At 58.5% G+C, this 134759-nt stretch overlaps 7 protein-coding genes and 1 long non-coding RNA gene across 15 annotated transcripts; 4 read left to right on the top strand and 4 right to left on the bottom strand.

Annotated features, from left to right (window-relative positions):
- Positions 1-292: 292 nt before the first annotated feature.
- Positions 293-32598, top strand: TYK2 (tyrosine kinase 2). Of its 5 annotated transcripts, none has more exons than XM_048831402.2 (24): positions 293-386; positions 8187-8381; positions 10335-10458; positions 14413-14557; positions 15308-15471; positions 15933-16317; positions 17370-17564; positions 18307-18464; positions 18545-18665; positions 21113-21305; positions 21489-21595; positions 21869-22045; positions 22447-22534; positions 22839-22966; positions 23757-23892; positions 25032-25183; positions 25594-25744; positions 26185-26282; positions 26880-27072; positions 27612-27730; positions 28131-28303; positions 29011-29128; positions 29242-29352; positions 30218-32598. In XM_048831402.2, the coding sequence occupies exons 2-24, from the start codon at positions 8198-8200 to the stop codon at positions 30350-30352; spliced, it is 3555 nt and encodes a 1184-aa protein (XP_048687359.1). In that variant the 5' UTR covers positions 293-386; positions 8187-8197; the 3' UTR covers positions 30353-32598. The 5 variants fall into 5 exon arrangements, 4 of the variants coding, with proteins under 4 accessions (XP_048687359.1, XP_048687360.1, XP_048687362.1 ...); XM_048831403.2 differs by lacking the exon at positions 293-386 and adding an exon at positions 3012-3091; XM_048831405.2 differs by lacking the exon at positions 293-386 and adding an exon at positions 6849-6868.
- A 4776-nt stretch (positions 32599-37374) lies between these two features.
- RAVER1 (ribonucleoprotein, PTB binding 1) lies at positions 37375-57695 on the top strand. Of its 2 annotated transcripts, XM_048831439.2 has the most exons (15): positions 37375-37689; positions 41994-42060; positions 43277-43746; positions 45050-45241; positions 46747-46876; positions 47653-47753; positions 48598-48684; positions 50813-50924; positions 51509-51753; positions 52005-52098; positions 53039-53181; positions 53401-53481; positions 54839-54967; positions 55743-55826; positions 55932-57695. In XM_048831439.2, the coding sequence occupies exons 1-15, from the start codon at positions 37375-37377 to the stop codon at positions 56076-56078; spliced, it is 2397 nt and encodes a 798-aa protein (XP_048687396.2). In that variant the 3' UTR covers positions 56079-57695. The 2 variants fall into 2 exon arrangements, with proteins under 2 accessions (XP_048687396.2, XP_048687397.2); XM_048831440.2 differs by lacking the exon at positions 48598-48684.
- LOC125627413 (uncharacterized) lies at positions 56865-59850 on the bottom strand. Its single transcript, XR_007354002.2, has 2 exons — positions 58882-59850; positions 56865-58407 (listed from the first exon to the last, which is right to left on the bottom strand). It is a non-coding gene; the product is annotated as an uncharacterized LOC125627413 (long non-coding RNA).
- An 851-nt stretch (positions 59851-60701) lies between these two features.
- On the top strand, positions 60702-64807 carry FDX2 (ferredoxin 2). The gene is made up of 5 exons (XM_048831502.2): positions 60702-60828; positions 61842-61893; positions 62730-62836; positions 63447-63534; positions 64021-64807. The coding sequence occupies exons 1-5, from the start codon at positions 60726-60728 to the stop codon at positions 64175-64177; spliced, it is 507 nt and encodes a 168-aa protein (XP_048687459.1). The 5' UTR covers positions 60702-60725; the 3' UTR covers positions 64178-64807.
- A 4075-nt stretch (positions 64808-68882) lies between these two features.
- Positions 68883-76890, top strand: ZGLP1 (zinc finger GATA like protein 1). Its single transcript, XM_075121549.1, has 5 exons — positions 68883-69289; positions 71619-71731; positions 73165-73258; positions 74130-74261; positions 75579-76890. Exons 1-5 carry the CDS (start codon positions 68913-68915, stop codon positions 75625-75627), a joined length of 765 nt encoding a protein of 254 aa, XP_074977650.1. The 5' UTR covers positions 68883-68912; the 3' UTR covers positions 75628-76890.
- Positions 76891-88711: 11821 nt separating this feature from the next.
- ICAM5 (intercellular adhesion molecule 5) lies at positions 88712-107755 on the bottom strand. Of its 2 annotated transcripts, none has more exons than XM_075121771.1 (11): positions 107262-107755; positions 104156-104428; positions 103144-103461; positions 101005-101286; positions 99939-100214; positions 98144-98386; positions 96548-96790; positions 93742-93981; positions 92090-92332; positions 89695-89958; positions 88712-89250 (listed from the first exon to the last, which is right to left on the bottom strand). In XM_075121771.1, the coding sequence occupies exons 1-11, from the start codon at positions 107455-107457 to the stop codon at positions 89051-89053; spliced, it is 2778 nt and encodes a 925-aa protein (XP_074977872.1). In that variant the 5' UTR covers positions 107458-107755; the 3' UTR covers positions 88712-89050. The 2 variants fall into 2 exon arrangements, with proteins under 2 accessions (XP_074977872.1, XP_048687375.2); XM_048831418.2 differs by lacking the exon at positions 107262-107755 and adding an exon at positions 105092-105838.
- Positions 107756-110796: 3041 nt separating this feature from the next.
- On the bottom strand, positions 110797-116768 carry LOC125627398 (intercellular adhesion molecule 4). Of its 2 annotated transcripts, XM_048831481.2 has the most exons (5): positions 116644-116768; positions 116143-116220; positions 115464-115736; positions 113953-114270; positions 110797-112920 (listed from the first exon to the last, which is right to left on the bottom strand). In XM_048831481.2, the coding sequence occupies exons 2-5, from the start codon at positions 116216-116218 to the stop codon at positions 112688-112690; spliced, it is 900 nt and encodes a 299-aa protein (XP_048687438.2). In that variant the 5' UTR covers positions 116219-116220; positions 116644-116768; the 3' UTR covers positions 110797-112687. The 2 variants fall into 2 exon arrangements, with proteins under 2 accessions (XP_048687438.2, XP_048687437.2); XM_048831480.2 differs by lacking the exon at positions 116644-116768 and having other exon boundaries at positions 116143-116565.
- Positions 116769-122540: 5772 nt separating this feature from the next.
- On the bottom strand, positions 122541-134342 carry LOC142069630 (intercellular adhesion molecule 1-like). Its single transcript, XM_075121480.1, has 7 exons — positions 134123-134342; positions 131932-132204; positions 131056-131373; positions 129407-129688; positions 128202-128480; positions 125734-125976; positions 122541-124455 (listed from the first exon to the last, which is right to left on the bottom strand). Exons 1-7 carry the CDS (start codon positions 134178-134180, stop codon positions 124238-124240), a joined length of 1671 nt encoding a protein of 556 aa, XP_074977581.1. The 5' UTR covers positions 134181-134342; the 3' UTR covers positions 122541-124237.
- Between the last annotated feature and the right edge of the window lie 417 nt (positions 134343-134759).

Below are 134759 nucleotides of genomic sequence, written 5' to 3' on the forward strand. Positions count from 1 at the left end.
TGGTCACTGGAACCTCTGCAGCGGGCAGCCCGGGCCCCGCCCACGCCAGGGACCCCGCTCCAGCCAGGGGCCCCGCCCGGCGGCCATCCAGCGGCGCCCGCCCCCTCCAGCTGTGGCCGGGGGCGGGGCCGGCTGCGGCCGCCAATGAGCGTCGGCCCCGCGCCCCTTGTGGGCGGGGCGCGCCCGTTGCTCCCGCCCCGCCCGGCCCGGGCCGCTGGGGCGGGCGCCGCCAATGGGAAGGCCGGACGTGGGAGCGGCCAATGGGAGCGGGCGGCTCATGGGCCCAATGGGAGGCGGCCTCACGGCGGTGCTGAGCTGAGCAGAAGGCGCTGGCGCGGCGGCCGGGCTCGGGCCGCCTGGGGCGGGGAGCGCGACCCGCAGCGGGGGTAGGTGGGGGCGGGGCGGGGAGTGTGGGGGCTGGGCACGGGATGTGGGGGCTGGGCACGGGGGGGCCGTGGGATGTGGGGGAGGCTGGCCGGCCCTGGGAAGAGGGGAGGGGTGTGGGGAGGTGGCAGTGGGGTGGGGGGCCGGAGGGTGCTGGCCCTGGGGATAGGGTGTGGGGTGGGGGGCAGGGGGTATGGGCAGGAGGGGGCAGGGGCTGGCCCTGGCCCTGGCCCTGGCCCTGGCAAGAGGGGAGGGGTGTGGGGAGGTGGGTAACGGGTGGGGAGGTGGCAGTGGGGTGGGGGGCCGGAGGGTGCTGGCCCTGGGAAGAGGGGGGCCGGGGAGGGTGGGGGGCAGGAGGGGGCTGGCCCTGGGAAGAGGGGGGATAGGGTGTGGGGTGGGGGGCAGGGGGTATGGGCAGGAGGGGGCTGGGCGGGGGCAGGGGCTGGCCCTGGGAAGAGGGGCTGTCTGTAGGGAAGTTGGGGGGGGCATGGGAGGTGGGTAGGGAGTGGGGGGGGGCTGGCTGGCCCTGGGAAGAGGGAGGATGGGGGTAGGGAGTGGGGGGGGGCTGGCTGGCCCTGGGAAGAGGGAGGATGGGGTGTGGGAGGTGGGTAACGGGTGGGGGCATGGGTGGTGGGGGGGCAGGAGGGGGCTGGCCCTGGGAAGAGGGGCTGTCTGTAGGGAAGGGGGAGGGTATGGGGATGGCAGGGATCTGTGGGAGGACTGGGGTGGCGGGAAGCGGGGATGCCAGGAGGTGGATGAGGGGTCAGAGAGGAAAGGCTGATCGGCAGGGGTACGGGGGGGGCCAGGAGGTGGATGAGGGGTGTCAGGGAGTGGGGGAAAGCGGGCGTAGGTGGCTCTGCTGCTGGAAAGAGTGGGGGAGTCATGGAGATGGGAACGCCTCGTCTATCTCCTTCCTCTGTCAAGTCTAACCCCTCTGGCCCTGGCGAGGCTGTCCTGCTCTGGGACGGGAGAGGGGCCAGGAGGCTGCGGCGCAGAAGCTGGGAGAAGGGGTGTCCGGCATGAGGAGGAGTCAGGCTGGCTGCAGCAGAAATGGGGTGTTGTGGGGGCAGTGGGGTGTCAGTTGCGGGAAGATGCCAGCTCCCCTCCTGTGCTAGTGGGGAGGGGCACAAGAAGTGTGAACCTCCGACAGCTGACTTGCTTGTTGAATGCAAAACAGCTGCCCTCCCCAGGGGCCAGGGCGCTGCCAGCATGCCCTCTGACGCCACCTTTCCCATGGACTTCTTTGAGTTGGGATGCTCTCTGTCTGACCGTGGGCCCCCCGCTCCACCCTTCCTGGAGGTGCAGGATTTTCTTGATATCCCGGCTGGTGTGCGTCTTCCCTTTAATTTTTCCCGGGTGAAGCTCTTGGCTTGTGGGAGCATGTGGCTCATCTTGGATTTGTTTTTATTCTTTCCTTAGCCGAGCAGAGAACATGAGCAGCAGTTTCAAACGGTTCCTTGCCCTGAAGCCCTTGTGGGCTTAACCTTTGGGGGGGCTCCTCTAATTTCCAAGGCAAGGGAGAGTACAGAAGGCTGATCCTCTAGGCCTTGTAGTGGGTCCTTGCCTCAGGGAGTAGATAGTCTCCAGAGTAGACTCAGGTGAGACTAGCTGGTCCCAATGGCCCCTTCTGGGGTGAGAATCTATTGAGCTGACTTGACAGGCAAGAGCAAAATAGACCAGATTCACTGGTTCAAAGCCTGGAAGGGACCATTCCCGCTCTCTGGTCTAACCTCCTGCAGAACATGGGCCATGTTACTTCCCCAGATTAATTCCTCGTTTGAACTAGAGCAAAAATCCAATTTTGATTTTAAAATTGCCCATGATGGAGAACCCATCCCAGGCCTTAGTAAGTTGTTCCCATGGCTAATGACCTCCGTGGTTAAAACTTTGCCCCTTGTTTCCAGTCTAAATCTATCTAGTTTCAACTTCCAGCCATGGGTGCTTGTAACCTACGCCGGGAAGAGCCAAAGGGACTTTGTGGTTATTCGGTGTAGGCAATTGTATGTCCAGGAGGTTCCAAGTGTATTAATATAAAGATTAAAGTGTAAGCGCTGGGGGCCGGAACCTCAGCGGGTGTCAGTGGGCCAAGCTTCACTTTTGCCTCTGTTTTCACTAACAAGGTCAGCTCCCAGGCTGCTGCACTGGGCATCGCAAAATGGGGAAGAGATGGCCAGCCCTCTGTGGAGATAGAGGTGGTTAGGGACTATTTAGAAAAGCTGGACGTGCACAAGTCCATCGGGCCGGACGAGTTGCATCCGAGAGTGCTGAAGGAATTGGCGGCTGTGATTGCAGAGCCATTGGCCATTATCTTTGAAAACTCGTGGCGAACGGGGGAAGTCCCGGATGACTGGAAAAAGGCTAATGTAGTGCCAATCTTTAAAAAAGGGAAGAAGGAGGATCCTGGGAACTACAGGCCAGTCAGCCTCACCTCAGTCCCTGGAAAAATCATGGAGCAGGTCCTCAAAGAATCAATCCTGAAGCACTTGCATGAGAGGAAAGTGATCAGGAACAGCCAGCATGGATTCACCAAGGGAAGGTCATGCCTGACTAATCTAATTGCCTTTTATGATGAGATTACTGGTTCTGTGGATGAAGGGAAAGCAGTGGATGTATTGTTTCTTGACTTTAGCAAAGCTTTTGACACGGTCTCCCACAGTATTCTTGTCAGCAAGTTAAGGAAGTATGGGCTGGATGAATGCACTATAAGGTGGGTAGAAAGCTGGCTAGATTGTCGGGCTCAACGGGTAGTGATCAATGGCTCCCTGTCTAGTTGGCAGCCGGTATCAAGTGGAGTGCCCCAAGGGTCGGTCCTGGGGCCGGTTTTGTTCAATATCTTCATAAATGATCTGGAGGATGGTGTGGATTGCACTCTCAGCAAATTTGCGGATGATACTAAACTGGGAGGAGTGGTAGATACGCTGGAGGGGAGGGATAGGATACAGAAGGACCTAGACAAATTGGAGGATTGGGCCAAAAGAAATCTGATGAGGTTCAATAAGGATAAGTGCAGGGTCCTGCACTTAGGACGGAAGAACCCAATGCACAGCTACAGACTAGGGACCGAATGGCTAGGCAGCAGTTCTGCGGAAAAGGACCTAGGGGTGACAGTGGACGAGAAGCTGGATATGAGTCAGCAGTGTGCCCTTGTTGCCAAGAAGGCCAATGGCATTTTGGGATGTATAAGTAGGGGCATAGCGAGCAGATCGAGGGACGTGATCGTTCCCCTCTATTCGACATTGGTGAGGCCTCATCTGGAGTACTGTGTCCAGTTTTGGGCCCCACACTTCAAGAAGGATGTGGATAAATTGGAGAGAGTCCAGCGAAGGGCAACAAAAATGATTAGGGGTCTGGAACACATGAGTTATGAGGAGAGGCTGAGGGAGCTAGGATTGTTTAGCCTGCAGAAGAGAAGAATGAGGGGGGATTTGATAGCTGCTTTCAACTACCTGAAAGGGGGTTCCAAAGAGGATGGCTCTAGACTGTTCTCAATGGTAGCAGATAACAGAACGAGGAGTAATGGTCTCAAGTTGCAGTGGGGGAGGTTTAGATTGGATATTAGGAAAAGCTTTTTCACTAAGAGGGTGGTGAAACACTGGAATGCGTTACCTAGGGAGGTGGTAGAATCTCCTTCCTTAGAGGTTTTTAAGGTCAGGCTTGACAAAGCCCTGGCTGGGATGATTTAACTGGGAATTGGTCCTGCTTCGAGCAGGGGGTTGGACTAGATGACCTTCTGGGGTCCCTTCCAACCCTGATATTCTATGATTCTATGAAGACAGTGGAGCGGCTGTGTCTGTTTACACCAGGTGAGGCTTTGGCCTTCCTTTGGCAGGGTGGTGCTGCAGAGGTGATCTCTTAGGGGTGGTTAGGTCGAAGCCAGAGTGAAGGTTTGGTGAATAGAGGCTCGCCTGCCTGCCCCAACTGCGTTTGTTTGACTTCAACTGGTTTTAACCAATTGATTAAATCGGTGCAAAAGGCTGAATGGACACTGATCTGTTGGTTTAAGCTGGGCTCATTTTGATTTATCTTAAGTCCATCAGGAATCTGTTTAACTCAAGCCCAGATGAGCCACTCTTAAACCAAAATAAGAATGTCCACACTGGTAGGCACTGACTTAACTAAATTGGTTTCAAAAACAGTTTAAGGTAAACCAGCGCAATTTGTGTATGTAGACAAAGTCTAGGTTCCTGAAGGGGTGCTGCTATGAAGAAGGGAAGTGCCTCCGCTTTGGCTTTGGTGATCTGCTCTTTAGTTGGTGTCCAGTTCTTCTCCCCTGAGCCTTGAGTTTATGGTTGCTTAGGATCTGTCTGCACTGGAGACATGCCCAGTTGCAGCCATTGGTGTAGATTTACCACTGCAGATCTCTAGCGTAGATGGACCAAGCCGCCGTAGGCCATGATTTGCAGCCGTGCAGCTGTACTCCAGTTGCAAGCAGGGGGGGACTCACCACATTGCAAAGTGTTGTGAACAGCAGTTTTGCCTGTCTGCTCTAGGGGCTTTCTCTGGTGACAGGTCCCCAGGCCTTCATGTGGGTGAAAATAAACCACAGACATTGACGATGTGTGCTTCTGACATCTTGCCAGCTTCGCTCTTGCCCTAAGGTCCGGAGGCCTGAATCAACAGGATTCCTGCTCTCCAGGAACAGCAAATATTTTGGAGCACTTGTCCCTGTTACAAGGGACAGGAGAGAGGCCACCGGTGAAAATGGGGGAAGCCAAAGGAAAACATTTAGGGCAGTGGCTGTCAATAGCTTCCATTCTGAGACCCCTCCACACTTCTATTTAGCAATATGGGAGGGGCAGTGTGGTCACAACCCTGGGACACCCCCAGGGTCCTTAAATCAAGAACCCGCAACTTTGCAGACCAGTTTGGGTTTCCCCAGTTCCTGTGCCTCCATACTGTTATGGAACTTAATGAATACGAAATAAACCCCAGACTCCTGTAATTGTCAACGTTTTTCCTGTGTTTTGCTTTGTCAAACTGTTGACGTTGCAACTTGAAAGCTGGAAAAACCCTTTGAGCTCTTCCCCAGAATAATGGACTGCTGAAAACCACCATCTCCGTTGCTGCCAGCGGGTAGCCTGCCTGCAGGGCTGATAAAGGTTCTGATTTTTCAAAGGTGCAGTGCACATGCCCTGTTGGCTTCTGTGGGAGCATGGGGTGCTGGAGCCGAGTGCCTGCAGCTCCTTAGAGTTGGAGGCATTGAGCCCTCCCGCCAACTGAATGCAGGGGCAAAGCCAACACGGGGGAAGCAAATCTTCACGTTGCCTGGTTTATAGAAATGAGGAAGCAAGGCTTTTTGAGAGGAGGAACAGCTGTCTGTTTTGGATTCCATTCTGGTCATTGGCAGGGGTGGGGAACTGTGCCAAGGTTTAGCGTGAGGATGTCTGAGGGATCCTGTTAAGCACTGAGGTTTGAGAGGCTTTGTCCTCTGAGCAGCAGGACAGAACCCAAAGGAACCCGTCTTTCCTCCACTAGGTCCCCCGTCTGGAACTGGAATCCCTAGAAAACTGCTTCTCACTGTCGTTTTATCCTCTCTTCTCCCCCTTTCCTCTTCCCCAGCAAGAATAAATCAAACCTGGCAGCCCACGCTCCAGAAAGTGACACTGGTCTATGCTGTGCAGCGTTCCTCTGCTGAGTCAATAGGAGGAACATGACCTGGCAATAATTTAACCTTCCTGCTCCCTGGAGTAACCAGCCATGCAGTAGCATGCAGGGAATGAGGGGGATGGACATATCTGATGAGCTCCCCCAGGAGTGAGTGGTGGCTTGAGATAAGCCTATTCACTCAAGCACAACACCCACCCTCCCCCCACAATCTAGCTCCTGCGGCAAGCCACTGAAATGCACAGAGCACTCACAGGGAGCAGACACCTAGTAAGGTCTCTGGTGTATTTGCTTAAAAACCTAAACAGCTGCATTTTCTTCAGCTGTTTTGCTGACAGCCGCCTCCTTCCCCAAACAGAAAAGGATCAGCCAGGCTTTATCCTGGGAACCAGTACTGCGCGGGGCTGTTTGGCCTTCTGGAGTGGCTTAATCCACTCTGGAATGGGGGGGTGTGTTTTACTGTGTGGCTCTGTCTGCTCCCATCTCCAGCACAGGGCGTGTGCGTGCGGATGTCTAGTTTCTGCACATCCAGGCCCTATTGTGGCTCCATGGCAGCATGGCATATGCAGTCTCTGTTGTCACTGGGACTAGCCCATTTTTCTGAGCTCCCCAGGCGTGTCTGAGGTCAAAGCGAGCCCGGCGCTTATATCCTGTTCTGTGGTCGCACGTGCTTAATGCTCATTGTGGTATCGCCTGCCAGAGATGCAAAACTACAGACCCAAGAGGTTCGCCTTTCTCCCCCTCCTGAGTTACTCTGGAGACGAGCCCCATAAATCTTGCGGCAAGCTGCTGTTGCACTGGGCGTCTGTGTGATCCGTTGTGTCTCCGGGGAGCAGGATTTTTATCTCTGCAGTTCTTCAGTCTGCTTACGGGCTGCATGGTAGGCAGGACCTCCTCTGTCCCCTCCGGCCCTGTGGCGTTGGCTCTGGTGGGGAATGAATACCGGGGAATGGTAGGGTACTGCCTTTCCTATGTGGGAGTTCCCCACTGAACGATGTGTCTAGAGCTGGCAGAGGAAGACAATAGCTGTATGCTAAGATCGGTCTTTAGTCAGCAAAAGGCACCTGGCTGCATGTTTGGCCGGGTATCGAGGCCAAGGCCTGCCTTGTTACAAAGGCACAGCTCCCACTGGCTTCTCTAGGGGGAAGCACCCATGTAACTGTGGGCAGAACTGGGCCCTGGCTTAGAGTGTTGTCTTGTGATTAGAACAGGAGAGAAGGGAGTTGGGACTCCTGGGTTCTCCCCAACTCTGGGAGGGGACTGGGATCTAGTGGGTTAGAATGGGGGGGGAGGGCTGGGAGCCAGGATTCCTGGGTTCTGTTCCCATTTCTGTCACTGACTTGCTGCACCCCCTTATCTAAGTCCTTCCCTCTCTTGGCTCAGTCGAGAAATGTCTTTGGTCTGTATCTTACGCTGGGTCACGTGTGTGTTCTGCTGGGCAAAGTGCTGTTAGACTTGGATCCAGCTGTGTTTTGTCTGCTGGGGTTGTGGGGGGCCCTACCTGCAAGGCTGATGGATCCTTTGTTGTGTGAGCAGAGCGGTGGAGCCTGGCCCACTGTCTCATCACTCATGAGAGAGAGCCCCACCAGAGAGTGAGGGGCAGGTGGGGAGCGGGGGGAGGACATCTTTGCTTTCAGGGTTCCGGGCGCTGACCCCTTGCTTCCCCCAGTCGTTTAGGTGGGGTGCGGCAAGCTCAGCTATTGCAGAGTAATTGGGTGGTGGAGTGAGGGCCAGAGTATGTCCCTGTTGTTGTAAGGCTTATGGGAGGGTGACTGTGCTTTGGGGGGCTGGTGTTCCTCCACCCTGGGGGAGGGGGTGTCGTAGGGACCCCATCACTCAGAGGCAAATATTGGGAGCTGGCCCAGGGCATTTGTGGTTCTGCATTGAAGCTTCACTCCTCACTGGACGGCTAGTTCTTCTTTCTTCTCCCTGCTGGACTTGCTGCCTTTCTGGGGCCCTCCTAGGGGCCCTCCCCTACTGAATGCAGCCATGGCAGGCTTCTTCCAGCTGGCTGGTCCCTGACTGGACCCAGAAGGAATCTGGGACACAAGCACCCGCAGCCACACGTCTCACCAGTGAGCCGGAGCAGCAGCGTTCCTTTGATGCCGTCAGGCCCAGAGACACTTGCAACACTGCCCTGAGTCCTACCAGAGATCGCCCCACCCTTTTCTTACAAACGCTTCCCTCTCTCTTCTCAGGCATCGGCGAGATGTCTCTGTGCCAGTGTGCGGTGAAGCACAGTGAGTCAGACGTGGAGGGCTGCTGCTTCTCGGTGGGCGGGGGCCTGAAGGTGTACCTGCACTGGAACGGCGAGGAGGAGGAGCGGTGCCAGACCTACACGCAGGGGGTGCTGAGCGCAGAGGAGATCTGCATCAACATTGCCCAGAAAATCGGTGAGCGCTGGCAGCCTGGAGTGTCCCTGGGCTACCGCCTCTCCAGACAAGCCTACGTGAGCCTGCCCCTGCCCCAAAGACAGGGCTCTGAGCAATCGCTTCGGCTTAACGCTGCTGGGCCTGCCAGGGAGGGTCACTGCCCAGCGCTGCATTGGGGTGAGAGGTCGTGTGGGCTGATCCCTCGCTTCAGACTCAAAGACAAAGGATTCCTCTGCTTCCCTATGATGCTGGTAGCCCGCTGGGCCAGCGAGCAGCACAGGTGTTACGGCAGAGCCAGTGTCGTTATAACGTTTTCTTCCTGCCCGCCCTGTCTGTTGCTGCCCCGTGGGGTATGATCCAAAGCTGGTTCTTTCCTTTAGCTTCAAGGGGCGGTTGGGGCTAGTGTCCTCCTGAGATACCAAGAACTGTGAACTCGTGTGACCCCGGGTTGCTAGTGTGCAGCCACTCCGCAAGCCACCCTCTGCCCTGTCTATGAAGGCAGCCGCACGGCCAGCCCGGCCCTGGCACCCTCTGCATGTGCCCACTGCGCATGCAAGGAACCTTGTTCTCTGTGTCACCCAGAGCTCTCGCTGGCCAGTGCTGTCTGCGATGATGTTGCTCTGTCCACTGGGGATTATGAGTCACGTCATTAGGACGATACCAGCCATGGGCTGGTGCTGTAGAGCTGAAAGGGCTGTTACTCCATCCCCTGACCACCTCCCCGCTCTGAGCCAGCCAGTCCCTGACCAGAGGCAAATGGCTCTAATTCCTACCTTCCCCTGTCACCACCGAGTCCCCCTGGCTATGTGTTGAGAGTTCACGTTGCCCGTAGAAGCTCTGTGTCCATTAGAGCTGTAGCTCTTACTAATCAGGACCATGGGCTCTAGCCTCCTGTGTCTCTGGCATTCCTAGGCATTGGGATGAATCTCCCTCTTCCCCTGTGCTCTGGCTGTCGGGCTTTACTGGAAGGCTGAGGTACGGAGCATGACTAGCTCGAGTGTGGTGACATGGCCTCTGACTTGTTGGCATCCACGCACGATAAACAGTCTGCCACTCTCCGGGGACTTTCCCTGGTGAGCCGCAGGAGCCGGAGATGTCATCGGGGCCTGGTTCTTAGGCCGCGTCAGAGCCGAGCTGCCAGGGCTGCCCTGACTGTCTGTGCAGGGGTATTTCCCTGTCCACTGGGAGGAGGAGGGAGCGGCTGAAGTGCCTGTTAACCCCGGGTTTGCTGCAAACCCCCTTTCCTCCTGCATGAGGCCAGCTGACAAACCATCGTGGTGTTTTCTGGTTGGTGAAGTTTGAAAAAACCCCAACCCCACAAAACCCGTCACACTGCTGAGAGGCTTGTCAGGCCAACTGGCTGCCTCTAAGCAACCAGCCTGAGGTGTGACGATGTCTCTGGAGGATGCAGTGTGGCCTAATGCAGAGAGCACTGGACTGGGACTCAGGAGACCTGGATTCTAATCTTGGTTCCACCACTGGCCTGCTGCTGGGTGACCTTGGGCAAGTCACTGTCCCTCCGTGTGTTTCTGTTTCCCCATCTGCAAAACAGAGTTAATGATACTGACCTGCTTTGTAAAGCCCTTAGAGATCTGCGGCCGAAGAGCTATTTAAAAGCGAGCTATGAGGATTATTGTTAAAAGCAGGCTAGTTTTAATAAGTACCTTTAAATTCATGAGCTGTCGCGTGATGTCTGCATGGCTCAGAAAAAGCTAATTCCGTGCTCGCACTGTGGGACTTGGGCCTAGATCTTGAGTCTCAGAGCATCAGGCACTATGCCTGCTGTTGGCACTCAGTGAAGGAGTCTGTTACCAGTAAAATCCTGTAATGGGGAGGAGAGAACTGGGAACAGCTTTCAGGACAAGACAATGAGAGAAACAGCTTTGCAGCAGCTGTAAAACCATGCAGTTTAAAGCAGGGGCAGAGGGGAAATGAGCCCCTGCCATCACACAGGAATTCTCTTGTCTCCTGCAGGGATCACGCCGCTCTGCTACAGCCTCTTTGCGCTCTGTGATGTGCAGACCAGAGTCTGGCTCCCTCCCAACCATGTGTTTGAAATCAGCAAAGACACCAACCTGAATCTGTTCTTCCGCATGAGGTGAGAATTGCTCCCTGGGGGGTCACAGGTGGCTCCCCACACACTCTGCTTTTGCCAGCTGCAGTTCAGGGGTGAGGGGCCCCTTAGCCAGATGCTATGGGGTAATGTGCCAGGCATTTGAATAGGAACGCTCGTGCTGGGGAGAGGCATCCCTTGGTGGTTTGCCTGGTTACCTGGGAAGGGAGGCAACAGAAGCAATTAAGAAACCTGGATGAAGGTTGGCGTCAGGTCAAATAGCGACTGGGCAGCATCTCTGGGGAGGTGAGAGGCTGTGCACGCCTTTCTGGGTCTCACTTGGGCTGACTGCATGGCTGAGAGCTGGACGGTGCAGTGGAAATCTGTTCACAAGGTTCTTTGTGCCCCTCAATCCCAACCCACATCCCCTGCTGTTCAAGTCTGTGCTCCCCACAGTCAGCTCTGCTTCTGCTCTTCCAGACTTGGGCTTCTCCTGAGCAGAATCTACCAGTCACGTTATTACGTGGTGCTGGCGACGTGGACAAAGGCCCAAAGGGAAATAGGCTAAGACCCACTGAACTCATTCTACCTGTGACTGGGGGGCAGCGTGTTGATCTAGGTCTCCAGGTATGAAGAGAGTAGTGTGTGGGCTCTGCTTATTGATATCCTCTCGGTGAGGCTCTTACATATCGTGGGAACCCGGCTGCGTGACCCAGCATATCCTCCTAGAATGCAGTCACCATCGGATCAGCAGGGCTTTCAGGCTCATTTTTATAGCGTCTGAGTCCTAATAAAGGCAAAAGTGACCAGTGATTACAGGTCTGGGATTTTATTAGGTCCTATGAAGCTCCCCTCTGGCAACTTTCCTCCTTGGCACCAGTGCGCTGCTCATTAGAAAGTGGAATGTTTGCTTGTAGGCCTCTCGGATGTCACTGTCCGGTATGCAGGTGCTGAGGACTGCGCTGACCAGTCAGAGACCATCTGACTGGCACTGCGCTGCCGGCCTGTAAATCAGCAGTGGCCAAAGGGTCTGTGTGGGAGGGCTTTGGCCGTGTGCATTGCCATGGTACTGGAGTGTGGATCTTGGGCTTCTAAGAAGCAGCCTGTTGCCAACCTCCTCTTCAGCGCAGACCACATATCCCAGCATGCTTAGCTGCTCAGCTCAAGGTGGGACAAAGCATGCTGGGATATGTAGTTTTTGTGTTGCTCTAAACAACATCGCTATAGGCCACAATCTCTGTACCAAAGGTGAGGACACATGCAGTCTGAGTGCAGATAGAGCATAGGTTTCTGGCAGCTGAGCCCTTGGGTTGGACAGAGCATAGGTCACATTGACAACGGACAGCCTGATGCAACGGCCCCATCCAGCCCCGAGATTACAAATGGCTCACGTTGGATGCTACGATCTCCCGGCAGCCGCGCTCTGTTTCCTTCCCCTCCGAGGCTCAGCTAGGTGCAGCTCTGTTGCTGCTCTGTCCTCAGTCCGGATGGGTGGCTTAGCGCGACTGCAGGAAATTGCGTCTCTGTGTGTGTGAGCGTCAGAATACCTTCGTGCTCGCTACCGCAGACTGAGCTGTGGCTTTGAGGGTTCTGGGGAGGACGCGGGCAGTGGAAACAACAAACTCGCTTTGGCTGCAGTTTGTGCCTCTGCCCCATTTCCATAGCGACTCTCCCATATGGGTGTAAGGGGCCCAGCACAGCAGGGTCCTGCTCCAGGCTAGCCCCTCTGGATACAGTCCAAAGAGCAACACGTCAGAGGTGGTCTTTAATAGCGGAGCAGGGTGCTGGGGAGAGGTGCCGAGCAGGGAGACTGGAGGCCTCTAGCCACAGTGCAGACGCAAGACAGCTGGTGAGCTGACAGTGCTCTGGCTACCAATTGTGTGGCCTGCCAGTCTTTGTACAATGTGCCTTTGTTGCTGTTACCTCCTCCCTCCCCGGCCGCTGCCTCTTGCCTTTCAGACCGTGAGCATTCTGGGGCAGGCACTGTTGCTGTGTCTTCAGCAGCCAGCATGAGGGGCCTCCGGGATGCAAGCGGCCGTGCTGCAAGCTTCCCTCTCCTAACTCATCCAGCTTGGATCAGAGCTTTGCTGTGCGAGATGCTGGACAGTCCATGTGAGACGGTGCACTCTCTGCTTCGAGGAGCCCCTGATTCTACCCACACCTGTGTCCGGAGAGGCCTTTGGCAGGCTTAGGGCCTGTGACAGTAGCTTGCTTGCCGCACTGGTCGTCGTTTGATTCCGTTGCTGTTTAACGGCTCAGGAGCCTTGCTGTCCGTGCAAGTCTTGCTGCTGAGCATCCCTGTGTTGATTTCTGCTTGACGGGCTCGGGGACCACTTGCGCTGCACATAAGTGACTCCTGTCCTCAGCAGCTCTGGTGCTGCAGTGCCCACTGGAGCAGGCTTGCCCTGGGAAGCACTCTTGTTTTGAAGTGCTCGATGGAGAGCCATGTTCTTGCCACTTTATAGGCAGGGAAACTGAGGCCCAGAGGAGCAGCATAGCCTGCCCCAAGGTGACTGAATCAGTGGCAGCACTGGGCGTAGAACCCAAAAGTCCTTTGCTCTGAGGTATCTCTGCTCTGGCTGTGACTTCTGATCCCAGGAGCCTTTGTAACCCCGTCTCCTCTCTGCGCCCTGAGAACAATTTGAGTTGGGTGAATGTGGAGCTGGGCACTGAAAGAAGAGGGCACTCTCAGCCAAGTGAGCACAAGGCAGGTGAACTGCATTCCTTTGGAAGAAGCCAGCTGCACCCCAGAGGGGTGTGTAGTCTGGCGCGTTTCCCTGGCCATAAGACCTGGCCCCTGGAAACACAAGCTGGAGATGTGTGTGGGAGGGTCCCTGGATCGGGGTGATGGGCAAAGAGGGTGCAGGGCTGTGATGTGCGGAGAGCCATTCCTGTTCAGTGGCCTGGATGGGGTCTTGGTCCCCGTGGCCAGTGCAGCACTGCCCCCCTCGCTTGCAGCCCGAGTCTGTCTTGTCCCTGCTGAATGGGCCTTGAGGTCTGAACTCCTCCGGCGGGGCCTTGCTGGCAGAATTGGGGAAAACGTCCCGGGACGCTCGCCCTGCTGTTGCTCTGGCTGAATCTCTGCTGTAATAGAGGCTTTTGGTCCCCAGCTCACTGCATTGGCATGGGCGCTGTCTGCCAGATTTAAACCGCCGGCACCTTGGGCGAGCGCTGGCTCGTGCCCTTCCTCGCTGGAGCATGGGCAGGCGTTTCTCTGGCCAAGCCCCAGCCCTCGTTCATCTGTACGGAGTGGCCGGTAGTGTGCCGCGGCTCGGGCAGCAGCTGTGGGGTACCAGTACAAGGGGCGAAGACCTCAGCCCCGACCAGGAAAGCACTTGCCTGGCTAGGCTGCGCCAAGCTGCGCCTGGAGGGTCTGTGTTCCTTTCTACGCTCTCCCTGCAGCAGTGGGGAGGCTGGTGGAGTCAGGTCCTTGCTGGTATAAACCCCTGAAACTGTACTAGTTTGTACCAGCTGTGGAGCTGGCCCTTAACTCTAGCAGGGTGTAGGTCTGCTTGGCTGTATTGCCAGTCCCAGAGGGATGGCAGTGTGGTTTAGTGGAGAGAGCACTGGACTGGGACCCAGGAGACCTGGGTTCTATTCCCAGCTCTGCCACTGACCTGCTGGGTGACCTTGGGCAAGTCACTCCACCTTTATGTGCCTCAGTTTCCCCAGTTGTAAACGGTAGTAATGATACTGGCCTCCCTTGGAGATGCACTAGTGAAAAGCTGGCTGCATGACCGTCAGAGCTGAGCCTCACAGCTGTGGCTTTCCATGCTGCTGCTGCTGTGGAGACCAGGCTCCTGCCTGCTGCTCGGGGCAGCTTTGCAGGGACTGACTCGGACAGGAATGCCAGAAGGAGAAGAGGGAGGATTTTGTAGCCGGGGTCTGGCAGCTGCTGAACCACTGGCTCTGCGTTGATTCCAGCAGGTGCCTGATGGGCTCAGTGGTGCTGTGGCCTTTCCCGCCTCTCACAGGCTTGTCCGTGTCTGTCTCCCACAGGTACTACTTCCGCAACTGGCATGGGATGAGCGACAAAGAGCCGGCCGTTTATCGCAACGTTCCCCGGCAGAGCGACGTCCCTGAGGACAAGCTGCAGGGCGGCGCGCTTCTGGACAAGTCGTCCTTCGAGTATCTCTTTGAGCAGGTGTGGACGCCGCTCTACGCGAACCGGAAACCCCGGTGCCGTGACTGGGACGTTCGCCTCTGAGAAGGGCTGGCAGCCCAGAGGGTTAGCTAGAGACCCTTGACTCCCGAGGGATGAGGGCCACTTTCACCAGCGCTTCTCGCTGGACGCCGCTGATGCTCGGCTATGACCGTGCCGAGTGCAGGACGAGAACCTGTGCAGAATGGAACAGACAAGGATCTGCCACCTGCCGCAGCGGGGACTTGGGCGCGGCTTCCCAAGTGTGCTGACACAATGTTTTCTCAGCTTCCCCGTCACCCGAGCCGGCGCTCCGATCTGCTGGGCGTGCATTTCCGAATTCAGTGGTAGGAGGCCACCTGGCCTCCAAGCTGGATCAGAGCAGGGGCCCATGTCCCTCTAGTCTGGTATCCTGTCTCCGACAGGTGCCGCACCAGCTGCCTCGGAGGAAGGTGCGGAATATCCTGCCCCTGAGGGAAATTTCCTCCTGAGCCCTGATAACTTGAGGTCAGGGCGCCTGCCCTGAAGCAGGAGGGTCTGCAGCCCTTCCAACACAGAAGAGAGTCTTTAAGGTTTTGCCTCATTTGATTTAAAGATATTCCAAATATGCTACAGGCCGTAAGAGCTGATCAAAGGGCTCCCCCTGTGAGGCTGAGAAGGAAGACAGCTAAATCTGAGTGGATGCTTTGCGTCCTCTTTTCTCTTTGTATAACACTTTTTTTTTTTTTTTTTTAATTTTGGTTCCCTTTGCAGGGGAAATATGAGTTCATTAATGACGTTGTGTCTCTGAAAGACCTTCAGAGCGAACAGGAGATCCACCGGTTTAAGAACGAGAGCTTAGGCATGGCTGTCCTTCACCTCTCTCACATGGCTCTCAAACGAGGCATCTCTCTCGAAGAAGTGGCCAAAAAAACCAGGTGATTTGCGGGGTGGATGGGCATTGGGACTGTGCTGTCCACCTCCTTCCCAGGCCCTGCAGTGCAGCTGGTGTGTGGCCACTGAATAGCAGCCTCTTCTGGGGTGGAGCTTGCCTCACGCCAGTGCTGAAAATAACATGGCTTTCGTGGAGGTTGTTTCTGGAGCCCATCATGGTACTCGCCCTGGCAGCCGGTGTTGGAATTGAGTTGACCCCAGAGCACACTTTCACATTGCACTGCTTCTCCTTGACAGTGCAAAGGCTGTGCCCTCATCCAGCAGGCCCCCTGCGATCCAGGGGGCGGTAGGGCCTAAGACGCATCGCACTGCGACGGGTACTAGGGTTCATGGTGGAACAGCGTTGCGTGACTGCAGCTTCCTTTCTGCATGCTCTGATTTGCCATTTGCTCTCCCTCCTGTGTGATGCCCCTGCTGTGCTAACCTTCCCCCCTCTCTCTCGCAGCTTCAAGGGTTGCATCCCGCGCTCCTTCTGCCGGCAGATCCAGCAGAACAACTACCTGACCAGGTTCCGCATGAGGAATGTCTTCAGGAAGTTCGTGCAGCGCTTCCAGCGGCACACGGTCAGTGCTGGGAAGCTGACGGAGCAGGACGTCATGTACAAGTACCTGGCCACCTTGGAGAACCTGGCCCCCCGCTTTGGGAGCGAGCTCTTCCCGGTCCTTTCCTTGGAGACGGCCTCTGAGGGCGAGAAGGTGCTGCTCTATGTCAATGGAGGGCACACGCAGCTGGAGGGTGGCTGCGTGTCATCTCCCAGGGACAGGCCCGCCACCCACGAAGTCTTGGTCACTGGCACGGACGGCATTCAGTGGCGGACTGTCCCTGTTGAGGTAGGCTTGTACCCGGCTCCCCTGCCATGGGGGGCTGCTGGCTCCTACAAGAACCTGCCCGGCACAACGCAGATAGCACTGGCTCCTCTGCATTGGGGGTCGCAATGGGCGGTGCTGGCCCTATTCTAGCTAGGGCTGACCCCCTCTCGTTCAAAGGCACTGTGGCCTAGTGGATAGAGCCCAGGGCTTGGGCTCAGGAGATCTGGGTTCTATTCCTGGCTCTGCTGCTGGCCTGCTGGGTGAGTCATGGCTCCGCTCTGTGCCTCAGTTTCCCCATCAGTAAAATGAGGGTGATGGTCAGTGTTCGGGCCGGGCCTGGGTAGGAGCGCCCCAGCCGTGACAGGTCTGGGCCAGGGGAGGGGTACCCCTCTCCCCTGGCAGGTCCCTGGGCAGGCTCTTCCGCACCATGCAGGCACTCACATAGGTGATGGTTCTGACCTCCTGAGAGAGCCGCTGCTGAAAAGTGCTAGGCAAGAGCCAGGGAGCGGCTGCTAATGGCATGCGCCTGGGGAAACCCCCCCTCTCCGAAGGCACAGAATAGCCTGGCCCAATGAAGGAGGGTGGCATCGGGCCAGTGTGTTCAGTGCCACACAAGCGCTGCTAGCCCCAGGGACTCGCTCCGCTCTGCAAAGCATGTTTCTAGCCCTGGCAAGTGCTGAGAGTTCGCCCTGGAAATGGCACGCTCAGTCTTGCCTCAGCGCTGGCATGAGCCATGCCTGCTGCTGGAGTTGAAAAGGCTGCCTCTGGAAGAAGAAGGGGCAAGCCCAGCTTCCTGGGGCGTGCGGCATCTGAAACCTGGAGGGACGGCACCTGCTAAGGCCAAGTCAGAACTGATGTGGGACAAAGCGGTGGGGCGGGAGGTGCATGTGGCGGGGTGAAGGGCTAGATGCTCGCTGGTGGGAGCTGACGCCGTGAAGCCTGGAGGAACACTCACCTGTACTTGTGCTGTGGGAGAATGCAGGCCAGGTCTGGCCACCGCTTCACCTGCTCTGTGGATACTGCCCAGCCGCCTGGAAAGCCGGAGCTGTGACCCTGCTTTCTGTCTTCCGCAGGGTGCAGAAAGCCACCCCCACCGGAGTTATTTTGGGAGGAAGACTAGGGCCAAAGAGCTGGACCCCAAAGGGCTGTGTCAGCCAGTGGAGAGGAGCGAGGCCAAGTGGGTGCGCTTCTGTGACTTCCAGGAGATCACGCACATTGTCCTCAAGGACTGCAAAGTCAGCATCAACCGCCAAGACAACAAGTGCCTGGTGAGGGCTCTCCCTGCGTGATGGGTCTCTGGAGCGGGGACTATCTTCCTCTTGCCGTGGGGGCTAGTGGGTTAGAGCAGGGGGGCTGAGAGCCAGGACTCCCGAGTTCTCTCCCCAGCTCTGGACGGGGTGTGGGGTCTAGTGGTTAGAGCAGGGAAATCCTGGTTTCATCCCCAGCTCCACCTTGTGTGGGCTTGGCCAAGTCAATCCTGCATGGGTCTATTCCCTGGTAACTGGGGGATGTTACCACTGAATGTCTGTCCCATGCCTTGAGACCTGTGGCTCCGAGACAGTGCGAGTTGGGGGAGTATTTCTCCTTTCCCATCCCCCTGCCCCTTGGCAGCAGGGTCAGCCCATTGGAGATGGGAGGGGGCTGGCATTAGAGGGCAGACCAAGGAACAGCTACTGGCTCCCGCCCATCTCCAGGATGGGGGGTGCCGGGGAGGGGACCTAAGGGAGCTGTGGGTTGTGTGCAGAGGGGGTGAGGGTCAATACCAGAATCTTGGGGCTTTCCCATAGTGCATCAGGATTCCACAGGTGTTGCTGTTCCTGTTCCTGATCTGCCCAGCGGGGGGGAGTTCCAGCCCATGTGTTGAGTGCTCAGGGCTTGATCCTTGAACCACTGGCTGGCTCAGAAAGCGGAGCTTGGACGGTGAAGGGGGGGATGAGGCCTGGGCAGCCTCTCAGCCAGCCAGTGGTGACACCCTGTGGCTGTTCTCCCCCCTCCCCCCCCCCTCCCCAGGAGCTGGTTCTCCCGTCATACGAAACGGCCCTGTCCCTGGTGTCGCTGGTGGATGGCTACTTCAGGCTCACGGCCGACTCCAGCCACTACCTGTGCCATGAGGTGGCCCCGCCACGGCTGGTGATGAGCGTCCTGAATGGCATCCATGGGCCAATGCAGTAAGTGGCGCGTGCTGCCGAGCGGGAGACCTGGGGGCTCTGCAGGGCCTGGGCCTGTCTGACGCCTTTCCCGCCCCCAGGGAGGAGTTCGTCTTCGCCAAGCTGAAGCGGGAGGAGCAGGATGGTCTGTACATCATCCGCTGGAGCGTCCTCAACTTCAACAGGCTGATCCTGTCGGTGGTGAAGAGGGACCCTGGCCAGGTAAGGCAGGCGTGGGGTGAGCAACATCCATCCGAGATGGACTCGAATGAGCAAAGGCCCCGTGCGCGTGACCGCTGCTGCATTGGCTGTACATTCTTGCGCTATGCTCAGAGCTCCTGCCAGCACGTGTGGGTGGCGCACTCATCCTCTGCAGAGGGAGGACTGTGCGGGCGGAGGAGTGTCTTGTTTTGGTAGGGTTTGCTGGCGGGGGGAGGAGGCAGGTTAGAGCAGTGCCCTGGCACTTGGAGTGGTGTCGAGGGAGGGTTGGGATGGTCCTTGGTGTCATGGCGTCCCCGGGCGATGCTCTGGAACTGCTCCCTACGAAGCCAGGCAGGACTCTGGGGAGTCTCCTCTCTGGGAGCAGCCTGTCTGCAGGACACACAGCTCACCCGGCTCCACCTTCCTGGGTCTGACCTCGGAGCATTCAGCCTCCTCTGCCCCTCCGTGCGCTTCCCACAGTGAGTCCGCCCAGGTGGGGTCCTGGGGAAGCCAGAGGGTCCTGCCCCCCAACTCCGCAGTCAGACGGGACTCTCAGCCAGCCAGTAAAACAGAAGGTTTATTAGATGACAGGAACATGGTCTAACACAGAGCTTGTAGGTGCAGAGAACAGGACCCCTCAGCCGGGTCCATTTTGGGGGGCAGTGAGCCAGACAACCCCATCTGCCCTTCGCTCCATGTCCCCAGCCAGCCCCCAAACTGAAACTCTCTCCAGCCCCTCCTCCTCTGGGCTTTGTCCCTTTCCCCGAGCCAGGAGGTCACCGGATTCCTTTGTTCTCCAACCCTTTAGCTCTCACCTTGCAGGGGGGACGGGCCCAGGCCATCAGTGGCCAGGAAACAGGGTGTCGGCCATTCTCTGTGTCCAGACCCCTGCACACACCTGCCCTCTAGGGCTCTGCAACGACCATACACCCTTATCCCACCCCCTAGATACTTAAGAACTGCCTAGGGGAAACTGAGGCACCCCTACAGTATTCAGAGGAAACATTAAGAACAGTCCCGCTTCGTCACACTTGGTTCCCTGGAGAAGTTTGTTCTCCAGTCCAGTCCCGGCCCAGCCCTGTCTCCCACCCAGAGACTTGGTCTCGTTCCTGGGACGCCCTGCCAACTGCATGTCGGAGACCTAGTTTTCTGCTCATGAGACCCACTTGTCTTGAACCGCGTCTGGGCCGGGAGCCAGCCAGTGGCTCTGGGTGCAACAGGGGTTTGGGAGTGATGTGCTCCAGTTGGGCGCAGTCTGCAGACCCAGCGCTGAATGTGGAGTCCACGCGTTGGCGTGGCACGCAGCAGAGCCGGTCTCGCTCTGGCTGGTTTTTACTGCTCCCCCTGCGTTTGGAGGGGTTGGGCCAACCTGTGTCTGATCCGGGCAGCTCCAGGCATGCCAAAAATATGTGCAGCCACCTCTGGCGTGGAAAGTGTGGCGACTAATGGACACAGAACACAAGAGTGGGGCAAAGGGAGACTTAGAGCAAAGACACTGGGGTGAGCCAAGGGATTTTCCCAGGACCCCGAGGGGCCCAAACAGGCGCAGCAGACGGCATCTTGTCTGAAAGTCTCATTAGTCTCGCTCAAGTACACGCGTGTCCCAGCATGCAGCTGCCATGAACGCAGGGCTGCTTGGGCATGTGCCCTGCACACTCCCTTTCCCTGGCACCTCCAAGCCTTGCATGGCAGGTCCCTAGCGCAACCCTCCACATGATCGCCCTGGGGAACGCAGGCCACGATGCCAGCAGACACAGGGAGCCTGGGGGCGGCCGGTGCCAGAAGGAGCCTTGGGAGGAAGGCTGCAGCTGGTGCAGAATCTGGGCGTGCCGTGTATCCGGACGGGAACGTAGGGGCTGCCCTGGCGTCTCACTTGCAGTAAGAGTGAGTGCGTTCTCCTGAGCCGACCCAGTTACTGCAGGAAATGCTGGAGCCGAGCAACAATTTCCTTCCCAGTCTTGGGCGTGCTGGAACGGCCAGCGTAGGGCAGTGGCAGCAGACAGGCTTAACTGAGAGGCAGAGACCTTGCCCGGCCACTGTCTGAAATGGCAGCACTGCCCGGAACCCTGCTGCAGTCTCCTTGGTGAGCCTGGGGTGTGGCCAGCTGGCTGCAGCTCACATGGGAGAGATGCTGCTGGGCTGACTGCTTGGAGAGAGGAGCTGGAAGGAATGCAATGAAATCTAGGCAGCCCGTGGTAGTGAGACGCTGGTTAGCCAAGCGCAGGGGCCTGACCCCAGACCCTGCTGGAGCACGGCACTCTGAACCAGCAAGTGACTAGGGAGAAGCTGCAGGCCCCTGCTGCCCACTGATGGGTTTTCGTGGCATGGGTGGGTGACAGCAGGGTCCGCGTGCTCAGGCGTAAGACCGTCAATGGGGCATGAGCGTGCTGAGCAGGGGTTCCTGGAGCCATGGACGTTGGGTTGCCCTGTCACAACAGTCTCTCTTCCCCTTCCTCCCCCTGCCCCAGGGCTCCGGGACGCAGACCACCCCCACGTATAGGCAGTTCCGGATCCAAAAGAGAGGCGTCTCCTTCGTGCTGGAGGGCTGGGAGCGGGAGTTCTCCACCGTGCGGGAGCTGATGGACGTTCTCAAAGGCTGCACGCTCAAGTCGGGAGAAGAGAGCTTTGCTGTGAGGAGGTGCTGCCCGCCGAAGCCGGGAGGTACGACCCCCGTCCCAAGCCCTTGGGGAATGAGATTCTCCCCAGGAGCCTTTGGCAGCAGCCGGGGCTCTGCCCCAGCCCAGAGCTCCCATGTGCAGAGAGCCAGAGCAGAGTCTCCGAAATGGCTTGTGTCAAGGCTGATGGGGTCTCTGACCTCCTCTTCCTGTGGGCCTCTCCACACAGAGATTTCAGATCTGATCATCGCCCGGAAGGTGAAGGACAGCACCCGGCAGATCCTGAACCTGACCCAGCTCAGCTTCCACCAGATCCGGAAAAATGAGATCACCCAGGTTGGCCTCCCTGACAAGTGCTCGGGGGGAGGCTCCAGGGAGACGGGTCGGTGTCCTGGAGGAGAATCAATGCGCAAGGGAAGCTGAAAGCTGGTGCAATGGGGAGGACGGGGGAGCAGGTACCGGGCCTGGCCCAGCAACCCCATCAGGAGTAGGGGCTCAGCAAAGGCAGCAACTTCAGCCTAGGGCCAATCTCCCTCTGGACATGGTGGGGGGCAAGCAGGGTTCTCCCTGCGGCACCAAGTGACCCCCTTATTGCTGTCTCCCGTGCAGAGAGCTCACCTGGGCCAGGGCACCCGCACCAACATCTACGAGGGCGTGCTGCATGTTTGCGGGGGCGCTGGCGGGGACGATGAGGCTGAGTACTTCTCCACCGAGCAGAACAACAACAGCCGCGAGATGCACGTGGTGCTCAAGGTGCTGGACCCCAGCCACCGGGACATCGCTCTGGTGAGCAGAGCCCTGGGGATGGCGGAAGGGAGTGCCGGGCACCGGCTGCCTCACGCGGAGGTGCAGAGCCCAGCCTGCTGGCAGCTCAGGGCCGGAGCTCTGCAGTGTGTGCGGGACCCTGCCTGGGAGCCTCCCGATGGTGCCGTAGCCCAGGTGGTCCGTGGGGCGAGGAGGAGGGTACTCTGAATGTGGGGAGACAGTCCTGGATCTGGATAGGAGCCTGCGGGAGGAGGGGTGAAATCGCCACACATTGGTCCTGCTAGCAAAAGCCCTACCCCAAGCCTGCTGGCTGCAACTGCTGAGCTACCCCCTCTTCCCCACGCTTCGGTTAGCTGGCCCAAGGTAGCTGGCTATCCCAGGGACCGCGCGCCAGTACCTGACTTCCCCGCTTCTCTCTGCAGGCATTCTTCGAGACGGCCAGCCTCATGAGCCAGGTCTCGCACATCCACCTGGCCTTCGTGCACGGCGTCTGCGTGCGGGGCTCCGAGAGTGAGTAACGGCTCCCCAGCGCGTGGCCCTCCCCTGCACCGTCCCTCCCTAACAGCCTGCCTGGCCCTTTGTCCCTGCTGAGGGGCTCAGGGACCCTCTGAGAGGGCAGAAGTCTCCCTGAATGCCTCCCCGCCCCATCCGGCCTGTGCAGGGGGGGGTCTCATCCCAGCAACAGTTGATCAGGGTGCAACTTGCCAGCACGTCTGCCCTGAGTGTCCTCAGCTGGGCCTCAGCCTGCGGCCCTGCCTTGCCCTCCAGTGCCAAAGAGCTGGGCTGGTAAGGAACGGCCTCTTCTGCCTCTCAGATATCATGGTGGAGGAGTACGTCGAGCACGGCCCCCTGGATGTCTTGCTGCGGAAGGAGAAAGGCCGGGTGACCGTCGGCTGGAAGGTCACTGTCGCGAAGCAGCTCGCCAGCGCCCTGAGCTACTTGGTGAGAAGCTGTGCTTTGGAACTGGGCTCTTTCCCTGGGGCGTGCCCTGGTGCGTTCGTGTGAGGCTGCTCTGGAGAGCCCCGGGCTTCTTTAGGCACCTTTTGCCCCTGCTCCAGTCCCCGGGGAGCACCATCTGCCAGCATGCAGCTGGGTGTCCACTTCAGCAATGCAGATAGATCTGGGTAGGTCCTCAAACCCTCTCCCTCGCTGCAGTGTCCCAGCACCTCCCTACCCCTGGGAAGCACCAAGCAGAGGAGCGACTCACCCGAGGTTGCCCAGCGGGACGCTGGCAGAGCTGGGGCTTGAACCGAGGCCTGGCCCAGCCCCGTCGCCAAGGTGCACCGCTCGGTCTGAAACCTCGTGACTCCTCTGGTTACACGTGAACCGCGCTCCCTGGTCCGAGTGAGGCCTGGAGGCTGGAGAGAGCCGGGAGTGGACTGCTGCTGCCTCCCTTCCTTGCTAGGAGTGTGGCCAGCGGCTGAGGAGTGCTCCCACGCTTGGCAGCCGCTTGGAAAGGCTGTGGGTGGCGGGACGTAGCCCTGTGCAGAGCTGCACAAAGGCCGGTTCGGCCTGCTCCTGTTCTGCCCCCACGCCTGTTTCGCAGAGGGGGACAGAGGCAGGAAGCGAGTGCCTGCGTGCCGGAGCTGTGGCGAGGACCCAGGAGTTTGGTGCCTTGCTCCTGGCTTGGGGCCACCTTCCCAGCCTGGTCTTCAGACCCTGCGGAGCACCTGGGAGTACCTAAAGGGTCGGGGCTCCTCAGCTCTCACTGTTTCCTGTTTTATTTTTAAAGGAGGACAAAAACCTGGTGCATGGCAATGTGTGTGCCAAGAACATCCTGCTGGCCAGGAAGGGGTTGGAGGACGGGTTGCTGCCTTTCGTGAAGCTCAGCGACCCTGGGGTCAGCTTCACAGTTCTCTCCCGAGAAGGTACCTTCTCCTCCTGCCTAGTTCCCTCACTAGTTCCTAGTTCAGAGAGCGGTCACCTCCCCGTGGCAGCCTGTGCTTTCTTGCCAGGCTCTGCAGCGGGGATTCCTGTGAATTATGCATCAGCTGGGCTGAGTGCAATCATCCCAGGTTTCATTGGGAGCACTAGCCAGGCTTGGCTCATGTGCTCCTTTCTGACCCTGAGCGGAGCTGCGTGAGTCGCCCGCTCCGGCATGGATCCCATAAGCAAACAAAAGGCCTTTCTCCGGCACCTTCCCACCCAGGGGGTCCTCGATCAGTTGCGAAGCTACTCAAGGATTCGCTGCATCTGCCCCGATGTGCAGCCACCTCTGGGGTCTGCTGTCACAGCTGTTGGAACAGCGCACAGCAACGCTACGTACCAGCTGAGGACAGGAAGTGGAGGGATAGTTTTCGGTAGAAACAGTCAGGAGAATTGGATGCAGCACGTAATCATCTATGCTAGAATTTGGCCAGGGCCCTGGGGCCAAAAGAGGTGTGGGATTGGCTGTGACCAGGATGTTGTATCTCCACCATCCCCTGAGCACCATGCTGGAGTCCTGAGATCTGAGCCCCACTCCCTGCAGTGCAGGCCCCCCAGCCACACTGGGGTGAGCAATGACGCTGGGGGGAGAGCGCCTCCTACTGAGCCACCCATTCCATTACCTGTCCCCTACCCCTGTCTCTGAGGGGCTCGCCCTCTGCCTACAGCCCGGCTCGCCTTTGTGAGATGTGACAGGATTGGCGCACACGGTGGTGTGGGTTACACGCCCGTGGGTGACTCCGGCCACCAAGCCCTGCTCGTGGGACTTCTGTTTGGTCGGTGTTTGCTTTTGTCCTCTCCTAGCCAGGAGCCCGGACCCTCCTGCTCCCCCAAGCAGGGCTGGGGACTCGGCAGCCCTTCCTGCCAGAGCTGCACATGTGACTGGGCTTGAAACTGCCCTTGAAATGTGACCGGGGCCCACTCCTTTGGCGTCTCTGAAATTCCCAGCCTCTGCCTCTGCCCCATTTCTGAGGTCCCGCTGCAAGGGGCTCTCCCCAAACCCGAGTTCTTAGTGGTGTGCATGGTCGCTCAGGCAGTGTCCCTGCAGCAGCTATGAACCCCTCTTGCCTCTTCCCCAAAGAGCGAGTGGACCGGATCCCCTGGATCGCCCCCGAGTGCGTCCAGGATGTCAGCAGCCTCAGCACCGCGGCCGACAAGTGGAGCTTCGGCACCACCCTGCTGGAGATCTGCTTTGATGCGGACGTCCCACTGAAGGAGCGCACCCCCTCCGAGGTAACGCCTGTACCCCCCAGCCTGGAACGCACCTGTCCCATAACCTCAGCTATGCTCACGAGCTGCCCTCCAGCTAGTGACAAGGGTAGCTGTAGCGGCTGGAAACGCTCAGACTCTAGGCTAGCATCTCTTCTGAGGCTGGCGTGGCAGTGGGAATGGGACATGTGGAGTGGGGTGAATATCTGGGGCTCTAAACCCCACTGGGAAGAGGCTGGTCTGTTCTGTGGCAGGCCAGTGCTCCTCTGGGCCCCGGGGGGCTGCAGAGGAAACATTCACCGAGTGTCTTGAGAGACAGCAGGAGTGGGGGCCGTGTGCATTGGGGGGGGGGGGGGGGCTGTGTGGCTTGCCACAGCTGGGGTGCGGCTTGCTCAGCCCTGGGAGAGCTCAGTGGGACCCTCCTTTCCCCGTAGAAAGAGCGCTTCTATGAGAAGAAACACCGCCTGCCCGAGCCATCCTGCAAGGAGCTGGCCGCCTTGATCAGCCAGTGTCTGACATACGCCCCCAGCGAGCGGCCCTCTTTCCGGACCATCCTGCGGGACCTCACTCAGCTGCAGCCTCACAGTAAGCCCTCCTGCCCCCCGCCAGCTGGCAGAGCCCATGCGGGGACTGGAAACAGACTGAGGGAGACTTCCTGACTCCTGGATGGCTGCTCTGCTCTGTTTCAGGCCAGGCAGGGAGGGTGAGGGGCCCTCAGCAGGGATTGCAGCTCTGCTGGCATCTGCCGTGCGTCAATACGTGACTCTCCCTCCTGGCCCTCAGTAGAAGGGAGGACCCAGGCAAAACAAACCTGCCACCCCTGGAGCCTAGCCAGGCACGTGCAGCTACCCTCAGCCTAGCCCATGCCTCACACCTGGTGCCCCGCATCCTTCTGGCCATGAGGGAGCTCCCTTTGCTGCTCCTCGGCTGGCCGGAGGAGGTCGTCACTGAGCGAAGTGTCGCACTGGTGTTGTGTGGCTTGTGCCAGTCCTGTCAGCCACATGGCTCTTCTCCTTGTGTTCCAGACCTCGTTGATATCACCTCTGTGAGCCCTGACTTTCCTGTCTCGGACCCCACGGTCTTTCAGAAACGCTACCTGAAGAAGATCCGAGAACTGGGGGAGGTAAATTGCATCCAGAGCAACCCTTGGCCCTGGTTCAGTGGCACCATGTTGTTGCACCGACAGAGGGAGGTAGAAGTGGCTGCGTTTCCCGAGAGCTTGGCGGGTTCCACAAAAGGATCCAGGATTTTCGCCCCGTCACTTTAGCGAGGATAGGCTGTATGTCAGGGAAGTGAGAGCAAAGCCGCTGGCTGAGGCCCTGCAGCAGGAGGATGCTTGCTCTACCGGCAGGTTAGGGCGTGACTGCTGGCTGAGAGTGCTTGGACAGATGAGCCTCTCGTCTGCTCCGGCCTGTGTTTTTAGGTCTGCTCTGTGCGGCCCTGCCCCTGGGAAGCTGGGATTCCCTGGCTGTTACTGTTCGTTTCCAGCGGGGGGCCTCCACCCATCCCTGTCTAGCAGTGCTCTGTGGGCACTGCTCCCAACCTGCCACGAGCAGTCCTTGAGCTGGCTTCTGGCAGAGGACATTTCCACTGGAGACCTTTCTGTCTGAGGAGCTTTTCTGCCCCAGCTAGTGCGTCCCACTGGGGCCTCTCCCCGCATCAGACAGCTGGAGCCCTGCTCCATGGCGGGATCTCAAAGCCCCGTTTCTGTCTCTCCCAGGGTCACTTCGGCAAAGTGAGCCTGTACTGCTATGACCCCACCAACGACGGCACCGGGGAGATGGTGGCCGTGAAGTCGCTGAAGTCTGGCTGCAGCCAGCAGCTTCTCACCAGCTGGAAGAGGGAGATTGAGATCCTCAAGACACTCTACCACGAGAACATTGTCAAGTACAAGGGCTGCTGCAGCGAGCAAGGTACAGCCCAGCCTCCCCTGCGGAGTGGGGCTCCTGGGGGAGGATCGCAGCAGAGCGTTGTCTCCCCTAGTCCTGTGTGTGCTGCGCTGTACATGGCTCCCTCCCTAACAGCCCAGGGCACGTGCTCTATGGATACCCCTCCCTCTGTAGGCTGAGTGTGCTGTGGGGCTCCTATGCTTCCCCCAAGGCAGGGTTAACTATGCATGTGCCCCCCGAGGCTGTGGCTTGGTGCCAGAGAGGTTACGTCTCGAGTGCGAATCCCCAGGCCAGAGCAGAACAGTTGCACCTCTCAGTCAGCTGGCAGAAGGGAGCCCTAGGCACTCCCTGCAGAGGCTGCCCAGCTGCCCAGGGGTCACTCTCCAGGAGCGTGGGACGTAAGGCGTGAAGCTGCAGCATTGCAGGAGGGGGCTTAGCCTCTGGTAGGACAGTGGTGGGGATTCGGGCCATGGCTGCGTCCCCCTCGGACGTGCCTCTCTGCTCTGCTGCCTGCCACAGCCCATCCCGCCGAGTGCATCGCTCACATCTGGCTCCTCTTCCAGGGGAGAAGATCGTGCAGCTCATCATGGAGTACGTGCCCCTGGGCAGCCTGCGGGATTACCTGCCCAAACACAACGTCAGCCTGGCCCACATCCTCCTCTTTGCCCAGCAAATCTGTGAGGTAACGACAGGGCCCAAGCCAGGCAGCGCGTGGGGGACTGTGCTGATGCTGCCCCTGCCCAGGCGAGAAGGGGCTACACTGTGTGTCTGCTGCTCCAGAGCTGGGGTGGGGGCTGGGGAAACCAATGATTGTGCAGTGCAATGTCCAGGGGAAGGAGTGGGGTCCAGTGGCTAGAGTAAGGGGTCTGAGTGCTGGGACTCCTGGGGTTCTGCTGCCAGCTGTGGGAGGGGAATGGGGTCTAGTGGCTAGAGCAGGGGGGAATCTGGGCGTTGGGACTCCTGGGTCCTTTCCTCAGTTCTGTCACAGACTCTCCATGTGACCTTGGGCCAGTCCCCATCTCTCTGGATGCTTCATGTTCCTGGCTGCAGAATGGGGATAATCCGGTGTTTGCTCTCCACAGGGCATGGCTTACCTGCACTCCCTGCACTACATCCACAGGGACTTGGCTGCCAGGAACGTGCTGCTGGAGAATGAGAACGTGGTGAAGATCGGTGATTTTGGACTGGCCAAAGCCATCCCCGAAGGGCACGAATATTACCGCGTCTGCGAGGACGGAGACAGCCCCGTCTTCTGGTAAGTGTTGTGGTGTCCCAAGAGAGCCCTCCCAGGGGTCCCCATCTTTTCCCTCTGAGGGCAACGCCGGTAGCTTGCTAGCCATCCCAATGCCCTGGTGAATCTGCATTGTGTGGAGCTGACTAGCTGGCCGCCTCTTGTAAATAGAGAGGGTTGGCCTGATGAAAATATAGGTCCCAGCACAGCTTGGGTTGGAGCATTGTATGCTGGGACCTGTAGTCTTTGTGAGCCACACACAAGTACGTGCCTGTACACTCCATTGTACGTGCCACGTGTGAGCTGTGGTGGAAACGCAACCTGCAGGCTCAGTGCACGCGGGAACACCCGCAGGCTGTGTGCTCTGAGGGTTGGTCTGAAGCGCAGCCGTGGCAAGGACGATGACTGGGTAACCAGTGTCTTCGGCGACTGCCAGAGCAAGTCTGCCCAGAGACTGCATCAGAACGTGACAGCTTCCTTCTGTCCGCTCTCTGCCATGCCAGAGATGTGCCTAGGAGGCCCTGAGGAATGGGAAACTGCTGTCCGTGCAGGGTCTGGCCTGGGACTCTCTGTGCAGGGCCATGGTGCAGACTCTCTGTTGTGAGCCCCTTGGAGCTCAAGTGCCGTTTGGAGGGATTCTTGCCACGCTCTGGCTGTGGGTCCCTTGTGCTGATGCCCTATGGTTGCAGCTATAGCTTGATGGTGCCTGTCTCCCCTGCCCCACCCCGCAGGTACGCCATGGAGTGCCTGAAGGAGTGCAAGTTCTATTACGCCTCCGATGTCTGGTCCTTCGGGGTCACTCTCTACGAGCTCCTGACACGCTGTGACTCCAGCCAGAGCCCCCCGGTGGTGAGTGGAGAGGGACTGATGGGGGGGTTTCCTGCTCCTGGGGTTCAGTTTGCTGAACAAGTAACCAGCAGGACCCACCCCCACCAACCAGCTTTGTTCTCCCTCCCTCTTAGAAATTCATTGAGATGATCGGAGCGACTCAGGGTCAGATGACAGTGCTGAGGCTGATCGAGCTGCTGGACAGGGGGAAGAGGCTCCCAAGCCCGAAGGACTGTCCTTGTGAGGTGAGGCTGTTGCGGTGTAGTCAGCGCTGAGTGGCGCTTGTTAATAACTTCACGGGGTGCTACAGCCCATTCCATCCCAGCGGAACCCCGAGTGCTTCACAGACTGTACAGGGATCGCTTCTTCAGCCCCTGGAATGCAGCCACCTCTCATGTGGGACCTGAGGGCTACTTCCCGCTGCTCAGCAGCCTAGGACAGGAAGTGAAGAATCCACTGACGCGGCAGGGGGACGCAGGGAAGCAGAACTGACTCCCTTTCCCCTGTGACGCCAGGGAGAGCACCACAACTGTACAGGTGCTGGGCTCGGGCAGGCCCTCGATACGCGGAAATACTTGGTATGTCACAGACTGACATACTGAGGCAGTCTCTCTGCCTGCCCAACGGGGGCTTTGCCTCCAGAGGGCCTGGCTAAGGATTAATTGCTTCCACTCTGATTAGGAATGGAAGCAGTAGGCTGGCCTTTCTCCTACATGCTGCTAAAAGAATGCAGGGTGAAATCCAGCCCTTGCTGAAGTCCAGCGAGAGCTCTCCCTGGGATTCCACTCAGACTGGGCAAGCTTGAAGTCTCGCCCGCCAGCCGCCCTGCCCTGCCCTCGGCAGGGGCTCTGTCCTCCAACGCCCATGGCCACAGGCAGAGAGAACCCTCAGCTAGTGCAGTAAGGGAGCAGTGGTGGCTTCTGTTACTTGGGTTTGGTTTTGACAGGCTTTGGAGCAGGGGAAGGTGCATGTCGGCGAGAGGGCCGTTCCACGGCTGCCTGCTCACAGGCCTGTTCCCAACTGCCTTCCGGCTCGGGGTGGGGGCGGCTGCGTTGCGACGTGGGTTTGAGATGTGCTCCACCCGCCTTCACCTGCTCTTTCCTTCCTCAGATCTACTGCTTAATGAGAAACTGCTGGGAATCCAAAGCATCCTTCCGCCCAGCGTTCAAAAACCTCGTCCCCATCCTGAAGAGCTTCCATGAGAAATACAAGGCTCAGGCTCCTTCGGTCTTCAGCGTGTGCTGAGTGGGATGCTTGAACTTGCTCGGGGAAGGACCACGGCTGCCTTCAGCTGGAATCCCTCAGATGGAAAGGCCACTTCAAAGTGCTGGGGAGGGTTGGGACTTCACCACTTGCTGCCTCGGTGCTTGCTGCTGCATGGAACCGTCCTACGCGATCCGGTTTTCCACCTTGTGCCTTGGAGTCCCGGGAACCCTGTGTAAACAGAGATGGCTGGTGAAGCTTCTGTTGCCACTTCTGAAGTACGGACCTGCTGCTTTGGCCTGGATGCGTAGGCTCTCCAGTCAGGTGGATTTTAATCCCGGAAAGTGGTTTCCTTCTAGGCAGTGCAGCCAGAGGAAGCTGTGGGGCTGTCTAGCAAAAAGGGCAAACTGCCTTCCTGGCGCATCTCATCCAACCTCTTGGCTGGTGTTGGAGCTGTGCAGCCAGAGCATTGCGTGTCTTGAAAGGGGCGGACGTGTGCAAAAGCCTCCTTGGAGCCTAATGCGCCGCACCCCAGGCCGCTGTCAGGAGCTCCTGAAGCCGTTGCAGGGAGCTGTGGGGGAAGAGGCTGGAGCTTGAGGGGTGGGTACAGGCCTGAGTTTAGCCCTGTAATGCCGCATCTGGTGCAAGGGGAGGAGGAGGGTGTATGGTTAAGATGGCTGCCGAGTGAGGGCTTGAAGCATCGTTAAAAAAGATACACTGGGCCTGTGCCTGCTCCCTCCTCCAGCTGGACGGGCTCCCAGCCTGCCCTGCTCTGTGGTGCGTTTGCAGCTTGGGAACGGGCCTGTGCCCTGCCCGCTCTTCACTGATGCTTTGGTCTTTGAGCTGGGGAAACCTCTGGCCCATCCCCCAGCTGCTTGGGCTCTTGCCTGGTTTGTACCATAAAGCACCACAGTGCCTGCTTCCTCCGGCAACCCCTGAGCCCTGGCAGAGGTGCTCTGCCCCCTGGCCTGTAACCCCCTGTGCAGCTGCCTGTGCCCCCCTCTGCTCCCATCTCTCCTTGGGCGGAGAGACGTTCCCCCATCGAAAGACCCCGGGGGCAGGTGCAGGCAGACTGACGGGGGCTGCCCTCTCCGCATTGCCTGCGGGGCCTGGCTTTCTCCAGGGCTGTCCCCTCTTGCTGTACAGCAGCTGACCATGGCCTCTGCTGGCCCTTCAGTCAGAGGCCTTTCTTTGCTCCAGGGTAGCCCTTTGATGCACTCCTGCAGCCTTGGCTGCCACCCAGCGAGCAATGAGGGGAGCTCCTGTGCCCCCCGTAAGGGCTGCTTGGGGTCCACATCTTGGCCACTACCCCCATTCACGGGGAAACCTCCCTGAACAGGCAGCAGCTGTCCCAGCCTGTCCGTCCATGTCTCTCGAACGCCTTGGTGAGCGACGCCCTCCTGTGCCCCCCAGGGCTGCGTGCTCCAAAGGGACGTACCAAGGCCATTCGCTCGGCTGCCGCTGTCCACATGCCAACCAAAGGTTTTTCCCGCCTCTCCCAGGGGCCAAGCACTGTGAATTAGATCATGTGGTCGGGGAGGGGGCTGGAGTCTGCTGGCCTTAAACCAAATTCAGATCACAAGACACGAACTGCCTTTATCTGCCCACCAAATCACAGCCCCGTCCTGTCCTCTGGCTACCTAACGCCAGCGTTAGCCGAACTGGTCCTGAAAAAGCCAGTACGCCCTGGTTGTGGGGCTGTGTCTAGAGAAGCAGGGCAAACACCATCCAGTCGAATGCCCTCTTGAACAACAGGGACTGCTGGGGTCGCGTGTGTGCTCGTCTTGATGTCTGAGATTCATTCTCCATGCGCTGCAGAGACTGCTGCGATGCCATCTTCGGTTATGTTGCAAAACCCAGTGGAGGGACGGCTCAAGCCTTGAATGAACAAGGCCTTAGCTCCATGCACTGCCAACATCCACTCAACCAGCATGCATGTAGCCTTTAGTGTTAGTTGCTCACTCTCTCACCTAAATGCCTGGAATGTATTTTCCTAAGGAAATGGGTGTGGGCTATACCCAGCCCATCTGACTCTGCAGAACATTTGGGGTCTGTTGGTTCTCTCTCCTCCAGGGATGATCACCAGCTTTGAGCAAGTGAACATTTGTGGCACTTTATTACTAAAGAAATGTTAGCAGTTGGGTGTCTCAGTTGGTTGGTCTTTCAAATGTGATTTCTGGAGTCCCCTATCCCTCAATCTCTTGTAGCCACAGGCTCGAGAGCAGGTGATAGGGCCTGGTGCCCAGCCTCAGAGCCGAACAGATTTCAATGAGGTCAAGGAGCCAAAGTCAATAGGAGCCAAAAGCCTGCACCAAGGGAAATAGTCACTCAAGCGCCAATCCCACTGGCCCTGAGGTGTTTGCAGTCCAGGAAGGGCTCTGGCATTGGAGCAGCCAGAGCTGCTCCCACTTCCCTCCCTCCCTCCCTCAGCAGCTCCAAGGGCACGTGGCTGTATGTCAGAGCTGCTCCCACAGTCTCCCATTGTAATGGGGCCAATGCTTCAGTTTAAAAATCACAAGACACGGTCAGGGAATGCACTTCCGATTTCATAATCAAAGATGCATTTTCTTAACTTAGTGACCCTTGAGGGCTACAGATTGGACACCACTGGCCAGCCACTGCATTGGACAGCTGTGGTCACCTGACCTCTCCTCCTCTTCTCAGAGGCTGCTACATGAGAAAATCTTCCTTTAGTATTTGTAACATACCTCTAGTCTTGCCTTTGTATCTTGCCACTGTATTTCCACATACACAGCTCTTCCCTGACCAGTCTCTCTGTCTCCAAAGGCTCGTTATCTCCTGGCCTGGACAATTAGTGAGGAATCTTCTAATGCAACCAGTTTGTTGGTTTGGTTCAAAGTAAATAAAAGGCTTGGGAAGAGACTTGTGTGTATAAAAAGTGCAATGTTTTTGTAAAGGATGGAGGGTCATTTTGCCTGAGTTAGCAAAGGTCATTCTTTCTAGAGGGAGGCCTTGGACTTATTCCTAAAATGATGCTGTTAAACTGTATAATGGTTGATTTCCCCACCCCTTATTTATTGTTGTCTGCTATGTAAACGCCATTGAAATAACCTCTGCAGTGAGCCATGTGCCTGGAGTATGGAGCAATGCTGCCTGCCTCATGGGTCCATCCTGCACCATGGTCTGCGTGTCAACCTTTACGCAAAAACAGCCTGCAGCAATGTGCCTTGCGTCTTGCCGTTGTGTTGGAGCTATGACTCCCTCTCTCACCAGGGAAGCATGGGTGATTGAACAAGCTGCAGCTTCCTTGCTTCTGGCCAAAGCACCTGTGTGTAGAGACCTTTTTTCTATTGGACAGCGGGAGATGATTATCTAATGTGAACGTCACTGGTCTCAGTGCTAATCTACTACTGGCTAGTGTAACCTGTAGCTGGTAACATCCCTGAACTTTTCTTCAAATAAATTACTCTGTAAAGTACGGTCTCTTTTTTGCTGCTGCTCTGCGTGCCCGGGCTCCTCTGATGGATCTGCTTCCAGAACAGATTGCAGAAGGAGGGCAGGCTCTTGCTGGTGTTGTTTAACATTTGTAGTCCCTAACTATGGATCTGGGTCCCTTTGTGCTACGTGCTGTGCAGGAACAAAATGAAGGGACAGTCTTTTTAGGGTGATACAAATCCAGGGCTGCTGTTTCACTGCATCCCCTCTTAGCGCGGAGTGCCACGCAGCACGTCCTGCTGTGTCCTGCATCGCACAGAGCAGAATAAAGCAGAACATTTAGGCAGCCCCTGCAAGAAGCTCTGAGCACTAGTGTGTGAGTCTCGCTTTCTTTGCAACTTTCAGCGGCTAGAGAAGTAATCTGATGGCAAACTGGTGTTGTAAGGCCCATACATCCCTATAAACGCTCCGTGCTGCCTCACCAACTAAGAGCAGCTCAAGCCTCTCAGGAATGTCTTTTGCAAGGGTCCTTAACCCCACAGAACCTGTCCGGGGTGGAAGGAAGCAGGTTGACAGGAAATTCATAGATTCCAAAGCTGGAAGCAACCATTGTGATCATCTAGTCTGACCTCCTGTATAACACAGGCCCGAGATCTTCCCCCAAATAATTCCTAGAGCAGCTCTCTTAGAATAACATCTCATCTTGATTTTAAAAATTCAGTAGTGGAGAATCTACCATGACCCCAGTAAAGTGTTCCAATGGTTAATTACTCACCATTAAAAGGTAAGCATTACTTCTAATCTGAATGTGTCTAGCTTCGACTTCCAGCCATTGGATCATGTTAGACCTTTCTCTACAAAAACGAAGAGCCCATTCTTAAATGTTTTTTCCCCATGTAGATACTTGCACACTGTAATCAAGTCACCCCTTAGCCTTTTCTTTGTTAAATACGAAGAGCTAAACCTATTTATCTTCTCACTCAAAGGCAGGTTTTCTAACCCCTTTAATCGTTCTCGTGGCTCTTCTCTGATTTATCAACATCTTTGAATTGTGGGCATCCACCCCTGACACAATATTCCAGCAACAGTTGTACCAGTGTCCAACACAGATGTAAAATAGCTTCTCTATTCCTACTCACCATTCCCCTGTTTGTGTCCAGGATCGCATTAGCTCTTTTGGCCACAACATTGCACTGGGACCTAACTCCACCATGACCCCTAAATCCTATTCAGAGTCACTGCTTCCCAAGATAGCCCTCCATCCTGTAAGTATGGACTACATTTTTTGTTTCTAGATGTATACATTCACATATAGCTGTCTTAATACTCATTGTTTGCTTAACCAATTTACAAACCAATCCAGAGTGCTCTGAATCAGTGACTGGTCCTCTTAATTTGATTTACCACTCCCCCAAGGTGTGTCTCATCTGTAAACTTTATCAGTGATTTTATTTTCTTCCAGGTCCTTGATTTTTAAAAAAAGATCCCCCTAAAAACTGCTTGATGATGAGTCACCATTTATAGTTAGGTCTCCAAAAAAAAAACTATCAGCCAATTTTTAATGCCTTTAATGTGTGCCATGTTAATTTTATGTTCTAGTTTAATCAAAATGTGTGGTACTGAGTCTACAGACGTGTAAGTATATTGCATCAATACTGTTACCTTTATCAATCACACTTACAATCTCATCAAGAAAAAGATATCACATTAGTCTGACAGGATCTATTTTTCATAAGCTCATGTTGGTTGATGTTAATTGTTGCCCTCCTTTAATTCTATATTAATGAGGTGTCATATCAGCCACTCTATTATCTTGCTTGAGAGTGATGTCTGGCTGAAGGCCTATAATTACTCAGGTCACCCTATTTACCTTTTCTAAAAACCAGCACACCACTTGCTTTCTTCCAGTTTTCTGGAACTTCTTCAGTGCTCCCAGACTTAACTAGATATCAACACGGACATTCCACTGAACTACTCAGCCAGCAGTTTTAAAACTTGTAGGTGCAAGTTCTTTGGACCTGATGGTTTAAAAATGTCTGCCTGCAGTAGCTTGTCTTTAATATTCTCCACAGGTACCAGTAGACAGGGAAGAGCTACCACCATATGATGACTTTCTAATTATTTTTCTCCAACGACAGAATAGAAATATTGAACACTTCTGCCTTTTCTGAATTATTATTGAAAATTCTACAATTTCTGTCTAGTAATAGACCAATATCATGGTCAAGATTCTTTTTGTTCCTGATCGATTTTAAAATGACTCAGATCGGTAATGTCAGCTGCTGCTTTAAGTGATGGGTTACAGACCACAGTTAGCAGCTCTGCAATTTCATACAAGTTCTTTCTGCATTCTTGGATGAATACACTCTGGTCCTGCTGACTTATTACTGTTTAATTTATCAGTTTATTCCAAAACCGCCTCTAATGATACTCAACCTGGGCCAGTTCCTCAGATTTGACACCGAAAAAGAACAGCCCAGGCGTGGGGATTTCCCCCATGTCCTCTGGGGTGAAGACCAATGCAAAGTATTCACTTAGCTTTTCCACACCTGCCTTATCTCTATTATGTGCTCCTTTAGCTCGGCCATCAGCTCCTGCCCTCACTTCCTTCTTGGCAGGCTCCTGGGACGCTTCACTTTATTTCCTGTTAGTTTTTGTGCCCTTGGCTTGTTGCTCTTCAAGTTCATTCTGGGCCTCCCTAAGCTTTGATGCTCCATGCGCCGGTTGGTGCCTGGGCTCTCCGTGCTGGGGTCTGACTGCCCCTCGTTAAAGGGTCCTGGTTTTTGTCTGTCTCTGGTAGACTTGGGGGGTTTGGGGTGGGGGTGGCTCTCACAGGTTTCTGAGTCGGGGGTTGCCGGGCTTTTGAACAGTCTGCGGGTTGCAGCCGTTGCAGCCTCCAGTTGCGTTTAGCTCAGTGGAAGGCCCCTGGCGTCAGCCCGGGGGGGGGAGAAGAGGGAGGGCAGAAGGGGGGCTGGCTGTGGGGGGAAGAGGGAGGGGGGCTGGCTGTGGGAGGGGGGGGAGAAGAGGGAGGGCAGAAGGGGGGCTGGCTGTGGGGGGAAGAGGGAGGGGGGCTGGCTGTGGGGGGGGGAGAAGAGGGAGGGCAGAAGGGGGGCTGGCTGTGGGGGGAAGAGGGAGGGGGGCTGGCTGTGGGAGGGGGGGGAGAAGAGGGAGGGCAGAAGGGGGGCTGGCTGTGGGAGGGGGGGAGAAGAGGGAGGGCAGAAGGGGGGCTGGCTGTGGGGGGAAGAGGGAGGGGGGCTGGCTGTGGGAGGGGGGGGAGAAGAGGGAGGGCAGAAGGGGGGCTGGCTGTGGGGGGAAGAGGGAGGGGGGCTGGCTGTGGGGGGAAGAGGGAGGGAGGGGGGCTGGCTGTGGGGGAGGGGGAGAGGGGGCTGGCTGGGGGGGAGAGGGAGGGGGGGTGGACGTGCGGTACTCGAGTCGTGCGGGGGGGGGCTTAGTGACGCAATGGGGGACGAGGTCACTGGGGGGCCGGCGGGGCGGATGGCAGCTGCAGCGACTGAAGGCTCTTCCTATCCTAGCCAATCAATCGGCCCGATGCTAGTGCGGGTGGGCTCTCTCGACCAATGGGAAGCGCGGATGCTAGTGGGCGGGTTGTGTCGCTAGCCAATGCGCAGACGGGATATTGGGCCTGTGGGCGGGCAGGATGCGGGTGGATGGGCGGGGTTACGATGGCCCAATCGGGAGGCGGGATATTGGCGCCGCTCCTTTCTGACCGTCTCCCGCTCTATGGTCTCAGGAGGCGGAGGGCTCCCAAGATGGCGGTGGTGTCCGTGTCAGGCGCCGCGTCGGTCCCCAGCCCGGAGCCCCCCGGGCTGGAGCCGGGGCCTGGCCCGACCCGCGTCCCCGAAGAGGAGCTGCCCTCGCTGGACCCGGCCGAGGTGCGGAGCCGCCTGGAGCGGAGCTCGCACCAGTTCCGCAACCGCCGCAAGGTCCTGATCCGGGGGCTGCCCGGGGACGTGACCAACCAGGTACCGCGGGGGGGGGGGGCGATTCGCCAGGTGCCGGGGGCGGGGAACAGCTGCCGCGTGAGGAGAGATTAATAAGACGGGGACTTTTCAACTTGGAAAAGAGGCGACTAAGGGGGGACGTGACAGAGGTCTGTAAAATCGCGAGTGAGTAAGGACGTGGTATTTACTCCTCCTCGTAACACAAGAACGAGGGACCACGCAATGAAATGAACAGGCAGCAGGTTTAAAACAAACACAAGAAAGTATTTTGTCACACAACGCACAGTCAACCTGTGGAACTCCTTGCAGGAGGGTGTTGTGAAGGCCAAGACTACAACGGCGTTCAAAAGGGAGCTAGATAGATTCATGGAAGATAGCCATTGAGGGACGTATTAGCCAGGATGGGCAGGGACGGTGTCCCTAGCCTCTGTTTGCCAGAAGCTGGGAATGGGCGACGGACGGATCACTGGGCGATTCCCTGTTCTCTTCATTCCCTCTGGGGCACCTGCCATTTGCCATTGTCGGTAGACCGGATACTGGGCTTGATGGACCTTTGGTCTGACCCAGTCTGGCTGTTCTTATGTTCTTATCACTACCCTGGCCCTGGGAGGGGGGAGGCTGAACCACACTCTGTTGAGTTTGGGGGCCTGGTATTCAGCTGGACTGGGCTAGGAATGTGATTGAGCAGAGGATGGGTGAGGATGTGACTCCCCAGGTAGATGGGGTGGGGGTAGGGGGAGAAAGAGCTGTTAGGTCCCAGGGGTGTGTCAATCTGGGGGAATGTGGGGGGTGGGCTGCAAGTGTGACCACTGAGGGAAAATTAGGGATGTGGGGGAGACTGATCGTGGGCTGTGATCATGCAGATGTGGAGGGGAGAGTTGGATTCAAGAAGCAGGGGTAGTAACAGCATGAAATTGGTGAAGCTTTATCTTATCCCTAGCTCATGGAACAGCCCCTCAGCTGTAACGGGAGGTCAGCTACTTTCTAAAGTTGAGGGGTGTGACAAGTGTCTCCCTTCCCCAGCCCTTCTGGTGTCTGGCTCTGATCCCTGACTCCTCACCAGGGTCACCTGGGTGTTCAGGTGGCTGTCACCTGCTTCCTTGTTGATTTAACTTCTCAAACTTCAGCTGATGTCTCAGGCAGTGATTAGAATCTTTCCTCTAAACAGCTCCTGGATGACGCAACGGTAGAGTTGAACAGGCCATTTATGCTATTTGCTAGTCTCGTGCTGGTTGGTTTGTGTCTTTGTAATCTTTGGTCCCTGGCTGAGACATGAGCTGACGTCCTCCTCCCTCCACACCCACAAAGTTGGACTTTCCAGCATCAAAGCACTTTACAAACATCAACTAACCCTCTCGATCCCCGAATTCGCCGCGGGCTGTTTTCCTGTTTTGCAGATGGGATGCAGAGAGGAGAAGTGACTTGCCCAGTGCTCCTGGGAAAGTTAGCCAGCCTGCATTTTGAGTCTTCAAGTGTCTCAGGGTAGCTAAAGGGTTACAATTGTTGCTAAAGTTAAATAGTTTGGGAGGAGGCACCACAATAGAAATGGATTTTTATACTGTGTACACAAGTCTGTTTGCTTCTGATCTGGTGGCAGGTTTCTTTTCTGTAGTTCACTCTTGTCTCCCCAAATTATAGTCTCCTTATTTTCCTCACTTTATTGGGCAAGAAATTAAATCTATATTGCAGGCTATGCTTGTGAGGCACAAAGTATTTCTTTTTAGACAAGTGTGTTTCTCATAATTTAGTTGCTGCATAGTTTTGATTTGTTAAACTGACTCCCAAAAACTCTGGAGGAGGAGCAGGTCTCCTCTAATAAGACTGATTTTTTTCCTCAAATCCTGCTTAGGGAGTAGGACATCTGATTTTTGCTTCTCAGAGGTTTGTGCAAACAACTAGAGTTCCTGAGATCTCATCACCTGAGTGTCTGGTTCAAGTGAACCCTCAAACACCAAGAGAAACATAATCAATAGCACCTCGTTTCATCGTGAAGCTGGAAATGTTGCATTACTTAAGGTGCAAAACAGTAAATTTCCACAATCTTCAATCTTTTACTGGAATTGGTCTGTTTCAAGTTGATACAAAACCCAGAACTCTGTGAATTTTTACATTTGCTCCAAAATCTAATGCAGCTTTAGTCTTTGGTCTTCGGTAGACCATCTCCTGCATAAGAAGCAACACAGGGCCCTGTGCATAAAAGCACCTGGCTTTCTTGTCCTCTCTTCAGCATGGCTAAGGTTTCTATTCAGCTCTCTGTATGGGAGCTTGGATGAGGTGACCTGGCTGTTAGAAAGGACAATGGGACTTTGCAGGAAATCCTTGTGAACACATTTCTATTGTCGTTCCACAGAATCAGCTCATCAGGCCAGCAGGTAATGGTGTGATCCCATGACCTACTGTCATTGTTCAGCTGGATCACAGGATTTCCTAATGCTGTCCATTGCCTCCAGAGTGTGGCAGCCTGGCTTTCCAGAAGCACATGTAATCTGTATCACAAGAGACTGAACAAGGAGCAGTCCATCTCGGAGGGCAGCAGGCTCGCATTGGAAGGGCAGTGTAGGGCTTTTTCTGGAATGTCTCCGGCAGCTTAGGTCTCCTTTGTCGTTGCACACAGAATCACGCCCATCCACTTTGGCGGGTGGGTTTTCTTGAAGGTAGTCACGTTCCTGGATGAAGCAGGGAGCCAGGGTCAGGATTTCTGGGCTTTGTTTCTAACTCTACCTTGGACTTGTGATGTTGTCAAGCAAGTTATGTCATCTCTCTCTGTACATCCATCTCTTAATCTGTAAAACACAGAGAACCACCTGCTGGTGGGGAATGAAAGGTTAAAAGTTTATAAGTCACTTGCGCTGCTTAGCTGAGAGCTGCTAGAGAAGGGCAAAGTCTTGCGTAAAGCATTACATGAAATTACTGCCGGGGGCAGCTGTAACATGGTTTGAAGATCCTTATCTGAAAGGAGAAGTGTGTAACTTCAGGGTAGAGCTCTGGCAAAACACCCAACATTCTTGTTGGGAAATAGGCTGCCTGTTGCTTGGGTTGATGGGATTGTGCCACTCGGATGATACACACGCTATATAGTTGGAATGGGATGTTTCTTTGAGGCAGACAAAACAGCAACATTGAGTGCTCACTACACATCAGCCACCCTCAAAACCCTGTGGCTGTTAAAAGGATTGGCATCAGTAGCAGGATGTCCCACAGTTTGTGCATCTTGTTTTCATTTGATGGGTCAGATTGTTTTTTCTTTTGTCCCTCTAAGTGACTTAGGTCCACTATAGCAACTTGCTGTACAGACATCCTACAGCCTAATGCCAGCCACTCCTTCCACAACAAAACCCAGCTCCCTTGCTCTCACAGCTGGAGAATTCCACTGCACTCCTACCCATTTCATAACCCTGCCCTTGATGTGACATGGGGTGTGAGTGTTCAATCAGGGGAGGGCATCTAAATACTACAGCAGAGGCATGGATTGCACGCCCCATGAGCATGCAGCAGTGTCGAACCTGCCTTCCGATGCTATGAAGATGGAGAAAAGCCTCCTTGGTTTGCAAGGCCAGTCATTGCTGTGATGGAAGCTAGTCATGTCTGAGGGTTAACCCTGGGAACCAGGTAGTGCATGGGAGCAGCTGAACTCCGAACGAGTGTAATCACTTTTCTGCGGGCTCTAAGCTGGTTGGGACTCGAAGCGATGTCTCACGAGGTAAAAATAAATCTAATATGCAGAGTGGGCGATTTCTTGTGTCCAGACTGAACTCTGTGACTTTTAAACTCAAGGACTGAAGTAGCAGCAGCTTTGTGGCATTCTGTGGAGCTCCCAATTCAAACTGCCAGCCACAGGTCTTGCCTTAGCCTCAGTCGTCCCATGAAACCAGAGGGACCTGTTAAAAACTAGCTCTGAGAAAAGCTGTCTAGCTGGAGCAGTTTGAGGTATGCTCTGTGGGGCCTTGTTTATTCAGGCATGTACCCCAGACCTGCCCAAGTGCAGGTAAGTACTTCTGAGGCAGGAAATGCCCAAGATCTTCAGCTCTGCTGGAGTGTGGCGGTGAGAACCAGCCCTGCTTGTTTTTGTGGTCAGCCCTGCTGCTGATGGACTCTTCTCCCTAGCTGTGCAGGGGGGTGGGGACGACATGCTGCCCTTTCCCACTAGCTAATTAGGGTCCTGGAGAATTCTGTCATGAGGAGCACAGTCCTGACTGGCTCCAGATACTCTGCTTGGGAGCCTGGGAATGGAGGGCGGGTAATGCTCTTCTCTGGGGCTGTTAAATGCAAGAGGTAATGTCACTCTCTCCTCGGGAGCTGATTTCTCTTTGACTTTGTTTATGTAGGAAGTTCATGATCTGCTGAACGACTATGAACTGAAGTACTGCTTTGTGGACAAATACAAAGGGACTGGTGAGTAAGCTTCTGTTGCAGAGAGCAAGTCTCCCACAAAGGGGACATTCTGTTTAAATGTTGAATCTTCTCCGATTCAGGCTAATCTATGCCAGGATGCAGCTATCGGGCAGCCCACTCACAGGGTGCTGTGTGAGTGAATGGGTCCTTTTCCCAACTCCAAGACCTCAGGACAGCGTCTCTGGTGCCTGGTGCCCTGGAAGGGGGTGTGGTGCCTGCACTTTGTTAAAATGCAGTTTTGCTTTATCCGAGTGCTAATCTACCTCAGTGTAAACACAGCTTGCCGGGTTGTTCTCTGGCAGGGCTGGGAACTGTTTTTCTTACTGTTCTTTGGGTAGGTCTTCCGTCAGTTGTACACATCGGATCCTATTAGCAAGGGGGCTAGTAGCATCTGTCAGGAAACTTGGGGCTTACGGCCCCAGCAGATGATGTGGGGCTGTAATGTGCCTGCAATGTGGGGTTGCATTACTTTATGGAACCCACAGGACTGCTTCTCCTGTGCGGTGCTGACCTGAGGGATTTTCAGTCAAGCCAGCCCGACTCTCCTTGCAGATTTTTCACGGCAGCACTTTGCTCTGCCTCTCTAACACTCGTACAATCTGTGTGGCTAAAGGTTCCTGTGGATGTGAAAAGCTTGTGGGGTTGCATGAGGTTACTGTGATGCTGGGCCATTCACTGTCCGTCTGAGTGCCAAGGTGGAGGTTGGGATGCGAATGGTTTGAGCCTCTAGCTGCCATTATGTCTTGGGCATTGCTAGCAATCACTGGATGCTCCCAGTCTCCTCCCTGTTGGGCCATTAGCCCAGAGAGTTAGGAGCATGGTGTGCTAGTGTCTGGGACCGTAGGACACCTGCGGACTGATCGTCTGTTAATATTGATTACAATGTTCCAGTGCTTAGACCAAGGCTTCTGCCTTGTCCTGAAGGCTGCTGGAAAGCATGAGTGCATGATACGTTTTCTAAGCAAGATGTCTACTGTGCCAGCACACGCTGTTAGCCGACAGTTGAAGTGACTGCCTCATGGGGACTTGAGCCCTTTCTTGTAATCTAGAGCCGCTAACACTGCAGTTTATCCCTCTCCTCTCAGTGGCTCTGTGACTTTGGATGTGTGGGTATGGACAATGTGGTGTGACTCTGGAGTTGGTGAAGGTGTGATGCGCTAGCTAAGTGCTTGCTGCTGGGTTGCAGGGTTTCTTGTCATAACTTCTCTGCTTGCAGCGTTTGTCACCTTGCTGAACGGGGAACAGGCCGAGTCGGCCATCAAGAAATTCCACCTGAGCAAGCTCCGGGACAAGGAGATCTCTGTGCAGCTGCAGCCCACAGATGCCCTCTTGTGCATTGCCAACCTCCCCCAGCTCTATACGCAACAGCAGTTTGAGGAGCTGGTTCGACCTTTTGGAAACCTGGAGCGCTGCTTCTTGGTGTATAGTGAGAAGACGGGCCACTCTAAAGGCTACGGTTTCGTCGAGTACATGAAAAAGGACTCGGCAGCCAGGGCAAAGTCTGAGCTGCTGGGCAAGCAGCTGGGGACGCGGACTCTGTATGTTCACTGGACCGACGTCAACCAGCTGACCGTAGACCTGGTTCATTCCAGGTGCTTGAGTGTGGGCAAATTACCCCCAAACTACCATGACCTGGAGGAGCTGAGGCAGGTCTTCTCAGCAATTTCTGCCCCGACCTTCTGCCAGGTGCGGAGCTCAGCCCCAGGGGTGGGTTTCCTGTGTGTCCACGATGCTATGTCTGTCTGGTGTTGTAGAGACCTGGCCCCATACACCATGTAGGGTGTGCTCACGCCTAGTCTGCACTAGAAAAGCTTTGCCAGAGTGGTTATCTAGACACAGCTTATGCCAGCAATGGAGCGCTGGCTGGTCCAGCTTATGCTGGTTTGCCGGTATAGCTGACTTCACTCGGGGAGTGCCCTTTTTCTGGTGTAACTGCGTCTGCGCTAGGGCTTTTGCTGGAATAAAAAAATCATAAAACAATCCCACCCCAATGGACGTTAGTGAGCCAGCCAGAGCTTTTCAGTGCAGGCCTGGCCTATATGGAAGACGCGGTCTGTACCCCAAATGCCTTAGTGCTGCCTCTGAAAGGCTTCCCCTAGGCTGGCGGGGCCAGGGTCAATGGGAGAGGTTGGATCTTGCCCTGGGGCAGTTCCTGGCTGGGTAAGCTAGCCAAGGTTAAGGAAGGCAGTGAGGTTAGGGGATTCCCTCCCTAGCTAGGATCTTTCAGTGATGTAAAGGTTCAGGCCCTTGCCTTTCACTAGGAAAATGACAAGTGTAAATTTGCATCTCTGGGTAGGTCCTGGAAGTGACCTGTGGGCTGTCCCACTGGAAAGTGCCATCTGGCTCCACGACACCCGTGTGGAAATGACTTGTCCTTGTTCCATCAGTCTAGTGTCTGTTCAGTCATCTTGAATGTACCTGCTCCCATGTGCTGGGATGCTACCATCCGGCTCACAGCCTCTAGCTCCCTCCTTCGAAGAAAGGGAGGGGAAATGATCTGAGGCTCCCTGCATTAAGGAACAAAAAGATCGTGAAGCTAAATGCTTTGCAGTTAAACAGTCTGGCGAAGCACAGCTCTGTGAGGCAGGTATGGCCTTTAAAGCAGGGATTTCCAAAGCATCCTAAAGCAGTTGGGTACCCAAATTCCTTTGACTATCCCACCCTAAACCACTGAGTTCCTGGATGATGTGGCGTCTCCTCCTGCCTGCGGATGGTGGTGACATGTTGGCACGCTCCCCTGCTCAGCCCAGGGCTTTGAGCTCCATTAGAGCCCATTGTAAGGTTTCAATGCCCAGGCCTGAGATCCAGGCATGTTACATTTCCAGTTGTGCGGATGTGGATTGGAAAAATTCATCGCCTGAAGGGTCTGAAAGCCCCTGGTCCTGTTAGCACCGGCCAGCACACGGCTCCTCTGGCCTTCATGCGCTAGCAGCCGGTGTCCTCTCCCTATTGTGCTAAACCTCCTTTTCACTGCCTTGTTTTTGTGTAGCTGGCGTACGGTCAGGATGGCCAGCTGAAAGGCTTTGCAGTCCTGGAGTATGAGTCAGCAGAGATAGCAGAACTGGTCCAGCAGGCCACAGATGGCCTGCCACTCGCTGGGAACCACATCCGCGTCTCCTTCTGTGCCCCAGGCCCTCCTGGGCGCAGCATGCTGGCTGCGCTTACAGCTGCACAGGTGACGGTAAGGCTCACTTATACAAATCTGCTCAGGCACCCTGTGGTGTTACCTCCCCCTTCCCCCGCATTTTCCCTGCAGTCTGTTCACAGCTCTGTCCAGAGACCCCAGGGGCTTCTCCTTGCACCTTTCCAAGGCCAGATCTCCAGCCTAGAACAGGCTGTCTTAGTTCAGACTACTGGCACGGTGCCTGTTCCAACAGCTCTCTGCCCGCAGAGCTTCCTTCTGTAGCTATTGCTTGTGGGCATCCAGTGTTTGTTACAAGGGTCAGTTTGTGTGCAAAGCCCGTGCAGATACTGCTAGCACTCAGCTGGACTGAAGGGAACGGGAGGTGAATTAACTTACTGCTAAAGTGGGAGTTATTGTTCACAGTAGCAAAATCTAATGTGGCAGTGTTGTCACGACAGAAACCGACAGGCTGTTCTGCATGAAGAGCCTTGATGCTCGCGTTCCATGCTCAGAGGGGACGGGGCATCTGCCCCGTCTCTCTGCACCTAAGACGTGGACTGTAAAATGTACCGAGCTCTGGAATTTCAGTTCCTTTCTAGCAATCAGAATGTCCCACCTTCCCTGCAGGCCAGTGTCCTGCAGCTTCCATGTTATAAATACTCACTTCCTGTGCAAGTTAAGATACTGAAAGACCCATGAGGTTTTGCAGAGAGGGGAGGCTGGGTAGTGAAAGCTGTTAGCTCTGTGTTACTGCTCCTGTACCGCAGGGTTTCTGTCTGTGCTAACAATGTTAGCAACCTGGCTCCATGCTGGGGTTGTTAACCCTCTCCCGGTGCTCCCCCGAACACCAGGATGAAATGCTCCTGCTGAATGCCCTGCTTCAGCTCCCAGGTGATCGGGAGTGGCCAGGGATGTCAGGTTGGTGGTCGTGATGGAATAGTTCAGTGCTGGAGTCGTAAAGCAAATATATGCTGCTCTTTTTGAGAGCTGGATCCAGGCTTTAGATTGAGGAAGAAATTGGGCTAGTAATGATTGTGACCGAACTGGGTCACTGGGACAGCAGAGGGTCTGGTTTTTGGGATGTGCTGCCTGTATTCAGAGCGTAGAGTGGCCCTCGATTTGTTGCAGATGCTGGCTTGCCCAGTCACCACCAGGTATCCGTTTCATTGTGAAGTACAACTGTGTAATTCAGACTGCTCTTAGCGTCAGCTGAAGTTCTCGGTTAGTCAGTACCTCCCCCCCACCCCGGCTCCTTCAAATCCAGAACAAATGTCAAACCCTCATGAGCTAGGCTGACAAAGGTATTTAGGCCCCTGGAGCTGCGGGGGGCTTTGGCAGGGCACGACTCTGGATTTCCAGTGGAAAGTCAATAGGCTCAGGTGCATAACTCACTCAGGTGTACTGTAATCCCATTCGGCACCTGTCTGCATCTTTAGGTGCCTAAATATCTGTGTCAGTCTGGCACTGTGTGTACAGCCCTTGGCATGACCCTGCCTGGGCTCTCTGGACTGCCGTAGTGAAATAGAGAAATTCAGACTCTGACATCTGCAACGTTTTTTAAGGCACTTAATCGTGGGAAAGGGCTCCTTCCAGAGCCAAATATCCTCCAGATTCTGAACAGCCTGGGGAACCCCGCTTCGATCCAGCTCTTACTCAACCCCCTACTTCACGGAGCCGTCAGTGGAAAACAGGGTAAGAATGAGTAACGGGTTTTCTTACGTGGTGCTACGGCCCTGGTGTAGCTGTTGTAGGGAACAGGACCCCGGCAGGCCCTGTGCCCGTGAGGTACTGTGGGAGCTGCCCAAAGCTCCCCAGACAGGTAGATTTGCTGACTCTTCTCTAGCAGCAGGAGCAGATGGTGTCTTGTACCCATGGTCACAGTTGCTCTTTAGCTGGATGATCATGCTACTTTTTCATAATAAGGAAAATGACGGACCCTGGCTGGGAGCAGAGAACGGGATCGAGGCTGACCTTGTTCAGCTAGTCCTTGGCAAGCCCAGGCTTGTAGTCCTCTGTGGAGCTCCAGAGAGGCTGGCCAGCAGCCAGCCACAGAGCCCAGCGTTCTCCTACTGAGCTAAGCGTACGCTGCGTAGGAACCCAGGTGCCTGACACTTCCAGGCTTGTTCCCGTTTTGTCAGCGTATCGGCCCCAGTCCGACCTGCTCCAGTTCTCTGCTCTGCTGGCAGTGCTGACATGGTGCACGGATGACTTCCTGTTTGTATTTGCATGGTGCTAGCCCAGGGTCTCGCGTCACTGCGGGGAGCCATGCACACCAAGGCAGAGGTCTGAGCGCACACAGGCAGAGGTGCCGAGTGGTGGGACAGAGCCTGGTTAACTAGGTATTCTGTTCCACTGAGAACAATGCCTAGTTGCTAGAGGGCCTGTGCCATGCCGCCTCCATGCGAGAGTCTGCACTGTCCGTGTGTCGGCAGCCAGTATTGAAATGGTCTTGCCCTTTTCCTTTGCAGGAATCCTGGGCGCTCCCCCGTCCATGCCACTCATGACCAATCCAGCCCTCTCCACGGCGCTGCTTCAGCTAGCTCTGCAGAACCAAACTCAAGCACAGCAGGTACTCACCCAAGACGCTCCTGGAACGTCCTAGAAGCTGCTCTGCTTCAGAGTTAAGAACGTCCTGTGCTTGTCTCTGTATTGATATTGCTCCTGTCGCTGGAGCAACTGGGCACCTCAGGAACCCGAGCGAATCTGCCCTCACGGCACCCCGGGAGGTGGTAGGCTGGGGGACGCAGACAGAAACTGTCTTCCTTAGCACCGCCCCCCGAGTCTGCTGCCGCCAGGAGTAGAACCAAGCTCTTCTGCAGCGAGCAGTGCTCTAACCGTGAGGCTGCCCCTCCTCTTCTAGCTGCATCCCACTTCAGGGGGAGTGGGGTGAGCCCCCCCAGTTATAAACAGGCCCCTCTGTCAGGGTGGAAGCTGAATAACAACCAGACTTTCAGAAGTGGCCACTGAATCCATGTGTCTCACTTCTTGCATGCCCAGCTTGAGATGCCCTGGGCCTGACTCTTCCCGTAGCTCTGATCGGGTACACAAATCAAACACAGAGACATGTTCAGTGACCTCTCCCGGAGTGGTTGGCCTTGAGCCCTTGCCCACCAAACCTACAGCTGGAGGACTGAATCTGAACTCTTTGCCATCTCAGTCAGTGGCGCTCTGCATTGCACCTGTTACACTTTGCTGTCTCTGTTTGCCTCGCTCTCTCTTTCACCCTGATGTAACTGGGTTTGCTCCTAACGGAGTTCCCCACCTCCCCAGAGCGGTTGGTGTAAATCTGAGCATTTGGAGGCTGGCTTAATGCTGACTCTAGCTGTTGTTAGCTAACATCTGCTCCTTTAGCCTCCCCTGGTTCATGAAGTGATCTGTCTTTCTGGTCTGTCTTGCTTTGCTTTCTGCCCCAGAAGGCATTGCTTGGGAACTCCCTGTTACTGCAGAACCAAGTCTGGACGCAGCTGCTGCAGAACAAGGAGAACCAAGCCATATTCCATGTGAGTGGCAGGGGCCTTCCTGTGTGTGTGGTGTGGAGACGCAGCGCTAGATGCGCCCTCGGGCCGTGTCCGAATTCCACTTGTGCGCTGCCCTTCGGGGCTGGATTGTGACACGCGGTGCAAGGAGCAGTGTGTGCGCTGCACTGTCCTGGGGCGTGATGCCGCCACCTGTGACAGTTTCTACTGTCACCTCCTTGCTCCTGGGCGGTCACAACTTACTGCTGGTCTAGGGGCTTGACCCTGCTGCCATGGAAGTCAATGGCAGTCTGCACTTCCACAGGAGCAGGATCCAGCCTGTATCAGCAGTGGATTGCTTCAGCCCTGCCGGTGGCTTTAGGGGGCAGTAAGGTCTCCAGCCATCCCCTCCCTCCCACTTGCAGGGGTGTGGCCCCTGGATCCAGGGACCTGTGTAGGGCTGTAAGGGGGTTCTGGGGTGGGCATGTCGCAGGTCACAGCCTAGCCCCTAATGAGCTGAGCATCTCTTTTGAGCTTGGTAGTACCCCCAGAGAGCCTGTCTGAGTGGAGCTGCCCCCCACCTCCCGCATCATGGGTAAGGCTCAGTTAGCTGGATTTCAGGCAGATGTGCTGGGCTTCTGCCAGTGGAAGAGCATGTGCTGACCAGGCCCATGGCCGCGTTCAGCTGCGGCCTTATGAGCTCCGTGCTGTGGAATAAGTGGCACAAGCGGATCCTGTGGCTGGCGGGTTTGGGCCTCTCTGCGCTGGGTCTGTTGGACTGTGTTAACATCTCCATTTGTTAGTGACCCAGGACCCGGGGTAGGCTGAGCTGGTCCCTTGATTCTAGTGAAGCAAGTGGTCTGGACAGAGGGGAGGGCGCTGTGTGGGAGTAGCCCGGTTTCTGTTTTCAGTGGTTTGTCTGTTTAAAGAGCCATGAAATTGCTGCAGCCCCCCCCCTCCCCCCCAGAGAGCTTTGAAATGCAAATTGTGCTCTAGAAAGACAAGCTGCGGCTGTGGTGTGGCCCTCTTGCTGTGTTTAGATCACTCCAGTGCCAGCCAAGCTTCCAAACCCATTTCCTTGGGAAGCGCTGGCTAGACCTGCTCTCTTCAACAGCAAGTTGGGTCCTTGAGCACGCAAAGATCGCCAGCTCTTCTGTCTTCTCTTCCCTTCCTGGGAAGCTCCAACCTCCCCTCCCCATCTGAAAATGTGCACAGCCGCCTCCCTCCTGTGTCTGACCCTTCCTTATCTGGGAGGGGCGTGCTTGGACAGCCATAGCAGCAGTTCCTTAGCACAAAGTCACCCGGGTGCAACAGGACATCAAGTATTTGGCCCGGCCTCCCCACCTGCTGCTCTTCTGGAATGGCCACCTCTGCTGGTGAGGATGACAGGCCAACGTCCTGCCCATGATAGCACAGAACCCAATTATTTCAATGCACATCAAGGGGATTTTTTTTTAGATGAACAGATAGTGAGTCGCAAGCTGGGGCATAACTGCAGGGCACTACCTGTCCGTGTGGTACAGTGCTCTTGGATTGACTCTGTTTTGAAACAGTATGCCAAAGGGCTCTAGGCCAGCGGCTCTCAACCTTTCCAGATGACCATGCCCCTTTCAGGAGTCTGATTTGTCTTGTGTACCCCCAAGTTTCACCTCACTTTAACACTACTTGCTTACAAAATCAGACCTAAAAATACCAGTGTCACAGCCCACTATGACTGAAAAATGGCTGTCTTCCTCATTTTTACCATGTAATTATCAAATAAATTAGTTGGAATACAAGTATTGACCTTTCAGTGTATAGCACACAGAGCAGTATAAACAAGTCATTGTATGAAATTTTCGTGTGTACTGACTGGGCTAGTGCTTTTTATGTCACCTACTGTAGAACTAGGCAAATCTCTAGATGAGTTGCTGTACCCCCTATGTGTGCTCCTGGTTGAGAACCACTGCTCTAGGGAACTCTTCATGTGCACAGGGCTAGTTAGCACAGGGCAGGCTAGTACGCTGCAGGTTCCGCCCCTGCACGCCGTGCACGAACTGCTCATGTAGGCGCTGATTTGCTTGGGCTGGCTTCTTGTAGTGCTCTCACCGCTTGGCTGCACCGCTGGCATTGCATACTAACCGAGTTTCCCGCTGTGCCTTCTGCCTGGCCTTAACCTGCCTCTTGTTTGCAGAAACCCGGGATCTTGGGGGACTCTCCTCTCAGTTCTCTACAGCACGGCACCTTGGGGTTGGCGACTGCCCCGGCTCAGCCCGGAAGCTCGCTGCTGGGAGAACTCGCCTCAGGTAACGCTGTGGGTTTGTGGCACGAGGCGATTGCTCAGGAGTCGTGATTCCTGCAGCATGTGCTGGATGCTGGGCAGAGCTGCAGCAGCTCACGTGAGTGCAGCTTCTGTTCTCTGTGCAGTGCCCCATCCCAGACGCTGGGGTTTGCATTTCCACCGCAGGCTTCCGCCTGCCACCCTGGGCGCTGCCAGTTCACCATGCCACCTCACGCATAGAGAAATAGCTGCCACGCGCGTCCCTGGAGATTACTGTGCTGGCATTGACTTTGGGGGCCTGGGAAGCACTTGGGGGTCTAAAGCACGGGCATGTTGGTCTGCAGATAACCCTGGAGGAGGGCAGAGCCCTTTAGGGAACCTTGGGGCATGTTCAGATGTCTTGGGTTTTTGTGTTAGAGCCCTCTGCCCTTTCTGGAGTAGAACCGTTGGCGTGGGCCTGCAGAGGAGGATGACCCAACCCTAGCAGCAGGTGTCTGGGTGCCGACCTAGCTGTTGTCGGGCTCAGTTGCAGGCCTGTGTGGGTGAAGGGGAGGGTGGAAGATGTTGCTAAGTGACTGTCTGTAAAGTGGTGGCATCTCCTCTCCTCAGGGGGGCCTCTGCCGGCTGACATGACGCAGGGGCACGTGAAGTCACCAATCTTGCCTTCGGGGGGCATGCCCCTGGCATCCTTTCTGGGACCAGTGGGGACAGATAGAGAGAACTCGGCAATGGGGACGCAGGTGTCCCAGCTGACCCCATCTCCTGGGACCCCATCAACCCTGCCGGGCCTCACCACCTCCATCCTGGGATCAGTGATCAGTGGACTTCAGAAACCAAAGCAGGTGGAGAATGGGGTAAGAAGAGCAGCTGTGTTCAAAGTTTACCTAGAACAAGCGCTTCACACTCTCCATATGCTGCCTACTCTCCAGTCTGTTCGGTGCATCCTTGAAAGTCTGTAACGCTTCCAGCCTGTTGTCCCCTGGCAAAGCAGCGTAGGAGTCTGAGCGGCTTGTGCGTTTTCCTGTCCTCCTGACGCTCCTCTGTGCGGCCTGCCTCGGGGCATACCCTCCAGCAGCACTAATCCCCGGGACTCCTTCTCTCCTAGGCCTCGCTGCTGGGAGAACCGCCCAAAGACTTCAAGATTCCTCTCAACCCTTATTTAAACCTGCACAGCCTTCTTCCTGCAAATCACCTGGGAGGTGAGCTGGTGGGGGGTGCCCCATAAACCGACAGTAGGAAAGGTTGGACGTCGGCATGGCTCCTCAACAAACTATGCCCTGAAAGGCGCAAACAAGGCCAGAACTGAACCTGAGCCAGGCAGGGATCTGTCCATGCTGGGACCAGAGCTGGGCTGCAGACTGGACCGTGTCTCTGCCTGCAAACCTGGGGGAGTAGGGCTAGACTCCTGCTTCAGCTCAGTGCCTTGTGTGCACAGTGGAGAGGGATTGTCACTCCAGCGGGGTGATGTTCAGAGTCTGCCAACAAGCGCCCGGGAGTGCATCTCCAGTGCTACCACCAGGTCAGCCTGGGACCTAGCACTTGGCTTGTTCAGGCGCAGGCCTGCCGGGAGACTCCGTTTGAATGGGGGTGGGGAGGGAAGACTTCACTTACTGACCTCCTGCCACGGGGTTGGGGATCCCCACTTGAGAAGCGAAGTCACTTGCCATGGGGCAGTTGGTGTCCGAGCCAAGAGCAGGAGCAGCTGTCAGTTCACCATGCTGCCCTGACTCGGGTAGCGCAGAGATCCAGCTGTGTTCCCACCATGGGGGACTCCTGAGCTGAGGGATTAAACTCAATGGATGGCAGGGCAGAGGGACAAATGACTTTAGTTTTGCCTCGCGTGTGTTACCAAAGCGAGGCCAGGCTCTATCTCCAGCGCAGTGCTAATCCCCCACAGGGCGACAGTACTCTCTGGGACTGTCCCTCTAGCAGGCATGGGGTGTCCGGAGAAAGGGAATCCCTAGGGCTGCGAGTTTCCAAGGAGAGCTGCCTCTCCCTGGGGGCAAAGGGCCAGGCTGAATGGTGCAGTTGGGTAATGGGACAGCCTGCAGTAATTACCCTTGAAAGGGAGCCAGTGCAGCTGGGCCCTTGGCTATCTGCCCAGCTGCTGTGGTGCTAATGAGTAATGCTCTTCTGCAGGTGGGGCCAATAAAGCATTTAATCTGAAGACTGGAGTGCTCGGCAATGTTTCCAATCCCAGAATCCCACAGCCTGCCATGGCTGACCCGCCACTGCCCTCTTCTGGGCTGGCAGGAGATAACTATGCTTTTGACTATCAGCCGGTAAGTACCTTGGGTCAAGACAGAGCATTAGCCCAGACAAGTGGAGTCCTCTGAGTATTAAAGCAGCAGAGCTGGGAACAGAACCCAGGGTCCTGCCTGCTATTGTCCTGTTTTCTCACTCCCTGGTCAGACACACTCTCGAGTCACCTGATCTTGTGTTGTGGCCTCTGGAAATGCCTATGTAAGAGTCTTGTTTACTCTTTTTTTTTCTCCTGGAAGGACTTGGGATCCCGAATGTATGCCCAGTCGAGGGACCATGCTGGGCCCATCCTGGGCGGATTTGGACACAGCAGGCATAAGGTAACTTCTGCTGGTATTCAGCTAGGAAGGAGCTGAGCCATGGGGCTGTTCTGAACATGACCAGCTGGGTTCTGATCCTCCCTCTTTATAGGCTACAATGCACTGGACTGGCAGCTCTCTGAGACTCTGCTCTCCCCCGGCCCCCCCATGTGCTCCTTCTGTCTCTGCCTTCCCAGTTCTCCCATTCTTCACCCCTGTGGCTTACGGGGTTAACGTCTGCTATCTGGGGGTGTGGCCTGCAGCTGTTGGGGCTCCCTGGTTTGGCTGGTTTTGAGGTGTGGGAGGAACATTCCACCCTAAGCGCCTCCCTGGGTCACTAGTGGCATGCATCAGGTTATGTGGAGTTGTGCCCTGCGTGAGCCCTGCAGCTCTGTACAGCTTTCTGGCTTCTCCTCCCAGCACCATTGCCACAGAGGCGCCAGGCAGTTGCATGTCCCAGGTGTCCATGGCTGCTCATGGGGGTATCGATAACAAGGACCTGATTTGTGGATCTCCTCAGGGCAAGCTGCCAAGTGGAGAAACAATTCCCAGGCTGGCTAGAAAATCTGTGATGTCTGGTCGCTGCTCAGAGAACCGTTGTTCGCCTTGCCCAGAGCAGAATCGGGAGGGAAGTGGGAGGGCTGTTAGGTCGTGTTGGCCAGTGTCTTCCAGCTAACATGCTGGGAAGTCCAGTGCAGACGGGACATACTGTCTCTGTAGCGGGGTCTAGTTAGAGCTGGGGTGGTGGGGTGTTAACTTCACTATCTTCATGGTTAAAGTACCATCTACCTTGTCTACATTCGATTTCCAGTGTGTTAGACCACACTAGCCAATCCCTAGCCTCACGCCTTTCTATACTCAGCTAGCCCAGGTCTTCGGGGTCCACGGTGACGTGGTCTCACTTTTCCACGAGTCCTGTGGGCCTGCTTCAAGGGGGATCCCGCCCAGCAGCCCCCTTTCCCTGAGCAAGAGGGGGTATTGCGTCCTCTGTGCCAAAGAGAATTTGGTCTCATTGGGTGCGTCTACACTGCAATGAAACCCGTGGCACCAAGCCTGGGTCCGGGTCAATTGACTCCGGCTGCGGGGTGAAAATTGCGGTGTAGACATTTGGGCTCGAGCTGGGGCCCCGGCTCTGAGACCCTCCCCACGGCGGGGTTTCGGATCCCCAGCCCAAATGCCTACGCTGCAATTTTCAGTCCTGCAGCCCGAGCCCAAGTCAGCTGACCCAGGCCTGCCGTGGGTCTTTGATCGCGACGTAGACATGCCCATTGATCTATTTCCATGCTGCAGAGCACGGAGGCACAGCCTGCAGTTCTGCCTCCGGGGGGCTGAACCGAGCCTTGATCCAGCTTGTGATGCGGAGCCGCTTCTCTTCCAGATGTCTTCATCTCCTGGATTTGAGCGGAGCAGCTTGGGGCCACCCCTGCCGCCCTTCTACTCAGGATCCCCAACCTCCTACTTCACCAGTGGCCTTCAAGCTGGGCTTAAACAAAGCCACTTGAACAAAGTGAGACGTCACTTGTGTGTGTGCCAGGAAGGGAGCGTCTGTGCTGGCTGCTAAGGGTGCAGATGGGCGTGGGTCAGCTCGCTCCCACTAGTCAAAGATCCAGCCAGGCGGGCTTGGTGATTCCTGGCAGGGACTGTGGGCTGGGAGGCCAGCCTAGGTCCCAGCCTGTGGTGGCTCCTGCACAACCTGGGTTTTACAATGGCTGTGGGGTCTCCGCTTTTAATCGAAAAGTCCAGGCCTCCGCCTTGCTCTTGTGCTGTCGTGAAATGGAACCGCCTGGCAGCTGAGCAAGCCGGCCAGTTGTAGGCTCTCGAGGCAGCGGGGTGGCTCTGAGAGACGCACACTCAGCTAAGGCAGAGCGCTGAGATGTGACCTGGGGGCCGGTACCTTCCCTCTGGGGTCAGCCAATAGTGATTTAGAAATGGCCTGATATTTGAAGCCCAACCCTTCCTGTAAGAGTCACTGGGCCGGCTCCCAAAGGGAGCTGCTCTCCCTGGAGGAGAATGGGTGCGTTTCCTGCTGTCTCGATGTGCCATTCAGTGCCATAAAATCTGTCACTGGGGTCGCAGGCCAGGAGATGCAGCTGCAGCCCTGTTCCCAAGGGGGTGGGGAGAGGTGTTTGCACAGGATGCTAGCCCCCTTGAGGTGGGAATAGGCCTTTGATGGGTCCCTTGAATGGAAGGTGGCTGTGTTGGGACAGTGGGACTGCAGGGCGCTTGCGGGCTGCACACAGTGCTGTTAAACAGGGACATCAGTGGTGACTCCTCTCTTCCAGGCAGTTGGGATGCCACCTGTGGGCAGTGGGGACAATATCCTGGGCGTGGGACCAAACAGCCATTCCCACAGCTCCCACTCCAAGGTGAGTAGCTCTGGGGACAAGGGCAGAGCTTTGCTACTGACCTGCAAACCCCCCCCGGGTGCTTTGCCAGTCCCCTGATGCTCAACGCCCCACTCTCTCTTCCAGACTCCGATCGGGGGCCAGAAACGGGCCTTCTCCCACCTGCTGCCATCCCCGGAGCCCAGCCCGGAGGGCGGCTACGTCGGACAGCATTCTCAGGGCCTGGGAGGGCACTATGCAGACTCCTACCTGAAGCGGAAGAGGATATTTTAACCCCTTCCCTGCTGAAGCACTATCGTCCCCTCCACGTGTAAATCTGTACAAACTTTTTTTAACGTTAGTCTTGATTTTGAGGTTTTTACGTGTGTGTGAAAGACTTGGCTTCTCTGAGTGGGGAGGGAAGCCCCATGGGCTTCCTGCTGGAGGATGGGCCCTTCCAGTTACCCCCTGCTCCAGAACCAGCACCTCTCTGCAGCACGGGCAGCCAGAGCAGAGGCAAGCGCTCGGAAAACATACTGTATGGGGTAAGGACAAAGCTCACCCCTGTGGCCCCTGTCACTGCTGCCCTCGGGGCCTCCCTGTGTTTCGGGGCCCACAAGGCAGAACCTGTTGGAGTCATGCTGTAATCTGATTGCAGTAACTGGGAATCGACACACAGTCCTGAGTGAGGACAGTAAGTCCTAGGGAGATGCATGTTCCCTGCCTTAAACTGCTGCTTCAGAGACAGGAATGGAACCGACTCCAGCAGGTGCCCTCTGCTCACCGTAACATGAGCATGGAAGTTCTGGTAGCGCAGAGGTGGCGATCTAGGGGGTGGCAATTTGGATACACGTACAGAGTTCTAGTTACGCCGTGGGACTCAGGATCTGCCTGGTTCCTGGTCCCACCCTGCTCAAAGCCTTCGGAGCTGCATCTGGGATGCAGCGCTCCCTGGAGGCTCACGCTGAGCTTGAGGTCTCGGGCCCTGCCTGCCTCTCCAAATTCCTGTTCTGTTTTGTTTTTTTTAAACCCTTCAGATGCTGACATTTTACACTTTTCTTTGGTAATGAGATTTGTAAGTTGCCTTTTTAATTCATGCTTTGGTTTTTATTTCCTTTTTTAACTAGCTAGGAGCAGGAATCTTGGTCCATTGTAAAGTTGCTGAGCCTGGTCATTCCTTTTTTTTAGTTTCTCCCTCCTGGGCATGGACTTTTGTTCTAGAAGTTTCTTTTGGGGTGCGGGGAGTCAAACGTTTTCCTTGATTTCTGTTTTGCTGAGCCTTTCAATAGGAGCCAGCTGCAGCGTGGCAAACAGACCTGCTTTCCCTGCAGCCAGGCAGCCTCCGGACACTGCTTCTCAGGAAGCCGATCTGCCTTTCCCCTTCTGTTGACCAAGCTTGGAGGGTGATTGTGGTTTCGCAATGTCCAACACAAGGCCGCCCTTGTGCTCTGTGTGGAACGAGACGCTCAGTCCTTTGCACCCTTTCTCCAGCTCCATTTGTAATATCATATTAAATGCCGCTGAGCCAATGTAGTAGGATGCTGGCAGCTTTGGGTATCAAGCCCTTAACAGTGTGTGCTGCCGAGAACGGGACTGTTTAATGCCTTGGGACTGAGCCACTAGCCAGCTGAGATAGTCACGCAGGACGTAGAGTTGCAAAGCAAGCCGGTGTCCAGTGATTGAGAACGGTGCCCTGCTGGCCTCTGTTGAGGGGAGGGTGAGAAGCTGCTTTCTCTGGGGAGGATTTGCAGGTCTTTTTATGTAGTCTCCCCACACTCTTTTGATTTGAGGTTTATAAAATTGCTACCATGTTTCTACTATAGATGCTGTCTGGCTTGCTGTATTTGTGGGGCTTCCAAGCCCTCAAGAGCTGGACATTGCCTTTCCAAAGTAAAGAGAGATTTATATCGAGCCTTGTCTCCTTTCTCTACTTGCTGTAAAAATGTGTCATTTTCTGAACACTTACACTTCCCCTGGAGCCGGGAGCCATTGGCCAGAGGGTGGTCTGGGAGCCAGGCAGACTGGATTTAATCATGTTTCTCTTGGCCATGGCTAAGTCCATGGACACCAGTGCCTAGTCCTACAGACACTGGTATGTGTGTCCATCCAGCTACAGGTTGGACCCTTCAACTTTCTGTCCCCGGGGAGACCTCACTGAACTAACAGTCTGGTGATTCACAAGCCCCATCACTCCAATACTGCACCCTACAACCTCATGGCAGCTTTCAGCATCCAGACACCCCCTTTGCTACACTGAGCTGCATCCCCTCTTGCTTACACAGGAAGGCCTGGGGTAAGCATAGCTCATGTCCAGGGTGCTCTATATTGGTAACTGCAGCTGTGCTGAGCTTCTGTCAGACCCAGTTCCCTTCCTGCCAGATTTGGAATCTGCTCCTGGTGCAGCTGCTGCGACCGAGCTTTCACATCTCTGCTGTTGTGTTTGCTGGGGATTTTGTTCTCACTTCTACTTCATCCCTGCCTTGACTCTGTTTCCCATCTCTGCCCTTTTCTGCTCATCGCTTGCTGCTGTTGAGAGGCGGGAATGCTGCGGGTAGCACCTCTCGTGCTCTGGCCTGAGTCTGGGTTGAACTGGGAACGCGGCTCCATGCGAGCCTTCTGGTTGCTGAATTGAAAAAAGGAAAAAAAACATGTAATGAACTCCCTGTGGCTGACTTTATCCTGATTAACGTTTAGTAGGGCGGGGCATAGGCCCACCCCACGCGGTCTCCTGGGCGACTAGCCACTGCCTAGAGAGTGAGCTTGTGCTCTGCATTGACAAGCCCCGGGGGAGGGGGAGAGAAAGGGTGTAACCCCCAAGGGGAGGGAGTACCCGGCAGTGGGGGTGGATTTAATTAGAAGGGGAGCAGTGGCCCAAGAAGACAAGGTGAGAGTGGCAGACACCAGGGGAGAAGCGGGAGGGGATCTCCCACACTGGAATAGGGGGAACTTCTTAGTGGATTCCGTCAGCTGCTCCCTGCCCTGTGGGTTCTTCGGGGACCCCAGGACTAGGACTGCAGGGAAGTCTGTCCCTTGCAGCTTGCACATACGGAGCCCCTGGGATGGCCGTGGTGGGAAGGAGCAGCAAGACCCATCTCACCTTAACTGCTACATGCTGAGGGGGCTGATGAGGCTTGTCCCTGCTTTCAGCTAATGGAGACAACTGGCTGAGAAGGATCTGTCAGCTGGTTACGTGGCTGCTGTCGGCGCATTTCCACTGAGCTCATCTCCACCTTGTGCTACCCTGCAGGCACAGGGCCGGTGCACCTTCAGCCTAGGCCATGACGTCCTCACACAGGGACAGCGCCATGTCAGCGCAATGAATGCAAAACAGACTTAACCTGTGCAAACTGCAGCACTAAGCTGGGGGCGAGCAGGGGTGAGGGCCCTGAGCCCTTCTCCCACTTCCCAGCTGAGTTCCCAGCTCTGCTGCAGCCTCCTTGGCCCAGTTCCTCATCTGTCAAAGGGAGAGGGCACGTCCCAGCTCTTAGCAGGTGCCTTTCGGGGGCAGATCTCAAAGCGCATTACGCAGCAGGTTGGTAACATTCAGCTTTCGCCTCTGGAAATGAGGGTAGAGCAGGGATGTGCTGTGCCCAAGGTCGGGCAGCGAGCCCTGGCACCAAAACCCAGCTCTGCTGCGTGCCACGCTAGCGTGTGATCCGCTGGGGCTCCTGGCCCAGGCGCCCGATCGCTCAGGTGCTCAGCTCCTGGGGTGCTGGTGAGACCCACGTGCCTTCTGGGTGTGGGGTTCTGTCTCGGCTAGTGGCCGAGACCACTTAGAGAGAACGAGTCTCCTCTGCAGCCTTAGCTAGCAGCCCGTTGGGTTTTAGCTCATGCTGTAGAGCAGTGGTTCTTAACCTGGGGTGCACTCCCCCCTGAGGCGGCGAGATGCCCTTTCTGGGGGTGTGAGACAGGCCAGATTTTTTTCGAAGGTAAATCATCAAAAACACAAATTAAGCACAGGCACGTAAGTACAAATACTTTGTTTCATCAAACCTGTGTGTGTATTAACATGAGACCTTTTTTAACGATTACTGTAACATACAAACAAAAAACACAGGTTTAAAGAACTGACCTACTTCAGCGATTTTTGATAAGGGGGGTGAGAACACAGCTAGTGAACCAAAGGGGTGCAGGTAAAGGTTAAGGATCCTTGCTGTAGAGGTTCATGCACGAAGCTCCAGAGATCCCAGTCCGATCCTGCCCGAAGAGGAGCGGGGTCTATGGGTGTTACGCTGGGGCAGAGGGACCCAGGGAGGCTTGGTCTGATTCCACTGAAACGGGAACAAGGCAGGTCCCTTTGGCCCCAGCGGTGGTGCCCCCGCAGCAGGGGGCAGGGCCGGGGGGGGGGGGGGGGAGCAGAATGAGAAGCTGTGGCTGCTGCCCCCACAGCACGGCTGGCACCAGCCCGAGATCCTGCATCCGCCTCCCTGGGCCTCGGCTGGGCTAGGGCACAGCTGTGCCGAAGGGCTGCGGCTCAGCATGGCCCCAGCCCCCCTGCGCCCCTCTGGGTCCCAGCCCCTTGCCCCCCAGCAAGGCCCTGCCCCTCACCACCTCCCTCCTGGTCCCAGCCCCTCACCCCCCAGCAGGGCCCTGGTCCCAGCCCCTCACCACCTCCCTCCTGGTCCCAGCCGCTCACACCCCAGCAGGGCCCTGCCCCCCCACCACCTCCTTCCTGGTCCCAGCCCCTCACCCCCCAGCAGGGCCCTGCCTCCCAGCCCCCCTGCACCCCTCTGGGTCCCAGTCGCTCACCCCCCAGCAGGGCCCTGCCCCCCTGCGCCCCTCTGGGTCCCAGCCCCCCTCTCCCCAGCAGGGCCCCGCCCCCCCCACCTCCTGGTCCCAGCCCCTCGCCCCCCAGCAGGGCCCTGCCCCCCACCCCTCCCCCCGGGCTCAGCAGCCACGCCCGTGACCTCTGACTCCGGCCTGGATCACGTGACGTGTGTCATGGCGGCCCCCGTGGCCGGCGGTGGCGGGTCGGTGACTCGCCTGATGCTGGGGGCGGCCGGGGGGCTCCGGCTCCGCCTGGGGCGGGGCTTCCGCACGGCAGGTGGGGCCGGGCCGGGGGGCGAGCCCCGGGGGGGGGCTGGGAACCGGGAGGCCAGGCCGGGGGGGGCTGAGAACTGGGGGGCGAGCCCGGGGGGGGGCTGGGAACCGGGAGGCCAGGCCGGGGGGGTGAGGGCAGGGGGGGGCTGGGAACCGGGGGGCGAGCCCGGGGGGGGGGCTGGGAACCGGGAGGCCAGGCCGGGGGGGTGAGGGCAGGGGGGGGGGCTGAGAACTGGGGGGCGAGCCCGGGGGGGGGGCTGGGAACCGGGAGGCCAGGCCGGGGGGGTGAGGGCAGGGGGGGGCTGGGAACCGGGGGGCTGCCCAGCTCCCCCCGGTCTCTATGGGGTGGCGGCATTGGGGGCCCAGGCAGTAGAGGAGGGGGCCGGCCCCCCCGAGCGGGACCCCCCCCCCGTTGGTGGTTCCCAGCCGCGGGCGGGCGGAGGCCTGGGGGGGAAGCAGGCTCAGCCTCTGGTCGGCCCCGCCTTGGGCCTCCCTGCTGAAGCTGCCATGGGGCCGGGGGGGGGGGGCTTGGACCCCTGTGAACTGGGCTGAGACCCACCAGACTCATGTCACCGGGGGAGCCACCAAAGGGACCCAAATTCTCATCTTCACCCTGGTGGGGCGTGATCGCAACCCGGCCTGACCCTCCTCCGTGCCAGTCGCACAGTGCTGGAGCCAATGGGGCGTGCACGGGGGCCGATCCCGGCTGGGGACAAGGCTGCGGTTTCCAGCTGGACTTGTTCTGCGGGAGCCTGCGTGAAATGCGTTGGGTGCCTACAGGACGCAACCCCCTCCCCGCTGCCGCTCAGTGTGAATCCGGCTTCTAATGCCCTTAGGTCTCAGTCCAGCTGGGATTAATGGTCCCGATGTATATATGGGCTTGAGACTGACGCTCGTTCCGTCCATTGCCTATTTGAACTGGGCCCCGTGTGCTTTCAAGCTCCTGCCCTGCTCAGGTGGGGCTGAAAGGCCCCGGGGGGGAGTGATGCGACCTGGGCTGCAATGTGTTTTCCCCAGGGGTGTTCCAGGCGGAAGATGAGAGCTGCACAGCAGAGCCCGCAGGCGACGTGTGAGTACCAGGAGCCGCGGATGGGACTAAGCTCAGGCCCTCTTCACAGCCATTGCATTGGAGGATTTACGCTGCTTCCTCAGCCAGGATGGTCTCTGTTTTCAGAGGCTGCCAGACATGGTCCAGAAGGATGTGGGATAGTAGTGGGCTGAGCACAGCACTGGGGTGCAGGATGCCTGGGTTCTAGTCACCAACTCCCTGTGTGACCTCTGGCAACTCACTTCCCCTCTTTGTCCCTGGTCAGTAAAACGAGGATCATATCTGCCTCCCTCACCAGGTGGATGTGAACACTGATGTATCCAAATGATATTTCCAGATCCTGCCCCTGACCCTCTGTAGGGGTGCTCAGTGAATGGGGTCCTGGGGGACTCTATAGCCCTACAAGAGTGGCAGCATGGCCATGTGGGTGCAGTGCTGGACTGGGATTCGGGAGACCAGGGTTCCGTTCCCAGCTCTGCTGCTGATCTTGGCCGAGTCTCTGGCTTGCTCTGTGCCTCAGTTTCCCCACCTGTCACATGACTAGGATGACCCTGACCTTGCTCTGTAATGCACTGTGCAATCTGTGGCTGGGAGGTGCGTGGCTAATGCTTGTCAATCGCCCTGGCGGAAGGGAGAAGCACCAGGATTGCCTTGTGGTGCCATTCCAGCTGGCTCGCAGGCTTCCCTGACGTTTGCTATGTGTGCCCCGAGAACTGATCCCCACCCACCCCAGTCAGCAGCCCTGGATCCAGTCACTCTGTATAATCCTGCTAGCCCCCATCTTCCAGTGGCTGCAGGTTCTAGGAGGTCGCTGGATCTCATTGTGTTTCCCCAACACCCCCCTTTCCCTCCTCTAGAGTGAACGTGGTTTTCATTGACCGTTCTGGGCGCCGGATCCCCGTGCAGGGGCGTGTGGGGGAGGATGTGCTCCGCCTGGCCCAGAGGCACAACATTGAACTGGAAGGTCTGTGCCGCTCTGCCCTCCCCTCCCCCATGCTGGGTGGCAGATAATAGGGGACGCAGACAGCTCTGTGGGTCTGCTATGGGCACGGGAGCACTGGAATCTCTTCATTGCCACTCCCTGCATTTCAGGGGATTTGCCAAGACCCCAGAGGGTGGCATGGTGCAGGGAGGTGGGAAGGGGCAGGGCAGGGTCAAGGCTGTAGCTTCTATCTCACCTCCTCCCATGGCTCTTCCAGCTCATGGTCCTCGCACATCCCTCCCTGTAGCCGGACTCCTCTTCCCCATAGGAGCCAGCAGGAGCTGAGGCCGAGGATGAGAGGGAGGCCCAAGAATCCAGAGTGGGTCCATTTGGAGCAGGGGCACTGAGACAGGCAGGCTGCTGGAGGGTGTCCCAGAGCTGGGCCCGGGGACAGGAGGGGGGAGCTGCCAGCGGGAGGGGTCAGAGGTGAGGGACTCAAGTAGAATCCTGTTTGTTCCATGGGGAAGTCTGCCCTCACTGTACAGACACACAGCTGGGCTCCCCCTACTCCCTGGGGGCAGCTCAGCCCCCCCCCCCCTTTCCACTGCAGGGGCCTTGTCTTCACCCTGACCTTCCACTCTTATGTTCCCAGGCGCCTGCGAAGCCTCCCTGGCTTGCTCCACCTGCCACGTCTACGTGAGCCAGGAGTTGGTGGACAAGCTGCCTGCCCCTGACGAAAGGTAACAGCCTCTGGGTGCCTGGGCCCTGCTGCCCCTCCCCCCGCCCCCACCAGGAGGGCAGGGCTCTGCAAGAGCCAAACACTGTATTCCTCCCCCAGGAGTGCCAAGTGAGCGAGAGCGGCCCCCCTGTGTGCTGGGTGCAGCAGTGGCGTCCCTGCCCCTCATAGTCTGAACAGACCAATGAAGAATTATCTCCATTTTACAAGTGAGGGAAACTGAGGCCCAGAGCCAGTCAGCGCCTCCCCCAGGTCACCGCAGGCATTGCCGAAGCTGTGACTCGAACCCAGGGCTCCTGGGGCCCAATGTTTTAGCCCCAAGCCTGTTCTTTCCCTTTGCAATACTTGCAGGGCGGCTGCCCTCCCCCACAGCAGCAGCTGCTGCTGCATTTCAGGGAAACAGGCCCTTGCAGTCAGCCTGGAGAATGCTGCCAGCCAGTGAACGCCCCCCTGCCCTGCAGGCTCACCCTTGACTCTTCGGCTTTCCTAGGGAGGAAGACATGCTGGACCTGGCCCCACAGCTACAGGAGAACTCCCGACTCGGCTGTCAGATCATCCTCACCAAAGAGCTGGAGGGGGTGGAGTTCACCCTGCCCAAAATCACCAGGAACTTCTATGTGGATGGCCATGTTCCCAAGCCCCACTGAAGGCTGGAGGAGTCTCTGGGCTGCCCGTGGCTCTGGGGCTGGGCCTTGGCCTTATAGAGCCCAAAGCAAGGGGGGCTGGTTGGAGAAGGCTCCCCCTGAGGGTCTGCAGCACTGCTGGTGACACAGAGAGGTGCGGGGAGGGGTTAGTTTTATAGGCCCAGGGTGAAGCCCTGAGCTTCCTACAGGCCGAGGTGGGGAGGGGATGTCAGAAGCAAAGATGCTAGAATAGGCCCCCCCCCCCCCCAGCACCTTTGCTCACAGCCCCAGAGGTGACGTGGGGCCATACAACAGCCCTATCTTTTCTGTTCAGGGAATCTGCATTTTTTGGTGTTGGTTACCAATCCTGCAGCCCGTCCCAGGGAGCAGAAGGAGGGCAGGTTGTGGGGGGCTAGCAGGGGGTGCTCTGCATTCTTCCTGTCTGGAGGTCACCGTTTCTCATGGCGTGCTTTAATATGCATTAGGAGCCTTGGTGCGTTCTCTGTGCCATTTGACGTGGGATGGCAGGGACCAAAGCAGCACGTTCTCTGGGCTGGTCGCTGTGGATCACCCAGTGTCACGCTGTAACCTCGGGATCAGGGCCAACGCCCCTCCCGCAGCCACATTTTATTATTAAAGCTCACGTTTGTATGACGCGCCGCCTGCTCTCTTCCCCGGCCCACAGGCCTGGGACTCGCCACAGGGGCGCAGTAGGGAGCAGAGAGCCCCGCGCTTTCCAGCAGGAGCCAAGCAATAGCTACAGCTGCCCTGAGGGTCAGTGGCACAAGATTTACCCCTTGTTGGTGCCACTACTGAGGGGCTTCAGCGGTTCACAGGCAGCTGCAGAACCCAGACCCTTCCGCAGCCCCCCATGGAGCACAGGGAGGTGGGCGAACATCAGCCAGGGAAGACGAGGGGGTTGCCAGATTGCGCACACACTGCCAGCAGGTGTCTTACTGGGACACGCAGGCACTGGCTGGGCTGGTGCTGGGGGGAGCCCCAGGACAGCTGGCGGCTGCTGCTGCGCTCCTCCCTTGGAATCGGTGCTTAAGGGGAGCTGAGCTGCCAGACGCCCCAGATCCCATTGAAAGCCAGGAACCAGCTTTGCAAGCCGGATGCCCATCCAGGTGCTGACTATTTTAGGTTCCTGCAAAGAGAGGATACTGCATCTGCCCCCAGCTGCACCACCCCCCCCCCCCCCGCTAAACTGTTGCTGTCTGGTTGACAAACAGCTGTTGTGTCCCGCCCCAGAGGTGGCTCCATTGTAGTGATGGGGGCAGTGCCCCTGCCCTTTGGAACGGCCTCCACCCTCCCATGAGATGTGCACAACTGGTAGAGTTGGTTTCTGCTGCACCATCTTGCCACCCAGCCCCCACTGTGGGGAAGAGCTGGGAAGCTGGTTGGTCTAGGGGGCTGTGAACAGCCACAGCAGCTTAGCAAGTCATTGGGGGGTCTGACCTGAAGCCTTTTAGCTTTGGTGGCATTTGCAGGGTCACTTTGTCTCCTGCCTGGGGCAGCGGGAATGTTCCAGCCCCCAGGTAGCTCTGTGTCCTGACGGGGCAGTGAGCACCCTGCATGGTTTGGCACTGGTAGGGCAGCTGGTCTGAGACCCGACAGACTCAGTCCATGGACAGTCTGGATTCCTGAGCCCAAGGTCATTCACCCAGCAGGAACTAAGCTGAGTCCCCAGGAGCTGCTCTCCTCCTAGGCTCCTAGCCTCCGGCATGGGGTGGGATGCCAGAGCCAGCCCTGTGTGATTCATCTTGCCCAGCTCTGCCAAGCCAGGCACCCGGAGCCTGCAGGAGACCTGAAACCCAGGCACCTGCCCGTAGGGACGGGAATTCAGATCAGCCCCACGCACTTGCCCCAGGGCAGCTCTTCCCCTGTTCACTGCGTGTAGTATGGTAGGTCTGATGGGCCCCATCGTGCTGGGTACAGCACAGACCCAGTCCCAGAGAGCTCACCCCGAGCCAGGACAGAGGGAATGGGGACCCAGACACACCAGGACTTGCCAGAGCCACCCAGGGCAACAATGGCACAGCCAGGGATTGAACCAAGCCCCAGCTCCCTTGCTGTGGCCTCGGGCCCATCCAGCCGCTCTGCCACATGCGGCACCAAGCGCCCGAGGGGCTCCCAGGCCCAGCGGGGCCCTGGCTGTATGCACAGACCCCCAGGCCAGAAGGGACCCTTGGGAGCACCTAGTTGGACCCCCTGCAAAGCACAGGCCAGAGTGGTGGTGGGGGGGGGAGAGGGAGCAAATTCGCCCTTGGTATTACTACAGCAGTACCCAGGGGGAGTCCCCGCCCCCACCCCACCCAGCGCTCACAGCTGGGGGGTCACACAGCACTCACTCACCTGCCAGGTTGCATCTGGGGCTGCCCCACTGACTGGGGGGCAGGGGCTGTGTTGTTAGGCGGGTGGCGCTCACCATCCGCAGCCAAGGCAAGGGGGAGACCAGGTCTGGGTCTCCCCCAGCTAGATGGGGCTGAGAGCACCTGCCCCTAGTATTGGGGGAGCAGCTCTGGGCTCCTCAGCAGGATCAGGGTTTGGCAGAGCTAGACAGGCCCCTGCCCCTGTCCCTGCCCCTCCCCAGCTGCAAACCCGCTGCAGCCCCTAGGGGGGCAGGTGGACATTAACCCCCCCCGCGGCAGCACCCCCGGTACCAGCACAAATAGACATGAGATCCCCTCCTGTCCCCATACACCGGCCAGACCCCTTCCACCTCCCCCCCAGTCCTCCTGCTGCAGCCAGCCCAGGCCCCCCGGCCCTCCCCGCTCTTATAGGGCGAGGGCCCCGCTGCCCAGGTGTGTCCGGTTAAGTCCCCCCAGCTGGGGCTGCTCCTTGCACCGGCCGCTCCCCGCAGCGAGGCTCCCGGCCCGCGCATGGAGGGGGAGCTGTTCCTGGACGGGCACCCCCCCGACTTCTCCCTCCTGCAGCAGCTGCTCTCCCCGCCCTGCCTGGAGCCAGAGCCCGGCAGCCCGGCCCGGGGCCCGGCCAGCCCGGGACGGGGAGCCAGGTCAGCCCTGGGCGCCCACCCCTCCCCTCGCGCGGGGGGAATCCGGATCAGCCCCATGGACCCGTCCCCTGGGGGAGTGGGGGAAGAGACGAGGAATCGGGATAAGTTCCATGGACATGCCTCCTAGGAGGGAGGGGAGATCCGATTCCTCCCCAGGCACCTGCCCGTAGGGACGGATCCGGATCGGCCCCACGCGCTTGCCCCGTGGGGAGGGGGGGATCCGGATCGGCCCCACGCGCTTGCCCCGTGGGGAGGGGGGGATCCGGATCGGCCCCACGCGCTTGCCCCGTGGGGAGGGGGGGATCCGGATCGGCCCCACGCGCTTGCCCCGTGGGGAGGGGGGGATCCGGATCGGCCCCACGCGCTTGCCCCGTGGGGAGGGGGGGATCCGGATCGGCCCCACGCGCTTGCCCCGTGGGGAGGGGGGGATCCGGATCGGCCCCACGCGCTTGCCCCGTGGGGAGGGGAGGATCCGGATCGGCCCCACGCGCTTGCCCCGCGGGAGGGGAGGATCCGGATCGGCCCCACGCGCTTGCCCCGCGGGAGGGGGGGATCCGGATCGGCCCCACGCGCTTGCCCCGCGGGAGGGGGGGATCCGGATCGGCCCCACGCGCTTGCCCCGTGGGGAGGGGGGGATCCGGATCGGCCCCACGCGCTTGCCCCGCGGGAGGGGGGGATCCGGATCGGCCCCACGCGCTTGCCCCGTGGGGAGGGGAGGATCCGGATCGGCCCCACGCGCTTGCCCCGTGGGGAGGGGGGGATCCGGATCGGCCCCACGCGCTTGCCCCGCGGGAGGGGGGGATCCGGATCGGCCCCACGCGCTTGCCCCGCGGGAGGGGGGGATCCGGATCGGCCCCACGCGCTTGCTCTCGAGCTGGGCGCGAGCTCCGGGGCTGTTTTGGGCGGGCAGCTCGCGAGCCGCAGCCTCCAGCTGCCATTGGCCGGGGCTGCGGGCGGGATCCTGAGGCCGGCAGCGCCCAGGCCGGGGAGGGGGCAGGTCGATGGGGACCTGAGCCTGGGGGCTGGGAGGGGCCAGTGGGGGGCTGAGGGGGGGCCACCCCTGGGGAGGGGGGCTGCCGGGGGGAGGAGGAGGAGGAGCTGCCCCGGGGGAGGGGGAGGGTGATCAGACCCCGGGGGGGGAGCTGCCCACGGGGGGGGTGAGTGGGACCTGCCCGGGGGGGCTGAGTGGGGAGCTGCCGAGGGGGAGGGTGATCAGACCCCAGGGGGAGGGGGAGGGTGATCAGGCTTCGGTGGGGGGGAGCTGCCCCGGGGGAGGGGGGAGTGATCAGACCCCAGGGGGACGGGGTGGGGGGAAGCTGACCCTGAGGGGGCTGAGAGGGGAGCTGCCCCGGGCGACGGGGAGGGTGATCAGGCTCCGGGGGGGGGGACCTGCCCGAGGGGGGGCTGAGTAGGGAGCTGCCCCTGACCCCTGTCCCCCCTCCCGCGGGCCCCTGGGTGCCCCGCCCCCCTAACGCCCTTGTTCTCCCCCCCAGGCCCGCGGGGCGCCCCCGCCCGGAGCCCCTGCCCATCATGGCCTGTTGCCTGCAGGTCCCCGACAGCAGCGCCCTGAGCTTCCTGCAGGAGTCCGCCCAGCGGCTGCCCCAGGCGCCGGGGGGCCAGGAGGAGCCGAGCCGTGCGCCCAGGGCGCAGCCGCCGCCGGGGCCAGCCGTGCGCCCAGGGCGCAGCGCCCCGCAGCCCCAGGCCGGCGCCAGCCCCCTCGCTTCCCTGGGCACCTGCAGCCCCATGGACACCCTGAGTCTCATCAGCCTGCATTGTTCTCATCTGGTGTCCGGCGCGGCGGCCCCCGCCAGCCGCCCCGAGACGAGGGCAGGGCCCCAAACTCTGTCCCCCTGCCTCCTCCCCATAGACTGCAATGGCAACCCCTCCAGAGAGGCCGGGGCGGCCGGGCAGGAGGGGCGGAGCTGGGAGCCAGGGGCCGGCAGCCCCAGCCAGCCTGAGCCAGGCTGCAGGAGGAGAAATCCCCGCAAGCAGCCCGCACCCAGCCGGAGCGCTGAGGCCCGAGACCCCTCTTTCCAGGGGGTGACCCTCTGCATGCGCCTGTGTCTTTGCCAAGGCAGCTCCGATGAGTACCAGCTCCTCATCCGCCCACAGTACAGCAGGTACAGGGCTCCTGCCACGGCGCGGGCACTGATCACTGGCTCTCTGCTAAGGGAGACATGGCTTTTCTGTCTGTCTAAAGGACCCACATAGGCACCCAGAGCTAGCTTGCTAGCTACCCCTGTACACACCCAGGATTTATCCATCCATCCACTTGCCAAACAGGCCCATGATCTATCGATCGATCGATCTATCTCCATCATCCCCATCTAATCTATCTATCTATCTATCTATCCATCCCCATCCACCCCCCATCCCCATTCACCCCATCTACCTAATCTATCCTCATCCACCACCTCTATCCCCATCCACCCCATCTATCTATCTATCCCCATCCACCCCATCTATCTATCTATCTATCTATCTATCTATCTATCTATCTATCTATCTATCCCCATCCACCCCCCATCCCCATTCACCCCATCTACCTAATCTATCTATCCTCATCCACCACCTCTATCCGCATTCACCCCATCTATCTATCTATCCCCATCCACCACCTCTATCCCCATCCACCCCATCTATCTATCTATCTATCTATCTATCTATCTATCTATCTATCTATCTATCCTCATCCACCCCCCCATCCCCATTCTATCTATCTATCTATCCCTCCCCATACACATCCACTATTTAGCCATCCCTCCCCATGCACACACCCTCTCTCTATGGAGCTCTCTCCTATCACGTGTTGTGGCGAGCCAGTCACTGTGGTATCTAGGTACTGAAAGCAATAGGAAGGCGTGTCACACCAAAGAGGGCAGGTTCCTTGATTTATGGTTGTTTATTGTGTAGGTGTCTGTGTCTTCTCCAGGTGCTCGAGGAACTCCAGCCCCAACTCCTGCCACCTCTCCTCCAAGCTTCCCCCCCCCACCCAGCCTTTGGATACTGGGGACCTGTCCAGCTCTGTGTAGGGATCCCCTTTCTGCGGCGGGAGGGGGTCAGAGATACTGAGCTGGGATTTGTCCTGACACTCTGACAGTGTGTAATCATAACACAAATGATGTAATTTCCCCATCCCAGCAGAGGAAAGGCTCCATTGTCTCTCCTCTAGTGCTTTCCGCTTACATAGTGATTTGATTTTTGGGGGTGGGAAATCGTCTGTTCTCTGGCACTTTAAACTGCAGCCAGTAGAAACTGACTTAGGACCAGAGGCGTTGCCAGACCTGCTCAGCCCCAACACCCATCTAGTCCAGGATCCAGTCTCTGCCAGTGGCCACCACCAGCTGTCTCAAGGGCAGGTGTAAGAGCCCTGCAGTAGTAGCTGTGGGATAATCTGCTCCCCACTTTAAGTCTCTATCAGAGAGAGGTGGTTTAAGCCCTGGAGCATGAGCTTTACTGTCTCTTCCAGTAATATCTCGTAGGACAGTCTGGTCTTCTCCCACTTCCTAAAGTGTCTGTCAAAATACAACCACCAAACTCCTTTTAAAGTTTTTTGAAGCAGAAGAAAAGAGACTTCACTCTGGTTCTGTTTTCAGCCTCCTTTAGCCTGTAGAGATACGGGGAAATGTTGAAAATCCACATTCGGACAGGTATTGAGGGAAAGGTGTTTTTTAGCCACCCAAGTGTTTTAGGAGCACAAGTTCCATTGACTTTTGAAAGGGACTTTTGTGCCTAAATCCTTTCAGGTATTTTTGAACAGCTCCCCCTCAGTCCTTAGATAGCTGGGGCCTGATTTGCCATTGCCACATTCAAGGAAAACAGAAACTGGCAAATTCAAACAGAGAATAGGAAATACTTTTTCAAATGCAATATGTAACTAGGCCATGGAACACATTGCCATGGGAGGTCACAGAGGCCAAGAATTTAGCAAGATTCCAAGAGGGATTGGACACTAGATTGATAATAAGGATCTCCGGAGTACTAACCGCTAGTGCTAATAACCATTTTGGAAGAGACATTAAACTTCCTGCCTTAGGTCCTATATCAATCCCTAATTACTAGGGGTTAGGATGAGACCCACATAGGGGACAGATTACCCCACATCTGCCATAATCTATGACTCTATTGTGCTGTCCCCTTACTAGGCAGCCTGTAGGTCAGATCCATCATGGCAGTTCCTCTGTCCTGCACCTTGTACTGTCATTGACACCAGTGGAAAGAGGCTGTAAAACACAACAGGCTGATCTGGGGGCATTCTGTGCCACTTTGCTGGGTATCCGTGATTGCCCAACAAGCCGATGGAAAATCTGACCCTCGGTAGCTAATTTTTGTTGGTTTGGGAGGAAGATTTTTTTTTAATGATGTTCCACTGGTTTTTGCTCTTTGGTTTGTTTGTTTGAAAGTAATGTCACAACCTGGTAAAATTGGTCTCATCTAATCTGTCCGCAGTGCAATGTATGGGAAAAGAAGCCGTAACCCAAATCCAAGGCAAATCTCTTTAACAAGAGAATTCTGCAGAGCCAGCAGTTCTGAGGAGGATCAAGGCTCCCTCTCTGTCCAGAGTATGTTGCTTTTCAGAAACAGAAACCTTTACTATCAAATGGTAACACTCTAAAATGATTGGGGCAGCTATAAATACTGATACTGGGTCTGATTCTCCTATTGCAGGGAGAAATTCAGTCCTGTGCAGAGCCCAGCTTAAGATGTATACTCCACTTAAATCCCTGTCTAGCCAGATCCTAGCTGGTGGAAGTCAGACATAACTCCAAGGAGCAGCCATAGACTCACAGAACCACAGGGTTAGAAGGGACCACAAGGGTCACCTAGTCTAACTCCCTGCCAAGATGCAGGATTTGGTCTCAAGTTGCAGTGGGGGAGGTTTAGGTTGGATATTAGGAAAAACTTTTTCACTAGGAGGGTGGTGAAACACTGGAATGCGTTACCTAGGGAGGTGGTAGAATCTCCTTCCTTAGAAGTTTTTAAGGGCAGGCTTGACAAAGCCCTGGCTGGGATGATTTAATTGGGGATTGGTCCTGCTTTGAGCAGGGGGTTGGACTAGATGACCTCCTGAGGTCCCTTCCCACCCTGATATTCTATGATTCTATGATTTGTTGTGTCTAAACCATCCGAGATGGCTATCCAGCCTCCTTTTGAAAACCTTCAGTGAAGGCACTTCCACAACCTTCTGAGGTGTCTGCTGCTGATTTACGCCAACGGAGGATCTGGGCTTTTATAACTGAAGTGCCCCCTTCTCATATGTACTTACTACCAGGTGTAGAACTTACTGCTGTGAGCAGTCCCCTTAATTTTCAACAGGCAATACTCTATGGTTGTAAGCACAATAGTACTTGAATGACTGGACACTGGTTTTGTAGCTGTGTTATTTAATTATAGGGTTAGTTCTGGAGATACAGTTGATAGGAAAAGCTATGACAAAATGAAGTCGCAACGGTACTGTACCTATTGTGACTTTCTTTTCCTTTTCTTCTGCCACACCACAAACTAAAATCATGTTTATCCACCAGAAAATAAATAGATCTCTAAGCCCTTTCACTTGTTTTCCAGTTCCTGGGGATTGTGGTTTTAATACACCCAGAGCTGTTGCTTTGTCTTGCTGTGACATAAGGCACATCAGAAATTAGGCACAAATTTTTAACAGGGAGGGTGACTCACCATTGGAAAAACACTACCAAGGGAAGTGGTGGGTTCTTCATCTCATGAGGTCTTTATATCCAGACTGGGGAGGTGTTTTAGCAAAACACAAGTTATTGGGCTCAATATAGGGGTAAATAAACGGGTGAAATGTAATGGCCTGTGGCAGGTAGGAGGTCAGGCTAGATGATCTAATCATAGAAGGGTAGGGCTGGAAGGGATGTCAATAGGTCATAGTGCAGTCCCTGCACTCAATGCATGATGCCTTCTGGCCTTAAACTCCATGAAACTACGCCATAAAGCCACCACGCAGCCCACGTCTGACGCTTTGTCTGTTCCTTAGGTAGTAAGTGTTGCGCGTCCTGCCAGACGAGGAAAACTCCCCTGTGGAGGATTGCTGAGGACGGCACCCCACTCTGCAACGCTTGTGGCATCAGGTACCTGTGACATTGTGCTGCTGATGTTGCTTTCTGAAACTGTGCACAAAAGGGCCAGGCCAAGGTCTGTGCAAAATTAACTATGTGGGTAAGTGTTTGCAGGACTGAGGTTAGATTCCTGTATTCAGGCACCTAAACGAGCAGCTTGTTTCCACGTTCTGAGCACCCAGCAGTTCCCACTGATGCAGCAGTTTAGGTTAAAACTGGGTAGGTGCCTGGCGTAAGATGGCAGTGACGCCAGGCTCTTATTTAGGTGCCTAAATCAATATTGCCGGCTCCCATGATCTTATTGGGAATCTTGCCATAACTGGTATTTTGCTGGAAGCTCCATCTCCCAGAGTCATGTGATTACCCAAAACACTAAGCTTTAATTTTTGAAAAACGGTTCAGAAAAAAAGCTTTAAACTTTGAAAAATGACAGAGCTGAAAACATGACCCTAGTCTACCATATAAAGGCTCTGAAGCCTGACAGCAATTACAAAAAAAATCAACATTTTATTTTTTGTTTGTTTGATTTTTAAGCTAACCCCTTGATTTTTTTGAGGGTCTGCTGACTCGTAGGTTTTGGACACTTGGGGCTGGCAAGGCCCCTAAATATGGATTTAAGACCTGAACCCAGGCCCAGATTCTCAAAAGTTGCCTAACTCCTCTTGATTTCAAGGCACCTAAAGACCTTTGAGAATCTGGGCCCCATTTCCAAAAAACTTGGCCCAAGGCATTTTCCTAAATAAATTCCACCCTAAGTATTCCCCTTCTAAGCAGAGGGAACATTTCAAAAGACTAAGGGGAAATAAAATGATTATTCCACTTTTGGCTAAAAATGTAATTATCTGAACCAACTGATTCCCCCCCACACCCCCGTTCCCCCCAGGTACAAAAAGTACAGGATACGATGTTTCCGCTGCTGGAATATCCCGAAGAAAAGTGGAAAACCTTACTCCCGTTGCTCTAACTGTGGAGACAGACTGCGCGTGGCCGTGGCCCAGCAGAGAACCGTGAAAAGGTCATTCCCATTTTATTTATTTATGTTTAAAAAAGGAACAGCTTTGGCTGAATTGCAACATCCTTATTTTAAAATTAACCCCTGCTCCCCTTCCAGAGCCTTTGATCAGACAAGTTGGGGTGTGGAAGCCACAGATCTGATCCAGTGAAATTGTTTACCCTAGTGAAGGGGAATGGAAGGTGTGAATGGTTTAAATGTGTCCATGGAGGCAGCTCTTGGTTACAGTGAAGTTAGTTTGTGCTTTGAAGGTGAAATTTACCCTTTTGCAGGGAGTCAGAACAAAATCTAGGGACTTTTGTTCCATTTAAGCAGGGAGCCTTGTACTGGCTCTTCCCACATGTTAAGTTTCACTTATTGGAGATATTTTTCCCCTGGAAAATAGATATTATTTTGCTACAAGAAGTTATTTTGCAGTAGAAACATTCTCATCCTCTCTGTACTTTGGGAGTGTGTGCACGCGTGTGTGTGTCCCTCCTTCCCTGGCCCTGCTGGAAGAGATGAGTCCTGCCCTCTATGTGTGTTGTGAGGCAGGAAGGAATTGCCTCCAAGTAGAAACAACGCACACCTGACACAGCTGGACATGTCTGCAGCCAGAGGTTGCCTTATGCACCAGGTATTTAAACATGTTACCAGCCTCCTTCCTTTGTCACATGTCTTTCGCTGGCTTTTCTCTCTGTTGTGTTGCATTTGTTTTCTGCTGCAGCGTTTGCCTGCGTTCGTTTAGCAAAGTGACAGAGTTGAAAAGAGCTGGGGCAGGCTGGGGGCTCAGATTAGCAAGAGGGAAGTGGCTGATTGTAGTTAAGTGCAACAAGCTCTCCCAGTAGCATTGGTTCTAGAGTGGTTTGTCGTCCCTCCCTCTCCCAGCTCCCTACTCTGGCCTGGTCTCAAGTATTTTGGAGGCTGAACACTCTGAAATGTGTCCATCCTGCACCTCTGTCTCTCTCTGCACTCTCAGTGCATCTTTAACAAGAGTCAGCTGGGTGCTGGATGGTCCAGTGGCCGGCGAGTCAGGAGCTCTGGGTTCCAGGCCTGGCTCTGTACTGACCTCCGCTGAGTTGCCTCTCAAGGCCTCTGTTTCCTGCTCTTTGGGGCTGGGAGTGTCTCTTGCACTACATTTGTACAGCACCCGGCCCAACAGGGCCCCAGTCTCACTTGGGGTCTTCTCATGCCGCTATAATGCACACACTTCCCCATGACGATGGATGCCTGCCTCAGATCCAGCCCTTTTCATCCCTAGAGCTCGAACGGGGAACAATCATAGTAACTGTAGGGTTAAAGGACATAATTGAATTAGGCTCCTTTTGTTTCAATTTCTAGAAAATGCGACGACTTCCTTAAATCTCAAGCAAGGACTCTTTGCTATTAGCCGGACAGCGGGCTGCGTAGCAGAGGGCGCTGGTATCTGCTGGAGTGAGCAGTAGGCCAACGCTGCCCTGCAGTCTGAACGGAGGTTTGCAAGAAGCGTTGGCTCAGTCCAGTTGCCTTTAAGACCAGTTGTTGCTTTTTTCCCTTCCTCTCATGCTGTTGTTTTCTGTAAAAGGAATGTTCGATCCTGCCTTTGGTTTGCGTGAGCAACTTGGGAAGTGGACGAGAAAATGAACCCATGTTTTTGCAGAGGTGAAGTTGTTAGAGATTGAATAAGGGGTGGGAAAATAAGAGTTTGAATCTTAAGCTTGCTCCTGGCTAGCCGTGTTTGTGAGTGTGGGTGGCTGCTTGTTCGGACCCCAGGGTACCCTGGCCACCAGTGATACGGCCTGGGTCTAACCTGTCTTGACTGTAGAATAGATCACTGCAGCGTGGCTCTTTCTGTCAGGCCTTTTTATGGGGCAAATGTAGAATCCAGAAAAAATTGAGATCACTCTGGATGTTAAAGAAAAAACAAAAGACGTTAAGGAGAATAAAATATTAGCTCCCTTCAGATAGTAAAGTGCACCTGTGCCAGCAACCATGTAGATTCTGGCAATGCTTAAAAAAACCCGCTCAAAATGAAATGAAGCCTTGTTAAGGGTTTAAGAATGTTTTAGATCAATATTCATTCACAGACCCCAATGAAGAGCTTTCCTGTTAACGTGCTGATGTCTTTCCAAGGAGAGACACTAAGACTTGTAAACTTAGTGAATTCAGGGCTCAGACTTCAAAGCTTTTATATTTGCTAATTTAAAAAACTAAACAACAAGAAGTTAGTTGGGGATAATTAATATGAACCTCATTTGTTTTGTTGCACTAAACTTAGTAAGGGTTGCACTTTTTGAATAGATATTATCTCCTTCATTAGCTTGTTATGTATTTCAGAAATGTATGTCAATTCTCAATTAGTTTGTTACGTAAAATAATTCCTATGGGGCATTCTTGTACAAAATGATTATCTAGATATATTTATATGTGTAAATAATATATTTATTTTTGCAGTGTGACATTGTTCACACACACACACATACTTTATGTGCCAAGTTGTAAATATGGATGAAAATTGCCATGTTTTCTCCTTTCTGGTACAAATGTTCAAGCACTTCAATGTGGTGACAATGCGGAGAAGAGATCTGGTGTAAGGTGATCAAGTGTTGTTGGGTTTTTGGCTTTCGTTCAGAAGTCTAATGGTTGCACTTTAGAATAAAACTGGTTTCTTGTAGCTGTGTATGGAAAGACTCTACTCCCTGCGTCCCTTTTGAGTTTTGATGTGACATGTTGGTTTCTCACGGGAGATATAAAGCCAGGCCTCCCCTATTCACAGCTGGTTCAATCCATTCAAGGTGCTGTCTCAGTGGTTTACAAGCGGCAAAAAGAGTCTTGAAATCAATGGGTGTTAGATGCCTAAACACCTTAAAGGAGCTAGGTCTAAGTGACTTAGAGGCTTAGCTGCTTCTGAGAACATTACCCATGAGCAATCCCATCCCTATTCAACACAGCACTTAAGCATGTGCTTAAAGTCAAGGTCTTTGCCATGTCAGGGCCTTAATAGGAAGCCAAGAGGCAGTGAATTCAGATGTTCCTTGGCTGGATGCATTAGCTATTACTAGAGAAACCCATCTCAGGGGCATTATCTTCCTGTCTCTGGACAGTGACTATGGGCTTGATTTATTCTGCCAATGAACTTCTCAAAACAATGAAAACCCTGAGAACGGACTGGTCCCTGCTTTGGCATGGAAAAGACCCGCTATGAAAAGAGAGTGGAAAGCTTAGAAGTGTTGACCTCAGAAAGGCGATGAAGTGAGGTTGGTACATAAAATAAAGAGTGGGGCAGAGAAAGGAGAGCGGGAGTTTCTGCGCTCCCATGTCTTATCACGCAAGGGCCAGGGGGATGTTCAGTTAAAAGAAGCCCACTTCAAAACAGATGAAAGCAAATGCTTTTTCATACTGTGTGATTAGTCTGTGGAACTCACTGCCACTGGAAGTCACAGAAGGCAAAAAAATTAGCAAGATTCAAAGGGGAATTGGAAATTTATATGGATAGCAAGAGTACCCAGAGTTCTCCTAATTAGCTACACAGATTTTGAGAGGGATTTTGAACCTTGTGCTTCAGGGTTTAAGCCAATCTAACTAGTAGACACCAGGAGCAGCTTATCTCACATCTGCTACTGTGGGGGGTGGGGTGGGGGGGCGGTTCTTATAGCTTCCTATACAGCATCTGGACCGGGCACTCTAGGAAATGAGACAGTGGTCAAGAGGGACCTTGGATCTGATCCAGCCTTGGGATTCCTGTTTACGCTGTTTCTTGCTTAAGCTGCTTGGTGGTGCTGCTCACTATGAAGGCTCTGGTTCAGCGAAGCGTTTGGGCGTGTGGCTGACTTTACTGATGAGTTTAACTCCACTGAAGTCAAAATTAAAACCGAATGAATGCCCAAGTGCTGGGCTGAATTGACTGAAAAGCTTCTGACGTGCAGAGCACGAGACCAATGCGGGATTCAGAGTCCGGGGTTTCAGGATTTATTATGGGATGAGTTGTGATGTTGTATAATAAACACAGTGTAACCCCCGGGCAAATGCGTGTCACGGGTCAGGCCCCCTTGCTCCCAAGCCGCAGGGGATAGGGGAGCCCTGATTCCTTAGGTCAAGCTCTAGTAGCTGATGCTTTTGGTCCTGCGGGTCCCTGGGTCAGTGCCCGGTGGGTTGGCCTGTCCGTTACCATATTGTAGGGCAGTTGTCATGGTATGGGAGCACACCTTGTTAGCAGCCAACTAGTAAATAATAATAATCCTGCTCGGCTAGTCTGTGCTTGAGGACCAAAGTTTGCAGAGCTCAGGACCAGATTGACAAGGGCCCAGCACCCACCATTATCGGTGAAGCTCTGGAATAAATTGCCCAGGGAGGCTGTGGAATCTCCGCCATTGGGGATTTTTAAGAGCAGGTTCTCTTTAAAAGAGAATCAGCCTGCAAATGGATGAACGCAAACGGCCCGATTAGCCGTGGAACCAAACTCCCAGTGCAGCTGTTGGGTTCAATTCCCTGTTGTGCCATGACCTGGGCCAAGTCAGAGGGACAAGGCAGGGGAGGGAATATCTTGCATTGGCCCGACTTTGGTGCTGACACAGAGTGCTTCGCCTTGGCCAGCCTCTCTGTGCCTGTTTCCCATCTCTACAGTGGGGTTCACATTTCTTGGGGCATTGTGAGGTTAAACACAGTGAAGGCTGCAGGGCTCGGAGACGGTGGGGCGGGAGACGGGGTCCTGGAGTCAGGGCATTCCAGCTTTCTAGCCCAGGCTGTGGGGAATCGATTTGGTGCATTGCTGGCTTGGGTGCAGGCCCTGCCGGGCCGGGGGCTGGCACTTGTTAAAATGCAACCGTTTTTTATTTGGCTCTGCCCAGAGCAAAACACAGGAATGTTTCCCGGGCCAACAGGCAGAAGGATCACATGGTCCCGGAAGCAGGAGACTGCGAGCTCCGAGGCGAGTGGGAGCGACTGGAGGCGGGGAGCCGGAAGAGGGGGTGTAGCGGACAGGCTCGAGCAGCCCCTGAGATGGATCCAGCCGTGGGGGAGCAGATGGGACTCTCTGGCCCACTGTCCAGTGCGGGAGGGGCAGGAGCCTGTGTCCACCACCAGGATGGGGTGGGGGGTCAGCAGTGCCCAGGGCACCTGCTACTGCCAGTGGGGGGAGAGCAGGGCTCTGGGCACCACCCGTAGAGGAACGGACTGTCACGGAGTCCCTGGGCGATGCTCTGGAACTGCTCCCCATGAAGCCAGTCAGGACTCTGGGGTAGTCGCCTTTCTGTGAGCAGCCTGTCTTCAGGACACACAGCTCACACAGCTTCCACCTTCCTGGGTCTGACCTCAGAGCATTCAGCATCCTCTGCCCCTCCGTGCGCTTTCCCCCAGCGAGTCCGCTCAGGCGGGGCTCCTGGGGAAGCCAGAGGGTCCTGCCCCCCAACTTCGCAGTCAGACGTGACTCTCAGCCAGCCAGTAAAACAGAAGGTTTATTAGACGACAGGAACATGGTCTAAAACAGAGCTTGCAGGTGCAGAGAACGGGACCCCTCAGCTGGGTCCATTCTGGGGGGTAGTGAGCCAGACAACCACGTCTGCACTTCACTCCATGTCCCAGCCAGCCCCAAACTGAAAACCCCTCCAGCCCCTCCTCCTCTGGGCTTTGTTCCTTTCCCGGGCCAGGAGGTCACCTGATTCCTTTGTTCTCCAACCCTTCAGCTCTCACCTTGCAGGGGGGGAAGGGCCCAGGCCATTAGTTGCCAGGAAACAGGGTGTCGGCCATTCTCTGTGTCCAGACTCCTGCATACACCTGCCCTCTAGGGCTCTGCAATGATCATACACCCTTACCCCACCCCCTAGATACTTAAGAACTGCCTAGGGGAAACTGAGGCACCCCCACACTATTCAGAGGAAACATTAAGAACAGTCCCACTTCGTCACATCTCTCCCCCCTTCGAGATCGAACTGAGCGGGGTCACTTTAGCCGGTGACCTGGGGAAGTTCGAAGCCACCAACGTTCCCATGGATGCCCCAGCATCTCTCCCATTCCTTGGTAGGAGTTACACCAGGCCCTTCCAGTTTCACGCCCTCCCTTAGGTCAGGGTGGTCGATAGCACTCGCAGGCCGCATGTGGGAAGGTTTATGCAGCCCATGCCCTTTGGCCACCCCAAGAATGTCTCCCCATTGACCATCACCTTCTGCTCCCACTGGAGGTCCGGGGGGCCTGGCCCCAGGAAACTCCACACAGACATATAGGTTGGGGTCAGGAGTGGGAGCCTGTCCACATCCCCAACCACCTGGCTGACGGAGTCTGTGGCCTTGGGACCCAGCAAGGGAGCTAGACACCGGGGCTTTTCCGCAGGGTCCCCTTGGTTCAAATCGCCAGCCTGCTCAAAGGCAGTGAGGTGGGCATCCACACCCCCCCCCTCCTTAACCAGGGGCAGCAATTTAGTCTCGAGGTTCCCTGCGGAACTGGCCCCCCGGGATCTATCCCCACTCACCCCGGGGAGGTCCCTTAGGCCTCTCCACCCCACCACCGCCAGTTCATGCTGCTGCTGCTTCTGCAGGTCTTTCTCAGGCTCTCGCTGTCTCTCACAGTCCTCTTGCTCTCTCAGACTCAGCTCCACTCCCGTCCGTCTTGATCCCCCGATGGGGAACCCGATCGTGAAGACCCCCGTCTGGTCGGGGACAGGAGTCTTGGCGATGCCTGGCTCCCGCTTCAGCTGCTCCCAGATCCTGCTATAGCCCCAGTTGGGGTCAGGAATCTGTTCCTTAGAGCGGTCATCCTCCTCCAGCTGCACGATTAACTCTGCTTTGGTGAACTTTCCAATGCTCAACCCTCTCTTTTTGCACAGGCTTACAATGTCCTTCTTAAGGAGACGGTGACAGGCCATCACTCCGCTCCTCCCAAGTTGTTGTGGACTCACAGGCTCCCCACGGTTTCCAGGGAGAACCCCTAGTGTGCCAGCCCTTCTCGAGGTCACCACCTCTTTGCCAGGGTCGAGCTGCAGACTCCTCCGCCCCTTGGACTGCTCGCTGCAACCCCCAGGGTAACCCTGTTACTGCACAGTCCTTCTAGCTGGTCACACACTCCCAGGGGTTAACCGCCCCCCGAAACCACTCCTCTCTGAGCCTTCAGCAGGCCTGGTCCTCGGCAATCCCCCTTCGTGTTACTGCTCCCCAGTCACTTACTGCAGGAAGCGCCATCCACGGGGTGCAGTACATCCCACCGCTGCCACCAGTTGTCACGGAGTCCCTGGGCGATGCTCTGGAACTGCTCCCCATGAAGCCAGTCAGGACTCTGGGGTAGTCGCCTTTCTGTGAGCAGCCTGTCTTCAGGACACACAGCTCACACAGCTTCCACCTTCCTGGGTCTGACCTCAGAGCATTCAGCATCCTCTGCCCCTCCGTGCGCTTTCCCCCAGCGAGTCCGCTCAGGCGGGGCTCCTGGGGAAGCCAGAGGGTCCTGCCCCCCAACTTCGCAGTCAGACGTGACTCTCAGCCAGCCAGTAAAACAGAAGGTTTATTAGACGACAGGAACATGGTCTAAAACAGAGCTTGCAGGTGCAGAGAACAGGACTGCTCAGCTGGGTCCATTTTGGGGGGCAGTGAGCCAGACAACCACGTCTGCACTTCACTCCATGTCCCAGCCAGCCCCAAACTGAAAACCCCTCCAGCCCCTCCTCCTCTGGGCTTTGTTCCTTTCCCGGGCCAGGAGGTCACCTGATTCCTTTGTTCTCCAACCCTTCAGCTCTCACCTTGCAGGGGGGGAAGGGCCCAGGCCATTAGTTGCCAGGAAACAGGGTGTCGGCCATTCTCTGTGTCCAGACTCCTGCATACACCTGCCCTCTAGGGCTCTGCAATGATCATACACCCTTACCCCACCCCCTAGATACTTAAGAACTGCCTAGGGGAAACTGAGGCACCCCCACACTATTCAGAGGAAACATTAAGAATAGTCCCACTTCGTCACACGGACACAGGAGCAGCTTTAGGAGCAACTGGAAAGCTCCTTCCCAGCCCTGGGCTGCTGGCCCCCTGGCCAGTCTCAGTAGCTCCCCCTCCTATTTGCAGGGAGCTTCCACTCCCCGTGCCGCCCCCTGCCCTGCCCTGCCCCGCCCCGCCCCGTACTTAACAGTCAGCACACGAGGAGGCCGACAGATGCCACTTGTGCCGGTGATGCAGCAAAGCGCAATTAGCACGTCTCCTCCCCAGAGCACTTTGCACAGGAGGGCAACGGCATTAGCCTCATTTTACAGGTGGGGAAACCGAGGCACAGCAAGGGCACCCTGCAGGCCAGCGTCAGAGCCCAGGAACCCCGACTCCCAGGCCCCTGCTCCATCCATTAGGCAATGCTGCCGCCCTCGTGTATGCACGTCCCTTTGACTACGTACTGAAAATTTAAGCACGTGCTTTGTGGGTCATTGCCCGGGTCCAGCTCTCCCCGCGGGTGGAGCTGGACTCGTCCCGGGGCCCTAGGGGCACAGGCCGACGTGCGCGCCCACGAGACGTGCGCTCCTACGGGCTGCTCCGTGCAGTTTCCGTAGCAACAGAACTGTCTCAGCAGGGGGGCGTGTGTGATTTTTGGCCAACATTAGATCTATCAATGAGCGTGGCCCTGTTCTACCAGTCGGGCTTGGTCCCCGTCCTCGGCAGAGCTGTCCTGGTATAAACGCCTTTACGCTGGCGTAAGCCACTCCCCAGGCTGGGCGGCGCAGGCTGCTTTAAGGAGACAGGTACTGTTAAAGTGCGACAGCGGCTGGGGGTAGCCAAGCCCTCAGGCACTGAGGCCTGGTTGACGCTGACCTCGACCTCGCTGCACGGCCGAGGGCTGGGAAAAACGTTGTGTTTTGAGACCAGCTAAACCCCCCCCACACACACACACACACACACCCCCCACACGCACGCACACACCCTGTAACTGCAGCTGGGGCGATGGAAGAATCGTTCCCTCGCCCCAGCTCCAGCCCTTCAGCGAGGTGGATGAACCACGGTGCTGGAAACCCCTCTCCGGGGGGTAGGAAATGCCCGTGCTACGGCACAATAGCGGCGGCCCCAGAGCCGTGGCCCACGAGCGGAGACTTGCCCAGAACTACGGCGGTTGGGGTGTGAAGAAAGCCATGGAGCTCTGCCCCCTGACGCTTGGTGTAGACAGAACTCCGGGGGTGGCCGAAGGCTTCCGCCGGCCTCACTACCCGTGCGTGGGGACGGGGTGTTCCTGTGCCGGGGGCCAAACCCCTTTCGTTGGTATAGGCTGCATCTCCAACCAGCCCAGCTGCCCTCGGGGCGAGAGACGGCCTCAGGCGCTCAGGCAAGTCTGATGCTCCAAAATTTCACCCGTTACCCAGCTGCCCATTCTGGAGAGGCAGGACGACTTGCTGGCCGTGCCCTCAGCAATAAAACCCTGACGTCAGCATGGCGGCTGGGGCCAGGGGGAAGAGGCCAGTGTTCCATCTACTCGATAACTGGCACGGAAACTCGCCCCAGGGAGAGCACTGGGCCTCCACGGCTTCTTAACGCTGCCCCAAAAGTGCAGAGGCGCCTAGCGAAGACAAGGGCAAGTCCACATCCAATCTCTCAAACAGAAACTACCGTCGCTCACTGTCACTCTCGCCCCCCTGCTGTGACGCCCACGGAGCTCCTGGTTTCCTGTCGTTTATGTGCCATTTTAGTTCATAAAATTAAACACGCTGCAACCTTAGCTAACAGAATGAATATCTGAGCACGTGGCTATTGATATTTACCTTGTAGCAAAGTCTGTATAGCCCTCGGGTATGACAGCCACCGTGGAGTGCCACCGGGGGAGTTCACTGGGGCTTTTGATCCATAGTGGAGGAGCGCCGAACGACTCATTTCTGCCACGCTGTGAGCACTCGGGCACAGCAGGGGGGGCATTATGGAACTATTATCAACCCTTTTTTTGCCCTTTTTTTTTAAACCCAGCTTTACAGCCTTGCCCTTTCTTATCCCTCGGGGAAACACGTTTTAAAACCATTCCCAAGCTGAGGCCAGCACCGCAGGGAGCGCGCGGGGGGCTGTCGTCCTGCGCGGGAAGGAAACCTCTCACTCCATATTGCACGTGCAGGGGCGGGGGACACGAAGTCCTCGCTGAACATTAATTACAGTGCAGGGAGCCTGCCGGCTTGCCGTGACGCAGGCCCACTCCTGAAGCTGGTGCTGTGGGGGCGCTAGACAAAACCATACAAAAGCAGCTAAAAACTCGACTTGAAAACAGCCCTTTTACCCAGTGGAGCTGTGCGAAGTGCCGGCTTCTCCACCAGTGAAATGAGCCCCTTGAAAAGTTCGCAGCTGGGCCAGCTGCACTCAGAGAAGGGCCCATTTTCATGGCCGAAACTCGCCCCCGCCGAACCCCTTCGTTATTTACATTCCAGTTGTCGCTTGCGGTTGGACAGGGATCTCTAGGCCTGTGTAAACCCTCTGCGGGAGGGGAAGCTCAGATGACCCACAGCCTGATTCTCGGGGATGCGCAGGCCACCGCACAAAGGGGCCTTACGGGGAGGGGAGGGGGGCGGAAGCAGCCCTTTAGCAATCCCCTGTGGGGCAGGGGGGCCCCGGCAGGTGCAGAGATAGCAGAAGGGCTCGACCCCGTGCCTGCCCCTGGTGGCGGGGACAGACGGAGCGTATGGCCGTAGCAGCGTGGGCCCCACAGCGATTCTCAGCGTGGCAGGTAGGCATGGTGTGACGAAGTGGGACTGTTCTTAATGTTTCCTCTGAATAGTGTGGGGGTGCCTCAGTTTCCCCTAGGCAGTTCTTAAGTATCTAGGGGGTGGAGTAAGGGTGTATGATCATTGCAGAGCCCTAGAGGGCAGGTGTGTGCAGGAGTCTGGACACAGAATGGCCGACACCCTGTTTCCTGGCAACTGATGGCCTGGGCCCTTCCCCCCCCCTGCAAGGTGAGAGCTGAAGGGTTGGAGAACAAAGGAATCAGGTGACCACCTGGCCCGGGAAAGGAACAAAGCCCAGAGGAGGAGGGGCTGGAGGGAGTTTCAGTTTGGGGCTGGCTGGGACATGGAGTGAAGTGCAGACGTGGTTGTCTGGCTCACTGCCCCCCAAAATGGACCCAGCTGAGGGGTCCCGTTCTCTGCACCTGCAAGCTCTGTTTTAGACCATGTTCCTGTCGTCTAATAAACCTTCTGTTTTACTGGCTGGCTGAGAGTCACGTCTGACTGCGAAGTTGGGGTGCAGGACCCTCTGGCTTCCCCAGGAGCCCCGCCTGACCGGACTCGCTGTGGGAAGCGCACGGAGGGGCAGAGGATGCTGAATGCTCCGAGGTCAGACCCAGGAAGGTGGAAGCTGTGTGAGCTGTGTGTCCTGCAGACAGGCTGCTCACAGAAAGGCGACTGCCCCAGAGTCCTGACTGGCTTCATGGGGAGCAGTTCCAGAGCATCGCCCAGGGACTCCGTGACACATGGGAAGCAGGGTGTCACTTACACCAAGGGGCGGGGGGGGGGGTGGAAAACAGGGAGTGCAAAGGCGGCTTCAAGCTCCCTGCATTCTCCTTCCCCTCGCTGCTTCACATGCACGGCAGGTGCAACGTGGGTTTGAACCAGAGTCAGATCTGCTGCTGCGTCTCCGGCCACCTGCTGCTGGAAATGTCCCCGGAAGTGGCTCCCTGGCGAACGCGGCGGGTTAGCTCCAGGTCAGGTCAGCACCACGCTCCTTAGCCCAGGAGCCCAGCTGGTGATGAGACCAGCCTGGCTGTCTGCAGCTCCAACACCAGGCTTGGCTGGGAGCCGGCCCCGCTGAATGCTCCAGCGGAAACATCCTCAGCAGGGAAGCTGGGGTTCCTCGAACCCAGGGTGGGCAGGGAGAGAATTTGCCAGTAGCAGAATAGCCCATCGCTGGCCCCTCCTGGGAATCCCACAGCCTGGGTGAGCTGAGCCAGGACAGGCTGGATGGACCCCCCCGGTCTGAGCTGCTCTGGCCAGTCCAAAAAATAAACTCAGACATTCCGCTCATGTAACAGGATGAAAAACGAGCCCCGGGGTCTCAAAAAACCGATAAAACCTGCCTCGAAAGTGAAAGACAATCACAAGCGTTTGAAGGGCCGAGAGGCTGGTTATGTTTACGGGCCAGATCGTCCGCCGGCGTAAAGCGGCATGGCGCCAGGATTTAACGCGGCAGGTCCATGTCTGTGCAGCACGTAGTGCGGGGTGTCCTGGCACAGGAGCGACGGTATCACAACACCCCTGATAAATAACGTGCAGCGCCTTGCACAATAGGGCCTTGGGCTGTGACTGGGGATCCCACCGTAACCCATTCGTGATGCTGACTGGTGCCAGCAGCGGGTCTGGCCCGCGCTCGTCGGCTTGCAGTACCTAGCCGATTGGCCAGACCACCACACGGCTTTGCTGAGCGCGCAGCAACATTAAGTCCCACAGCCCCCGAGGCCGGCAGCGTGGCATCCTGCAGCCCGCTACCCTACAAGCTGCTTTTCCCACCTGCTTCGCGTGTCTCCTGCCAGGCGTGTGCCGAGGGGGAGCGGCTTTTCTCTGCAGCTCAGCCGTGGGGCTGTCGCCGATGTGCTAAATTTGTCAGTTGCTAGAGAACAAAGTCTGTGCTGGTAATTAACACTGCCTGGAGAGAAGCACAACGAGACCGACATCCACAGCGGCTGTTCTGGTACGATCCTGCGCAAAGCCTGCGGATGCAGACTTTTTTTCTGGCCATTGCAGGTTTCCTTTGGCATCCTGCCCTTGGAAGTGGGAGATGTGGGTGGCCGGGCCGGTGGGGGGGGGGGTGTTGCTGTTTTAATTCTGCCCCACAACCATCATACAAAACGTGCTGGGGCGTTACTTTGCCTCTAAAGGACAGCTCGACGGGCCAGGACGTTGGCGTGAGTGACAGCACCACCCGGCAAACTCAACTCATGCTGGAGTCAGAGTTTGGGTCAATGGAGCGATGCTGATTTCCACCAGCTGGGGCTCTAGCCCCCTTGGCTCCAGTGAAGCTATGGCTGATTTCCACCACCCGAGGGCCCATAAAGAGCAAGCCAGCCAAGTGCTAGAATTCACTAACCTCTGCGAGCTGGGGGCAGATGTCGGGGGGGGGGGGTCTCCTGGCTGTCTCTGAGAGAGGTGTGATGAAGCGGGACTGTTCTTAATGTTTCCTCTGAATAGTGTGGGGGTGCCTCAGTTTCCCCTAGGCAGTTCTTAAGTATCTAGGGGGTGGGGTAAGGGTGTATGATCGTTGCAGAGCCCTAGAGAGCAGATGTGTGCAGGGGTCTGGACACAGAGAATGGCCGACACCCTGTTTCCTGGCCACTGATGGCCTGGGCCCTTCCCCCCTGCAAGGTGAGAGCTGAAGGGTTGGAGAACAAAGGAATCGGGTGACCTCCTGGCCCAGGAAAGGGACAAAGCCCAGAGGAAGAGGGGCTGGAGGGAGTTTCAGTTTGGGGCTGGCTGGGGACATGGAGTGAAGGGCAGACGGGGTGGTCTGGCTCACTGCCCCCCAAAATGGACCTGGCTGAGGGGTCCTGTTCTCTGCACCTACAAGCTCTGTGTTAGACCATGTTCCTGTCATCTAATAAACCACCTGTTTTACTGGCTGGCTGAGAGTCACGTCTGACTGCGGAGTTGGGGGGCAGGACCCTCTGGCCCCCCCAGGACCCCGCCTGGGTGGACTCGCTGTGGGAAGCGCACGGAGGGGCAGAGGAGGCTGAATGCTCCGAGGTCAGACCCAGGAAGGGGGAAGCCGGGTGAACTGTGTGTCCTGCAGACAGGCTGCTCCCCGAGAGGAGACTTCCCCAGACTCCTGCCTGGCTTCAGTTCCAGAGCATCACCCGGGGACTCCGTGACAACAGGAAGGGAAGTTTAACAGGCTGTGGCTGTAGTAACCCGGGAGCAGGAGCAGCCTGGGTGATCTGCACCCGAACGCTGACTGACAGGGGTAATGGGGCGCTCAGACCATAAACTTAGTGGCCTGCGATGAAACGAGTTTGCTGGGTCTCAGCACAGTTCCTGGCAAGACACATGAACCATGCTGGTCCCAGCTGTTCTGTCTGTTCCAAAAAGAACTAGAAAAGTTCCTGGAGGACAGGTCCATCAATGGCTATCAGCCAGGATGGGCAGGGACGGAGTTTCTAGCCTCTGTTTGCCAGAAGCTGGGAATGGGCGACAGGCGATGGATCACTGGGCGATTCCCTGTTCTCGTCATTCCCTCGGGTGCCCCTGGCACTGGCCACTGTCAGCAGACAGGACACTGGGCTGGATGGACCCTTGCTCTGACCAGTCTGGCCGGTCGTATGTTCTTATACCTGAGGACAGACTGGCCCATTCCTGCTAGCCGGGGGACAGAGACCCAGCACATTTGTTTCCCCGCAGGCCCGATTGTGTTTGGTGGCTCCTGCCTCCCCCCAGGTGGGAAACTGGGACCTAGACGTTCAGATCCCAGCGGGCCACGTACCCATTCTCCCCTGCAAACGCCGTCCAGCCAGGTGCTGGATTAGGCAACACCCCTGACCCCGCGTGCTTCAGTACAATCATTGCTGGGCCTGGGCCAGCTCATGACCCATTTCCCAAAGCCGGAGAACGGATATTTAAGGCAAGACACCAGCTTTCTGGAGTGGAGACAAACCGGAAGTTCCAGGGTGGGGCTGGGGAAGGGAAAAGGCAGGAGCAGATCCGAGCCAGGAAGCCCAGGGACAGGAGCTGCCCGCGGAGGTGGCTGTATGGAGACAGGCCGGGGCTGGCCAGAGAACACAGTTTGGCAGGAGCTTCTGAAGTGGCCCGAGGACGGATGCAACAACAAACAAACAAACCAGCCGGTCCGGCCAGCGCCCCGGCCGCAGGGACGCACCGTCGGGTTCCCCTCCAGCAGCCCCTGCGCTCGCGGCTCCAGCCGCCGGCCGGCTCAGGTCTGCATGAGCTGTATCCCGTAGACGGCACTGTCGAGGCCGAGGCAGGTGGCTTTGGAGGAGCTCTCGGCGTCCTGCACGTTGTATTCCCCCTTCTTGCAGGCGGTGGATTTGAGGTAATAGACGAGCCCGGCCGTCCCACCCAGCAGCAGGACGGCCACCCCCACGGTCAGGGCGGCAACAATGAGTCTGTTATCTGGCGGGGGGGAGGGACACGCAGCTTAGGCTCCAGGCGGAAAGACAGTCCCTGCCCCAGAGAGCTTCCAGGCTAGACAGAGGCATCAAGCAGGGAAGGGACATGCCCAAGGTCACACGGCAGGGCAGAGGTGGGGAAGGGAAACCGAGGCACAGAGTGGGGCTGCAGCTTGCCCAGGGTTGCTCAGCAGGCCAGTAGTGGAGCTGGGAATAGACGGCAGGTTGTCTGGGTCCCCGCACAGACCCCCAGCCCCCCCCTGCCAGGCAGCTTCTGTTACAAAGCCAGCAGAGACTCGCCCCAGGTCCTGCCTCCTCGCCCACCGCGCGGCAGGGAACGTGGCCCCCCAGGGCTGCCGCAGAACACTGAGGAACCCCAGAGGGGGTCTGTCCCCCCCACACACACTCACTTTGCCCTTCCCTGGCGTCCTCGCCCTCCGGTCCCTACCTGTCACCTGGATTTGGAGCCGGCCCAGGTGCTGCCCGTGGGCGTTGGAGACCCTGCAGACGTACACGCCGCGGTTGTGCCTGTCGGCGCCGGCCACGCTCACGGTGCTGTTATCGGCCGAGCAGTGGACATTGGGGGCGGGGGGCACGGTCCAGCGGTAGGCGGGCGCCGGGGAGCCCTCGGCACGGCAGCTAATGTTGAAGTTGGCGCCGCGTGGGACGGTGGCAGAAGGGCTGACAGCCAGGAGCAAGACGACGGGCCTGTCTGGAGAGAGAAAGGTCACACACTGAGCAGCCATGTGGCCCCGGGTCCCTCTGCGGCCCCTGCTCGCCCACACACCGCCCCGTGCCGTGGGGGAGCACCCCCCCCATTCTACAGTGGGGCACCGAGAGATGCCCTAGGCCGTGCAAGGATGGCACTGAGGTCTCCCGAGTCCCAGGTTAGTGCACTAACCACTGCGCCATCCTACCTCTCTCTTGGCTCCCTTTGCTCAGCCAGCCCCGGACCCCCCCCCCACCGCCATTTCTCCATCTGTGAGCAGGAGCTTTCTCCTCTGAGCTCTGGTAAAGCCTCCCTGTGTTCAGCAGCAGGGCAGACCCCTGGGGTCAAACCCTGGCTCTGCCACAGACGCCCCACGTGAGCTTGGACCTGTCACCCAATTTGCCTCAATTTTCCCCAGCCATAAAATGGGGCTAACACTGGCTGAGCAGCTGGCCAGGAGCGCCCGGTGCGATGCTGTGACGGTCAGGGCTGACGGCCCCTCGGCTGTGCAAACAGGCGCAGGGAGGCGATTTTACCCGGCGAGACCGAGCCGGGAACGCTGTGGCCGGTTCTGGCTTGGTGAGGGAAGTGGGAAGAGCGGCACCAGCACAGGTGAGAGCCGCACGGGTTCGAGGGGGAGGAAACGCCTGACCGGCAGCAAGGAGCGTACCGTGCTTTGCTGCTCAGACAGAACCCTGCGTGGGGAGCCGGTCCCAGCTGCCAGGCGCGTCCCGGGCGGAAATCCCGGGGACGGGCCCCGTGACCTCGCTGAGGGAGGCAGAACAGGCCCCACTGGCTGGCAGGTGAAATGGCCTCTGGCCGCGTGCAGCGCCCAGCCGGGGCCCAGGGAACGTCTACGGGGCTAGGGACGGGCTCGTGCTGCGGCCCCAGAAACGGCCGTGTAGACGCTGCGGCTCCGGCTGGAGCTCCGAGAGCTGCAGTGGGGAGCAGCCTTCAGACACCGGCTCCGGGGCCCTGCGGCCATTTGTACAGCGCTGGCGCGGCGACTGATAACCCAGCGCCCCCCCCAGCTCTTCCGCCCCAGACCCCAGCTCGCGTCTCCCCGGCCCGCTGGGTTCTCCCTCTGGCTGTGATTGGTTTTAGCTCTCTCTTTGAGAAGCATTTTGGGCGGAGCTGGTGTGACGGACGCCGGGCGAGCGGGAGGGGAATCGGCCGCAATCGCGCCGTCTTGGGAGCGTCCCGGTGGCGCTCGCCCTCCTGCCTTGCCCCGGGCAGCGAGGAGCTCAGCACTTTGCAGCCGGGCCCGACCCCCCGGCTAGTGTTCGCGAGCCAGGCCCGGCGCAGGGGAATTGGGAGGGGGCCAGTAAATGGAGCCAGCAGCGGCAAGTACACGAGACTCTGAACTTTCTTTCGCGGTCAGTGATTTCCGGTGCGGTGCGGAGGCTGGCTCGTCTAGGAATGTCCAGGGTCAGCTTCCCCCTGCTGTGCTTGGACCAGCCCAAAATCAGAGCAGCTGCACTTTGCACGCACTGGGCCGGAGTCCCAGCTGCTCCATTCCCGCGCTTCTGGCAGGGACTGGCTGAGACTGAGCTCGCTGGGGCAGGGGCTGTTACTCCATTCCGTGTCTGTGCAGCCCCTATTGCCATGGGGCCCTGGCGTAATTCACCTAACAAATAATGTACAGCTCCCTGCACACAGGGGTCCTGCTCCATGGCTGGGGCCCGTAGGCTCTGCCGTAATGGTGTGGCAATAGCAACAGGAGCCGTTTGTGCTGCCTGTCTTCTGGGGTCATGCAGGGCTCTCGCCCAGCCCACAGGGTGAATCAGAGCAGCCTTGGGGCTGCTCTAACTCACACTCTGCACCCTGTGGCCCCTGGGGAGCAGCAGATACTGCACGGCCGTGTGCTCCAGCCACGCGCCAGATTCACAGATTCCAAGGCCAGACAGGATCACCTAGTCTGACCTCCTGCGGAGCACAGGCCAGAGACCTGCCCCAATGCCATATGCCAGGGGCTGGGAGCAGGGTCTTTATGCCAGCTGGGCACCTGTCCGGGAGGGGGATTCTCAGGGAGCCGTTCCCACCCCCTATGCTGACCGCGCAGCCTGAGGGTCACATGTAGGGCGAGCCAGGCCCGGGCAGTCTTGTGCCACGCTGGCGCACGATCGGGACTCACATTCCACCCGCACGGTGACCGCCCTCCTCGCCGACCCGTGGCGGTTGATGGCCGTGCACCAGTAGGTGCCAGAGTCATTCCGGCTCACGTTCCGCTCGCCGCTAAACTCGTCAGCTGCTCCCTCCTTGGCGCATGGGACGCGGGGGACGGGGATCCCGTCCGCCTCACAGGCCAGGGTGTGCAGGGTCCCCTCCAGCCACGCCCGGGTACTGGGGCAGCTGGACTCGTCCATGGTGGGCTTGTCTGGAAGGCAGAGAACAAGGGCCCACTATTCAGTACCTCAAAGAAGCCCCGCGGCTCCCCCAGCCCGCGGCTCCGTTTTCTGTTAGGTGAACCCCGGCCGAGCGCTTCTGCTGGGCCACCTTTTCGTCCGCCAGGTTCCTAGTCCAGGCAGGGGCAGGGTAACCGGGGAGCGGCTACGCGGCAGCCGAAAGAGACACTGTCTCTGGGGCAGCGCCTCGCCCTCAGAGCCGAGCTCCCCGACACAACGGCTGTTGTAACAGAGGGGCCCCAGGCCTCTCTGCTCTCAGGGCCGCAGACGAGCTCTGAGGGAGCGGGGGGGTTTCTCGTTGTTTTCAATGGTTTGCAGGCAGAGGGGGTGGGACTCAATTTCCCTGGGGATTACTGGTTTTACGAGGTGGTGGGAGAGGGGGTTTGTGGGGACACAGGGCCAGCGACTGGCCTGGCGAATGGAGACCCCATTGACAGGTGACCGGGAGGCCCAGCTCAGGAGTCCCAGCCGGGTCTGGCCAGTGGGGGGACAATGGGCTGCGGGGAGAGGACCCCGGTGACCTGACCAGCCGGTCCCAGCCAGAGGACAGAAGAGGGGAGAGGGGGCCCAGGCGACCCTGTTCACCTGGAGAGAAGACAATGGACAGAGGGGGGGCTTGAGGCCGATGACATCAGATACCCAGCTGGGAAGCAGGGGGGCTTGGGGCTGGAGAGAGGGGGCAGGCAGAGCCCCCCTGGGTGCAGGGGAGACTGGGATGTGCTGTGTTGAGGGGTGCCAGGCCTGAGGCCCGGAGAGTTTCCTGTGCTGGATTCAACGCTCAATAAACCCTCCTGTGTTACCCTGGCTGAGCGTCGCTCTGGTCTAGAGAACAGGGGGGTGGGGGCATTATTCCCTCTGGGAGCGGAGGCCCCGGGGGTCCAGAGCGAGGGGACTCCCTGAGGGGTCCCACGGCAGAGATAGGCGGGCTGAGGCTCCAAGAGGTGCGGCTCCAGGAGGCGGAGAGGCCTATGGCTTAACCCCGAGAGAGGTGGCCCCCCGAGAAGGGCAGTCACACCGAAGGGGGTTCCTCCCAGTCCTGGGAGTCCGTGACACAAGCACCTGCTGGATGAGGCAAGCGGACAATTGTACGTGGCTGCCGGGAGGGCCGGGGCAGAGCTGGAATTCACTGCGCGCACGGGCTGCGCTGTTGTGTACGTGCTGGGAAAGTGCAAAGAGAAACCCCTCGCAAACCGCCCCGGAGCCCGTGGGCAGGGCCCCGGTACAGTAACCCACAGACCAGCCAGGGAGGGTGCCAATGGAGACCGGCCCAGCCCTGGGTGGAGGTTGGGGGGCAGGGGTGGGACTGGGCCAGGGATGGGGGTTGATGCAGGCACCAGCCTGGCCCGCGAGGGCAGTTCTGCCTGCCAGGCTGTAAACTCACATTCGAGGGTGATGGTGACCGTCTTCGTAGCCGAGCCGTGAGGATTTGTGGCGTTGCACTGGTAGGTGCCCATGGGGTCCTTGAGGCCCAGCCCCTGGCCCAGGCGGTACGAGACCCCGTCCTTGGTGCACACGACCTCTGGGGCTGGGATGCCATCGGCGTCACAGGAGAACACCTGCGGCATCCCCTTGACCCAGGTCCAGGCACTTGGGCAGCTGAGCTCGTCCATTGATGGCTTATCTGGAAGGCAGATGGGCCGGAGGTTAGGTTCGGGGTCTGGAGTCACGGAGAGAAACCTCTGATCCCCAAGCTGGACTGGGATTGATGAATTAATTAGGAGCGTGGTGCACAGCAGAAAGGCACGGATGTTACCCGGTGTGCGAGAACCGACCCTGACAGCCTATGACAAGCGTGACCAGCCGGTTTCCGTGCTTGCCCATTTACAGCATCTCACACTCAGACCCCTACTTCCCGAGGGCATCTGCAGCGCCAGTCCCTAGTCATAGAAGATCAGGGTTGGAAGGGACCTCAGGAGGTATCTAGTCCAACCCCCTGCTCAAAGCAGGACCAATCCCCACCTAAATCATCCCAGCCAGGGCTTTGTCAAACCTGAGCTTAAAAACTTCTAAGGAAGGAGATTCCACCACCTCCCTAGGTAACGCATTCCAGTGTTTCACCACCCTCCTAGTGAAAAGTTTTTCCTAATATCCAACCTAGACCTCCCCCACTGCAATTTGAGACCATTACTCCTTGTTCTGTCATCTGCCACCACTGAGAATAGTCTAGATCCATCCTCTTTGGAACCCCCTTCAGGTAGTTGAAAGCAGCTATCAAATCCCCCCTCATTCTTCTCTTCTGAAGTCTAAACATCCCCAGTTCCCTCAGCCTCTCCTCATAAGTCATGTGTTCCAGACCCCTAACCATTTGTGTTGCCCTCCGCTGGACTCTTTCCAATTTTTCCACATCCTTCTTGTAGTGTGGGGCCCAAAACTGGACACAGTACTCCAGATGAGGCCTCACCAATGTCGAATAGAGGGGGACGATCACGTCCCTCGATCTGCTGGCAATGCCCCTACTTATACAGCCCAAAATGCCATTGGCCTTCTTGGTAACAAGGGCACACTGTTGACTCATATCCAGCTTCTTGTCCACTGTAACCCCTAGGTCCTTACAGACTGTTGCCGAGCCATTCGGTCCCTAGTCTGTAGCAGTGCATGGGATTCTTCTGTCCTAAGTGCAGGACTCTGCACTTGTCCTTGTTGAACCTCATCAGATTTCTTTTGGCCCAATCCTCTAATTTCCCTAGGTCACTCTGGACCCCATCCGTCCCCTCCGGCGTATCTACCTCTCCCCCCAGCTTAGTCAGTCCCTTTCTCTGACTCCAGCCGAGCTGGGTTTTCAGCACAGTCCCAAACTGTGTCACATTTCAGACATTCCTTAGCTGCCTAATTAACCTCTGCTGCTGACGAGGTGTTTGCCCTGGGCACGCTGTATTTATACGTCCTCCTGGCTGGGCTGCTTCGGCTGCTGCTCAGTCCTGCTCGCCGGGCGCTGTGTCAAAGGTCACTGTCTCTTTCCTAATGAGTTTTGCGCGCTTGTACTTTTCCCTTCTTCGCATGGCCCTGGAGGACGACGGGAGCCTGGTTCTCAGCTTGTGACGAAGTGGGACTGTTCTTAATGTTTCCTCTGAATAGTGTGGGGGTGCCTCAGTTTCCCCTAGGCAGTTCTTAAGTATCTAGGGGGTGGGGTAAGGGTGTATGATCATTGCAGAGCCCTAGAGGGCAGGTGTGTGCAGGGATCTGGACACAGAGAATGGCCGACACCCTGTTTCCTGGCAACTGATGGCCTGGGCCCTTCCCCCCTGCAAGGTGAGAGCTAAAGGGTTGGAGAACAAAGGAATCAGGTGACCTCCTGGCCCGGGAAAGGAACAAAGCCCAGAGGAGGAGGGGCTGGAGGGGGTTTTCAGTTTGGGGCTGGCTGGGACATGGAGTGAAGTGCAGACGTGGTTGTCTGGCTCACTGCCCCCCAGAATGGACCCAGCTGAGGGGTCCCATTCTCTGCACCTGCAAGCTCTGTTTTAGACCATGTTCCTGTCGTCTAATAAACCTTCTGTTTTACTGGCTGGCTGAGAGTCACGTCTGACTGCGAAGTTGGGGGGCAGGACCCTCTGGCTTCCCCAGGAGCCCCGCCTGAGCGGACTCGCTGTGGGAAGCGCACGGAGGGGCAGAGGATGCTGAATGCTCCGAGGTCAGACCCAGGAAGGTGGAAGCTGAGTGAGCTGCGTGTCCTGAAGACAGGCTGCTCACAGAAAGGCGACTGCCCCAGAGTCCTGACTGACTTCATGGGGAGCAGTTCCAGAGCATCGCCCAGGGACTCCGTGACACAGCTCCACTGAACAGAGGCGCTGCCAGACTGGCTCAGCCCAGGGGCCCGTCTGACCCGGTGTCCCGTCTCCAACGGGGCCCAGCCCCAGCTGCTTCAAAGGGAAGTGCAGGACACCCTGAGGAGGCAGCGAAGGGCTAACCTTCCCCGAGGGACAGTTCCCTCCTGATCCCCATGAGATCTCGGTCGGGGTCTGGGCAGCGCCCGCCCGGCACAACGGGGCCCCTGATCGGGAGCTTCCATCCAACCAACCAACCGACCGAGACCAGCTGCAGGGCATGGGTTTAACTCAGCCGACTGCTCCACCCACGGCAGAACAAGACCAGGGGTTAGGACGGGGCAGGGGGGTCTAGGGCAAGTGACTAACTCGGGCATAGCTGGGGCCCTCCCGGGCTCTGCAGGGATCCAGTCTTTGCTGACTTACATTCCACCCGGACGGTCACCTCCCGGCGGGCTGAGCCATGGGTGTTGGCGGCCGTGCAGTGGTAAGTCCCAGCGTGCTCTCTCGCCACCCGACGCTGCACCCCCACGCCGTAGGGTGCCCCGTCCTTTGTGCACACCACCGCCGGGGCCGGGTTCCCCCACGCCAGGCAGGCCAAGCTTTGCTCCGTCTCCTCCACCCAGGTCCGGGTCCTGGCACAGCCGGCATTGTCCATTTCAGGCCCATCTGGAAGAGACGGAACCAGGACCCGTTTTTAAAGGGGAAGCTACGGCACGAGAGCAGGGCTGGTTCCCCTGCCACGCGCTTTGGCCCCGCCCCGCTCCGGAGGGGGCTGGGACTCGGGGGCTGTCACGGCGTCCCCGGGCGATGCTCTGGAGCTGCTCCCCATGAAGCCAGGCAGGACTCTGGGGCAGTCGCCTTCCTATGAGCAGCCTGTCTGCAGGACACACAGCTCACCCGGCTTCCACCTCCCCGGGTCTGACCTCGGAGCATTCAGCCTCCTCTGCCCCTCCGTGCGCTTCCCACAGTGAGTCCGCCCAGGTGGGGTCCTGGGGAAGCCAGAGGGTCCTGCCCCCCAACTCCGCAGTTAGACAGGACTCTCAGCCAGTCGGTAAAACAGAAGGTTTATTAGACGACAGGAACATGGTCTAAACCAGAGCTTGTAGGTACAGAGAACAGAACCCCTCAGCTGGGTCCATTTTGGGGGGGGGCAGTGAGCCAGACAACCCTGTCTGCCCTTCACTCCATGTTTCCAGCCAGCCCCAAACTGAAACTCCCCCCAGCCCCTCCTCCTCTGGGCTTTGTCCCTTTCCCGGGCCAGGAGGTCACCGGATTCCTTTGTTCTCCAACCCTTTAGCTCTCACCTTGCAGGGGGGAAGGGCCCAGGCCATCAGTGGCCAGGAAACAGGGTGTCGGCCATTGTCTGTGTCCAGACCCCTGCACACACCTGCCCTCTAGGGCTCTGCAATGATCATACACCCTTACTCCACCCCCTAGAGACTTAAGAACTGCCTAGGGGAAACTGAGGCATCCCCACACTATTCAGAGGAAACATTAGGAACAGTCCCACTTCGTCACAGGGGCCCATTCAGAACTTGGCCCCTCTGACAAGGTTACTGCCTGGGGGGTGGGGTGGGGGCAAACTCACCTCATGCAGGGCCCAGGGAGAAACTGTCGGAGGGGGATACTCTTCAGTCGCTATCAGTCTGGGGACGATAGAGGAGGAGAACTCCTCCTCTCCACCTGGGGCCAGATTGGAGACGGACCCCCTAGGGGGGGAAAGGCCCCTTGTCCCATTCCCTGTCCTGAGCCATGTCCTGGGGTGGGTTGGGGCCGGCACCCCCTGGAGGGGAAAGGCCGCATCCCCCATTCTCCATACCCCAAGCCAGCCAGTCCCCCAAGCAAAGGGGAATCTTGGCAATCACACACTCCCCCTTCGTCTGACCAGTCTTGCGTTTGCTGGGACTGCGTCACTTCTAGCCAGGCACTCGAAGCCACGAGCACCCGACACTGGGGAGCCCAGCTGCGTGGGGCCATCAGCTCCCCAGGGCCCCCATAGGCTGCGATCCCTGCCCTTACATTCGACATGGATTGTCACGTTCCTGCCGGCCATCCCGTGCACATTGGTTGCACTGCAGCGATAGACCCCCGCGTGGCCTCTCGTGACGTTCTGCACGCTGCCGGCATCGTACACCTGGCTGTCCTTGCGGCAGGAGACCTCCGGCGTCGGGTTTCCGTCGGCTTCACAGGCCAGCTGCTGCTGGGTCCCCTCGAGCCACGTCTGGTGACTTGGGCAGCCGGACTCGTCCAGCGTAGGCTTGTCTGGAAGAGAGAGAAGAGTAAGGCTGGCGTGGGAAGGATTGATGAGCATGACGCCTTCGCTCCGTCTGAACGCCCTGATCTGTCCACTCCCCTCTCGACGCGGGGCCGGCGTCCCCTGCAGGGGAAAGGCCCCATGTCCCATTCGCACACCACAGCTCGGGCTGGGCTCCCGCCAGCCCTGAAGATCAGGGTTCGCAGCGTCCCCTCGAGCCACGTCTGGGGACTCGGGCACTAGACTCATCCATTTCGGGCTCATCCAAAAGTGCAGAGAGACAGAACTCAAGTCGTTGCCCATCACACTCTGCTCTCTCCCAGGGTGGCAGGAGGATCAATGACCTGGGTCACTGGACTTTTTGCGTCCCGAGGGCCCCAGCGGCAGGGCAATGGGTGCGTGGAGGGGCGAGAGGTCTCCTGGTGGGAGCTCTGGGACTCGGACTGCAGCCCCCACACAGCACAGCCCCGGAGCACGTGCCGAACATTGAGCACGTCAGTCCCGCCGGTGTGTGCTGAGAAAGTGAAGCACGGGCTCAAGTGCCGTGCCAAACGGACGGACGTCAGTGTCCGCCCATCTCGGCACCTGCCCTGGGCCATGGGACCTGCTCACACGCTAAAGCTTTAGGCACGCCCTTAAGTGCTTCGCAGAGACAAAGGCTTCGCACACTGCAAGGCTACTGGGTTGTGGCCAATAATAACCCCAGCTGCGAGTCCTCGTGCCATAGCTCCCACCTTCCAGCCAGGGGCTTTCTGCATGAGGTGCCAAGCACAAGCCTGCTCAATGATTGCAGTCGACACAGAGGCACAGAGAGGGGAAGAGACATGCCCAAGGCCACGCAGTGTGTCTATAGCAGAGCTGGGAACATAGGCTAGGAATCCTGGCTCCCAGCCTCCTTCCTCTAACCCACCAGATCCCAATCCTCTCCTTGAACTAAGCATAGAACCCAGGAGTCCTGACTCCCAGCCCCGTCCCACCCCCCACACACATTCCAACCAATAGACTCCCCTCCTTCGGCTCGCGCTCAACTCCATTCTGTATCATCAGACACCTGTGCAGGCTCTCCCTCCTCACTGGCCGATGGGGAGTGCAAATGGGTTTGTCTGGCAGCATCTCTCTCTGTGTCCCTATTAATTTCTGTTAACGAGGGTTTATAAGGAAGCCCGGGAGGTGCGACAGCAACGTGGGTTCCGCTGCTGAGGCTGCCAGTCAGACAGAGCAGAGATGGGCAGACAACCAGGCGGCTGGATGGCACAATGGTTAGGGACCCAACTCCTCTGCCAGGCTTCCCGTGCCTCAGTTTCCCCACCTACCCCATGGGGATAATGGCATGGCCCTGCCTCAGAGGGGTGCACGAGGATAAAGGCACTGAAGGTTTTGAGATGCTCCAGTGTGACCATCCCAGGGGCCCCGGTAGGAGGGCGTAAGAGGCCACCCGCTCAGGCTTTGCCCTGGTGTCAGTAACCGCGGGACGTGCAGGGGCAGGAACACGGGCACTCCAGCCCCCGTGGTGAAGAAGAGGTGGGGTCTGTGCGCAAATCGGCACCGCTCCCGACTCACAGAGGACGATGAGCTGGGCGGACGTGTTCTTTACGAAGGAATGGCTGCCCAGGGCGAGGTTCCCTTCGCACGTGAACTGCCTCCCGTTGTCTCCCTTGCGGGCCGTCAGCGTGAGCTGCAGGCAGGGCTGGTGCCCGGACGCCAGGGTTCGCTCGGAGTCTCTGAGCTGTAGCGTAGTGCCGGGGGGCTGGGAGGCAGGGGAGCAGCACGTGAGGCTCACGTTCCTGTTCACGAGGGCCCGTGGCTGGTCGATCTCCAGGACAGGCTGAGGGAAACCTGCAGGGGACCGAGGCAAAGCTGCTGTGAAATAATCAGGGTGATTTTTAACATGTGACTGACGTCACCGCTGCAAAGAAACCCCATTTCCACTAGTCTGGGGAGCCCTGGGTTATAGCGCCAGGCTGGTGTGGTGTGAGCAGGGGCTGGAAACCCGGACTCCTGGGTTCTCTGGCCAGCGCCAGGAGAGAGAGTAGGGTCTAGCAGGGGAGCTGGGAACCTGGCCCATTGGACTCATTCAGCTTGCCAGAGGCGGGGCTGGGCCTTCGTCTCTCGCCACCAGGTCCTCCAGGAAGGGGGGCAGTACTACTGCCACGGCTGGGCGAACCCCAGCTGGTTGTGTGGGTTGGAGCTTTGTGGGCATTATCAGCGGTTCTAATAAAAATCACCAAGGCTTGGCTTTGCCCTCGGTGTGAGGGTGTGGGCCAGGCATCGTGCGGGTCCCTACAAGAGACGGAGCCCGCTGGTTCTGGGTCAAGAGCCCTGCTACTCCCAGCTCATTCATCGGGATCAATTAGCAACCAATGCAATTATGATTAACCAGGGAACACGCCCAGGGAAAAGTCCCGCGCACAGCGGGCAGGGAGAGCGACTGCTTCCCTCTCCAGAACAGAGCCCTGGCTTGGTGCAGCTCAGCTCTGCTCCTTCCTTGGAACTGGGCACGGGGCTGATGCCATGGCTCGTCTGCAGAGAGGGGGCAGAGGCGGGCCAGGGCCGCCCAGCACGCAGCTCTTTGCAGGATCAGCCCCAGCACTGCCCACACCCCAGGGGGAAGAATCCAGAGACTCACTGTACACGAGAACGCTCTGCCCTGCGGATCTGGACACGGGCCCCACGGACACGGTGCAGGTCAGCTGGCGCTCGCCTGCGGACAGGGACCGAACCTCGCCCTGGGCTGTGGCCGTGTCATTCGACGTGGTGACGGTGAAGTTCAGGCGCTGACCCCCAAAGGACAGGGTGAACCGGGCCTCTCCAGCGGCAGGGAAGACCTTGGTCACGTCACAGCGGGCGGTCGCCTTGTCGCCCACCTCTATATGGTGGGAGATTTGGAGCTGGGGCTCCTCTGGGAGAGCTGCAGCAGGTGAGAAAAACCATCGCGGGGCATCAGGGAAACGTTCAGAGGCATGTAGCCGAGTAGACAGACCAGCAGCCTGGGACTCAGGACACCTGGGTTCTATTCCCGGCTTGGCCACCGGCCTTGGGCAAATCCTTCCCTTTTCTCTGCCTCTGTTTCCCCTGCCACCCTCTGTCTAGTTAGACTGTGAAATCCTTGGGGTAAGGGCTCTCCAGGTTTGGGAAGCACCTGCCCCCATGGGGGCCCCGATCTTGGTGGAGGTCTGGGCCGCGCCCACCCCCGTGCGGGCCCCGATCGCGGTCGGGGTCTCCAGGCACTACCGTAATACACCCAGTAGTAACGCAGCCAATGTCTGTTGGGAGAGCGTCTCACTTCCTCCCAGGCTCCAGTTCCAAATCCGGACACAATGACACAGGGCCTCACCATGTTTTACAAACCTTCTCCCATTCTCACCTCGCCCCTGCCCCTGCCCCTGCCCCTGGAGGCGGGTGCGGAAATGGGAGGTGCAGAGAGGGGAAATGACCTACCCCAGGTCACGCAGTCAGCGAGTTGCAGAGCAGGGAACTGAACCCAGGAGTCCTGATACCCAGTTCCTGCCCTGCTTTAACCTCTAGCCTCCACTCACCTCCTAGAGAGAGCCCAGGAGTCCTGACTCCCAGCTCCCCCCACTCTAACCCCACTGCCTTCCAGAGCCAGGGATAGAACCCAGGAGTCCTGGCTCCCAGATGCCCCCTCCCACCCTGCCACCGCTGCCTCACTTTCACATTAAGGCCAAGCTTTTCAAACACCACTAGTGATTTTGGGAGGCCACCCAGGGGCCCGACAGTCACAGAACAGCTGAGGATCTGCCCTTAGATCTGCAGTGGGATCAGGACCGAGGCCTGAGAGCTTCCAATTCCAGCATCGTCCCATTGAGAAAACCTGATCCCTCCTCTATAGCTGGCTGTCTCAAGAGCTCCCAGCCCGTCACGTAACACACGAGCCGGGGGCCACCCAATGACATTACTAGGCAGCAGGATTAAAAACAAACATAGGGAAGTTCCACTTGGCACAGCGCACAGGCAATCTGTGGAACTCACTGCCAGGGGATGTTGTGAAGGCCAAAAGAATAACAGGATTCAAAACAAAATTAGGTAATTCCTGCGGGATGGGTCCAACAGTGACTGTCAGCCAGGATGGGCAGGGATGCAACCCCATGCTCTGGGTGTCCCTAAACCTCCAGCTGCCAGAAGCTGGGACGGGATGACGGGAGGGATCATTTGATAATTGCCCTGTTCTGTTCATTCCCTCTGAAGCACCTGGCACCGGACCCTGTCAGAGACAGGACCCTGGGCTGGATGGACCCTCACTCTGACCCAGCGTGGCCTGTTCTCCTCAGCACCCCTGAGCAGGGCAGAGGGTGGTGAATGACACCTCCTGTGACCGCCTTGTCCTGCCCACGGGCTGGCACTGGTGTTTCCTCTCTCCCCTGAGAGGAGGGTTTGTAGCGGATTGAAAACACCCAGGTGAGCTCACAGATCGCTCGCCCCAGCAGCAGGAGAAAAGCGGCGAGTCAAGCAACCACTGCAGCTCCACCATAGCCCGGAGCTTGGAGACAAAGGCAGGGAGCCGGCTGGGGGATTCATCACAGAGTTATTAATAGACTCCCGCTAACGGGATTATAATTCCCGCAGACCCGGCAGCTGTCAGAGCATGAACGGGTGGCTCAGACGAGAGGCAGGCGAGCCAAAGGTCTGGTTCTTGTTTCCCTGTGGTTTGGGCCCCATTCCTGATCAGAGCGTCGGCACTGGGCACCCGCTCTGCACCCGTGGAAGGGCCTGCCCGAGAGGCTGGGGCTAGTGAATCGGCACTCACCAAAAACCCTGAGCTCCACCGCAGAGGAGGAGTTTTGGAAGAGCTGCCCGAGTGGTCTCAGGTCCAGCGCTGAGTGGCAGGTGACCTCCTGCCCGTGGTCCTGTCGCTGAGGGATGATCTCGTGGGTCACCGTGACGTTGTCGGCCGCGGCCCTGGTGCGGTTCTGGAAGGTCTCCGTGTGCAGGGTCCGTCCCCCCTGGCGGAGGGTCACGGTGAGGTGCCTGACGGGCGCCACGTTCAGAACCCGGCACGTCAGGTTATAGGCCCGGCCCAGCTCCAGCTCCGGGATCCGCTCCAGCCCCACCCGCTCCGGCACCCCTGGAGTGACACAAAGACACAGACAGCCTTTCACCAGGGAGCTGAAGTGGACAGGGAATCCAACATGGTGGCTGCGCTGGGATCCTCCAGGGCGTGGCCGAATTCTGCAGCCTGTCCCACTGCATTGCCTGCACTGTTCAAGAGACAGCACCTGCAGCTGGCTGCATCCCCCTGCCCTGATCCCACCCCCACGCCAGCTGATGGACATAGGATCTTTGTGCTGGCCCCATAGGGCATTCCAGGAGCAGGGGAAAGGTGGGACTGTGTGGGTTCCCAACTGAACGGGTCCCCACATCGCAAAACATCTTCATGCCAGGCACAATGCAGGCATCTCATCGGCAACCTCTACAGACAGGCTGAGGGCAGCATGAGCCTCTGAGACCAACCCTGGGGGGGGGGGGGGTCCCATCAGTGAAGGGCAAGCCCCTGGGTAGGGATGGTGTTTGTGGACTCAGGGGAAGTTTGTGCTGCTATGAGGCTAAACTGAGTCCGGACTCTCTGGAGAAGCCGATCCAGCTTCTTTCCCCAGAACTACACAATGATCCCGTCTGCTCCGGGGTGGGGGGGTCTCTACTCTGATGGCTCATCTCCTGCCTCCCCAGGAAACAACCTGGGCTTCCCCACACAGGAATGGGTCAACCCCACAGAGCCCCCGTTACCAGCCCCCAGCAGCCTCCTTCCGTGAGTCGCTTACGGTAAGTGGTGATGTGGGCAGATGCCCGAGTTACTTTTCCGTAGCAGAAGAAATAGCACTGGGGGGCCGACACCCACTCCCAGATATTAACCAGCTCTCTGGCCTCCCACCGGGGACCTCGTTTTTCTTGGGCTTTGGTGAGCGAGGTCTCCAGGCCGCCCCTGGCACCGGGATCCTGGCACGTGGTGCTGCAGTTTAACCAGATGGCGCCGCCGTGCTCCACCACGGAGTCTTCCGGCCGAACGCTCACGTTAAAGGGTTCTTCTGCAGCCCCTGAAATGGCAAACGGGCCCGTCGCGCTGAGCCTCGGAGGAAGGGGCAGAAGCTCCCGGGTGCCAGAGGACACCAGGGTCAGGGCAGCATCTCCCGGTGTTTAGAATCCACGCTCAGCCCCGGGACAGTAACGGTGCCGTGGGTGTCCAGCGCCCTCCACCCGAAGATCCCAAAGCAAACATTATTGTTCCCATTTCACCAGGAGGGAAACTGAGGCATGGAGAAGTGAAGGGACTTGCCTGAAGTTCTAGGGTAGCTCAGAGTCCTGACTCCCAGTGACCCCATCACTACCCCCACCTGCCTCCCAGAGCCCGAGCTACAACCCAGGGGTCCCCCCGCCCAACTGCTAGACCCCACTTCCCTTCCCGAGCTGGGGAGAGAACCCAGGAGTCCTGGCTCCCAGACCCCGCCCCCTCTAACCACTGGTGCCCACCACCTCCCGCACAACCTAGCGGGAGAAGCCGAACCAGCCCCCCCGATCCTCCCCGGCGGCCGGACTGGCTCCCCCTCGGGCCCCCCGCCGGCCAGGCACGGGCGGCGGGGTGGGGGGAAGAGGCCGTGGCGGGGACCCCGCCCGAGGGCCGGTCCCGACCCCGCCCGGCTGCCCGGCGCTCGCAGCCCCTCCCGGCCGGCATCGCGCCGGGCCCCGATCCGGGGACGTACCTGGGAGCGCCAGGAGCAGCAGCAGGGGCAGGCAGCGCCCGGGAGCCGGGGGCCGGAGCCGCCGGGGCCGCATGGCTGAGGACGCGCCGCGCCGGGCTCGGGCTCGGGCGGAGGAGGGAGCGCGGCGCGGCGCGGCGCAGGAGCCCGGGCGCCCGCCCCCGAGTTCCCGAGAACTGGCCGGCGCCTGAGTCCGGGTTTCCTCCGCTTCCTGCAGCCAGCGGCCGGCGGAACGCCCCTGATAAGAGCCGGGCACCGCTGGGCTCAGGGCCCTGGGCTCCAAGTGAAACCGGACCCCGTCGTGCCAGGCGCTGCCCAGACCCCAGCCGAGACCAGGGCCCCGTCGCGCCGGGCGCTGCCCAGACCCCGACCGAGACCAGGGCCCCGTCGCGCCGGGCGCTGCCCAGACCCCGACCGAGACCAGGGCCCCGTCGCGCCGGGCGCTGCCCAGACCCCGACCGAGACCAGGGCCCCGTCGCGCCGGGCGCTGCCCAGACCCCGACCGAGACCAGGGCCCCGTCGCGCCGGGCGCTGCCCAGACCCCGACCGAGACCAGGGCCCCGTCGCGCCGGGCGCTGCCCAGACCCCAACCGAGACCAGGGCCCCGTCGCGCCGGGCGCTGCCCAGACCCCAACCGAGACCAGGGCCCCGTCGCGCCGGGCGCTGCCCAGACCCCGACCGAGACCAGGGCCCCGTCGCGCCGGGCGCTGCCCAGACCCCGACCGAGACCAGGGCCCCGTCGTGCCGGGCGCTGCCCAGACCCCAGCCGAGACCAGGGCCCCGTCTCGCCGGGCGCTGCCCAGACCCCGACCAAGACCAGGGCCCCGTCGTGCCAGGCGCTGCCCAGACCCCACCCAAGATCAGGGCCCCGTCGTGCCGGGCGCCGCCCAGACCCCACCCGAGATCAGGGCCCAGTCGCGCTGGGCACCTCCAGACCCCAACCGAGACCAGGGCCCCGTCGCGCCGGGCGCTGCCCAGACCCCAACCGAGACCAGGGCCCCGTCGCGCCGGGCGCTGCCCAGACCCCGACCGAGACCAGGGCCCCGTCGCGCCGGGCGCTGCCCAGACCCCGACCGAGACCAGGGCCCCGTCGTGCCGGGCGCTGCCCAGACCCCAACCGAGACCAGGGCCCCGTCGCGCCGGGCGCTGCCCAGACCCCGACCGAGACCAGGGCCCCGTCGCGCCGGGCGCTGCCCAGACCCCGACCGAGACCAGGGCCCCGTCGTGCCGGGCGCTGCCCAGACCCCAGCCGAGACCAGGGCCCCGTCTCGCCGGGCGCTGCCCAGACCCCGACCAAGACCAGGGCCCCGTCGTGCCAGGCGCTGCCCAGACCCCACCCAAGATCAGGGCCCCGTCGTGCCGGGCGCCGCCCAGACCCCACCCGAGATCAGGGCCCAGTCGCGCTGGGCACCTCCAGACCCCAACCAAAACCAGGGCCCTGTCGTGCCGGGCGCCTCTAGACCCCACCCGAGATCAGGGCCCCGTCGTGCCGGGCGCCGCCCAGACCCCACCCGAGATCAGGGCCCAGTCGCGCTGGGCACCTCCAGACCCCAACCAAAACCAGGGCCCTGTCGTGCCGGGCGCCTCTAGACCCCACCCGAGATCAGGGCCCCGTTGCGCCAGGCGCTGCCCAGACCCCAACTGAGACCAGGGCCCCGTCGCGCCGGGCGCTGCCCAGACCTCAACCAAGACCAGGGCCCCGTCGCGCCGGGCGCTGCCCAGACCTCAACCGAGACCAGGGCCCCGTCGGGCCGGGCGCCGCCCAGACCCCACCTGAGACCAGGGCCCCGTCGTGCCAAGCGCTGCCCAGACCCCGACCGAGACCAGGGCCCTGTTGTGCTGGCTCTCCCTGCCCCACTGCCCTAGCCCACCGCAGGACTCTCCTCGGAGTCAGTGGAACAGGGGCCAGCTGGGTCGCCCAAGGAGGGCAGCTCCCATTTGGGTTGTTGGGAGCCGACAGCTGCTTGCAAAGGATGGAACGGGGCCTGTCTCAACATTGCCTGCCCCCGGCTGAGCTCCTAGGACAGGGATTCTCAAGCTGGGGGTCGGGACCCCTCAGGGGGTTGTGAGGTTATTACATGGGGGGTCGCGAGCGATCAACCTCCACCCCAAGCCCCGCTTCGCCTCCAGTATTTATAATGGTGTTAAATATAAAAAAGTGTTTTTAACGTACCGGGGGGGTCGCACTCAGGGGCTTGCTGTGTGGAAGGGTCACCAGGACAAAAGTCTGAGAACCGCTGCCCTAGGACCAGTCCTGGCCGAGTGCTGGTCCCTGACCCTAGTGCGGAGCCCATCAGCAAATGGGGCTCCCCGGGCCAGTCCCACGGGAACCCCAGCCCTCCGCAAGGCACCAGCTCTGACTCCAGCATGAGGATGCTCAGGGAAAGCTGGGCCGGGTGTTCCCAGAGCCCTGCTCGATGGAGGCTCCGGGCTGCTCTGGCACCAGGCGGCCTCCTCCAGCATGGGCAGGGGGGCGCTGGGTTGGGAAAGCTCCTGTCCCCGGCTGGCAGGGGGGGTCACTCTGGCGTGCAGGTTTCTGTGGGCAATGGGCAGGGAGGGAAGTGGAAGAGGGCAGGGTGGGGTGTGCAGCACTGAGAGCTAAGCTATTCAGTCAGTCCTTGTTCAGCCCAGCCTACCCACCCTGACACCCCCCTCGGTCCCCTCACGGCCCTGTCTGTCCCCCTACACCCCATTTGTCCCTCTGTCCATCCCCCTACACCCACCCTCTGGCAGTCCGTCCGTCCCCCTATTCCCCTAAGAACATAAGAGTGGCCAGACTGGGTCAGACCAAAGGTCCATCCAGCCCAGTATCCTGTCTACCGACAGTGGCCAGTTCCAGGTGCCCCAGAGGGAATGAACCTAACAGGTAATGATCAGTGATCTCTCTTCTGCCATTCATCTCCACCCTCTGACAAACAGGGGCGAGGGACACCCTTCCTTACCCGTCCTGGCTAATAGCCATTAATGGACTTAACCTCCATGAATTTATCCAGTTCTCTTTTAAACCCTGTTATAGCCCTCACCTTCACAACCTTCTCAGGCAAGGAGGTCCATAGGTTGACTGTGTGCTGAGTGAAGAAGAACATCCTTTTATTTGTTTTAAACCTGCTGCCCATTAATTTCATTTGGTGGCCCCTAGTTCTTATATTATGGGAACAAGTAAATAACTTTTCCTTATTCACTTTCTCCATGCCACTCATGATTTTATAGACCTCTATCATACCCCCCTTAGTCTCCTCTTTTCCAAGCTGAAAAGTCCTAGCCTCTTTAATCTCTCCTCATATGGGACCCGTTCCAAACCCCGAATCATTTTAGGTGCCCTTTTCTGAACCTTTTCTAATGCCAGTCTATCTTTTCTGAGACGAGGGGACCACATCTGTACGCAGTATTCAAGATGTGGGTGTTCCATGGATTTATACAAAGGCAATAAGATATTCTCTGTCTTATTCTCTATCCCTTTTTTAATGATTCCTAACATCCTGTTTGCTTTTTTGACTGCTTCTGCACACTGCATGGACGTCTTCAGAGAACTATCCATGATGACTCCAAGATCCTTCTCCTGATTAGTTGTAGCTAAATTAGCCCCCATCACATTGTATGTATAATTGGGGTTATTTTTTCCAGTGTGCGTTACTTGACATTTATCCACATTAAATTTCATTTGCCATGTTGTTGCCCAGTCACTTAGTTTTGTGACAGGTTTCAGAGGAGCAGCCATGTGAGTCTGTATCCGCAAAAAGAACAGGAGGACTTGTGGCACTTTAGAGAGTAACAAATTTATTTGAGCATAAGCTTTCGTGGGCTACAGCTCACTTCATCGGATGCATTCAGTGGAAGCTTATGCTCAAATAAATTTGTTAGTCTCTAAGGTGCCACAAGTCCTGCTTTTTTTAGTTTTGTGAGATCTTTTTGAAGTTCTTCACAGTCTGCTTTGGTCTTAACTATCTTGAGCAGTTTAGTATCATCTGCAAACTTTGCCACCTCGCTGTTTACCCCTTTCTCCAGATCATTTATGAATAGGTTGAATAGGATTGGTCCTAGGACTGGCCCTTGGGGAACACCACTAGTTACCCCTCTCCATTCTGAAAATTTACCGTTTATTCCTACCCTTTGTTCCCTGTTCTTTAACCAGTTCTCAATCCATGACAGGATCTTCCATCTTATCCCATGACAACTTAATTTACCTAAGAGCCTTTGGTGAGGGACCTTGTCAAAGGCGTTCTGGAAATCTAAGTATACTATGTCCATTGGATCCCCCTTGTCCACATGTTTATTGACCACCTCAAAGAACTCTCTATCCATCCCCCTACGCTCCCCTCTGTCCACCCATCCCCCTATGCACTGGACTGTCTGTCCATCCCCCTCTCTATCTGTCTGTCCCTCTGCATGACTGTCCATCTGTGACGAAGTGGGACTGTTCTTAATGTTTCCTCTGAATAGTGTGGGGGTGCCTCAGTTTCCCCTATGCAGTTCTTAAGTATCTAGGGGGTGAGGTAAGGGTGTATGATCATTGCAGATCCCTAGAGGGCAGGTGTGTGCAGGGGTCTGGACACAGAGAATGGCCAACACCCTGTTTCCTGGCCACTGATGGCCTGGGCATTTCCCCCCTGCGAGGTGAGAGCTAAAGGTTGGAGAACAAAGGAATCCGGTGACCTCCTGGCCCGGGAAAGGGACAAAGCCCAGAGGAGGGGGGGCTGGAGGGAGTTTCAGTTTGGGGCTGGCTGGAAACATGGAGTGAAGGGCAGACGTGGTTGTCTGGCTCACTGCCCCCCAAAATGGACCCAGCTGAGGGGTCCTGTTCTCTGCACCTACAAGCTCTCTGTTAGACCATGTCCCTGTCGTCTAATAAACCTCCTGTTTCCCCGGCTGGCGGAGAGTCATGTCTGACTGCGGAGTTTGGGGGCAGGACCCTCTGGCCCCCCCAGGACCCCGCCTGAGCGGACTCGCTGGGGGAAGCTGTGACGAAGTGGGACTGTTCTTAATGTTTCCTCTGAATAGTGTGGGGGTGCCTCAGTTTCCCCTAGGCAGTTCTTAAGTATCTAGGTGGTGGGGTAAGGGTGTATGATCATTGCAGTGCCCTAGAGGGCAGGTGTGTGCAGGAGTCTGGACACAGAGAATGGCCGACACCCTGTTTCCTGGCAACTGATGGCCTGGGCCCTTCCCCCCCTGCAAGGTGAGAGCTGAAGGGTTGGAGAACAAAGGAATCAGGTGACCTCCTGGCCCGGGAAAGGAACAAAGCCCAGAGGAGGAGGGGCTGGAGGGGGTTTTTCAGTTTGGGGCTGGCTGGGACATGGAGTGAAGTGCAGACGTGGTTGTCTGGCTCACTGCCCCCCAGAATGGACCCAGCTGAGGGGTCCCGTTCTCTGCACCTGCAAGCTCTGTTTTAGACCATGTTCCTGTCGTCTAATAAACCTTCTGTTTTACTGGCTGGCTGAGAGTCACGTCTGACTGCGAAGTTGGGGTGCAGGACCCTCTGGCTTCCCCAGGAGCACCGCCTGAGCGGACTCGCTGTGGGAAGCGCACGGAGAGGCAGAGGATGCTGAATGCTCCGAGGTCAGACCCAGGAAGGTGGAAGCTGTGTGAGCTGTGTGTCCTGAAGACAGGCTGCTCACAGAAAGGCGACTACCCCAGAGTCCTGACTGACTTCATGGGGAGCAGTTCCAGAGCATCGCCCAGGAACTCCGTGACAGAAGCGCACGGAGGGGCAGAGGAGGCTGAATGCTCCGAGGTCAGACCCAGGAAGGTGGAGCCGGGGGAGCTGTGTGTCCTGCAGACAGGCTGCTCCCAGAGAGGAGGCTCCCCAGAGTCCTGCCTGGCTTTGTGGGGAGCCGTTCCAGAGCATCGCCCGGGGACTCCATGACACCATCCATCTACCTATACACCTGTCTGTCCGTCCTTCCCCCTACATACCTGTCTGTCTGCCTATCCCCCTATGCGCCCCTCTGTCTGTCCGTCCACCCCCTACACACTTCTCTGTCTGATTCTCTCTCGTGTTGGTTCATGCAGCTTTCGTGCGGGCTCCTTGCCGTGCCAGGGCAGACGGAAGCACAATTTGGAAACTGTGACAGTTTTGGCGAAATGGAATTCTTGTTTCTGGCCAGCCCCAGTGCCGGCCCTTGGGAGTCAGGCCCTGAGCAGCCTAAGCTGGGAAGTGTCCATGGCACCACTGGGCGTGTGCCTTGGTCCCCAGATCCCGTCTGGCTGAGGCCAGGAGCGCTGTCCCTTGGGCGAGTCTGGCGAAGGTTCCTGGAGTTTCCATCTTCCTGATGTTTGCAGACAACATGGTTGCATCGCTTGTCCCCCCCAGAGGCTCAGCTACGATGCGCCCCCTCCCTGAGCAGCCGGCTTCAGCCCTGAACCTCTAATCAGCCACGGGAAGGGCTGGGCTCTGCTTTGGCTGCCTGCGCTGGGCTGTTCCTTCCCAGACTTATGGACAATGAGGAGCAAGGGAGGAAGTTCACTGAATGGATCAGCTGGGAAGACAGCCAAGGGGCACGGGAAAGCACCTGGCACGGGACTATATGCTGCCAGCCCTGCTCCATGCCAGGGTCCTCTACAGACACAGAGCGAGACGAGACAGCCCCTGCCCCAAAGAGTTCCCAGGCTAAACAGCCCATGGGTGGGCAGGGACGTGCCTTGCCTGAGGTCCCCCAGCAGGCGTGGGACCAAGCCAGGACTATGCCATGGCTCTCGAGTCCCAGCCCAGCTCCGCACCCACTAGGCCACGCTGCCTCCCGTGTGAGCCCTGGCTATGGCCCTGGCATGGAACGAGCTGAGTTCTCTCCAGTGTCCGCCGGTGGATGCCACCCTCTACCCACAGCTGTCCTGGCAGAAGGGCAGGTGCTCCAGGGCCGCCGTGATGCCAGCTCTCCCCAATGCCCCTTCCAGGCATTCGCCAGCCTTTCTCCCCCACAATGGGTGACATGCTGACTCGGTGCCCTGGGACGTTCCTCACCACGCGCCATACCAGGTGCCATCCTCTGCCAGAGCAGCCGCCCATGCTCGGCCAGCCAGAGCCGCTCCCCAGACATGGGAAATTCACCTGAACCAACACCACTGCCCAGAGCCACTGGATCCCCTGCAGCTCCTCACCAGGCGTTAGATCCCCAATGCCCATGGCCTGCCCGTTGAGGCTATGACAGGAGCCGCATGAGCCCGCAGCGCCCTGCTAAGCGTGTGCGCGGCGGCTCCGAACCAGGCCAGACGTGGGTGGTTTTTCACAGCCACAGCACAAGGTCCGTCCCGAGGGCGAGCGCTTCTCCACTGAATAGCTGCAAGAAGGTTTTTTAGCACAGCCCAAGCGATGTATTTCTGCCTAGTCTCCCTTTCAAACATTTCTACAGAGACTTTCAACACAAAGCCCAGCCCGGAGCAGACCTGGCCCGGCACATTTCAGCCTGAAAGGTTGAAGTCTGGCAAAGGTAGGCACATGGGAAACCGGGGAGCACCTGGCAACATGAACTAGAAGCATGCGACCTGCCCTGCGCAGCACGTGGCCCCCGTCCCACAGTCTCGGTGCTCTCCTGTGTGAGCGACGTCGCTTGGCACCTGCCTGGCTGAGCTCCGTGCCCACTGCCTGGCTGATCTCCGCCGTCTGCTCTATGGGGAAGCGTCCTCAGCAGAATTCAAGCTGCCTCCCTCGGCTGGGGCATCTTCTGCGCTGGCCTGGGCCATCTCGAAATCCGTCCAGCTTGGCGCTGCTTCCCCAGGCTCCGGCCCTGCCTCTCTCCGGGTCCTGCCCCGCCGAGCCAGGCCCCAGGCCAGAATTCCCAGCAGCATGGCCAGTACGGTGGTGATGGCCGTGATTGCGATGATTTTAGCCGTGGGGCTCTCTGGAAAAGGAGACAGAAAAGGGTTAAATTCCCTCTCTGCAAAACACCCCTGAATGTCCCTCGCAGGGTCGGTAAACGATGTTGGTAAAAGAAACAAAATGAAAATACGGCCCCGGTGTTTTCACTGCGGCCCCCGAGTCGGGCCCGAGAACAACCCCAGGAATTCAGGAGGAGTCTTGCTGCCACCGGGCTGCCAGGGAAGATCCTGGGCCATGCGGAGGCAACGTGGAGCTTGTCCCCATCTAGCAGCCAGTCCAGCTCTGAGCACCCAGCCTGCCTCGCTCCAATGGATTTAGGGCTGGCTTGTAAAGATATTTCCGTACCTACAGATGCAGATAGGCACCTAGTAGGTGCACAATGCCCAACCTTCCCAGAGAACCAATGGGAGTTAGGAGCCTCCCTGTTCTGGCAATTTTCAAAATCCCACTAGGCACCTGTCTGGATCTTTAGGTGCCCAAATGCTTTTAAAAACCTGACCCTTTCATGCAGGGGTTTCGCCCGGCACAAGGGGGGACCCGATCTCGGCCGGGGCTGTTCGGTGTTCGGTGTTTCCACAAGCCAGCTGTGAGACAGTGCAGAGAGGAGGCTGGGCCTCGGGCACGTTCAGCCAAAACTCGCTCTCGGAGATGGAACTTTTTCCGTTTGCGTTGTTTTTAAACGTACATTTTGATGAAAATAAAACCAAACTAACCCTGAATTTTTCCCACATTTCCTGTGACAAACACCTGGCTTTGTGCAACCAGCTGCAGCAGACCTGTAAACTTCTGTATATGCTGCACCCCCTGGATGGGGACACCGCTGCAGGGCACTAGCGTGGGTTACGTAGCCTTCTCCCGGGGGCCACCCAGGGCCGTGCCAGATGAGACCAGCCTGGCCCTGGCTTTAGAGCGGGATTCCCTGCCTGGCTCCTTCCCTCAGTTCAGTGTTCTGAGGTTGGGGGAGAGGAGCAATTGACCCACATCCCGTTAAATGTGCGACTTGAGCTGCCAGCACCGGGTTGGTCCCCACGGCCCAGCGTGAGCCTGAACTCACCAGCCTCCTGGAGCTCCACCGCGGAGGAGCTGCTTTGCAAGAGTGGCCCACGTGGTCTCAGGTCCAGGGCTGCGTGGCAGGTGGCCTGCTGCCCGTGGTCCCATCGCCGAGGGGTGATCTCCTGGGTCACCGTGACGTCGTCGGCCGCGGCCCTGGTGCGGTTCTGGAAGGTCTCCGTGTGCAGGGTCCGTCCCCCCTGGCGGAGGGTCACGGTGAGGTGCCTGACGGGCGCCACGTTCAGAACCCGGCACGTCAGGTTATAGGCCCGGCCCAGCTCCAGCTCCGGGAGCCGCTCCAGCCCCACCCGCTCCGGCGCCCCTGGAACGACAGACATGGAGTCACGGGCAGCCTGAGGGCAGGAATCCAACACGGGGACCGTCCCTGCCCTATCCCCAGGGGGACAAGAGCCCGGCTCCCAGCCCCCTCAGCCCCTGGCTTCGGGCTGTGGCTCCTCCCGATTTCGGTAACTGCTCCCGGCTGGGCTGCGTTTCAAACTGCCCCCGGGCTCTCCCCTTCAGGCAGCTCTTATCTCCCTCCTCCAGACAGGAGCCGCCCAGCTCCCCTGCGGGGCTGCCATCCGCTGGGCCCCGGCACCGCCCGGAGACATGCAGCCGGGACCGTCGCATGGCGAGGTGCAGCCCAGGCCCGGAGGCTGCAGCCGCTGCCTGCCCTGCTGCGAGGGAGGAGGCAGCTGAAAGCCATCTGCCAAACGCTGCTTCTCCCTGGGTCCGCTTGTTCCCTGGGCCTTGGCAGAACCTCCCGCCCACGCCCCCGGGGGGGCTGACCTCTCCCACCACACCCCTCCGGGGGTCGCCTGTCTCTTTCGGGGGGTGGCCGGAGCCCTGTGTCACCGGCAACTTTCCCTGGGCACCAGTCGCCACATTGGACCCGAGCTGGGGAGGGCCTGGCAGGGGCGATTCACCTACCGCTGGGGGTCAGAGCATGGCCTCTCCCATAAGAGACCCCAGGACTCCCTACAGAGCAGGGGATGCACCCCGTGAAAGCTGCCCCCAGACCCCGGCCAGCAGCCCCGTTCTGTGAGTCACTTACGATAAACCGACACCTTCACGGCTGCCCTTTGCAGGGGAAGTAGCATATAGAGGGGCCGACGCCCACTCTTGGATATTGACAGGTGAAAACCAAGCCCAGTCTCGCTGACCGGCCGGCAGGAGCTCTAAGTGGGGCAGGGGGCTGGGATGTGGATTCCTGCCCTGCCAGGAGCCGGACTAAGACCCACCAACTCGTTCCACCCAACGGCCGCCAGAGGGTAACTACTCGCCGGTGCTGCCTGGCTTAATGGAGCGGAGCCAGTGGCCCCAGAGGGGAAAGGCCCGTGTCCCATTCTCTGCCCCCCGAGCCAGCCAGTCCCCTGCCCTAGGGCCAGATCACAGCTCGTACCCTATTTTCTGCCAGCGAGTTTCCCCTTTCTCTGGCACAGCCCTGCACCCAGAAAGTCTCCGTGGCACAAAAGCCGCCCCAGACCCCTGCAGCTGGGAGCCAGCGGCACTTACGGTAAGCGGAGATGTTTGCAAACACCATCTTCACACGGCCACGGCAGGTGAACTGGCACTGAAAGGCTGACATCCACTCCGTGATATTTTTGAGGAGAAAGGCCACCCACCCAGGTCCATTTTTATGGTTGGTTTTGGTGAGCGAGGTCTCCAGGCTGCCCCTGACATCAGGATCCGGGCACGTGGTGCTGCAGTTTATCCAGACGGCCCCCCCGTACGCCACCACGGGAGCTGCCGGCAAAACGCTCACCTCGAACGAGCCCCGCGTGGCCCCTGAAATGGTAAGTGGGTCTGTCACGCTGTGGCTACACCTCTGGGGGACACAGCCCAGTGGAACTGAGAAAGCAGAACATCAAACCGCACTCCCTTCCCAGAGCCAGGGAGAGAACCCAGGAGTCCTAGCTCCTGGCCCCTCTGCTCTACCCAATGGACTCTGTTCCCCTCCCAAAGCTGGGGAGAGAACCCAGGAGTCCTGGCTCCTAGCCCCTCTGTCTGCTCTAACCACTAGGCCCCACTCCTCTCCTAGTGATCCTATAAGAAGGCACCTTCATTTACAATGAGTAAAACAAATGGATGTCAGCACCTCTGCCAGTGGGGCGCTCCCAGCCCAGGCCGGTCCCGCTAGCATTTCCCTGGGGACACACAGCCTGAGCTGGGGGGTGCGGGGGGGGGCACTTACCTGGCAGCACCAGGAGAAGCAGCAGCCACGTCAGGCAGCCCCCGGGAGAGGGATGCTGGAGCCACTGGGGTCTCATAGCTGAGGAGAGAGGGACAGAGAGAGCAGGAGCTGGGGGAGCTGGGCTTGGGTTTTCCATCGGCACCGTGGGGCCGGGTCCAAGCCCACTGACGCCAACGGGAGCCTTGCCGGGGCGCCCTGGGCTGCGAGGAGGGGCGGGGCGGTGGGGACTGAGCCGCTGCAGCTGGAAATGGGGAGATGATGCGCAGGGCAGCTCAGCCCAGGGCCCGTCTAGCCCAGTGTCTGGTCTGCAGCAGAGCCCAGCCTCAGCTGCTCCAGCCCCCGCTGCCAGACTGGCCACAGGAGGCAGTGATGGGAACCCTGTGGGGACAGGTCCCTCCTGATCCCCGCTCGTTAGAGGTCAGCCCAGCCCCCACCCCCCCAGCTCTAACCACTAGACCCCGCTGCCCTCCCAGAGCCGGGGCGAGACCCCGGGAGCCTTACCCCCGGCGACGGTGGTGCTGGCTGGAATGGAGGGCTGAGGGTGCAGCCACCGCGGGGGGAGCGTGTGCGTTGCCGTCTGCTGGGTGAGATAAGGGACGTCTCAGGGAGCCCTCAGCCAGCGGACTGCCCTGGGCGCGGTGCTCCCTCGCCGTCCCTGGCGGCCGCCCCAGCCGCCCTGCCACCGGCTCAGGGAAAACCCGCACGGGGACGTGTGCCCACACCGCACTGGACCTCTGGCTGCCGCAGACATCACGGGGCAGTGCCCTTGGGAGTGCCCTGGGGGCTCCCACCAACCGGCTGCGCTGCGGCCCCAGCCAGGGCAAACGCCTGGGGGCAGGGGGGACACACCAGTGGTTGGCGCTATGCGGCCGTGCGACAGCATGGAGCTCCCCACACCGAGTCTCCCCAACTCCATTCCCCCCCCCGAGTTCTGACCGACCAGAGACTCAGACCGTCGCCCTCTGGGTCGTCCCCCCAATGCGTGAAACCAGCCCCCTGTTACCAGCTCACCCCGGCCCCCCCAATGGGTGCCCCAGAGCCCTGCCCGGGGTAAAACCAACTCAAACTTTAGTTACTAGCCGAGCCAGAGCCAGAGCCAAACCAGCAAGGGGGAGCCACACAGGCCAGTGACAGAGACTAACCCTCCTGCCACCCCGTGGGCTGTACCCCTCTAGCGTGGATAAAAGCCCTTTTCTAAGACAAGTCACCCATGGCCTTTGGAGCAGCTCCCAGCCTGCCCCCTGCTGTGGGGGGCTCCGGCCTTCACGGCCAGCTGGGCCCCCAGGTTCTGGGCGACCAGCTTTTGCTCCAGTTGGCTTTGTGAAAGGCTGGTTCTCAGAGCATGCTGGCTCCTGGCTCTGCAGAGTTGGGACCGTCTGTGACATTACACCCCGTATTCTTCATCGAAATATGGTTATGATATGAATAAGGCATAACAGAGAGATACTTTATGCAGGATGGGTCTGGTGAGATGTCATGGGAAAGGTTACGATTTACTGACTGTGTTTATCCAAAGGGTGTGCATGGAGCATTTTCGTAGGTGGAGCTGGGAGTATTGACCATGTCTCTGTATTTCCAACGTGCTACGCTGGGTGAGGCCAAACGATGTTGGTGGCTGATTGAGGAAATGCACCAAGCACAAGGGTCACCCCAGGACCTGTGTGCAATAGAGACCTCACCGAGACAGCTCTAGACTGGGGGTCATGACAAAAGAGCTTTCCAGCAAGTGGGGGGAGATATAAAAGAGGGACAATGACAACATGTGAGGGCCTCACTCTCCTGACAACAACACACCTGAAAACACCTGAGGAACAAGAACTGAACTGTGGGAAGTGCTGGCCCCAGGCTAAGATCTTTAAAACCTGGGAAAGCCAAGGCAGCTTGTGCCTTAAGACTCTGCCAGCCTGTTTATCACTCAGGGTGAGAATTTGCTAATTTGTACCCTACCTATCGAGTGTGTTAAGCTCAGCTTGCGTGTTTTGTTTCACTTGCTCGGTGATTTGCTGTGTTCTGTTTGCTATTCCTTGAACCACTTAAAATCTGCCTCTTGTAGTCAATACATTGGTTTTGTTTGTTATTAAACCCAGTTGATGTAATTTCTACCTGGGGGGGCAAGAAGGCGTGTGCATCTCTCGTCACCTTGAGGGAGAGGGTGGATTTTCATGAGCTGGTGTATCGCACACACCTCCTGGGGGTGGGGTTCTGGCCCAGCTAGTGGCAGCAAGACCGCCTAGCGAGAGAGATGAGTGAATGTCCTTAATGGGCAGCTGGCTTTTAGCTCTGGCACTCGAGGCTCCTGCACTAAGCTCCAGAGGTCCCAGGTTCAACCCCGCGGCTGGGGTCTGTGGGTGTTACACTTGCGCTGTGCCAATTTTTCTATACAGCACAAGACAGTATTATTTTGGGTTTGTCTCCCAAAAGGAGTGTGCATGTGTGTGATAAATGAAGGGTGGGTGAGCTCCCTTATGGATACTAGCCAGCCAGTTAGCTGGAAAATCCCACTCGGCCTGTTCTCTGCTTGCTTTAGCAGCCAAGGGTTAACAAGCCCCCAGGTAAAAGAAAAGGGAGTGGGCCCCTGACCAAAAGAGCCAATGGGAAGGTAGAACTTTTTACATTGGGAAAGAAACTTCCCTTTGTCTGTTGTTCTCTGGGCTGCAGGGACACGGAGCAGCGATGCTATAAGCAGAAATGCCGTGTGTCACGGAGTCCCCAGGCGATGCTCTGGAACTGCTCCCCATGAAGCCAGTCAGGACTCTGGGGCAGTCGCCTTTCTGTGAGCAGCCTGTCTTCAGGACACACAGCTCACGCAGCTTCCACCTTCCTGGGTCTGACCTCGGAGCATTCAGCATCCTCTGCCCCTCCGTGTGCTTCCCACAGCCAGTCCGCTCAGGCGGGGTCCTGGGGAAGCCAGAGGGTCCTGCACCCCAACTTCGCAGTCAGACGTGACTCTCAGCCAGCCAGTAAAACAGAAGGTTTATTAGACGACAGGAACATGGTCTAAAACAGAGCTTGCAGGTGCAGAGAACGGGACCCCTCAGCTGGGTCCATTCTGGGGGGCAGTGAGCCAGACAACCACGTCTGCACTTCACTCCATGTCCCAGCCAGCCCCAAACTGAAAAACCCCTCCAGCCCCTCCTCCTCTGGGCTTTGTTCCTTTCCCGGGCCAGGAGGTCACCTGATTCCTTTGTTCTCCAACCCTTCAGCTCTCACCTTGCAGGGGGGGAAGGGCCCAGGCCATCAGTGGCCAGGAAACAGGGTGTCGCCCATTCTCTGTGTCCAGACTCCTGCACACACATGCCCTCTAGGGCTCTGCAATGATCATACACCCTTACCCCACCACCTAGATACTTAAGAACTGCCTAGGGGAAACTGAGGCACCCCCACACTATTCAGAGGAAACATTAAGAACAGTCCCACTTCGTCACACCGTGTAAGGGTTGAACCAGGTATGAACAAGTATTTTCCATACCTAAAAGAAAAAAATTGGGACAGGGAATGTTTAGTTAGACGCTATCAGGTTTATTTCTTATTTTGGCTTGTGGACTCTGTGCTAAGCCCAGATGCTTTTGTTTGCTTGTAACCTTTAAGCTGAACCCCCAAGAAAGCTACTTTGGGTGCTTGATTTTTGGAATTGCTCTTTAAAATCTAGCAAAAGCCTCAGTTCCAGATGGATTTTCTTTCTTTTTGTTTTTAATAAAATTTAGCTGTTTTAAGACCAGGACCGGGGCTGTTGGTGTCCTGCGAGGCCTGTGCAGGTTGTTTGATTAGCTGGTGGCCACAGCTGATTTCCTTTGTTTTCGTTCTCAGCTCTTCCCCGGAGGGGGGTGAAAGGGCTTGAGGGTGCCCCCCAGGGAGGAATTCCCAAGTGCGCCTTCCTGGGCTCAAAGGGGTTTTTTTGCATTTGGGTGGTGGCAGCATTTACCAAGCCAAGGTCAGAGAGAAGCTGGAACCTTGCGGGCCCCCACTTCCTGCACTCAGAGTGACAGAGCGGGGATTCAGCCTTGACAACTGGGGGAGTCCTCTCACCCAGAGCGGACTTCAGTCTGTGTCTGCAGCGGGCTGTGGCCCTACCTGTGTGTGCTACAAGGGGCCAGAGAGCCTAATTCCCAAAGCAGGGAGGGGGAACCGAGGCTGGTGGAGCAGGAGGGGCTCAGTGACACCCCAGTACGTGAGGTGACATTCCAGAAGGGGGGGGGGTCCAACCCATCACACCCTCCCTCTTCCTGGGCCAGCCTTGCCTTCTCCTGGCCGCTGGCCGCCTGGCTTGGGAGGGGCCTCTCCCCATGTAACTGCTCAGCGCCCGGCTGTGAGAGGGAGCGGCCGGATCTGAGCCCAGTTTTCTGTACACGCCAGGGCATAAACCCATCCCCACGGCCTGGCTGCACGGGCGCCAGGCCCCCACGCTCAGCGCACCGCACGCCTTCCTGCAAACCCCTCGCCCGATGTTTTCCTGGCGCGATGATGGCTGGTTTAACTGCTCGGTTGTGGGGGTTAAACCTTCTGCTCCCCCCTGGGGGGCCTGGCTCCTAATTGTCCCTGCCCAGAGCCCATTCCCCTCCCCTTCACCCCCCCCCCCAGGGCTCGGATGTCCTAGGCACGTCCTAGCTCTGCTAGGCTCAGGGCTGGCTGTGCTGGCAAGCGTGTGTCTCATGGCCCAGACCCCCCCCCAGGGCTCCGGCTGGCAGAGCAGGCAGGCAACACGCCTTTCACTTTCATTTCTTCCCCAGCTGCTGCTTCCTCCCCACAACGGCTGCGTGTGTGCACACACGTGTGTGTGCGTGCACACACGTGTGTGCTGGGACCAGCTCCCTGCTAGCCCGGGAGGGAGCGTGCTGGTGACCGCTCTGTGTGGCTCTGGATCTCACCCGAGCCGCTGGATGCCTTGACGTTTAGCACCTTCATGGCAATGCCCCTGGATGCTCAGTTTGGGCTCGGAGCTCCTGCCCTGCTCTGGCCCCCATTGCCCGGGGATCCAGGCAGCTCCTCCTCCCTCTCTGCAGAGCGCCCCCAGGAGCCAGGGCAGGGCTGTTAGCCCACTATGGCCCATGCGGAGACTGAAGCACACAGAGACTTGGCCCAGACCACCCAGGAAGCTATGGCAGAGACAGGACCTGAACCTGTCCTGAGGCCCAGGCTAGTGCTCTAACCACTAGGTCATTCCCCTAGACAACCCTTCCTGGGTGGAGTGACTTCACCCACCACTGAGATGCATCCACCTCTGAGCTGGAACGTGGCAGCTGTTTGCAAGCACCATGGTGACGCTGCCCAGTGGTGCAGGGAAGGGGGTGAAACATGCTGGTGTGAATCCACTCCTGCTGCAGTGGCCAGCTGCAGCCCTCTGCCTGTCGTGAGCCCTCTTGTCCCCTGCTGGGCAGCAACCGCTTTCTGCACTAGTCATGCTGGGGTCTCGCCAGACTCCCAGGGCAGGTGCCAAACGCCCCTGGAGGAAGGGGCAGCGCGGGTAGCACGGGAGGGATGGAGTGGGGCTGGGGCAGCCGTACCGTGAGCCATGGGCACCGTGCGTTCAGTCTAACGGGCTCCGGGCAGGGCAGGAGCCACACAAGGGGCACCCAATGCATGGGGCTGTAGCCCACAAAAGCTTATGCTCTTCGAAATGTGTTCGTCTCCAAGGTGCCACAAGGCCTCCTGTTCTTTCTGCGGACACAGACTCACTTGGCGGCTGCTCTGAAACAAGGGGGCGATTGAGTTTCGCAATCTCTCAGGCATGGGGTGCAGCTCCCCATGCCATCACTAGGGGGGGCTGCGGGTGCGGACAATGCGGTTTGGTGGTGGAAAGCCGAGTGAGCCAGGAGCGGGGGTCTATTCCGGGCTCTGCTGGTGACCTCGGGGCGGGGGGGGGGCTCTCCATGCCTCAGTTTCCCCTCCTGCCCCTTCCACAGTTAGCTTGTGAGTCCTGTGAAGCAGGGACTGTCCCGCGCTGTGTGTCTCTGCAGCGCCCAGCACAATATGACCCTGGTCCTGGTTGGGATCAGTGAGGAACTGGGCACGATCGACCCTCAATATAAGCCAGGATCTGGGCAGCGCCCGGCGCGACGGGGCCTGGTCTCGGCCGGGGTCTGGGCGGCGCCCGGTGCAACGGGGCCCTGGTCTCAGGGGGGGTCTGGGCAGCGCCCGGCGCGACGGGGCCTGGTCTCGGCCGGGGTCTGGGCGGCGCCCGGCATGACGGGGCCCTGGTCTCGGGGGGGGTCTGGGCGGCGCCCGGCGCGACGGGGCCCTGGTCTCGGGGGGGATCTGGGCGGCGCCCGGCGCGACGGGGCCCTTGGCTGAGGGCTCTATGTAACGTGAACAATGAAGGATCACGCTTGCACGGTTGCCAGGAGCACTATTCTGATCAGCTCCGGCCACCCGCCCCAGTAACGGCACGGGGAGCTGGCGGGTCACGCTGACAATATTTACACCCTTTATTTGCACCAGCAGGACCAGCCCCGTTGGTGCTTTACAGCCTTGTTCTCGTTAGCCGGCCCGCGCTGGGGTCTCCGTGATTTTAGCTCCTGGCTCAACCCAGGTGGACAATCTTCCCCGTCGGCAAAGCTCCCGTCGCCCCAGGCCTCTGGGCTGCTTCTTATTTGTAGTGTGGCAGCTGCCAGGTGCCCGGGGCCTGCTCCAGGGCGTCGCGGGGCCGGGTCTCTGCCTTGCACCTTGCTGCTGTTACTTACCCCAGTGCAAAACGGCGTTACCTGGCAGGACGCCGGCGGGGTTGGGCCAGTGCTCTGAGCGGCTCCTTCCCCCAGCTGCTGGGCGGGTGAGTCTGACTCACGGCTCAGGGCTGTCAGAGTGGGGCTAGAGCAGGAATTTTCCCCTCTGTAGCGTGGGGCCTGGACCCCCCGGTCCTCGGATCACTCCAGCACAGGGCCCCTGATCAATTCCCTGCATGGCAGAGCCTCCAGGGCTGGTTGCTTCTGTTCTCTGCCCCGGGCCTGACCTGCTGGGCTCAGCACAGGGGTGACGTGCTGAAAGGCTGGACTGTCCCAGGGGCTCAGCACCCAGCCTCCGAGCGGGCGCCCCAGAGCCAGCCCCCAGAGAGGCACCCCGAGAACCGCCGGGTTGGCCCAAGAGCTCCTTCATGCCGCCCAAACGTGCCGGGCTCTGTTGGCAATCCCGGCCCCGAGGCACTCTGCAAATGCCACTGACCCTTTAACTCTGCTGGCTCCAGGGCCAGCTGCTCCCCAGCCCCTTGACAACAGCAAACAAGCCGCGTGGTGGGAAAAGTCCCGCAGGGGAATGTACCAGCGGTTGCCTGGGTCATAAGAACAGGTCCCTTCGCCCCCTGCCAGAGTCTCTCCCTTACGCTCTCTTCACACTGACTGGGGCTTTCGCTTCCACAGTTATTAACGTCATTGACCTCCCCGCCCCTGTACCGGGGTCCCTGCCACGCCGCGCCTGGCTCAGCCCCCACAGGAGAGGGAGCCTGGTGTCCCTGAGTCCACTCCATGGCTGGGGATATGCGGGGACAGAGGGTTTTGCCATTCAGCTGATGCGAGTAACGGACCCCATGGCCCGTCTCAGTTGCACAGACCCGGCGATCCCAAAGCCCGTCTCATTAGTGTCGAACGGTTTTCACAGTGATCCCGTGGGTCTCTCCACGTCGTGACCTGGGCGGCCGCCTCCCCAGCTGGGGCAGAGCTTGTGTGCGGCTCGGAGGCGCCTTCCCCATTGCTGGGAGAAGCGGTTAGAGGTGGCCGTTAGCGCTGTTCCCCTCCCCGCACAACTGTTCCGACTTTATTGTTACTAGGCGTTTCCTGCTGGGACCGGGGTCTCCCAGCCACCTGCTTCCCCAGCGGGGCAGATCTCAGCTGCAGCCAGACGTCCCTCCAGCCAAGGACATGGGAGATTCCAGGCCTGGACGTCCTGGGGGTGTCTGTCCTGCTCCGGACGCCTCCCTCCCTCTGATCATTGCTCTGCGGAGAGCAGCGGGTGTGTGCAAGGGAGGGCCCCGTGCTGCCAGAGCAGAGGCCATGAACCCCCAGTCCCGTGGCATTGCCCAGCATCCCAAGGGCTAACGGGGGCCTCCCCATGGGCCAAGGGGGAAAGCAGCAGTGAGGAGCCCCAGAGCTCCGAGTCCTGCAGTCCAGGCCTAGACTCTGTGCTCCACTTCAGGTGTGTTCTGCGCGGCCCCGTTCAGGCTCACCTGCTCGGCCGGCTTGCCCTGCTCGGCTGGCTTGGCCTGCTTCTGCTTGAGCCGGTACTTGCGGATTCTTGTGGAGCGGTAATACAGGTAGATCCCCACGCCGAGTCCAGTCACCGCAGCGGTCACGGCGAGCAGCACCAGGACCAACAGCAGGACGTTGAGATCTGTTACAGAAGGAGCGAGGCCGAGGAGGACTAAGAGCTGGTTCAGCCTAGTGGGCAGGGCTGCGGGCAGTGGGCTGCGACTCAGGACACCTGGGTTCCACTCGCCTCAGCCACTGGCCTTGGGCAAGTCACTCATGCGCTCAGTGCCTCCGTTTCCCCTTCCACTCTTTGCCTGTTTACATGGTGAGCTCTCTGGGGCAGGGACTGTCTCTCACGCTGTGTCTGGGCAGCACCCGGCACGACGGGGCCCTGATCTCAGCTGGGGTCTGGGCAGCGCCCGGCACGACGGGGCCCTGATCTCGGTCGGGGTCTGAGCAGCGCCCGGCACGACGGGGCCCTGATCTCAGCTGGGGTCTGAGCAGCGCCCGGCACGACGGGGCCCTGATCTCGGTCGGGGTCTGAGCAGCGCCCGGCACGACGGGGCCCTGATCTCGGTCGGGGTCTGAGCAGCGCCCGGCACGACGGGGCCCTGATCTCAGCTGGGGTCTGGGCAGCGCCCGGCACGACGGGGCCCTGATCTCAGCTGGGGTCTGAGCAGCGCCCGGCACGACGGGGCCCTGATCTCGGTCGGGGTCTGAGCAGCGCCCGGCACGACGGGGCCCTGATCTCGGTCGGGGTCTGGGCAGCGCCCGGCGCGACGGGGCCCTGATCTTGGTTGGGGTCTGGGCAGCGCCCAGCGCGACGGGGCCCTGATCTCGGTCTGGGTCTGGGCAGCGCCTGGCACGACGGGGCCCTGATCTCAGTCGGGGTCTGGGCAGGCCCGGCACGACGGGGCCCTGATCTCGGTTGGGGTCTGGGCAGCGCCCGGCGCGACGGGGCCCTGGTCTCGGTCAGTGTTCTGCCATATTACACATAATTTAGTAGGAGGATGAGTTGGGACAGAGATGAACCTGAAAACCGCCAGGCTGCAGGATGCTGGACCCATCCCCACTCTCTTCGGGGTGGGAGTGATGCTAGGATGCACCCCCTGAGCCTGGGGGTGGGGAGCTGTGCCCTGGATGAGCCTGCAGAGTACAAGCCACACCGATGGAATGGCCAGACGCGATCACTGGGCCGGCCAGTCTGACCTCCAGCAGGCCACCAGGCCGGAGAATGGCAGCCCGGAACCCCATACTGAGCCCCCGTGGCTTTGGGGGCCGTTTGGGCTCCTAAATCCCATGGAAAGCCAATGGGATTTTACCTAAGAGACCCATTCACTTGTGTTCCTAAATCTCTTTGGGGCTTTTGCAAGCCTACCCTCCAGGTCGCCTGCTGGAGGATCCACCAAAGGCTACTTACACTCCACGTGGACGGTCACATCCCGGCTGGCGTAGCCGTAGCTGTTGAATGCTTCGCAGTGGTATGTCCCGGCGTCCTCTCTCCTGACCTGCTGCTGCACCCCGATGCTGAAGGGCACCCCGTCCTTCTTGCACATCATGGCTGGCTCTGGGTTCCCCTGTGCCTGGCAGGAGAAGGTTTGCTCCGTCCCCTCCTTCCAGGTCCACTCCCTGGGGCAGCCGGAGTCGTCCATCCTGGGCCCGTCTGGAAGCGAGAGGGGGCAGTTGGTTACGCTGCCCAGTGCCGTGTATCCCCATCTCCTGCCTGCCCCCGGGGCTGCTGCCAAGGATGGCGTCTCTCCCCTGCCACACGTGCCTCCTCGCTGGGCTCTCCCCACTGCCCCGCCTGGCTCCAGCAGGCCTTGCTCTGGGGCAGCAAGGGGGCCCTGCGTGCAAGGCAACAGCCTGGACTTGGGAGCTCAGGGGTCAAGCCCTGCCTCTGTCATGGTCGCCCGGTGTGACCCTGGCCCTGGGGCAAAGCCCAATAGTCACGAGAAGGCCTCAGGTTCCCCATCTGTAAAATGGGGCGAGGGATTCTTCCTGCGGCTGGCTCGTCTCATTAGCTTGGGAACATTCCCTGAGGCAGGGACTGTGTCTGGGCGGCGCCTGGCACGACGGGGCCCTGGTCTGGGCTGGGGTCTGGGCGGCGCCCGGCGCGACGGGGCCCTGGTCTGGGCCGGGGTCTGGGCGGCGCCCGGCGCGACGGGGCCCTGGTCTCGGCTGGGGTCTGGGCGGCGCCCGGCGCGACGGGGCCCTGGTCTCGGCTGGGGTCTGGGCGGCGCCCGGCGCGACGGGGCCCTGGTCTGGGCTGGGGTCTGGGCGGCGCCCGGCGCGACGGGGCCCTGGTCTGGGCTGGGGTCTGGGCGGCGCCCGGCGCGACGGGGCCCTGGTTTCGGCCGGGGTCTGGGCGGCGACCGGCGCGACGGGGCCCTGATCTCGGTTGGGGTATGGGCGGCGACCGGCGCGACGGGGCCCTGATCTCGGTTGGGGTCTGGGCGGCGCCCGGCGCGACAGGGCCCTGGTCTCGGCTGGGGTCTGGGCGGCGACCGGCGCGACGGGGCCCTGATCTCGGTTGGGGTCTGGGCGGCGCCCGGCGCGACAGGGCCCTGGTCTCGGCTGGGGTCTGGGCGGCGACCGGCGCGACGGGGCCCTGATCTCGGTTGGGGTCTGGGCGGCGCCCGGCGCGACGGGGCCCTGATCTCGGCTGGGGTCTGGGCGGCGCCCGGCGCGACAGGGCCCTGGTCTCGGCTGGGGTCTGGGCGGCGCCCGGCGCGACGGGGCCCTGGTCTCGGCTGGGGTCTGGGCGGCGCCCGGCGCGACGGGGCCCTGATCTCGGTTGGGGTCTGGGCGGCGCCCGGCGCGACGGGGCCCTGGTCTCGGTTGGGGTCTGGGCGGCGCCCGGCGCGACGGGGCCCTGGTCTCGGCTGGGGTCTGGGCGGCGCCCGGCGCGACGGGGCCCTGGTCTCGGCTGGGGTCTGGGCGGCGCCCGGCGTGACGGGGCCCTGATCTCGGTTGGGGTCTGGGCGGCGCCCGGCGCGACGGGGCCCTGGTCTCGGCTGGGGTCTGGGCGGCGACCGGCGCGACGGGGCCCTGATCTCGGTTGGGGTCTGGGCGGCGCCCGGCGCGACGGGGCCCTGGTCTCGGCTGGGGTCTGGGCGGCGCCCGGCGCGACGGGGCCCTGGTCTCGGCTGGGGTCTGGGCGGCGCCCGGCGCGACGGGGCCCTGATCTCGGTTGGGGTCTGGGCGGCGCCCGGCGCGACGGGGCCCTGGTCTCGGCTGGGGTCTGGGCGGCGACCGGCGCGACGGGGCCCTGATCTCGGTTGGGGTCTGGGCGGCGCCCGGCGCGACGGGGCCCTGGTCTCGGCTGGGGTCTGGGCGGCGCCCGGCGCGACGGGGCCCTGGTCTCGGCTGGGGTCTGGGCGGCGCCCGGCGCGACGGGGCCCTGGTCTGGGCTGGGGTCTGGGCGGCGCCCGGCGCGACGGGGCCCTGGTCTCGGCTGGGGTCTGGGCGGCGCCCGGCGCGACGGGGCCCTGGTCTCGGCTGGGGTCTGGGCGGCGCCCGGCGCGACGGGGCCCTGGTCTCGGCTGGGGTCTGGGTGGCGCCCGGCGCGACGGGGCCCTGATACCCTAAATCTAAGAACTGACTGGACCCACAGCATTTCTCTGGCAGCTGCTGCATAGGAATGGCCGCCCCAGGTCGCAGGCACAAGGAGAGCAGCCGAGTGCCTCTGAAGAAAAGCTTGTGGGAGCGGAGCGGGAGGATGGGCCAGGAGCCCTGGGTTAGAGTCCTTGGCTGAGGCACGGAGGCTCTGGGGGGCTCAGCTGCCATCTCTGAAAAGGGGGCCTTGCTTCCTGACTGCAGGGGGGTAAGCGCAGAGCGTGGGCCGTGGTGAGGGGCTGGAGCAGCACCTAAGACAGCCCCTGTACTCACAGAGGACAGTGAGCCTGGCAGACGTGCGTTTCATGGTTTGGTTGGCTGAGGCAAGCCTTGCTTCACACGTGAACTCCCTCCCGTTGTCTTCCTCGCCAGCCGTCAGCGGGAAGTCCACAAGGGGCTGGGCGGGGGCGCTGCGGACCAGGACTCGCTTGGCGTCTCTGAGCTGGAGCAGGACGTCCGGGGGGTGGGCTTCAGGAGAACGGCACGTAACGGTGACGCTGCTGTTAACGTGGGTCTGGGACTCAGTTATCTCCAGGATGGGCTCAGGGAGACCTGCAAGGGACCAGGACAGAGCTGCAGTTTGGCCTCGGCTGCTGATCCCCCCTCCAAGGGGCTGCCCGCTGGCCCCCCCCAGCAGGACGCTTCCCTCGAGATCGGACGCGTGAGAGGGTCGAAGCCAGCTGGGGCACTGGACATACCTGGCCCATTCAAGTTAACACCCAGATCCCGAATGGAGTTAGGCCCAGATCCCATGGGAGTTAGGCACCTAAGTACCTTTGAGGACGTGGGCCCAAATTCCTCCTGAAAGTTGCTCCATGCATGGACTGGTACCTAAATCCCCATGGCTCCCCCCACATCTCCCCTCCAGCTCCGGCCGGTGAGGGCTCTGTTCTCTGGAAGCGCCCGCTCCTCATGCCGTGCGTCAAGGTATGAACCTGCCACTCCCTAGCGGGGCAGGCCAGGCCAGGGGCAGACTGACCCCAGTCTCCACATGGCGGGGGGCTCGGTGGCCTTGCCCACTCCCCTTCCAGCCCAGCGCGGCTCTTACTCTCTGGAGTTGCTGGGAGGAATTCCCTGGCCTGGGCTACGCAGCTGCTCGGACGTGGTGATCTGAATGGTTTGATGGGAGCATCCCCGGCTCAGTGGAGCACCCGTGTGGAAGGGGAGCCAGGTCAGAGCCCCACCGAGGGTCTGTCGGGAGACAAGTCCCAAGCCAGGCTAGGACTGGGGGCGGGAGCAGGGAGGGGATCTGGGGCCGGGGGGCCCGTGGGAAATTGGGCCGGGGGGCTGAGTTTCCAGTGGAAAGTCCAGGGGAGGAACCGACGTGAACTGAAACCAGCCTCCGTGGGAGGTGAACCCACAGAGATCTGCCCAGCCTCTGCGCCAGCCTGGCCCACAGTGCAGACGTCACCTGCCGAGCCCCCGAAATCTGGGCACGCCCCGCTCTGGGCGTGGCCGGGAGACCCCCAGACACTCACTGTACACGAGAACGCTCTGCCCTGCGGATCTGGACACGGGCCCCACGGACACGGTGCAGGTCAGCTGGCGCTCGCCTGCGGACAGGGACCGAACCTCGCCCTGGGCTGTGGCCGTGTCATTCGACGTGGTGACGGTGAAGTTCAGGCGCTGACCCCCAAAGGACAGGGTGAACCGGGCCTCTCCAGCGGCAGGGAAGACCTTGGTCACGTCACAGCGGGCGGTCGCCTTGTCGCCCACCTCTATATGGTGGGAGATTTGGAGCTGGGGCTCCTCTGGGAGAGCTGCAGCAGGTGAGAAAAACCATCGCGGGGCATCAGGGAAACGTTCAGAGGCATGTAGCCGAGTAGACAGACCAGCAGCCTGGGACTCAGGACACCTGGGTTCTATTCCCGGCTTGGCCACCGGCCTTGGGCAAATCCTTCCCTTTTCTCTGCCTCTGTTTCCCCTGCCACCCTCTGTCTAGTTAGACTGTGAAATCCTTGGGGTAAGGGCTCTCCAGGTTTGGGAAGCACCTGCCCCCAGGAGATGCTGAGATGCAGTTTGCTCCAGATCTAACTACCAACCTGTTTATCTAGCCCTGTGCTGTCCCCCCTCCTAGTCCTCTAGCCCCATCTCGTCTCTCTCTATCCCCCCACTGTCCCCTACAGCTGTCTGTCCATCCCCTGCCCAGACTGCACCCCTCTATCTTCCTATCCACATCCAAACTGTGCACACACACTTCTCTTTCCATCCCTGTACCCCCGCCCATCTAATGGCCCATCTCTGAACTTCCTGGCCCGTTCCATACCCTGCTGTCACCAAAGCCCCGTAGCAGCCCCGAGCACGCTCTGCCATCCTCTGCTCCGGCCAGGCCAGGCCCTGAAGGGGACGAGGCACGTGGAGGGGAAGGTTGAAAAAGGGGAAGAAACCATCACCCCAAAGGGGAAGCATGAGCCTGATGCCTCCCGAGCGACTGTGTGTTGCGGGGAACTCCGTGCTGCGGGGGTGAGACAACCCACCCCCTAGGGACCCTCCCTCTGATGGGTGGGTGGGGTGCCCCTCCCTGGGCTCGGACAGTACCCTCGGCCCTGAGCCTCCACCCCCAGCGCTTTGGCAACGTGACGACACGTCCCCCCTCGATGTGGGGCATGGGAGATGGGTGGCATCCCTTTAGATAGCTGTGAACCCTCCACGGGTGCTCCCTGTGTTCGGCATGTCAGAAGCCAGCCCCAGGGTGCAGGGAGCTGGGCCTGGTGGGGCCGGGTGGAACTCGCAAGCAGGGTGATGTGGGACCTCACGCTCTGGTTGTGCAAAGAGCAGGAGCCGCATCAGTCGGCGTTAGGGGAGCTCCCAAAGGGGTAGCCCCGGAAATCTCGGCCACCAGGGAGAACAGATCTCAGCCCCCAACCTGGGACCGGCATCAACGGGCCCAGGACAGCACAGACTTCATCCTGGCCAGGGAGCATTTGTTGCCCCTTTGAGGGGGTGTGAATGTTGGCGGGGGTGCAGGGAGCTGGGCAGTCAGACAAAGCCCATGTGTCCCCTGAACTGCCAGCACCTGGAGCGGTGTGTCTGGCACACAAAGCAGGTCTCCGGTGCACGGAGGACAGAGCAGGGTCTCTGGTGCACGGAGCGGTGTGTACGGCACACGGGGCCTGCAGGAACTCACCATAAACCTTGAGCTCCACCGCAGAGGAGCTGTTTTCCAAGTGCGGCTCGTGCGGCGTCAGGTCCAGGGCTGTGTGGCAGGTGACCTCCTGCCCGTGGTCCCGTTGCTGAGGGGTGATCTCCTTGGTCACCGTGACGTCGTCGGGTCCGGCCCTGGTGCGGTTCTGGAAGGTCTCCGTGTGCAGGGTCCGTCCCCCCTGGCGGAGGGTCACGGTGAGGTGCCTGACGGGCGCCACGTTCAGAACCCGGCACGTCAGGTTATAGGCCCGGCCCAGCTCCAGCTCCGGGAGCCGCTCCAGCCCCACCCGCTCCGGCGCCCCTGGAACCAGAGGGGGAAGGACCCGAAGGTTGGTTAATTGGATCCCGTAGACCCGGGTGCTGCTGAAAGCCACCTCCTGGGGGAAGAGCCTGGAAGGTGCATTCCTGCACCCCAGGCCGGCTGAGCCGCAGGGCAGCTCCCCCACAAGCAGGGCCCTGCCCCAGAGCGGGCCCTGCTGGCAGCGAGAGCCAAGCCATCTCACTGACCGGCCAGCCGGAGCTCTCAGTGGGGCAGGGGGCTGGGATGTGGATTCCTGCCCTGCCAGGAGCCGGACTAAGACCCACCAACTCGTTCCACCCAACGGCCGCCAGAGGGTAACTACTCGCCGGTGCTGCCTGGCTTAATGGAGCGGAGCCAGTGGCCCCAGAGGGGAAAGGCCCATGTCCCATTCTCTGCCCCCCGAGCCAGCCAGTCCCCTGCCCTAGGGCCAGATCACAGCTCGTACCCTATTTTCTGCCAGCGAGTTTCCCCTTTCTCTGGCACAACCCTGCACCCAGAAAGTCTCCGTGGCACAAAAGCCGCCCCAGACCCCTGCAGCTGGGAGCCAGCGGCACTTACGGTAGGCGGAGATGTTTGCAAACACCACCTTCACACGGCCACGGCAGCTGAAGTAGCACTGGGGGGCCGACGCCCACTCCGTGATATTTTTGAGGAGGAAGGCCACCCACCCGGGTCCAATTTTTTCGTCGGTTTTGGTGAGCGAGGTCTCCAGGCTGCCCCTGGCGTCAGGATCCTGGCACGTGGTGCTGCAGTTTATCCAGACGGCCCCCCCGTACGCCACCATGGGAGCTTCTGGCAAAACGCTCACGTCGAACGAGCCCCGCACGGCCCCTGGAACGGCAAACGGATCCGTCACGCTGCGCCTCCGGGGCACGCACACGGCAAAGCAGCGGGCGAGACACACAGCGCAAGTGGGTGAGCCCAGCCCCTTTTCCCTGGCGGGGCCCGATCCTCGCCGAGGTGCAGGGTGGTTTGGCTGGACATGGCTGGGGTCTGCGCTGCGGCCCGAAGGGGGCCGTACCTAGCCGCTGCTCTTGGCCAGGTGCTGGCTGAGCGAAGGCCCCAGCGTCCCCCTCGCTTTGGAAAGGGGCCCGGGTTCGGTTAGCTCCCGGCCTGAGGCGCAGTCGAGGGCCGGAGTGACGGGGAAGCACTTGGGCTCTGCAGCCCCTTTCCAGAGAACCACGTGGTGCTAACGAGGCCCCGCTCCTGCCCGTGCCTTTCCCCGGGCAAGAGGAGCTCGGCCAGCGAGCATTGTGCAGGGGAACCAGGAGAATATCCCCACCCTCCTTCCCAGCGCTCAGAGCCTGCCAGCAGCCCTTCGCCGCTCTCTCGAGATTACCGGGAACCTGGCTGAATGCGGACGCCCGCCAGGCGCCCCCTCACCTCTGCACTCTGCCCCTCAGCTGCAGTGGGGTTCGAGCGAGGCCTGCGGCTTTGCACCAATCTGCCGAGCCCTGGGCCTGAGTTGTTTGCTTTCCCGGGTCATGGGAGTGGGGAATTCCTGGCCTCGTCCCGCCCAGCCGCGCCCGCTGGGCATAGGAATTCCAAAGAGCGTCCACAGCGGACTCTGCCCTCGCTTGCAGTAGCAGCCACTTACCCCGGGGCAGGAGCCCGGTCTCCCCTTTCACCGGCTCCCCCAGCCCCCCCCAAAGAATTCCAGGTCAGATCCTCAGCCAGTGGGAATCAACCCAGCTCCCTCGGCTTCAGTGGCGCGACGCTGACTTACATCCGCCGGGCACCAAGCCCATCATATGAAATTGGCAAGGACACAGAATAAACAGAATGGGCCAAGCGTGTCCCTGTTGTAACCCCCCTGCAGAACTTGGCCCTGCACAGGGGCTGGGTTTAATACTCAACAGGCTGAACTCTGTGTCCTTCATCTAGCGAAAACATGCTGTTGATTCCAGTGGGAGTTTTGCTCCAAGAGGGACCGGAGTTTTGGCCTCATAATTAACCACCCTAAACTATTCGTGTCGCGTTCCAACCCTCTGAGTCCTGCTCCGGCCCAGGCCCCCCGCCAGCTGAACAATGGCGAGCGGTGGGTGTGCCAGGAGGAGGAAAAGCACTTTCTCTCCCTGCAGCGTGCGACCGCTCCAGCCTGCCAGGTCCATGTCGAATCCGGCCCCTAGATTCCCGCTAAAGATTTAGGGGCTGATTTCCCCACCCCCACCTCCCGGCCTGGCTCGCCATGCATTTGACCCCCGTGCAAAGCGAGCTTGAAACACTCCTAGATCCAATGGGGGCAGCGCTCCCCTCGCACTTGGGAGTCAGGCCCCCTTCATCAGCCCCACGCACAGGGGCAGATTCCAATCTCAGCTTGCCAGCATCGATCCAGAGTCACTCCGGAGTAAGGGGAGCGGGCATAGTCACAGCAGGATGCACAAGAGTGGAATCTGACTTGTGGGTCTGGAAACTTTTACACACACATACATAGTATATGCACTAGGGACATAGACCCCCCCCACATACACACACACACACACACACTGTGTAAGCACTGGGGACTCACACACACACTGTGTGGATAGAACACTGGGGACACACTTTGCTTCTCGGCACAAGCATCACTTTGGGAGATGCGTGCACACGCCCAGAGTATAACACTGGGGAGTCTCTCTCTCTGTCTCACACACCCCCCCCTTCTTCTGCTCCATGATCCACCCAGCCAAACCCTGTGGTGCCAGGGTGCAGCGGGCAGCGCCCGCCAGGCCAGGGGGCTGCAGGAGAGGTGATCGGTCAGGCCGCTTACCTGCCAGAGCTGTCAGTGCGCACCAGGCCCAGAGCAGGACAGGGACAGGTTGAGCCATGGTACTGCCGGCAAACCCTTCCTGGGGGCTCCGGGGATGGACCCTCCCTGGGGAGCAGCTGGGCTGGTCCTGTGGGGACGGCAGGCGCTGAATGAGCTGCCTGAGAGCCGCTTTATATGTTTAGACCAGAGTTCAGTGCAGTTCCCGGAAGCCCCAGCCTTTCTCAGCGGTGCTGGAGGAGGGGATTTCCAGCCTTGCTTTGTCTGAGGGAGTTTTGATTTTCTAAGGCTTTCCAAGGCGTGGTTTCCCAGGGAAAGGCACACAGCCCCCGTCCCCCAGCCCCCCAGCCCTGGTGCCCTCCAGGGGGGCTGGCTTGGTTGGGACAGAGCCCTGACAATTGATTATGTAGCAACAGGGACAATATAGTGGCTTACCCATCCCATACTGCCAGGATTCCCAGTCCAGTCGTGCCCCCCAAGCCCCCCCCCACACGCTGCACCAGGGGCCTTATTTGCTATGGAACCAGGGGGTCCCCCCCCACCAGACCTTGGGTCTCTCCCCCTCCCTGACTTTTCATAGGTCTATATGCTCCACTTCCCCCTCCCCCCATCACAGATACTGGTCTAGATGCTGCCACAA

The sequence above is a fragment of the Caretta caretta genome, chromosome 20 (assembly GCF_965140235.1).
Source record: "Caretta caretta isolate rCarCar2 chromosome 20, rCarCar1.hap1, whole genome shotgun sequence".
In the NCBI taxonomy this organism is placed as follows: domain Eukaryota; kingdom Metazoa; phylum Chordata; order Testudines; family Cheloniidae; genus Caretta; species Caretta caretta.

Coding starts and splice junctions, on each gene's coding strand:
- TYK2 (XM_048831402.2), top strand. CDS start 8,198: ATGTCTCTGTGCCAGTGTGCGGTGAAGCACAGTGAGTCAGACGTGGAG. Junction 10,459..14,412: donor AATCTGTTCTTCCGCATGAG/GTGAGAATTGCT, acceptor TGTCTCCCACAG/GTACTACTTCCGCAACTGGC. Junction 27,731..28,130: donor TTGCCCAGCAAATCTGTGAG/GTAACGACAGGG, acceptor TGCTCTCCACAG/GGCATGGCTTACCTGCACTC.
- RAVER1 (XM_048831439.2), top strand. CDS start 37,375: ATGGGCGGGGTTACGATGGCCCAATCGGGAGGCGGGATATTGGCGCCG. Junction 51,754..52,004: donor CAAAGCAGGTGGAGAATGGG/GTAAGAAGAGCA, acceptor CTTCTCTCCTAG/GCCTCGCTGCTGGGAGAACC. Junction 55,827..55,931: donor CCCACAGCTCCCACTCCAAG/GTGAGTAGCTCT, acceptor TCTCTCTTCCAG/ACTCCGATCGGGGGCCAGAA.
- FDX2 (XM_048831502.2), top strand. CDS start 60,726: ATGGCGGCCCCCGTGGCCGGCGGTGGCGGGTCGGTGACTCGCCTGATG. Junction 62,837..63,446: donor GCACAACATTGAACTGGAAG/GTCTGTGCCGCT, acceptor TTATGTTCCCAG/GCGCCTGCGAAGCCTCCCTG. Junction 63,535..64,020: donor CTGCCTGCCCCTGACGAAAG/GTAACAGCCTCT, acceptor CGGCTTTCCTAG/GGAGGAAGACATGCTGGACC.
- ZGLP1 (XM_075121549.1), top strand. CDS start 68,913: ATGGACACCCTGAGTCTCATCAGCCTGCATTGTTCTCATCTGGTGTCC. Junction 71,732..73,164: donor AGGCTCCCTCTCTGTCCAGA/GTATGTTGCTTT, acceptor TCTGTTCCTTAG/GTAGTAAGTGTTGCGCGTCC. Junction 74,262..75,578: donor CAGCAGAGAACCGTGAAAAG/GTCATTCCCATT, acceptor TTCAATTTCTAG/AAAATGCGACGACTTCCTTA.
- ICAM5 (XM_075121771.1), bottom strand. CDS start 107,457: ATGCTGGAGTCAGAGCTGGTGCCTTGCGGAGGGCTGGGGTTCCCGTGG. Junction 100,215..101,004: donor GCAGAGCGTTCTCGTGTACA/GTGAGTCTCTGG, acceptor GGTCCCCTGCAG/GTTTCCCTCAGCCTGTCCTG. Junction 89,251..89,694: donor GCTCCAAATCCAGGTGACAG/GTAGGGACCGGA, acceptor CCCCCCCGCCAG/ATAACAGACTCATTGTTGCC.
- LOC125627398 (XM_048831480.2), bottom strand. CDS start 116,278: ATGGAAAACCCAAGCCCAGCTCCCCCAGCTCCTGCTCTCTCTGTCCCT. Junction 115,737..116,142: donor GCTTCTCCTGGTGCTGCCAG/GTAAGTGCCCCC, acceptor TTACCATTTCAG/GGGCCACGCGGGGCTCGTTC. Junction 114,271..115,463: donor TGCAAACATCTCCGCTTACC/GTAAGTGCCGCT, acceptor CTGTCGTTCCAG/GGGCGCCGGAGCGGGTGGGG.
- LOC142069630 (XM_075121480.1), bottom strand. CDS start 134,180: ATGGCTCAACCTGTCCCTGTCCTGCTCTGGGCCTGGTGCGCACTGACA. Junction 132,205..134,122: donor CGCACTGACAGCTCTGGCAG/GTAAGCGGCCTG, acceptor TTGCCGTTCCAG/GGGCCGTGCGGGGCTCGTTC. Junction 131,374..131,931: donor TGCAAACATCTCCGCCTACC/GTAAGTGCCGCT, acceptor CTCTGGTTCCAG/GGGCGCCGGAGCGGGTGGGG.